Here is a 144,179-nt window from a genome sequence, read left to right on the forward strand (position 1 = left end):
CTTCTGTAACATTGGATGTTACTCTCTACTTCCTGAACATACCTCCCCCTTTGATCATACTGTTCTCTTTATCCTAAGAGATCTAGCTCAAACACTACCTCTGCTGAGAAGACTCTCCTGATTGTCCCAGAAAAAAGCACTCTCCATTCAAAATCTCTTTGAATGTTTTTGTTCCTCCGTTAAAGTACTCCTCATACTTTACTCTGAGCTGTAGTTTTTACAGACCCATATTATCTCTTAAAATATTTTAAGTTCCATAGGGCTGAAAACTGTGTATTATTTATTTTTTCATCTCCCAGAGTATTTAGAACAATATTCTGTTTATGTTTTAAATAAATGATTAGAGAAAAAATAAATTAATGGAGGCTAATTGCAATTCCTATAAGGTCAAGAAACTTCAACTTCCAGGTGTTGATCACTTCTCCCAAGTCACTGTGCTTTACACTGCTTATACTGGTCCGACTTTGCATATTTTTGGACTTCCTGAAAGACCTTCTCTCTGCCTATACCAGAAGTAACCAAAATAAAAGCAGGCCCTCCTTGTATGATACTCACCTTCCAGGAGCCACTTTAACTCATAATCTCTCCCACATTCCCTTAAATGAGCATATCAAAAACCCACAGACATATTTGGAAATAAGGCCGAAAAGCAAATCACTGCCTTGCAGCACTTCTCATTCCCTGCTTTGTTTTTATTTGATCTACCTATGTTGTCCTTTCTTTCTCTTTCTCCATGGACTTCACACATCTGAGAGCCTCCAAGCAGCAGTGCTAGATTAAAAAAAAAAAAAAATAGCCATGATAATCCCCTTCTTCCTCCTCCTCTTCTTCTTCCTTTTCTCCTCTGCCTCTTCTTTGTCCTCTTTTTTTTTGAAAGTGCACCTTTATTTTATTTTTATTTTTTGAGGGCAAATGCATTTTCTTTGGAGAAGTACAGATTGAGCAGGTAGGTCATTTATCTCAACAGAGATGAAACAAAACCATATGTAGTGTCTCCTTTTTAAAAGCTTACAGAAATAAAAGGATTTGAATTTCAGAAAAAGAAAATATTTGGCTCATAGATTTTAGTTATCCATATTATACTGTCCTCTCATTACCATTAGTAATCAAGATTTAACTAGTAAACTAACTTTTTAAACTACTTTCCTGTTTTCTAAGCTCAGGAAACACCTACTATACCAAACCAAACTAGTTTCTGTCTAATCGATCCCAACTCATGGCGACCCCATGTGTGCAGAGCAGAACTGCACCCCGTAGGGTTTTCAAGGCCGTGACATTTAGGAGTTAAAGACACTATCTCAGTGTTATCCATTGAAAGATCCAAACATGTCTGCCAGATTTCTGAGGTGTAAGGATTGCTATCATAGCATTTCCCTCCATCCTGTCATTTCTCAGAAGACAAAAGTAAGAATTAGCCAAGAATCTCTTCAGATACTTGGGCTTTCTGCCACAGATTAATGTTACTGGGATACGGAGGTGTAAGCTGGAGGAGGGTCTTTGTGAATTGGGCACAGAGACAGCTGTGGAAGAAAGGATAGCCGTCAATAGAGGGGGCAATTGAAGCTAAAAGTTATTAAGTTAATATTAACAGCTTCTATCACCTCAGAGGGGCCCATCCATCAGAACTCTAGACCCTGCCACTGTTCACAAGTGCAATCAGAAAGTATATCCTACTCAATGTCTTCTATAGGAATGCTGCACAGTCAACATATTCTTTGCACCTGATCTTGGTATCCCAGAGACTTCAGTGCGGCCTATAGATTTCCCAGGTGCTAAAAAGTTACCAGAGTATCAGAGGCCCCTGGAGATATGGAGGAATAGAGAGGCTGCAAGAAGAAGTGTTCTGGACTAAGGAACACAGGGAGTTAGTATAAGGGAATATAAGTATAAGTTAGCATAAGGGAGACTTTTTATCAATGAGTATGGGCAGAGAAAATGAACTAAAATTATGTTTCTTAAATACTTTTCAATACTACAATATCCAGTAGCATAAAATTCTGTGGAAACTTATCTCATTGACAAAAGTGATGGTGACAGTGTAGATAAAGGACCAGCACAGAGACTGAAGGTGCCAACTCCATGAGAGTGCTGAAGACTCCCAGGATAAAGTTATATGCATAACTCTTTATGTTAGTAGAGAAAATCAAAGACAAAATGTAGGTGTTCAGAAGTAAAAAAAAAAAAAGTCCCTCAGATGACCCCAATCTGTCTTTAACCTTGAAATAGGTGTTACGTATTTGGGTATACTAGGTGATATTATGTAATATGCAGGATCACTGAAAAATTCCTATATAACCAGTTCAGTATTTTGCATGGACTATAATGATCAACTTATGTAACATCATGGCTCAGTAAAATTACTAGTGTAAGCACCTCCATAACTAAGCTATACGATCTCTGTTCTGATAGAGTAGAGCTGCTCTACATTCTGTGCCTCTCAAGGCCTTCTCAGGAAACCCTGACATTACACTAGACACTATTATCCATAGGAATTTTCCTGATACCCTTGAGGGACCATCTGTATTAGTTGGGTTCTGTGGGCTACATGACTTTATTCTCAAATTAGTAGAATATCCTAAGGAAAAGTTTCCTTTACCAATCCTTGGTAACCTGGCTTCCAAAACCAGAGGAGTTGCCTGATAGTTTTGACATTCTGCTACCAGTAAAATGAACATACCAAAAGAAATAGTGGCAATAACTACAGTTGTCCAGGCCACAGAAGTCTAGGCACAAGGTTCCGTGATGCTCACCCTCCTCAGAGAAACACTTCCAAATCTCAAAATTATGCTTGTCATTGAGTAAATGAGATATTTTATCTTTGTGGGAATACTTTCCTGGAAAATTAGGTACAAGCATAGAGATCCCTGGGAAAAGACAGACTTTCCTAATATCAGAGAATCAATTTTAATGATGTAAGATTAGAGAAGAAGAGTAGAAGCATATTCTATTATTACCTGAAAGAAGTACACAGTTATCTCTGGGGGCCCAGACAAGCTTCCTTCTCATGTGAAAATTTTTAAAGTAGCCAAGACAGAAAGTGTGAAATGAATGATGGAGGAACTTCCGATGCCTTTGATCAACCTTCAAGGTCCCCACTTCTAAACTGATGTTAATTATCTGGTTGGAATCATGTGTTGGATGGAGAGAGTATTCAGGGTTCTTATCAGTACTTTTCCTGAAAGCATCCTGAAAGTGGTAACATAATCTAGTCCCCATCATATACGACACTAGGGCAGTCCAGCACAAGCCCTTACCTGTACCTCCGACAGGAGGTTCAAACCTCCTGTTTTACCAGGAGTCTGGGTGAGGAGCTTGGAAATATATTGGAGCAATGGGGACTCACTTCTAGGACAGGAGTAAGCTCACAGCTGGTCACAGCTCTGTTTCCTCTCTCACACTGTCTCTGAGGCAATGAATACTGTCCTTGGTTCAAAAGCATAAATATTACTCCTGAATTTTCATGAAAACCACTCTAAAAACAGCCTAGCCTTCACATTGTTTTTCACTGGGCCATTTTAAATCTTTGAAACCATACATTTTGGGCCACCTTCTGATCATATTCATCCTATTTGACTCAAATCCTGTATTTTATTCTCATTCAGATGCCTCTGAAAAATCAGATAAACATGTTAGATCCCAGGACAAATAACACAGAAATCAGAGACTGGATTTCAGGGTGAGCTGGATAGATATTTCTTGTTCCATGACTACAGATTGTTCCTTAATTCTAGACAAATACTGCAGTATTAAATGTTATTTTTCAACAGTTTTGGAAAATAAAAAGGATAAATTAGTGGAAATACATTAGTATTAAAAAAAAAACTCAAGTACATGCTCTTTTGACAGTAAATGAGAATTGTTGTCTTTGCATTCAAAGCACATTATTGACATAATTTCATGGTTCCAAGTGACCTGAAGCCCTGTTTCAGTAACTCTACAGTCACCTATTTCATAGTCTGGTGAAAGAACAAACCACTCATATAAAACCTGATCTTTAATGACTTTTTGTACCAACTGTATGGTTGAATATATTTCAAGTAATATTTTTAAATATTTGTAAAATATTACGTTACCAAATCACATTTTTGCTGGTTTAGCATTGAGGTAAAAAATATGAAGGCAGACAGAATGAATATGAATCCCACCTCCAAAACATAGCAGCTAAGTGACTATGGGCATGTTATTTAAATTCTACAAGCTTCCATTTCCTTAATTAAAAATCAGGGACAAATGTACTTACTTTATATAGTGGCAAGGATAATAAATGGTAAATATTATGATCAATATAAATATAAACTTGTCAGTCCTAAAGTCCTGGTAAAAACAGGAAGATTGTTTAAACCTAGTGAGAAAGTATTTAAAGTTTCTGCTAAAAATTCATAACTACTTATTCATTGCTATTTCTCTGCTGGAACACTGTTCCTCCAGATATCTACCTGGCTCACTCTCTCACAGTAGTACAGGCAGAAGGAAAAGGGAACAAGTAAACAGGGGAAAAAGAGAACAGGAGTAGGAAGAAGAAGACCAGCTAGCAGCCACTTCAGTAATCTAAATGAAAGACAGTGATGACTTGAACCCAAGTTGTGGCAATGAGAAGCTGGAATATAGCCAAATTCTGGGTGTTTTCTGCAGACAGAGCTGAAGAGATTTGCTGCTGGGTTGGAGGTGGGGTGTGGCAGAAAGAGACAACTAATCCCCTACTGTTTTCCCTGCTTTTGCCCTTACTCCCTTCACGAGAGCAACAGCCATCATGCAAAAATGTAACTAGGTGAATGGGTATGCCATACAGCAAGCATGGTGTACAGTGAGTAATTAGGTGAATGAGAATGCTATACACCAAGAGAAAGATTATTGGGGAAGAAGCAACTATTGGGAGGAAATCAAGACTTTTGACTTGGACATGTTAAGTTTAAGACCCCAATTAGATCTCCAAATGGAGAAATACAGGAGATAGTTGGATATGTTTTCGTTGTTGTTAGGTGCTATGAAGTCGGTTCCAACATATAGCCACCCTATGTACAACAGAACAAAATGCTCCCCAGTCCTGTGCCATCCTCCTAGTTGTTATACTTCAGCTTATTGTTGCAGCCACTGTGTCAATCCATCTCATTGTGGGTCTTCCTCTTTTTCACAGACCCTCTACCTTACCAAGCATGATGCCCTTCTCCAGGGACTGATCCCTCCTGATAACACGTCCAAAGTACATGAGACAAAGTTTTCCCATCCTTGCTTCTAAGGACCATTCTGGCTGTATGTCTTCCAAGACAGATTTGTTCATACTTCTGGTACTTCTGGTATCCATGGTATATATTCAATATTCTTCACCAAAACCATAATTCAAAGTCGTCAATTCTTCGTCGGTCTTCTTTAGGCATTGTCCAGCTTTCACATGCATATGGGATTATTGAAAATACCATGGCTTGGGTCAGGTGCTCCTTATTCCTCAAAGTGACATATTTGCTTTTGAACACTTTAAAGAGGTTTTTGCAACAGATTTGCTCAATGCAACACATGTCCGACTTCCTGACTGCTGTTCCATGGGAGTTGATTGTGGATCCAAGTGAAATGAAATCCTTGACAGCTTCAAGCATTTCTCTATTTATCAGGATGTTGCTCATTGGCCCGGTTGTGAGCACTTTTGTTTTCCTTATGTTGAGGTGTAATCCATACTGAAGGCTGTAGTCTTTGATCTTCATCAGGAAGGGCTTCAAGCCCTCTTTGCTTTCAGCAAGCAAGGTTGTGTCATCTGCATATCACAGGTTGTTAATGAGTCTGCCTCCAATTCTAATGTCACGTACTTCTTCAGATAGTCCAACTTCTCGGATTATTTGCTCAGCATACAGATTGAAAAAGAATAGGGAAAGGATACAACCCTTATGCACATCTTTCCTGACTTTAAAACAAGCAGTATCCCCTTGTTGCACCTGAACAACAGCCTCCTGGTCTACATACAGGTTCCTCATGAGCACAATTAAGTATTCTGGAATTACCATTCTTCGCAATGTTATCCAAAATTTGTCATGATCCACATGGTTGAATGCCTTCGCACAGTCAATAAAACACAAATAAATATCTTTCTGGTATTCTCTGCTTTCAGCCAGGATTGATTAGACATCAGCAATGATATCCCTCATTCCACGTCCTCTTCTGAATCTGGCTTCAACTTCTGGCCATTTCCTGTTGATGTACTGCTGCAACTGTTTTTGCATTATCTTCAGTAAAATTTCACTTGGTATGATATTAATGATATTGTGCAATTATTTCCACATTCCTGCTGGGTCACCTTCCTTTGGAATGGGCACAAATACGGATCTCTTTCAGTCAGTTGGCAAGGTAGTTGTCTTCCAAATTTCTTGGCATAGACGAGTGAGCACCTGTAGCACTGCATCCGTTTGTTGAAACATCTCAATTATTATTCCTTCAATTCCTGGAGCCTTGTTTTTCGCCATTCCCTTCAGCGTAGCTTGGATTTCTTACTTTGGTACCATTGGTTCTTGTTCATATGCTACCTCCTGAAATGGTTGAACGTCAATCAATTCTTTTGGTACAGTGACTCCTTGTATTCTTTCCATGTATTTTTCCTGTAGAATCCTTCAGTGTTGTAACTCGAGGTTTGAGTTTTTTCTTCGGTTCTTTCATCTTGAGAAATGCTGAGTGTGTTCCTACCTTTTGGTTTTCTAACTCCAGGTTTTTGCACATTTCATTATAATACTTTACTTTATCTTCTTGTGCCACCCTTCGAAATCTTCTGTTTACTTCATCATTTCTTCCATTCACTTTAGCTACTCTACGTGCAAAAGCAACTTTCAGAGTCTCTTCTGGCATCTATTTTGGTCTTTCCTTTCTTTCTTGTCTTTTTAGTGACCTTTTGCTTTCTTGATGTATGATGTCCTTGATGTCATGTCATAATTCTTCTGGTCTTCAGTCACTAGTGTTCAATGAGTCAAATCTATTCTTGAGATGGTCTCTAAATTCAGATGGGATTTATGCAAGGTCATACTTTGGCTCTCATAAACTTGTTCTAATTTTCTTCAGGTTCAACTTGAACTCGTGTATGAGAAATTGATGGTCTGTTCTGCAGTGAGCCCCTGACCTTGTTCTGACTGATGGTATTGAGCTTTTTCATCATCTCTTTCCACAGATGTAGTCAATTTGATTCTTGTGTACTCCAACCGGCTAGGTGCACGTATAGAGTCTTCGTTTATGTTGTTGAAAAAAGGTATTTGCAATGAAGAAGTCATTGGTCTTGAAAAATTCTGTCATGTGATCTCCAGCGTCATTTCTATCACCAACACCACGTTTTCCAACTACCGATCCCTCTTTTTCGTTTCCAACTTTTGCATTTCAATCACCAGTAATTATCGATGTATCTTTATTGCAATCAATTTCAGACTGCAGAAATTGGCAAAAATCTTCAATTTTTTCATCTTTGGCCTTAGTGGCTGGTTTTTAAATTTGAATAATGGTAGTATTAGCTGGTCTTCCTTGTAGGTGTACAGATATTATCCTAACACTGACAGCATTGTGCTTAAGGATAGATCTTGAAATGGTCTTTTTGATGATGAATATAACACCATTCTTCAATTTGTCATTTCCAGCATAGTAGATCATATGATTATCTAATTCAAAATGCTCAATAGGTGCATATATAAGCCTGGAATTCAGGAGTAAGGCTGTACTTGAAAAATAAAATTGGGGATCATCTATTTATAGTTTAAAACTTATAAAAAAAAAAAAAAGCTTATAGGCTTGAATAAAACAGAGAATAGATTTAAACACTGAAATTTCGCATTTGGTATTTATAGGCCAAGAAAAGGAAAAGGATCCAATAACAGAATGAGAAGGAGTAAACAACGAGGTAGGAAGAAAATCAGGAGTTTGAGAAGTCCTAGAAGCCAAATGAAGGGGGAGGGGTGTTTATAAAAGGAAAGTATAATGAATGCTGTCAATTGCTACTAAGAAGTGGTTAGATGATGACTAAGAATTGACAATTATATTTTGCAGTATGGAAACCATTGTTATAAGGGTGACCATATTATAAGGAATACCTATATTTATTTAGCCATACGAGATGTATTTTCCTTCATTTGTACACATTTTTCATAATGTTCAGTAATGAACACTAAAACTCAGACTTATAAGATCTGAAAACCTCAAAAAATGTATTCTAACTACTGAACCAATATTGCTGTTCCCCCCATAGCTAGAATAACCAGGGTCAGAAATCAAGAGGTGAAAGTAGAATTAGCACTCTCACTATCATTCTGAGTGCACGACTCACTTGCAGAATGTGTGCTACCTGCCTTCAGCCATAGGGCTTATTGAATTAAAAGCCATGGTTCCTAGTGGAAGGAACACTCTCACCAGGGGACAAAATAAGAGTTTCACTGACTTGAAGCTACAACTACTATTTTATCACTTAACACTTTTCATGCCAATGGGCCAACAGGTTCTATATTGCAAGGGTAACAGACCTTCATAGAGCCAAGATTGCTGCTGCTGTATGATGGAGCAGGTTAGGGTATATCTGAAATTTAAGGGTTCATGAGACTTCTCTTGGTGCCTCCATGCTCAGTGATAAGAGTGAATGAGAAATTATAACAATCATGGCTTTACAAGGGCAAGGCAACCAAGGACTCAGTCCACTTAGGCATGAAGGCCTGGGTCTCCTCACCGGCAGTAACCTAGACCAGCTGAAGTACTGGTTGAAGGTGAGGAAAATTTGAAATGAGTAGTGAAAGAAAACAATCTTGAAACCAGTTGCAGCAACAGAGAGTATAACTTTTCCACTGACACTGGTCTGGAAGACTCTCTGATAAGGACTCTCTGATAGTAGGGGTCACACAGATCTGAATGATGTCCAGATTCACATCCTATCAACCTCACTTCTAATTTTAGCTGTGAGTCTGAGGTGGACAGTTCCATGAAACTTTTATTTATATTTCATTGGCAGTATTTCCTTCTGGTTTCCACTTTCTGCCTAAGGTACCAGTGGGAAACCTGCTTAGAAATGTGGAGAAGTTAGCACTCCAGGGAAAACTCTTGACCAATGGACGATTGGCTAATGGAAGCCAATGGATAAATATTCTCACTTTCAGTCCTCCAGGCAGACAATTCTGGGAGACATTTTATATGCTTCTCTGGAGATCCAAGAATTGAGTCTATATTGTCCATAGCAGCAGTCTCATAAATACTTCCTTACATTGGCTTTTCTTCTTCCCTGTGTCAGTCTCTCCAGACCCTCACTCTTCTACCTGGGATCACCTCGCAAATAAACTCACTGCATAAAGTTTCATTCCTAGGATCTGCTTAAGGGGGAAACCCAAGCTAAGACAATCATGAAACTCAAGCATCTTAGGTTCCACTGTTCTAGAGATCAAAATTTGAAAAACGTTAAAGGTATTTAATATCTCTCTCTCTTTCTTCCTTTGTCTCTCCGTCTCTCTCTCTCACACACTCACACATACACAGACACACATACACACACACACAAATTTGCAAAATCTCATACCAAGGGTACATGTTGGTTTATTTGGATTTTTAATTATTCACGTCAGCTAGGTTTTTTTTTTTTTTTTGCATTAAAATATTAAGCAGATTTAATACTAAATTGTAATTTTTGAACTTTTTTTAGGTCTAAAATTGAAGATTGCAATGTTTAGAACTACAAGATTGTAGTTTCAGAACTTCAGTTAAAAGGCTGGCCTGCAGTTATTAGTAAATCATAAATTTAATACTATCAAAGAGTGGTCCTACAGGGAATAAAAAAAAGAGAATATTCCTGGAGTCAATAGGCTTTGCCTATTATATGAAATATCCTGGGCAAGGCATTGAAGATAAAATGTTAAACAAGATCAACATGTTCCTTCCCCAATGACACTTCCAGTTTAATGAAACAGAGAGATAATAAGTAAATAAGCAAATAAATAACCACAATTTTTTATAATTTCTGTAGAGCAAACAGAAGCTGTGATGAGAATAACGGGGGTAAGGAACCTCTGAGGGGGAGATATTTATGCTAAACTAAATGATGACTGTACTCTCATTTTTATGTATAATCTTCAGGTTTTATTTTTAGGAGGCCTAGTAAGAGTACAAGGAACCTTGGTGTGCAGTGGTTAAGTGCTCAGCTACTAACCAAATGTTGGCAGTCTGAACTTATCCAGCAGGTTTGCAGAAGAAAAACCTGGTGATCCACTCCCATAAGGATTATAGCATAGAAAACCCTATGGGGTGGTACTGCTCTGTCATGTGGAGTCACTGTAAGATAAAACCAACTCAGCGCTACCTAACGACAACAACAACAACAGGGGTACAGTAGTCCTTGGGCTGTGCAAATGGGTAAGTGCTTGACAACTAGCCAAAAGACTTTGAATGCACCCAGAGGTACCTCAGAAGATAGGCTTAGCGATCTGCTTAAAAACCCTATGGAGCAGTTCTACTCTGCACCATGAGCTCGTCATGAGTTGGAATCAACTTGATGGCAACTAACAGCGACAACAAGTAAGGCGACTGCTCCTTTGGACTTAATCCGGAGCAGCCTCTGTTCAACGAATATGGGGAGGGACACAGGTAACACGCTTATCAGAGATGTAGGCAACATGAAGTTCATAGAGTCAGTAAACAGGTTGTTAATTAATTCAAAATATTCCATCATTTAGGGAGTCCATAATTTATATAACCATTTCCTTCACATAAATAACATTTTATTTCTCAAGGACAAAAGACACTACATTGTACATTTTTATGTAGAATCTTTGTTCACATTTTATATTATTGCTTTTAACTAACTTTAACTCACGGCGTGACCTTAAGCAAGTTAGTGTCCCTCAGGAACAGCTGTTGAATTTTATCAAATAATTTTTCGGTATTTCTCAAGGTGGTAATATAGTTTTTCTTATTTGACCTTTCCATATAATTGCAACATGTTTCATAAATTTAAATCATCTTTATGTTCCTCTAATATCTTATTTTATTTTACCCCTTATTTATTTTATTCCTTAAATCTTGTTTTATCATGATGGATTACCGAACACAGTGCCATCGAGTCGATTAATCTTTTGAAAATTGTTGAATTTCATCTTTTAACATTTCATTTTGGATTTTTACATTTATTTATCTTTCTTTCTGTTTTATTAACTTTACTCTTTTGTGTTGCTAATGATGTTAAAAAGAATCTTCTAATACTTTCTCAGTATGAGCAAGAATCATGTTTAATAGTGTTTGTCAGGTTTTTTTGCTGCCTTTGATACAATTTTAATGTTATTCTTAAATAGGAGCACATGATCTTATTCCTATTCAGGGATTCTTTTAAAAAGATAAAGAAAGACACAAAAGGCATAAAACTAGTAAAAACAAGTCAACCTCATGTCACACTCTAATTGCAAAAGAACATACTTCATAGCAAAAAAAAAAAAAAAATGAATTCTCTAGACTTTTTCTCCACACGTCAAAAAGTGGAAAAAAAGAAAAGTAGGTGGTATTTTGAAAAATTCTCATTCGACTTCAAAAAAGCAGAACAATATAAGGTACTTTTAATAACTAGCAACACAAAGACAACAACAACAAAAATCATAACAAAATCAGTTATACAAGAAGTACCTCCAGAAAGCAAAACTAGCTTTTGAAGCATATAAGCAGACCAAAAAGATGATCCAGATTTGGGGGCTAAAAAAAATTTATTGAGAGAGGTAGGAAATGGTGTTCAAAGCTGATGGAACAGGCCTAGAGGAGACAGAGAAGATAGCATATTCAAGCAACTAAAGGAAGTTCAATGAATAGAGTGCAGAATGTGAGCAACAGAATGGGAAAAAAAGGAGAAAAAGTAGGCAAGGGCCAGATCTTAGAGTGATTTGTCAGCCATTTAAGAAAAATGTCAAGTGCAAGGGAAGCTATTGAAGAGTTTTTTAAAGGCCATTGACTAACTCAATTTTTGTTATAGCATTATCATTTTGGAAGATGTGAAGAATAAACTAGTCTGAAAAAAGACTGGAGGCAGAGAGGCCAATCAGAAGGGTGTAACAGTAATCCAGCTGAGAAATGGATTACTAACTAATAAGTGGTCTGGAGTCATGTGGTGGCTAAGTGGAGAAAAAGGACAAGGAAAAAATTTGATCCAATAAGTAGTTATGTTCATATAGCATTGAGAAAAGAGGTGGCGTCAAGGATGACACCAGGTTTCTGGTGTGAGAAACTGGGTGACTGGGAGGTGACCTTTGTGGAGATAGGAAATACTGGAGAAGCAGGTTTAGGAAGAAGATGGAGATACAGAGCCCAGATGAAAATATTAGCCTTTGAAAGGAGGAGGAAAACCTCTTCTGCTATAAGAGGAAGTAGGTGGGTAGATCTGTATAGATTTGTAGGTATGATAACAGGAAGGGAGTGTTCATCTGAAAGCTTCTATTTTTTTCTCCATAGCAGAAGGGTAAGTCATCTGTCAAAAGCAAAGGCTGGAATAAGGGATGAAAAATAAATGTTCGAAGAAGAATAGAAAAAATTTGAAATAGTTTTATTAACCCTAAACTAGAAGCTGACCAGAAAAACCTAGCTATATTGCTGGGCAGTATTGAAAGGCCAGCTAAAGCTGACAGTCATAAATTTATAACGGGATCAATCTTAAAATAGATATTACTTAATAACAGTCATCTGGGTTCATACTGTTCTTGTTATCAACCAAATAAAAAACTACTACTTAATTTTAATAACTTGATAATTTTAATAATTGAATTTATCAACCAAACCCTTCAGTAGGTGAGATGACTTATGGTGTTGTATACTAGCATGCATTATAGTTATTTTCCCTGAATGCTTCTCTGAACGTGGAGACAAATTGCAAGAATCAAATCTGTGCATGCCTGAAGAAAGGCAGAAATTACCCTCCATAGAAGAAAAAGACTGTAAGTAAACCAAGGACAATTCACATGGAGAACTTAAGATAGGGGTAAACACATTGCTTCCTTCAATAAAGGAGTACCTTATTAAAAAAAAAAAAAAAAAAATTTTTTTTTTTTATATATACAAGATGGCTCTTTGGCCTATTAGAAGCTGATAAATTAAAAAAATATCTTTTACATGTGTAAAGCATAAGAAAGTAATTGGTTGCCCAACATAAAAGCTATTCCAGTTTGTAATGAGCTTCAGATTTCCTGAATCATGTTTGCATGAATGCTTTAGGAATAAGATTGGTATGGAGAACTAAAATAACATATGAATCCCCGTAAGCAGCAGGTACAAACATTCAGGGCCATTTTCAAACTGCACACATTCTCCACTTCCCAGTGATTATGATCCCTACACACGCTTACACACACACCAGCTTGGGAATCAGTGCTGAAGGAGAACTAAGTTTCAAATGGCTGAGTACACCAGGTGCTTTACATTCATTGGTTGATTTGTTTTTCTTTGTCTGAGTTTAATCTTAAAAACTCTCTAAGAAAGGTATTTGAGCTCCATTTTTAAATGTAAGTTGTGAATATACAACTCAAAAAATAAAATTAAATGTAAGGAAACTGAGGCTTAGAGAGAAAAATTTTCTGAACTTCATTGAGTAATGAATAGAAGAGCCAAGAGTTGATTGTAGGTGTAGTCTAACTCCAAAAAGCGTGTTGTTTCCACTACATTATGCCATCTAAATAGACAAAAGTTTTGAAGCATGGTAGGATATATTTATCTCGTTACCTCCAACTATCTGTAAGTCATAAAACACAAAATTAAATTTGGCCACACTTGCAAAATACAACTGTTACCCAATTTTTTTAATTTACGTTTAAAATAAATGTAAATTAAAAAAAAAATAAATGTAAATACTTGTATTTAAATAATATTTTACAGATTTGAATGATGGGCATGTCCATTGTCTGTCTCTACCCCCCAATATTTATACTAACTCTGTGAGGGATGCCATGACGTATTCACTACCTACCATAGTCATCTGATTGTGCTGCCCTGGAACTTGATGACTAAATAAACCCCAATTCAAAGGAAACACTACTAGCCCACACCTTCTTAGATCATCTGCTTTTGGTTTTTTTTTTTCTGCTCATGTTGTTATGACGGGCTCCACTGAGTGATTCATACTTCTTTCAAAGCAAGGTCTATTAACAGATATTTGCATAGAAATATATCCAGAGTTTAAAGGTCAACAATTTGGGGATATTCTCTTTATTATGAAAACTCTCTTAAACTAGGCAGGTAAAAGAACTAATGGTTTATCCTTCAACAAAATAAAGGATTCTTGCTATCTCCCTGAAGTCTGTTCCTGTCATTCCTTCTAGGTCTGGCTGCCCTTTTTGTTGTGTGAATATATAACTGAAAAAATAAAATCAAGCGTGTAACAGGGAAGAAGAGGACTCAATTTTTTTTTGTACAGAGTGATTCTACAGTCCTTATTCTTGCACTGGTAGCTCTTAAAAACAGAATATGTTAAGGCCTCTCCTGCCACTCCTTGAGGATCTGAAGATTAAGAGTCAACACCTTTTCATGTGTTCCCTGTTAAGAACAATTCCTGTGCCTCACAAACCATAATTTCGTGCCCCACCTTCCTTTCTGTGTTGAGCTCATTACAGGCATGTGGGAAGTCTCCTTCAGATTGAATTCAGTTTCCCCTATGTGACTTCTCTGACTCATTCCCCCAAGTTCTGTTGGACATTAAAATAATATGACTAAGCACCTACTTGGCAAAAAGGCCTTCACTTAGTAATTTAGGAAATACAAAGATGTTATAAGAAAGAGCATGCATAGTGGGGGGAAAGAGCTATAAACCAAAACCAGAAGAGAATACTTTAAATCCTAGAAATAATATTAAAACAAAAGTAAAATTTAAAAACCCACTAAAATATTAAATTATTTGACCTAATAAAACACTTCTAATCAAAAACACTTAATAGAAAATAGGTAAGTGGTAACTTTGGTGAAGGGTAAGACAGTACACAATACTGGGGAAGCCAGCACAACCTATGCAAGCCAAGGTCATGATAGCTCCATAGACACATCCAAACTCCCTGGGGGACTGAATTGCTGGGCTGAGGGCTGTGGCGACCATGGTCTCAGAGAACATCTAGCTCAACTGGCATAACATAGTTTATAAAGAAAATATTCTACAGTCTACTTTGGCGTGTAGCGTCTAGGGTCTTAAAGAGCCTGTAAGCAGCCATCTAGGATACTCTACTGGTCTCACCCGTTTGGGAGCAAGGAAGAATGAAGAAAACTAAAGACATAAGGGAAAGATTAGTGCAAAGGACTAATGGACCACATCTACCATGGCCCCACCAGGCTGAGCCCAGTACAACGAGATGGTGCCCAGCTACCACCACTGACTGCTCTGACAAGGATCACAATAGAGGGTCCCAGACAGAGCTGGAGAAAAATGTAGAACAAAATTCTAACTCAAAAAGAAAGACCAGACTTGCTGGCCAGACAGAGACTGGAGAAACCCTGAGAGTATGGCCCCCAGACACCCTTTCAGCTCAGTAATGAGGTCACTCCTGAGGTTCACCCTTCAGCCAAAGATTGAACAGGCCCGTGGAACAAAACAAGACTAAAGGGGTGCACCAGCTGAAGATTATTCAAAAGCTATTTCAGCAGTACATCAACAGAGAATTGCCAGATAATTTCAAGCCAGATTCAGAAGAGAACATGGGATGACGTATATCTTTACTGATGTCAAATGGATCTTGGCTGAAAGCAAAGAATACCAGAAAGATGTTTACTCGTGTTTTACTGATTATGCAAAGGCATTCGACTGTGTGGACCATGACAAATCATGGATAACATTTCAAAGAATGGGAATTTGGGAACACTTAATTGTGCTCTTATGGAACCTGTACATAGACCAAGAGGCAGTCATTCAAACAGAACAAGGGGATAATGTGTGGTTTAAAATAAGGAAAGCTATGTGTCAGGTTGTATCCTTTCACCATACTTATTCGGTCTGTATGCTGAGCAAAGATTCTGAGAAGCTGGACTGTATGAAGAAGAACATGGCATCAGGATTGGAGGAAGACTCATTAACAACCTGCGTTATGCAAATGACACAACCTTGCTTGCTGAAAGCAAAGAGGATTTGAAACACTGAGGAAGATCGAAGACTACAGCCCTCAGTATGGATTACGCCTCAACATAAAGAAAACAAAAATCCTCACAACTCGACCAATAAGCCACAGCAGGATAAACGGAGAAAAGACTGGAGTTGTCAAGGATTTCATTTTACTTGGATCCACACTCAATGCCCGTGGAAGAAGCAGTCAAGAAATTAAACGGCTATTGCATTGGGCAAATCTGCTTCAAAAGTCCTCTTTAAAGTGTTAGAAAGGAAGACGTCACTTTTTGAACTAAGGTGTGCCTGATCCAAGCCACAATATTTTCAGTCACCTCATATGCATGCAAAAGCTGGACAATGAACAAAGAAGACCGAAGAGGAATTGATGCCTTTGAATCATGGTGTTGGTGAAGAATATTGGATATACCAGGGACTGCCATCAATTTTGGAAGAACAGCTAGAATGCTCCTTAGAAGCGATGATGACAAGACTTTGTCTCATACTTTGGGCATGATATCAGGAGGGACCAGTCCCTGAAGAAGGACATCATGCTTGGTAAGGTAGAGGGTCAGTGAAAAAGAGGAAGACCCACAACAAGATGGATGAACACAGTGGTTGCCATGATATGCTCAAACGAACTATTGTGAGGATGGCACAGGACTGGGCAGTGTTTCGTTCAGTTGTACATAGGGTCGCTATGGGCTGGAACTGACTCGACAGCACCTAACAACAAGCCCCTGCCTGCAAACACTTGCCCGTGCTCTCCATTCTTACCCTATTCTGCTTCATACTTTTACTACTGTCTACTGTCCATTCATCTAGAAGTAGTAAGTTAGAACAATTTGTTTCAAAAGACAATACTTGAGAAAAGAAGTGGATTTCAATTTCAACTCTTCTGCTTACTTCCTACACAACTTTGTGCAACTACTGTATCCCATTACTTCTCTGTATCTCTGTCTCATCTGTTACCACAAAAAAATAAATAAATAAACAATGTTTCATCAAAGGGAAGAGGTAATTCAGAGGTATTACTACCCATTAATATATGGAAAGTATTCTGTGATATCTCTTGGCTTGCTGTAACAAGGAATGAGGTGTATGACAATATATAACACAGGCAAGAGCCTCACATCCACTTGAATTAACAATAATGACTGTATGACATGTAGAATATTTGCTAGCTTTTTTTTTTTTTTTCTAAAAGTGCTGTCACCTGTCACTGTATTTAATTAATCACAAGTTACCAGAATAATGGTATTCTTACTGATTTGGAAAATTATCTGTTTCTGATTTTGTACTACAAGTCATTCTATTGGTTAAAGTTGATTCCTTCAGACTTGCTAAACAAGTTTGATTTTAATCCGTGGATTTCCTCCTTTGTCATCAGTTCCTGCATAGATTGCACATGATATATGAGAGTCATTCATTTGAGTGGGAATCTTAGAGCTGTGGATAGTCTGAAAAAGGACCTCTTCATTATTCACGATTAAAATGTATAGGTAAGTCTTGTTTTTGCCTCCGTAGCTTTAGAAGTTTTGTTATATCTGAGAGCACATGAAAAATATACAGAAGCTTCAGAAAGTCTGGCTATGCCTAGAAATCTTCAACTCAGTTACTTTCATGTACTTTCTCAGTTACATCAATGTGCTTGGCTGCTTGACTAACTTTTTTTACTAAATGAATAAGCCTAAAGAGACAGCATAACATTGTGACAACACATCTTTAAATAAGGAAGTATTTTTTATTTATTTTCTCATGGTTAACTTTTCAAAATCAATGTGTGAATTTTAAAACTGCAATCACTTAGTAAAAATTCTTCAGTCATTTTAGAATTTTTGGAGAATTCTGTATTTTCAATTCCATCACAGTATCATTACTATTGAATATGCAATGAATCCAGAAATTATCTTTAATAAGGACAGCATTTGTCTACTTTTTATGTCATTATGGTATCATTATTTTCAAGTAAACTCTCAGTAATACAGAGAAAAACAGTTTATTTGTCTAGTTTTCTCTTCCATTATTGAATAATTATTTTCATAATATTTCATTTAAAAAGGTAACAGGTTGTGACATAATCAATCATTTATATAATTTCATGTGTTTGTGTGTGCATCTATGAGTATCCATGTTATGTATATTGTTTCTCCATGAATACAGACAAACATTGTACTGATAAGTCATTTAAAAAGGGGGACAGATAAAAGCATGGACAAGTATTTGCTATGTTTAGTGCAACTGGGTTATTTCAAGCCTGCTTGAACATTAGGAAACTCAATCAAAATTAAAATCATTTTAATAAAATATACATTCAATTATGTATATATATGTGTGTGTATACACACATACACACACACACATATATATATGGTAGCAGTCTGTCTCTAAAAATAGGAGAAAGTAAATTGTTTCATATTTATACAACAGATCATGATGAATTCATTGCTGCTGTTATTGTCAGTTGCCATCGAGTTGATTCTGACTCATGGTGACCCCACACGTGTCAGAGTAGAATTGTGCTCCACAGAGTTTTCAAACGTGTAACCTTTTGGAAGAGGATTGCCCAGCCTGACTTCCGAGGCACCTCTGGGTGGATTCAAACCAAACTGCCAAACTCTCAGCTATAACCAAGTGCTTAACCATTTTTGTCACCCAGGGACTCTGATGAATTTATTAAAATAGCTTAAAATCTATGAAGAAATTTCTATATACCGTGTCTAGTACCATATGAATAAAGAAAATCACAAAATTGTACTTATCTAATGATTATCACTTGCAAAATTATACATGTGGAAAAGTCTAATACAAACATAAAACATCAGTCATGCTTGCTGGAGCTCAGGAGTGATATTTCCTCCGTTGTTTCTAGACTTTCTATAATATCCTTTTGATAATTACAATATATTTTAAAATATATCTTGCTAAAATATTTTTAATTTTGTATAGAAATTTCTCCGATTTTTAAAATATTGACTCTGAAAAGCAGCTAGATTTATATGAGTATAATTCAAAAGAAAATAATGAAAGACATGTAAATAATGGAAATAATAAGAGATCTATGATTTCAAAATGCCCTTGAATAAATATAATTCCTAAATTGATCCATCATGTATAAGAAATATAAAGCTCAGTCAAAGCAAACCTTTCTAATTACAAAGAACTCTTCTGTTGTTTACTTCCTACAGACCACACTTCTTGAAATTTTTTTTAACTCTTATATAGGCTGTATCTATGAATAATCAGTTTGTTTTCTCTTGTTTTATTAATATAAAACATATATAATTCTAATTAGTTTTGTTCCTTGTTTGGTTGGTTGGTTGGTTGGTTGGTTGGATGCTTGCTTGCTTGCTTGCTTGCTTGATTGGTTGGTGGGTTGGTGGGTTGGTGGGTTGGTTGGTTGGTTTTTATCAGCAAGAGATACCATGCTAAATTTATGGAATTTTCAAAATAATTTATATACCTTCATTCATCAATTTGAGGACCCCACGGTGTGAAACAAATGTATTATGTCAATCTGAATAAAGAACAGCATTTCCACTGGGAATAGGAAAAGTATATCCAAATGGCCTGGGGGATTTTTTCAAACTGTATACATTATCCAATTCTGCCATATGCTCCAAGGGATCAGGGTATACAAATCTGGTAAGGAAGGGAGATAGAAAAGTGTAATGTAAAAAAGCCCTACATGTAATTCTCTGACTTTTGATTGACAGCAGGATTTCTTTGGTAATTTTACTACTTTATGTAAGTTAAACTCCTGGATATTTTCCAGCTTGTCCTCTCCTGAAGATTGCAAAGATGGTGTGTTCCTTTCTTTTTCCACCTTGTTGTCCCCTTCTCTGAAGAAGGAAACCCTACTATAGGATCCAGGAACCTGAGCAGTTATTTTATCATGATAAAATCATTACTCATTTCCAATCCTTGAGCATTCCAGACTTCTTCAGGTCCTCTGAGAAAGTGCCTATATCTAGTGTATTATATAAAAAGTATGAGATGAGGTTTGGGAGACAGGAAGAAGATTTATAAATGGTAATTCAGAATGTGGTTTAAGGCAAAATTAAGGTAAACCAGCAAGTCTCAGCTCATGAACAGACAAATCTTAACAGGACTCCTCCCATCATAGCAATCTTCTTTCCACTAACTTCTCTTTTGTCTGTGCTCATGACATGATTACCTGCATACAGAGACCTGCCAAAGCCAACTGGATGACCTGGCTCCCAACAGTACAAAACAACATGAGACAAAAAATGAAAACACACAAACAAAAAAATACTTCACATCATAACTTTCAAAAATGCCTTCCAAACTCTGCCTGTTGTTTCAATGCTAGTTTTTTAATTATTATTATAACTCTCAAAAGCCATGCTGACCAATAATTTAAAAAAAAAATACTGAAAATTATAATTAGGCAAAGGGTATATTTCTTAATATAAATTAGGCAGTGGGCACCAATTTATCTTTAAAGTTACAAAGCCAAAAGCTGTGCATTTAAAGTTCAAGTTCTTACCTACAAAATCCTTAGGCCAAATGCTGAAAGAGTTGTTGAATGCTTTTCTAATGTATGGGAGTGAGGAGTAGGAGGTGGCATTATAATACATAGGAGTATTAACTGCAAGTAGCTACCTGGGATCACATACCTTCTAGAAAATTCTCTCATGTTCACTGCCAGTTTGTTCTCCCGAAGGCACTCCCAATCTATCCCCTCAGAAATGACATTTTTTATCACTCCAGTTCCCAAGGTGGCTATGGTTGACACCCCTAAAATAAGTCATGTGGAAGAGAATCAAAATCTACTGTTGTAAAAAAAAAAGTAAGGGACCCTAAAGCCATCCAGGAAACCCTGGTGGCGTAGCAGTTAAGAGCTAGGGCTGCTAACAAAAAGATCAGAAGTTCGAATTCATCAGGCACTCCTTGGAAACTCTTTGGGGCAGTTCTACTCTGTCGCTATAGGGTTGTTATGAGTCGGAATCAACTTGACGGCAATGGGTTTGGTTTGGTTTGATTTGGTTAAGTCACCCAACCCTATTCCCTAAGGCATTGCTCCAGCTTGTGGGACCCCATAGTCTTGAAAAAAGACTTGCCATGATTTCACAATTTCTTTAAATCTAACTTTAGTATGTGCTCATGATATGTAAAAGAAATGCACCAATCCAAGACTAAGGTCATTCATTAGGCAAATGTCCAAAATGATTGGAAAGAACTGACTTTGGAAAAGTTTACACTGAGAGTAACTCATTAGGAGAAAAGGGCAGATTTTATAGACTACTGAATATCATACTCATTTGCCAGAATTAGACTTCAACTCAGTGGATAAAAAGAGACATTGAAGGATCTTTTCGAATTTAAAAAAGTTTTTATTTTGATAGTCTTACTTCTTTGGTACCCTGGTGGCATAGTGATTAAGAGCTATAGCTGCTAGCCAGAAGGTCAGCCATTTGAACCCACCAGCTGCTCCTTAGATACCCTGTGGGGCAGTTCTACTGTTCTACAGGGTCACTATGAGTCAGAATCGACTCGACGGCAATGGGTATTTTCCTTCTCTGCTGGATTATTCTCATTAGCAAAAAGACATTCTGTAATATCTCCGCCTTTAAAAACAATCGCTTCATTAACCCCACAACCCCTATTGCCTCATTTCTCCTTAACAGCAAAATTCTTCTAAAGTTTTGTTTAGACCCATTGCCTCCATTACTTTTTTCTCGTTTTCTTTTTTTAACTTTTTATTATGAAATAGATCACACATAACGACTAATAAAAATTTTTTTTAGAACTAATTCTGTGTGTTCATCATCCATTAAGAAAAATAACATTACCAATACTTAAGCAAGTCCCGTGGGCTCCTCTGCAATTACAACATGTCCACTAACTGCTCTCTCTCCACATGGTACAAAATAACCCTCGTCTGGCATGGCATCTTCATTCCGTTGATTTTCTTTATGGCTTTACCATTCATGGATATATCCCCAAAAATATATGATTTAGCTCTACCTGCGTTTGAAATTCATGTAAATGGGATCAAAATTATGCTTTATGAAGTGCATAGTAATAGTTTATCATTGTTCACTGCTATATGATATTCCATGGTAAAAATACACTACAACTTATATATCCATTACAAATAACGCAGGTCTGAACATTGTTAAATAGGTCTGCTAGTACAAATGGTAAGCCCTTAGGGACGGATTTTCTGGGTCATAGCAAGTGTGCATGTTTATCTTGACCTACTCGCTCTCGTTTCATTAAATAGGCTTTCACCCTCACTGCTCTTTAAAATAACTCCTGTCCAGATCATCTGTGACCCCACACATTGCAAAATCCAATGGTCAGTTCTCAGCGCTCATTTTACTTAACCATTTCACAGCAGACCGCTCAGTCCTTCAAGTTTCTTTCCTTCACAAAGCATTTCTCTCACAAAGTTTGTCTCCTATCCCAGTGAACAAACTTTCTCAGTTTATGTTATTGCATCTTTCTCATATTTCCTCTCTTCCAAATTCTGAGTATTCTGAGGCACACTCCTTTAACCTCTTCTCTTCCATAGTTTCACTTACTTCCTGTGCAATTTCATCTAGTCCCAACAGTTTTCAATAAGCTAATGGTTCCCAACTGTGCACACATAACCACTTGCCTCTTGGGTGTTTCATAGGTCAAAACTTTACCCTTGATTTCCCCCCAAAACACGATTTTCACCCAACCTCCCTGATCTCAGTAAATGGGATCACCATTTGCCAAGACGTTCAGACAAAAATCCTTGGGCTCACCTGTGGCTCCTCTCTCCCCTTACTCCACATTCAAGCCTTGAGCATATCCATCTTCTTCTACCTCAAAAGCCAACTGCCCCCTTTGTTACCATTCAGGTCTAAGCCACCATTACCTCTAAACTGGATCACTGCAAGAACCGACTAAGTGATCTTTCAGAAAAATATTTCTGTTGAAAGTCTAAAACATATCATTTAAAGTATCCCTGGGTGAGTCAAGGTATTAAGCCACTGAGTCATTCATTCACACTTCAGTATGAAGCTCAGTCAGGCATTTATTTCTTTAATATTACCTGATCTCAGCTCTGTTTTATACATGTATGCAGATGGGATGTCTAAGAGAGGGGAGAAATAAAGTTAGGGTGATAAGTTTTGAAGCGTGGGGCAGTGTGTGAGGAAAATGGTCTGGGCAGGTGATGCAAAGGAGACCCTGAACAGATAAGAACTTACATGTGCACTGCAACATCTGGAGAGCAGGAAAGATAGGCTCTGAACAAATTTTGGAAGAAAATGCAGCTAGAAGCAAAAAGGGGCAGGTTGGTCACTTACGTCCAAAATAATTCACCAAGAAACTGGAAATGATCTTGCCTGAAACAACTTCTAAGATCATATGGCAAAAAAAGCCTTTTGATTCCTGGACCTGCAGCATTTTATCTATACTTCTTTAATGGCATTTTGGAAACCCTGGTGGCATAGTGGTAAGACCTGTGTCTGCTAAGCAAAAGGGCAGCAGTTTAAATCTGCCAGGTGCTCCTTGGAAACCCTATGTGGCAGTTCTACTCTGTCCTATGGGGTCGCTGTGAGTCGGAATCAATTTGACGGCAGTGGGTTTGGTTTTGGGTTAATGGCATTTATCCTATTACCCCTAATATTATACTTTACTCACCCATGGAGCAAATGCCAGTTTTTTGAATCCCTAATTTGTGTGAGCTGCTGTGCTAGGTGCTGCAGGTATAGAACTGGAATAGAAAGGCCTGGACCCTGCTGCTTTCGTGTCATTTTCTGGGAAGCAAACGCTAAAAAAATTAAGCAAGCAAATACCTATTTAATTGTAGTTGTGGTAGGTGCTATGAAGAAAAGATTAAGGCCTTTGGTTAATTAAGATGAATGGAAGCAACCGTCATTTAAAATATTTTTTTCTGGGGGGATCTCAGCAGAAGAAAAGTTAATTTTCATGAAAATCACAAATTTCTTCACCAGGAAACGACTGTATCAGTGATTAATGTGAGAATATGTGATCTCACTTTGATTTGTGTGATAAACTGACACTGAAATAAGTATAATAAAAAATAAAAAAATAAAAAAAAACTTGCCATTCAGCAGATTCCCACTCGTGACAACCTGACGTATGGAGAGCAGAAGTGCGCTCTATAGGGTTTTCAAGGCTGTGACCTTTCAGAAGCAGATCACCAGGCCTTTCTTTCAAGGTGCCTCTGGGTGGGTTCGAACTGCCAGCCTTTTGGTTCGTAGTCAAGTGCTTAACCACTTGTGCTGCCAAGGGATTCTTAGATATTACAATAGAGAAGAATAAACCAATCTGGGAGTTTATAGAAGGCTCCTCTGAGGAAATAAATTTAAGTGGAGACTGAAATGCAGGCAGGAACCAGATCATGCCAAACTTTGAAGGCCATGCTAAGGATTTTAGATTATATCCTAAGAGAAATGCAAAGCTGTTAAAGTTTTGAGGAGGGCAGAGACATTATTACATTAAAATTTTAAAAAAGATTATCTGACTCCCTGTAGAGATGATCCCAGTAGAGAGAGGAGACGCTGCCTGTTGATGAGGGGAGGCCAGTTAGAGGTCAGTTCAGTATTCCAAAAAAGGAATGAAAGTGGCTTGGGCCAAAGTGGTAAAAGTGGCAATGAATCTTGAGATAAATCTAAGAAGTAGAAAGGACACCCTGGTGGTGTAGTGGTTAAGTGTTACAGCTGCTAACCAAAAGGTTGCAGTTCTAATCCAACAGGTGCTCCTTGGAAATCTGAGTGGGCAGTTCTACGCTGTCCTGTAGGGTCGCTATGACTCAGAATTGACTCAACAGCAATGGATTTAGTTTGGTTTTTGTTTAGAAAGGACAGGATTTTGAATTGGGTGTGAGGGATGAGAGATAAAAAGATGTCAAGTATGACTGTGAGGCTTTCCATATGAGTAACTTAATGAATGCTGGTGTCATTTACTGAGAAAGACAATATGAGAAAAAGGTCCATTTGATGGGTCAGGGGAAGGTTGTGAGGATTGGAATGAAGCAGCCAGTCAATTTAGCATTAGAAATGTTGGGGTTGAAGCACTAAGTGTAGGGTACAGTTAGATACTCCAGTCTAGAAATCATGAAAAGATCAGTGTTTCTCCAAATGTAACCTTTGGATTACCTGTTTCTGAATCTCCTGGGTCAGGGGCGGGGGGGAATCTGTTGCTGTCGAGTCACTTCAGACTCATAGTGACTCTATAGGAGAGAGTAGAACTGCCCCACAGAGTTTCCAAGGAGGGACTGGTGGATTCAAACTGCCGACCCTTTGGTTAGCTGCCGTAGCTCTTAACCACTGTGCTGGCAGAATCCCCTGAAGTGCTTGTTAAAAATACAAATTTCTGGGCAGCAAGACTAGATCTACTGAAACAGTCTTTCTGGGTTTTGCATGGAGGAATTTGCACTTTTCCAAGCCCTGTAAGTAGCTCTCATGCATACAAAAATTTTAGAACTCTTGGCTTAGATGGTAATTGAAACTGAATGAATGAGATCAACTAAAAGAAGAAGAAAACGCCCAGAACAGAGCTTAGAATAACACCTGACATCTAAGGTTGAATAGAGGAAAAACACCTAGTGGAAATATGGAGAAGGAGTGGCCAAACGAATAGTAAGAGAAAGTGGCATCACAGAAATCAAAGGAAGAGAGTGTTTAATAAAAAGAGATGGTCAAGGTTGTGAAAAGCTGCTAAAGAGGCTGTCTTATTCTCCCTCAGTAAGACATGAGTGCCCTGAAGCAGAGTCAATACTTTGGTCATCTTTCAAATGTTCCCATTGTCTAGAAGAACGCTTTAAGTACGTAGTAACTATTAGTTCTTCCAACATTCATTCAATAAACATGATTTATCAAGCTGGGAAAAGAGCAGACAAAAGACTCAAGAGGCCTAAATGCTGGCACCTCTGTGACACCAGCTTAATTAATCGCTCTGCAAATCAGCTCATTCATCTGCATAATGGGAATTTGGAGTGAATATTCTGAAGATTCCTGCCATTTCTAGCATTCCGTGACTGCAGAATCCTATTACTCTTACAAAATGCTATCATAAAAGAAAATGCTAGCATTGTCAGCTAAAGTTGGGTTCTACCTAGAAGAGAAATGTTGTTATCATGAGGAGAAATGTAGCATCTGCCATTTACTGAAAACATGCCAGAGTTCAAAGTACTTTATGAACATCATCTCGTTTAATCCTCACGGTTCCTCATCCATCTGATGGATGAGGAAACTAAGAGTCAGAGAAGATTTGTTGCTTACCAGTGGTCACCTCCATCTGTCTGATTACAAAAATCATGGTTATCACTATTGTACTACATTACCTTTTTGTATTACCTATCCAGTAATTAAAATACAGGCCTCTGGACAGGACTAGGAACCCTGGTGGCACAGTGGTTAAAAGCTACGGCTGCTAACCAAAAGGTTGGCAGATGGAATCCACCAGCCACTCCTTGGAAACCCTATGGGGCAGTTCTACTCTGTCCTATAGGGCTGCTATGAGGTGGAATCAACTTGATAGTGAGGGGATTTTTTTTTGGCTTTTTGGGGGGGCGGGGGGCAGGACTAATGTTTCATAGGATTTTTATATAAAGATAGAGAAAATTGGATAGAAAAAACAGGTACATTTGTTCAAGAGATAGAAAAGAATCTTTGACATGTTTGTAGTTCTTCACACCCAGGTTAGAAGCCATGGCCATGTCCTCAGAGTAGACAGTCACCTCCATCACCTAATTCATTCACTTACTGAACGGATTCACTTAAGTAACAGATCATCAAAAACTTAGGGAGAACATTTATTGGGTTTCCTGAGCAAGACACAGGGCTAAGTCCCATATTATTCTAGCAGTGTTAACAAATTTTCAATTTATTTAATCCCCACAACAATCTGGAGGTAGATACTAATGTTATCTTCATTTCACAGATAAGGAAATTGAGAAGGTTAGATGACTTCACAGGGTAACACAGTGAATAAATGGGAGAAGTGGGATCTGAACCCAGTTAGTCCAGCTCCAGAGTCTGTGCGCTCTTAACGCCTACACTGTTGTTACCTCTCTCATGGAGTCAGATGGTAAATATGTAAACAGAGCCTCTAAAAAAACTAAAGTGTTTGCGAAGTTTGAGAGTACACAGTTGAGATAAGAGGCTCTACCGGAGAAAGTGGTCATGAAAGGCCCTACAGAGCAGGCATCATAAGCAAAAAGGAGTCTCCATGTAAAGGAGGGATGGACAGTGTTCTAGGCAAAGGGAAAGAACTACGTGAAGGTGATGAGAAAACTCACTGATTCTTTGTTCAACTACTGTGGAAACTGAAGTCCAGAGAAGTGGACTTCAAGCAGATTTTCTGATCCCCACATCAGTATTTTCCCACACTACACATGTTGCCTCACAGGATAAGTGATTCATGAACTCTGAGGAATACATTCTACTGTGTGGGCCTCAAAAATATTACCTTCACACAGGTACTCTGTTGGAACTCTGTTCATTTCATTATGTCACAAAATCATCCTGAGAAAAGGATACTGAGAATCTCAGTTCCCTCTTCATGTCTGTGGACAATGTGGGCGAGAAGACACTAGGATTAAATTCAGAAGTGGATAAATAACAGGCATTGTTTTAAAAAAATACATTGATGCAACTAAATTTTACTCAAGAGCCTCTAAAACAACTACTCTTGGGTTTGGTCCATGATTCACTAGAAACTTTTATACTTTTATAACATGTGCACTTAATAATATAAAATATTTCTTTTTTATTTCTTCTCCCCCTTCACTTATAGCACCTCACCACTCCCTCCCACAAAAACTTGATATATATCCTTCCATACAAACTAACCAGGCCCCTCTCCTTGGCGATTATTAGAATATTTTTATGTTTTTAGTATACATAACAGCGAGGAAACCCTGGTGGCATAGTGGTTAAGAGCTACAGCTGCTAACCAAAAGGTCAGCAATTCAAATCCACCAGGTGCTCCTTGGAAACTCTATGGGGCAGTTCTACTCTATCCTGTAGGGTCACTATGAGCCAGAATCTATCAACGGCAACGGGTTTTGTTTTTGATTTATGTAACAACGGGAGCCCTGTTGGCACATTGGTTAAGAGCTACGGCTGCTAATCAAAAATGGTTGGCAGTTCAAATCCACAAGCTAATCCTTGGAAACCCAATGGGGCAGTTCTACTCTGTCCTATAGGGTCGCTATTAGTACAACTTGACGGCAACGGGTTTTGTGGTTTTTTTATATAACAATGAAATCAGATATTGGAGGATGCACATATTTGGAGCAAAAATGTTGCCTTTTGCTTCTCTGGAGTGTGATGGACCAAATTTCTCATCTCTTTGGGACAATAATGTATGGGGACTATCCTGACACTTTCAATTTAGTATTACAATTGACAATTACAGATCACATTCAGCTGGGAATAGAGGCATATAAATCCTTCATCCATTTGTTTTCTGTAGAAAGAAAACATGTATTCCATTCAACATTAGGGCACGCATATTTTTACAAACAATAGATTAAGATCCTGAACACTTCATAACGATCCTATAGCAGTAAAGTATTGCTCTACACTTGGATTTTTCAAAACAGAGAAGGAACTAGTAGGCCTTCAATAAAATCATTTTGTATTGTCGTGGAGCTACTCTGATCTAATGGTATCCTAAACCCTGGTTAAGCAAAGTGTGCTCCTTGGACCATTAGCATCAGCACCATCTAGCAGTTTGTTGGAAATGCAGAATCTCAGACCCAACCTCAGACTCACTAAATTTAAATTTGCATTTTAACAGGTATTTTGTATATACATTAAAATTTAAGAGGCACTTAACTAAACAACTGCTATGTACAGTTACAAGATAGTCTCTCAAGTATCCAAAAAGGAGAAGGGGGTACAGTGAACAACTTCCCTGAGTCTTTAAATATGAATAAACATGCCTTCTTCTGTAGAAATATTTAACACCTACAGTAAGTTAGAATTTACAGAGCAGCATTTTCAAAACTGAGGTCCAGGAACACTGCTCCTCATAAGGTTATTTCAGAAATATTGCTTCGATGCTCAAATAAGTTTGGGAAACATTGCTATCTAATCAGGTCATGTTGTATTAGAATAAAAAAAGAAATAGGTGAATTGGGGAAAGCGTAAAGAATTTTTTTTATTCTTTGATGGTTACGAGAGTGGGGAGGGAGGGAGGGAGAGGGGTATTTACTAATTAGGTCATAGACAAGAACTATTTTAGGTGAAGGAGAAGACAACACACGATACAGGACAGGTCAGCGCAACTGGACTAAACCCAAAGCAAAGAAGTTTCCTGAATAAACTGAACACTTCTAAGGCCAGCATAGCAGGGGTGGGGGTTTGGGGACCATGGTTTCAGGGGACATCTAGGTCATTTGGCATAATCAAATCTATTAAGAAAACATTGTGCATCCCATTTTGGAGAGTGGCTTCTGGGGTCTTAAGCAAGTGGCCATCTAAGATGCATCAATTGGTCTCAACGTACCTGGAGCAAAGGAGAATGAAGGACACCAAAGACACAAGGTAATTCTGAGCCCAAGAGACAGAAAGGGCCACATAAACCAGAGACTTCATCAGTTTGAGACCAGAAGAAGTAGATGGTGCCTGGCTACAACTGATGACTGCCCTAACAGGGAACACAACAGAGAACCCCTGAGGGAGCAGGAGAGCAGTAGGACGCACACCTTAAATTCTCGTAAAAAGACCAGACTTAATGGTCTGATTGAGACTAGAAAGACCCTGGAGGTCATGGTCCCCAGACCTTCTGTTAGCCCAAGACAGGAACCATTTCGAAAGCCAACTCTTCAGACTGGGATTGGACTGGACTATGGGATAGAAAATGATACTGGAGCGGAGTGGGCCTCTTAGACCAAGTAGACACATGAGGCTATGTGGGCAGCTCCTTTCTGGAAGGGAGATGAGAGGGCAGAGGGGGTCAGAAGCTGGCCGAATGGACATGAAAATAGAGGAAGGAGAGAAGCAGTGTGCTGTCTCATTGGGGGAGAGCAACTAGGAGTATATAGCAAGGTGAATATAAATTTTTATATGAGAGACTGACTTGATTTGTAAACTTTCACTTAAAGCCCAATAAAAAGTAAAAAAAAAAAAAAAATTTTTTTTTTTTTTTGGTAGTTTGAGTTTAAATATGAGTTTTTCTCTAGGGTTTCTCAGCCTTTTTTCTACCGTGACACCTGACAGATGATGGTAATATCTGAGACACACCCCTGTGGGTCTAACCAGGCTTATAAGCAATTCATAATGGACTATTTATAAGTCCACCCAGAAAATAAGAAAATGCAAGTGAGTGGGAAGAACGTTATCCTAGAAATAACTGCTGTAAATTACATAAGAAGTAAATCATTTCAAAATACTGACGCTCTAACATTTTTCTTAAATAGCTTGCCATCAACTGTAACACACTACCTTATTTCAATACTTCATTAAGAACTAACTGCTGCCTAGGAAATATCATCGAAAGCTAAGCTGAATAGGTTGTTAAGCTCTTTTCTGTTTCTGTGAGGACAAGTCTACTGTCATTATCAATTACTTCATGAAGTCTTGGTAATTTTGTTATTGGGGTAATTAAAGATCATTAAGAACTCCTGGTGGCACGACAGGAGCCCTGGTGGCTCAGTGGTTAAGAGCTCATCTGCTAACCAACAGGTCAGCAGTTGAATCTACCAGCCTCCTTGGGAAACCCTATGGGGCAATTCTACTCTGTTATGTAGGGTTGGTATGAGTCAGAATCAACTCAACAGCAAGGGGTTTGGTTTTGGTTTTGGTTGATGGCACAAGAAGAAGCCCTGGTGGTCCAATGGTTAAGCACTCAGCTGCAAACTGAAAGGTTGGTGATTAGGACACACCCATTGAATCTGTGGAAGAAAGACCTGGAGATCTGCTCCCATAAAAGTTTACAGTGTTGGAAACCCTATGGGGCAGTTCTACTCTGTCACATAGGGTTGCTTTGAGTCAGCATCAACTTCAGGGTACCTCACAACTAAGATCATTAAAAGATAAATTTAAGTTTTAATAGCTTTATTAAGATGTTGTTGTTAGATGTCGTGGAGTTGGTTCTCGTTCATAGAGACCCTATATGTACAACAGAACAAAACACCGCCTGGTCCTGAGCCATCCATCCTCACAATCATTGTTATGCTTAAACACATTGGTGCAGCCACTGTGTCAATCCATCTCATTGAGGACCTTCCTTTTTTTCACTGACCCTCTACTTTACCAAGCATGATGCCCTTCTCCAGGGACTGATTCCTCCTGATAACATGTCTGAAGTATGTGAGATATAGTCTTGCTCCCCTTGCTTCTAAGGAGCATTCTGGCTATACTTCTTACAAAACAGATTTGTTCGTTCTTTTGGCAGTCCACGGTATACTCAATATTCTTCACAAATACCATAATTTAAAGGCATCGATTCTTCTTCAGTCTTACTTATTCATTGTCCAGCTTTCACATGCATTGAGGCAATTGAAAACACCATGGGTTGGGTCAGGTACACCTTAGTCTTCAAGGTGACATCTTTCCTTTTTTTTTTTTACAAGTATTTTTTTTTTCAAGTATTTATTTAAATAGTTGAAAAGGTTGATGATGGAAAAAATAGGTTTATCATGAGAGATTATATTTATTAGATTTATTTTGTCATTGAAAAAAGTGCTGCCTCTAGGTTATCCTATCCAGAGAACACTTCATGACACATGCAGCCACTACAATATGCTATAATAGACACAGCCATTATAGAATGATTTACACATTGGGAGGAAATTCAGCAGTAGTAATGGTAACTTGCTTTAAAAACATTGATAGTTTTTCTCATTTGATTTAAAGGCCTATAAAATTCAACATACTGACAAACAAGCAACATAATCATATAGATAGTGCCTCTGCTAATCGCCTTTGGCTTACCCCTTCCTTAAAGGAGAGCCTTGCACTCAGCTATACAATTTTTTAGACTGCACGATGGCCTCAAGGCTTGCTACCCTAGGCTATTTGAAATGAACATTGAAAAGTCTCCATAATCTCATTTGTGGAAGTAAGAACCTACCTGTTGGGCAGGCATCCAGTTCCAGCAAAGACGGCCCTCCTTATAAAAAAAAAAAGCAAGTATATATTAGGTATACCAGAGCTATAACCAAAACATGCCTTTAAATCTTCAATTTGAGATATCAAGTAGTCTTTAGGCATCTTCTATTAATAGTTAATACAAGGTTAACTCTGTTACTGCATCTGAAGGTATATGTTGAGTGAAGAGAAACCTGACAAGCTTTACTGACCTATCTCTTTCACCAGAATTCCTCAAATCACACTCAGCCATCCACACTATTCTCTTAGCCATACCATTCGCTTGAGGAATATGAGACATAGTACACCATTTCCTTCCTTAGGCTAAAATAAAGTAAATGTCAAGTGAAAATCAGAAACAAGTATCTGGAAATGCTTGTGTTATAAGTAAAGGATGCAGAGCTGTAGCAGGGCTCTTATTTGATAAAGGAGCACTTTGAGTTTCTTTACATGTCTTGCATAGTCAAGAAGTTCTTCTCCTAAAAAGGGCCTATGAAGTCAGCCTGACTCGTGACCAGAGATTCTTGTCTTTGGCATAAGTCACATTCATTTATAGTTTTTTCGATATCAGAATTAATTCTCAATTTTAGTCAATGTCTTTCTAGGAACATTTCTTAAATATGTTGAACATAGAAAAAAAAAAGATTTAGAACATAGAGGAAGCAGAATAATGGAGCAACTGTCTGATGAAATAAAGACATAATCTGTGAGTTGGTAGGAAGGAAGAAAAAAAAAATCCCAGCCTTCATGGAGTTTTTAAGCTGTGAGGGGAAGACAGAAAACAAACAAAATTAGTAAACCGTATGGTATATTACAAGGCTCTAAGCACCATGCAAAATAATAAAACAAGGAAAGGGCACAGGGAAGGCTAGGGAACGAGGTACAATTTTAAACAGGGCAGTTAGGAAGGCTTCATTGAGAAGGCAATTGACCAAAGCCTTAAAGAGGATGAGGGAGTGAGCCTTGATACCCGGTTTAAGAGTGTGGTTACGCATTCAGCTGCTGACCAACAGGTCAACAGTTGGAATCCACCAGCTGCTCCTTGGAAGCCCTATTGGGTATTTCTACTCTGTCCTATAGGGTCACTATGAGTCAGAATTGACTCGAGGGCAATGGGTTTGGTTTTTGGTTTCTAGCAAGAAGGAACAACAAGCATAAGTCCCAAGCCAGAGAGTGTCTTTCTATACTTGCAGTGTCCTTGAGGAGTAGCAAGGAATCTGGATAGCTGGAGCAAAATATGAAAGGTGAGAGAAGTAACAGATAAGGTTAGAGATATAAGTAAATATGGAACTACATTAGATATTCCTGAAAATTGAATTCCCCTGGATCACCAAAAACTTAAGAGACAAATTATTACAAAAGAAATGCCAAAGATTACCCCGGATATTTAACAACCATTTCAACATCAGCAGTATTATCCTTAAAGATCTTATAATGTGTTAAAATGTATAAAAACAATGTTGTCCCACACAGGAAAAGCATAAGGCATTCAGCATGAAGCCCTTAGTAGTGGGGTGGTCAATGTCATATCACAGGTGGTAGAACAATGTCATTAATATCACATGCAAGCAAAACTCTGTTGAAGATCATTCAAAAACAGCTGCAGCAGTATATAGACAGGGAACTGCCAGAAATTCAGGCCGGTTTCAGAAGAGAATGTGGAACCAGGGATATCATTGCTGATGTCAGATGGATCCTGGCTGAAGGCAGAGAATACCAGAAGGATGTTTACTTGTGTTTTATTGACTATGCAAAGGCATTCGGCTGTGTGGTTCATAACAAATTATGGATAACACTGCGAAGAATGGGAATTCCAGAACACTTAATTGTACTCATGAGGAACCTTTACATAGATCAAGAGGCAGTTCTTAGGACAGAACAAGGGGATACCAATTGGTATAAAGTCAGGAAAGGTGTCCGTCAGGGTTGTATTCTTTTCCCATACCTATTCAATCTGTATGCTGAGCAAATAATACGAGAAGCTGGACTATATGAAGAAGAACAGGGCATCAGGATTGGAGGAAGACTCATTATTAACAACCTGCGTTATGCAGGTGACACAACCTTGCTTGCTGAAAACAAAGAGGACTTGAAGCACTTACTATTGAAGATCAAAGACCATAGCCTTCAGTATGGATTGCACCTCAACATAAAGAAAAGAAAAATCCTCACAACTGATAGGATCATCATGATATCATCACAACTGATATCATCATCATGATAAACAGAGAAAAGATTGAAGTTATCAAGGATTTCATTTTACTTTGACCCACAATCAACAGCCATGGAACCAGCAGTCAAGAAATCAAAAGACACATTGCATTGGGTAAATCTGCTGCAAATGACCTCTTTAAAGTGTTGAAGAGAAAAGATGTCACCTTGAAAACTAAGGTGTGCCTGACCGAAGCCATGGTATTTTCGATCGCATCATACGCATGTGAAAGCTGGACAATGAGTAAGGAAGGCCAAAGAAGAAACTGACGCCTTTGAATCGTGGTGTTGGTGAACAATATTGACTGTACCATGGGCTGCCAAAAGAACGAACAAATCTGTCTTAGAAGTACAACCAGAATCCTCCTTAGAAGCAAGGATGGCGAGACTGCGTCTTACATACTTTGGACATGTTGTCAGGAGGGATCAGTCCCTGGAAAAGGACATCACGCTTCGCAGAGTACAGGGTCAGCAGAAAAGAGGAAGACCCTCAAGGAGGTGGATTGACACAGTGGCTGCAACAATGAGCTCAAGCATGACAACGATTGTAAGGATGGCTCAGTACCAGGCAGTGTTTCGTTCTGTTGAGCGTGGGGTCACTATGAGTCAGAACCGACTTGACGGCACCTAACAACAACAACATAGTTTGTACCAAGATATCTTGTTTGATTAGATGCTTGACTTCCTTCCTTTTTTTTTTTTTTTGGCTTCTTGCCACAAAGGAACACACATTTCAAGAAAGCAAATAAGAAGGGCTCAGCCTATAGCTATGAACTAATGGGAAAATTTTATCTAAAATTAAACCCTTGACCTTGGTCTCATTATACCATGTCCTAAGTACCTGAAATAAAAAGCTACTGATTGATTGATGGTTTAATGGAGTAGATGTGGCCCTTCTATCAACTGTTTTAATGACCACATACCCAAGCACCTGGCATGAGTAATTATTTATGTTGATTTCATTCACTGGACTACCAGTACTTCTTTAAAAATGAGCATAACCTAGTAAAAGAAGCATAGACAAAATTTCATATTTCTATTTTTCCTATTTGCAAGCTACAGTAATGCTTCATCTTTCCTGGGTCATGGCTTACTGTGCTTTTAGTATCATATGTCAAAGGATTTCACTTAGGACAGTGGTGTGACTACATGTTTAAAATATTAATTGACAGCTGCCTAAATTATTACAATATAAATAAAATCTCTTATTGTCAGAATTTCCAAAGTGCTTCTACTCATTATTGGGTACTTAAACCTATGATGAAAACAAACAAATTTATCTTGGAAGAAGTACAACCAGAATGGTCCTTAGAAGCAAGGATGGCAAGGCTACATCTCATATACTTTGGACATGTTATCAGGAGGGATCAGTCCCTGGAGAAGGACATCATGCTTGGTAAAGTAGAGGGTCAGCAAAAAGGAGGAAGTCCTTCAATGAGATGGATTGACAAAGTGGCTGCAACAATGGGCTCAAGCATAACAATAATTGTGAAGATGGTGCAGGACCAGGAAGTATTTTGTTCTGTTGTGCATAGGTTCACTATGAACCAGAACCGACTCGGCAGCACCTAATAACAACACAGCAAGGCTATGATAAAGAGTTCCTGGGTGGCTCAAACGGTTAAGCGCTTGACTGTTAAGTGAAAGTCTGGCAATTCAAACTCACCCAGCGGTGCCTCAGGAAACAGGCTAAGAGAACTGCTTCTAGGAGGACGCAACCTTGAAAACCCTACTACAGAGCACAATTCTACTCTGCACACATGGGGTCACTATCACAATTGGATAGCAGGCAACTAACAACAGCAACAAGGCTATAATAATGGGATATTTTTTAATGAAATCAAATTCATGTATATCTACCTAGAGATTTACATTGTAAGTCTATAATTTTAATTCTAATGCAGTGAAATGAGTTGGTTTCACGTACTTTCAGAATTTCAAATTCTACCTCAGGTAATGACTTCAAAAAAGATATCTCTAATCTCAGCCACTTTTGGTCAGCCCAGACTCACCTTTTCAGATAACTGCTGGGCATTATCACACAGAAACATTACTAGTCACTAGAATTAACGTTATTAAAACATATCCCTCAAAAAAAATAAATAAATAAAAACCTCAAATTATTTATTCATATAACTAACGTAACTAGTCCCGCAGTTACTCAGGCTCAATCCTCAAAATGTTATCTTAGACTGCAATTCTTGCCCCTGACACTAAATTCTCTATCAGAAAAGGTAATAATTTCCTATTTACTATCTTTCCCTCAACCTCATGCCTTTCCATTCCCAGTCCTCATTATGGCTCTAGGCCATCCTATTCCATGAATTGGCTAAAGAGTTAGCCTCTCAAGGAGACCTACTGGCTTCTAACTCCCTCTCATTATAGCCCAATTGAGCCACCAGATTAATCTTTCTAAAATATCACTGTATTCAGTCACTCTCCATTTTAGAAATTTCAATCCATTTTAGAAACTTTAATAATATTCTAAAGCCAGCAAGAACAATAACAACAAAATGTCTAAACATATAGCAGTTAAAGCCTTCCAAAACGTTGAGAAACCTTGTTTTCCAGATTATTTTCCATGTCTGCCTACAAGGGCCATACTGGGCCAATCATTGTTGCAGAGCCCACTTTGCACTTTTCACCTCTTTTGTTCCTGTTTCTGCATTTATTTAGAAAGCCTACCTTCTCCTCAAAACATAGCTCACATTCCACACATCCCAGGAAGTTTTGTAACAGTCCCTCCTCTCTTAAACCTTATTTGTTTGACCTCCCAGTTTCTATAGCATTTGGGGTGCTTTTATCCCTTGGAAATATTTAAGAACCTTAAATATTTACTTATTTTGGGATGTCTAGCAAAATAACAGGCATATAAAACTTAAAAAATATTTCTGAGTAAAGGAATTAATGACCACAGAAGAAAAGTAGAAAGCTAGTATTGAACCTTTGCTACTCCAAAAAGTGTTCCAGTGGAGGAGGATGCAGTTATGTTCCATTCCTTGGTATATGGTATCCACGTGATAATACCCAAGAGTTGGTTGGAAGAAATTTGAGTTTATGAAAATATTACAGCTATAGGGTGTAAATTTAGAGGCCATTCACACTGAAGTGCTAAATGAAGCTCTGAAAAAGAATGTATATAAAGTGAGATTAAAATGTTAGAGATACAGTGGAAAAGGTAAATATTGAATATTTTAAAATAAAGGCAGTTTTTCTCTTGATAATATAAATTAAAATACAAGCAGATAGGAATAAATAAGATTAAATGAATTAATGAAGAAATTTTTACTCAAATGTTTTGTGCTTATTTAGTACTTTATAGTTTTTATAGAATGCACATTATCTGATTAATTCTCACAAAAATTCTGTGTGGTGGGTGCTGTTATCATGATTATATAGCTGGGGGAACTGAGACTCCAAGGTATTAAAAGATTTATACAAGATCACTCAGCAGTTACTGGTATAACGGTCTTCAGAGCTAGAGCTTTTTCTATTATATTTCAGTTGCCCGCATAATACTGTTTAGAGTTCCAGTGAATTTTAGTTTATAAATCACTGTCATGTACCCTGCCTTTCACAACGCCAGAATTAAACACCATGCTCAGAAGCTTAAAGTCAATGAAAAGAATCTTTATATCTCAGGTCCTTTATTTGGAAATGTGGCTGATACTAGAATGAAGGAAATCTCAAAAAGAAGAAACTATCTTTTTTTGTGTGTGTGACAAAAAAAATAAAATGCCTAATTTGCTACAGAAATATTAAGTGAACATTATTAGCAAAGAATATACTACAAAAATGGAAATATTCTTTAACTATGATGAAGTATAATCTACAATCTTTTCCTTCACTAATAATTGTCTAAAGTATACCCTCAAACACTAGCACCCAGTGAAAATAAGTTTTTTTTAACGAAGTAGTATTTGCTATAAAGTATCTTAAAATATAAAAAATTAATAAACTGGAGAAAGAATGCCTATGGACTTCCTAAAACCCTAACCCATTGCCGTTGATTCTATATCAACTCATAGCAACCCTATAGGACAGAGTAGAACTGCCCTATAGGGTTTCCAAAGAGCAATTGGTGGATTTGAACTGCTGGCTTTTTTGGTTAGCAGCCATAACACTTAATCACTGCACTACCAGGGCTCCTATGACTTCCAGTATAAGAAAATGATTCCTTTAATCTTAAAACCAATTAGACAAAGTATGGAAGGAGCATCGGTAGGGAAGGCATTTATTTATCATTTCCCCAGCAGTAGAGATAGATTGGTACTAGTGTGGCTATACTCTCTGATGAAGTTCACTCTGTGAACTAGATCTTAAGTAGTGTGCTCCAGGGTGTACCCTGGTTCCTAGGAATGGAAAAAGTGAAATAGCCAATGAAGGAATTGAGCACAAATTCAAAGTCTCATTGGCAGCAAGTTCTCATGAACCATAATCAACTCCCCTTTCTCCAACTACTGCCTGTATACATATATACCATATATGCGTACATATTGGAAACCCTGGTGATACAGTGGTTAAGTGCTACGGCTGCTAACCAAAAGGTCAGCAGTTCAGATCCACCAGGCACTCCTTGGAAACTCTATGGGGCAGTTCTACTCTGACCTATAGAGTTGCTATGAGTTAGAATCAACTCAACAACAACAGGTTTTTTTTTTTTTTTCATACATACATGTTAATCTTTTGTCTCATCAATTTACAAACTTTATGAAAAGAATTTTAATCTTAGGTTGGCTTTCGCTATAAGTAGCAGATTTCAGAACTTTGACACATCATTTCAAGATTATTATATACAGCTGTGCAGTTCATGCAGCACACAAAGGTGAATGGCTCATGGGAGGACTGAGAGCTGACATCCTACATCCCACGGCCAAGTTATCTGACCAAGAGTAGAGCCGCATGCAGCCAGAAAATCACCCTTTTATAACTGTCTACCCAGAGGAAATGCCTTGTCCAAATTCTTACAAAAGCATTTTATAGGCTAGCTCTGGTCCCTCGCCACTTGTTCAGCCTGTGTGTCTTCAAAGCAAATAACTTCAAAGTTATTTATATCCTCCAAGAATATAAACTTATTTAAATATTACCCAAGATAAAAATACATTGGAAGGTTAATCATCGACTTAAAAGAAAGTCATATACTGCATTCCAAAGACACACACACAATATTGTGGAATTCAAGGATAGGATTCTTATCTTACACATTAATCCAGAATTTTCAGAATGTAGCATGGGTTTAATAAAATAAATTTTATAAAGTCAAGAAGTCTTAAGACTATGGCTCTGCCATTATCCAGTTATGCAATCCTGAATAACTCTGCATCTCTATTTCCTTTGACAGTTCATCTAAGATAATCAAGACCCCAAAATTAAAAGTGTGGGGCTACAGCAGCGATTTCCTAGAAATCGGGAAAGGGGGTTCTTTTCTCCCACCCCAATTTCAAACAGGGCAGCTACTCCATTTTTATCTGTTTTACTTATTGATCTTCCAAAGGAGATTTTGTTTGAAGAAAGTGTTTCTCAATTTGAAAAATATTAAACCACTGAACTGGATAGTCTCTACTACCTGCCTAGTGGTAGCCTTCTAGAGTTAATGAGATTCACTCTTGGTAAAATAGAGTAAGTCCCTTTACTATGGAACCGTTCTTATATTCTCCATAAATCTAACGTATAACTATAGCTATTCAAATACATGTGTTTGTATATCATGTATTTATGTATGGTCTATAAAAATGTTTTGAACATTTCATTTCTTCACATCAACAATTAAATTGTGAGTACAATAGAAATTAATAGTAGCAATGTGATAATAAACAAAAAATCTCCCTTCTGATGTGGGCATTTGCAGTGTGAGTTTGACAGACCTGGATTCACATGCAAGCTCTGTCACTTACTGAGTAACTTCATCTCTAAGCCTCTGTTTCCTCATCTGTAAACTAAGGTTGTTATCAGGATTAAATGAAATGATGATGTATGCAGAAAAACTCACCACAGTGCTGAATAAGGACTATAATAGAAGAATTCATCAAGAATTATGGGATCAAATGAGGAGAAACTAGGGAAGAAGAAGGGAACAATCTGGAGGAAAATGGCATATGAATTATCTTAAGGGTAAAATGGGAATTAGCCAGGAAGCCGAGGTATGAAGAAGTTTTCCAGGCAAAAAGAAATAACGTACAATAGTGATTGTAACATTTCCTTCCTCTAGAGTTGAACAGGAAGGTAAGGGTGTGGCAGATGAAGCTACAGGGGTGATCATGGTTGGCCTTAAATGTCATGTGGAAGGTTTGGATGCCATTCTGAGAATTTTTACAAGCTATACACAAATTTCAAATGAAATAGGGAAAGGGATGATATAAGACCCTAAGATCTATATTTTTTAAAAATTTGGAAGAATTTCAACAGGTTAATTGGAAAGAAGCAATAAGTCTTTAATTCAATCTAGACTCCTCTTTTTCTCATACCTCATAAATGAATCATCAGCAAATCCTCTAGGCTCTAAATTCATAATATATCCAGACTCTGACCACTTCTTACCACCTCCACAGCTACATCCTTGTCTAAGCCACCATCATGTCTTGCCTAGATTATTGCGGTGACCTTCTAAGTTGTCTCCCACTCCCATCCTAGACTCACTACTTCCCACACAGCACCCAGAGTGATTTCACTGAAGAAATAGATCTGACACGTCACTCCTTTGCTCAAAATCTTCTAAGACCTTGTATCTCATTCAGAATAAAGACCAAAGTCCTTACGTGCAAAGCTCCAAGTGATCTGTCTCCACCCCCAACTCTACACAACTCATCTTTTTGACTTTATCTTCCGCTATTGCTACCCCCATTTGTTCACTCCACTTGCTGGCCCCCTTGCTGGTCCTCAAATTTACCTGTCTTAGGGCCTCTGCACTGCTGTTCCCGCTGCCTAGATACATCTTCCCCTGCTATTTGTGTGACTTGCTCACTCACCTTCTGATCTTTACTCAAATGTCACTTTTTCAGCAAAGACTTTTCTGGCCACTCTATTTAAATTTTCAGCATCCCATACATACTCCCTTTCCCACCTCCCGGTTCTTCCTCTTATTTTACTTATTTTTCATATTCATTTTCTGTCTTCCTCAACAATTAGGGCTGTTATAATTGTCTGTTTCTGTTCACCACTGTATTTCCAGCCTGCAGAGACTGCAGGCACTCACCAAATGTCTCTTGAGTTAATTGATCAGTTAATGGAAGCAGGGAGACCACTTAAGAGGCATTGCAAGTAATACAAGTAAGAAGATGATAGCCAGAATTAAGGAAAAAATAGAGTGAATAGAGAAAAAGATTTAGGCAATAAGATAAGCACTGTTTGGTGACCTACTGAATATGGGAAGTGACCGAGAGACAGCAGCAACAGTTAACTCCTGGTCTCTAACTTGGGCTATCAGGTTGATGGTAGTCACAATCACCAATATTAGAAATAGTGAGTGTGAGTGCAGCCCAAGGAAAAAGACAGCAAGTTCAGTTTTGTATTGTTATATTTAAAGTTGTTGTAAAGCATCAAGAAGATGATCAACGGCTAATTGAAAATAATAGCGTGGAGCTCAAAGAAAGTGGTCTTGGCCGAAGATCTAGCTTAGGAAATATAATATCGAGTGTTTCCTGAAATGATGGCATAGGATGGGATCATCCAGGAAGAATGCACACCAAGACAAAAGGACTGCAGACCATGTTTTTGTTACTATCATACTTATAATCTTATTTAAGCAGACAAAAAATGGTCTAAAAGTACTGTATAAGCATACTGCTCATATCTGAAGTTTTAGTTACCTTGACACAGATTTTCATCATTCTTGCAGATAATTGAAATGCATTGCCACATAGCTCTACTAATCCACAGTCAGTCATATATTGGGTGTAACTATGTGTCCATGTTGTTGTTGCTGTCATTAAGTGCCGTCAAGTAGGTTGCGACTCACAGTAAACCTGTGTATAACAAAACGAAACATTGCTTGATCCTGTGTCATCCTCACAATTTTTGCTATGTTTCAGCCCATTATTGCAGACACTGTGTCAATCCATGTCATTGAGGATCTTTCCCTTTTCCCTGAAACCCTATACTTTACCAAGCATAGTGCCCTTCTCCAGAGACTGGTTCTTCCTGACAACATGTCCAAAGTACATAAGACGAAGCTCACCTTCTAGAAGCATTCTGGCTGTACTTCCTCCAAGACATATTTGTTCATTCTTCTGGAAGTCCATGGAATATTCAATACTCTTTGCCGACACCATAATTCAAAGGCATCAGTTTTTCTTCGGTCTTCCTTATTTATTGCCCAGCTTTTGCATGCATATGCGGCAACTGAAAATACTGTAGGTTGAGTCAGGTGCACCTTAGTCCTCAAAGTGACATTTTTGCTTTTTAACACTTAAAGAGGTCTTTGCATAGACAATAACACACAGGAAAACATCTTTCTGATATTCTCTGCTTTCAGCTAAGATCCATCTGACATCAGCAATGATATCCCTTGTTTCACATCCTCTTCTGAATCTGACTTGAATTTCTGGCAGTTCCCTGTCAATGTACTGCTGCAATTTTGAATTATCTTCAGGAAAATTATTAATTGTTATAATATTAATGATATTGTTCAATTATTTCCACATTCTGTTAGACAACCTTTCTTTGGAATGGACACAAATATGGATATCCTCCAATTGGTTGGCCAGGTATCCATCTTTCAAATTTCTTGGCATAGATGAGTGAGCACTTCCAGCATCACATCTGTTTGTTGAAATATCTCATCTGGTATTCCATCAATTCCTAGAGTCTTGTTTCTTGCCAAAGCTTTCAGGGCACCATGGACTTCTTTCTTCAATACCATCAGTTCTTGATCATATGCATCCCAGGGGTAGATTACCCAGTAAGTCAGGTAAGCACAAGTTAACTTGTGCTTATTTCCTAATATGTAATAAACAATTTCAAATGGGTTTCACCACATCTTTAATGAGAAATTGTTCACTATAGATTAGGAAGTAAATACAAGTAAGTCCGTGCTTACCTTTTTCAATGAGTAATCCCTCCCTGTCAGGAATTACAAATTTGAAAAGAGGCTTTTATTCCTTAGAAAGGTGCTGTGGGGTTATGTAAGTGACAGACTGCAGCCATACTTAGAAGCAGAATCTTTGATGTGGTGAAAAAATGTGAAATTGTTCACTACAGATGATCTGGTAAGCAAGGTAAGCACTATGCTTATCTTGCTTATTGGATAAACTGTCCCTAATGATACCTCCTGAAATGGTTGAACTTCAACCATTTCTTTTTGGTACAGTTACTTTGCGTATCCCTTCCATTTTCTTTTGATGCTACCTGTGTCATTCAATATTTTGCCCAAAGAATACTTCAACATTGCAATTCGAGGTTTGAATTTTTTCTTTAGTTCTTTCAGCTTGAGAAATGCTGAGAATGTTCTTCCCTTTTGGTTTTTTTTAACTCCAGGTCTTTGTCCATTTCATTACAGTACTTTACTTTGTCTTCCCAGCTGCTCTTTGAAATATTATGTTTAGTTCTTTTACTTCATCATTTCTTCCATTTGTTTTAGTTGCTTTATGTTCGACAGTAAGTTTCAGTGTCTCTTCTGACATTCATTTTGCTCTTTACTTTCTTTTCTGTCTTTTTAATGGTATTTTGCTTTTTTCATGTATGATGTCCTGGATGTCATCCCACAAATCCTCTGGTCTTCAGTCATTAGTGTTAAATGCATCAAGTCTATTTTTGAGATGGTCTCTAAATTCAGATGGGATATACTCAAGGTTGTACTTTGGCCTTGTGGACTTGTTTTAATTTTCTTAAGCTTCAACTTGAACTTGCATATGAGCAATTGATGGTCTGTTCCACAGTCAGCGCCTGGCCTTGCTCTGACTGATGATACTGAGTTTCTCCATTGTCTCTTTCTACAGATGTAGTATATTTGATTTCTGTGTATCTCATCTGGCAAGGTCCACATGTATTGTCCTCACTTACGTTGATGAAGAAAAGGTATTTCCAATGAATAGGTCATTGGTCTTCCAAAATTTTATCATGAGATCTCCCACGGTGTTTCTATCACCAAGGCCATATGTCCAACTAATGATCCTTCGTCTTTGTTTCCAACTTTCACATTTCAATCACCACTAATTATCAGTGCATCTTGGTTGCATGTTTGATCAATTTCAGACTGCAGAAGTTGGTAAAAGCCTTCAATTTCTTCATCTTTGGCCTTAGTGTTTGCTGCATAAATTTGAATAATAGCCGTATTAACTGGTCTTTGTTGTAGGTGTATGAATATTATCCTATCACTGACAGCATTGTACTTCTGGATAGGTCTTGAAATGTTCTTTTTGACAATGAGATTCTATTCCTCTTCAATTTGTCATTCCCAGCATAGTAAGACTTTATGATTGTCCAATTCAAAATGGCCAGTACCAGTCCATGTCAGCTCACTAATGCCTAGGATATCGATCTTGAAGCATTGCATTTCACTTTTGACACTTCCAATTTTCCTAGATTCATACTGGGTACATTCCACATTCCATTGCTACTGGATGTTTGCAGCTGTTTCTTCTCATATGGAGTCATGCCACATTAGCAAACAAAGGTATCAGAAGTTTGACTCTATTCACATCATTAAGGTTGACTCTATTTTGAGAAGGCAGATTTTCCCCAGTCATATATTGAGTGCCTCCCGACCTCAGGGGCTCATCTTTCAACCATGTTCTGCCACTATTCATAAAGTTTTCACTGGCCAATTTTTTCAGAAGCAGAATGTCAGGTCCTTCTTCCCAGTCTGTCTTGGTCTGGAAGCTCCACCAAAACCTGTCTACCATGGGTGTTCCCGCCAGTATTTGCAATACCAGTGGCATAGCTTACAGCATCACAGAAACATGCTAGCCACCACAAAATGACAAACTGACAGATGAGTGGTGGATGTCCAAAGTACATTAGATAAAGTCTCACCATCCTTGCTTCTAAGGAGCATTCTGGCTGTACTTCTACCAAGACAGATTTCTTCATTCTTTGGGTAGCCCATGGTATATTCAATATTCTTTGCCAACACCATAATTCAACTGCATCAATTCTTTGGTCTTCTTTTTTTTTTTTTTCCAACTTTTGCATACATATGAGCCTACTGAAAATACCATGGCTTGGGTTAGGCACGCCTTTGTCATCAAAGTGACAGCTTTGCTTTTTAAGATTTAAAAGAGGTTTTCAGCAGCAATATGTTTCAATGGCAGAGATTAATTAGTATTCCTACATAAATGTGACATATTAATGTAAGGTGTACTTTCAAATTAAAAATAAATCAACAATTATTTTATTGCACACTTACTCTATATAAAGACAAAGTTGTTGACATTTAATAAGCATACTGGTTCCTTTTGTTTCTCCAAGTGAGGTCAGGAGAGACAGGAGTCCCCAAGTTGTCCTGTTTCCTGTAGTGTTAGGCAAAGTATTCAGGGAAGAAGTATGTATGAGAGGAAGTGCATATGGTTTAAGACAAACCTGGTTTCAGTTTCCAGCTCCACTGCTTCTTGAGTAATCAGGAATTATTTACTCTTTAAACTTCAGTTTCCCTATATTCAAAATGGGAATCATAATGGTTACTATATGAGGATATTGTGAGGACTGGCAACAATATATGTACAACGCCTGACACATAGGTTCACACACTAAAAGTATAGAAAGATAAGTTTTCCAACATTTGTGTAATTTTTCCAAGTCAGAGAAAGAGAGGCGGAGGGGAGCTGGTTAAATGTGTGAGAATGGAATATTTGTTTTGCAAGCACTAAAAATATCACTGATTAGGATCCTGACTTATTTTCTTGTACATATTTCCACTTCATCGTTAGTCAAATTTCAGACACTATTTGCGAACATATTTTTTCTAATAGTTTGCAAGGTAAATATTGTGGATAATTTAGTTTGCGTTGCCATAAACTTTATAATCAGCAACACACAGAAGTTCAACTACAAGTTGCACTATGAACAAGACAGCAGATATTTCTGTGGCTGTTTCTACAGGGTGGAACAATCCATTTTTATGCAATTAATTGTGGCTTGTGAGATTAAGGTAATTTGGCCACCATGCCCTTTGTTTGCTGAGTCATATAGCTCATGATGCTTTTCAGGCGTTGAGTTCAAGATGTTTTCCATGAACTGAAAGCAAAGTTAGCTCTAAAGTTTTTCCCATGAGAAGCTCAACCAAGCTTACTCTAGACTTTGGGCTTTGGTTTAGGAAATTTTGGCCCCCAATTTAATCCATGTTTTTCAGTACTTCTCACTCTGTATCATAAATCTTAACACATCAGTTCATTTCTGGAAATACAATTAACCCTTGGTTGCTGAGGGGAGGATTAATCAGTTTGAGACTTATGTAGGCTTTGGGGTTTACCTTTGTCTCCATCTGTACCATTTTTTGAGGGGGCTCTTCCACTGTTCAGCAGCAACCACTAACATTTACAGAACTCACAAATTCCAAACACTGTACATTTGTGAGTGCATGTAATTGGTACAACAACCCCATGAGATAGGCACCATTATCTCCATTTAACAAATGAGGAAACTGAGGCCAAAAAGTTAGCAAATGTCAAAGCGCCAATTTTCTACCAACTCAAAAATTATGATAGCAGTGGTTCTCTAGAATATTGTCAGTGAGTCCATTTTCACTAATAAAACAAAGCAAACAAATAAGGGCAACACAGTAAAGACATCATAAAAAGAAATAAGCTAAGCTTTATTATTCATCTTTGTTTTTTATTCTGAAATAATGTCTTTCCTACTTTTATGAATGTCAATATTCTTTCTTTTATTAAATTACAGTGCTTGTGCAGGGTTAATTTTTATAATGTATAAGGTGTTTGTCCAACAAAACCAAAAGTTGGCACATCTATAGCAGCCTCAATTAATCTTCTGAAATTGTACTGGTCCCAGAGCCATAGCATACAACTGTGCTGGCGGTACACTACACAGGCAGGTGCCCTTTTGTAGGTATGTAAGTTGGGTAAACCCAACAACACTGGACAAACCTGCTGTGAAACCAAAACATCTGAGAACCACTGACCCCCAGAACAGCCCCTTCACAATAATACTAAAATGCCGGCAAAATAGAAAAATGAAAATCAGGCTATTGTCTGGCTAAATATAACTGCTTTTCAGCTCTGTTAAGGCTTTTAAGTGTGAAACATTTAAAGTTCAGGAGTTCATTCATACAACAAATATTTATAAATATTATAAAGACTTTTGAAACACCTACATGTGCCAGGCATCTATGAAGTTTCAGAAACATAGGCATAATCACCTGCTTTACCCTCAAGGGGCTCACAGCCTAGCGAATAACCTATTTAACTAGAACTGTATACTTTATATCCATTTAACCTGCAAAAGAGCCTTGTGAGGCAGGTATTATTATTCCCATTTTTCAGATGAAGAAAGTTTTGAGATAAATTGCAATATGATCTCTAAGCACACAATGGGTAGAACAGAAATTCACCCCCGGTTCTTCTGGGGACCACCCAATGCAAGTGTGTGTGGTTGGAAGAGGGGGGCAGTGAATGAGGGAGTTTCTGGGCAGTATGCCTGATGTATATCAGATACTGTGTGAGTATAAATCCATTGCCTTACGTGGCAGTGGATTGATTCAGGGGAAAAAAATGATAAACCACATAAATCCTCTGTCCTTGGTACAGTTCTAATTCATGTTAGGTGTTTGCTACTCCCCTGGATTCCAGCTCTCTCTGTCTCTGCCCATATCCCTAATTTTTTATTGTAAAAATATAGATAACACAACATTTGCTATTTTGATATTTTTCACATGTAAAATTCAGTGAGATCAATTACATCAGTCATGCCCTGTAACCATCATCAATACCCATTGCTAAATTTTCCATGCCATAAAGAAAACCTCAAACTCAGTGCTATCTAAAATATGACTCCTCCCTTGTCCCCTCCCCTTGCAACCAGTATTAAACTCTAAAAAAAAAATCTCTATACATCTGCCTTTTCTAGTTATTTCACATTCATGAGATCATACAATATTTTTTGTTTTTGTGATTGACTTACTTCACTCAGCATAATGTTTTCAAGTTTTAAAATCATTGTTTTTTGGCCTAGACAACTAAATGTACTTTCATGTTGTAGCATGTATCAGGGCTTTAATTCTCTGTATAGCAGAGTAGTATTCCATTTTATTATATACCACATTTTATTTATCCATTCATCTATTGATAGACATTTGGGTTGTTTCTACTTTTTGGGTGTTATGAATAGTGCTGCAATGAACATTGGTGTACCTGTTTCTGTTTGTGTCACTGTTTCAAGCCTCATGAGGATATACCTAAGAATGGAATTGCTGGGTCCCATAGTAGTTCTATGGAAACCCTGGTGGCATAGTGGTTAAGTGCTACAGCTGCTAACCAAGAGATCGGCAGTTCAAATCTGCCGGGTGCTCCTTGGAAGCTCTATGGGGCAGTTCTACTCTGTCCTATAGGGTCGCTATGAGTCGGAATCAACTTGACGGCGGTGGGTTTGGTTGGTTTCTAATAGTAGTTCTAAGGAGCCCTGGTTGAGCAGTGGTTAAAGCAATTGACTGCTAACTGAAAGGTCAGCAGTCTGAAACCACAAGCCTCTCCATGGGAGAAAGATGTGGCAGTCTGCTTCTATAGAGATTTACAGTCTTGGAAACTGTATGGAGTCACTATGAGTCAAAATCTACTCAAGGCAGTGGTTTTGGTTTGGGTTTGGGATGGTAGCTCTATTTTTAACTTTTTGAAGAACTGCCAAACTGTCTTCCACAGCGGCTGTACCATTTTTGCATTCTTACCAGCTATGGCACATCTCTATTTTTAATAATATGGAGAATATTACAGTGAGGAATGCTACTGTTCTGACCCTCCCATCCCCACTCTAGCTTCTTTTCTTTGTCAGCCCCAAAATTGTCTCTCTTCTGTACATCCCCAGGGATGGTGCCCAGGTGAAGGAGGTTACTATAGTAGTGTAGTCTATAGAGTCCTAGAAGAAGATGCAGTAAAATAGATATCAATTAGTTATTCTTGAGACTTTCATCAATTAGCCAAAGAAGAGTGTCATGGATTGAATTGTGTCCCCGAAAACTGTGTGTCAGCTTGCTTAGGCCATGATTTCCATATTGTGTGGTTGTCCTCTATTTGGGATTTTCCTATCTGTTATAAATCATAATCTCTGCCTGTGGTTAAAGAGGATTAGGGTGGAATATAACACTCTTGCTCAGGTCACATCCTTGATCCAATGTAAAGGGAGTTTCTCTGGGGTGTGGCCTGAACCACATTCTATTTTACAAGAGATAAAAGGAAAGGGAAGCGAGCAGAGACCTCATACCACCAAGAAAGCAGTGCTGGGAGCAGAGCGTGTCTTTTGAACTTGGGGTTCCTGCACAGAGAAGCTCCTAGTCTGGGGGAAGATTGATAACAAGGACCTTCCTCCAGAGCTGACAGAGAAAGCCTTCCGCTGGAGCTGACACCCTGAATTTGGACTTCTAGCCTACTAGTCTGTGAGAAAATAAATTTATCTTCGTTAAAGCCATCCACATGTGGTATTTCTGTTAGAGCAGCACTAGATGACTAATACAAAGGGAAAATAACTATAAATCATAAGTCACATTGCCTTATTCATCTATTAAACTACCCAAATGTCAACATTTTTGAGGTGAAAATTTTTTAAAGAAAATCCATTAAAGAGAATCTTGTTCAGTTCAGACTCACTTCCAGGACTATATTCCAATGAAGAATCACTTGACTTCCTGTAAATTGAGTCAGATGCAATCTAAGAGGTTTAGGAAGGCAGAAGATGATCATGAGCACTACATGATGGCTTCTATGGGTAAAATGGGTGAACTTTTGATCTTTAAGGCCAGGACGGGTGCCATCAACTTCAAGATTCCTGAATCCGTGTGTGGTCGCTCTCGTTGTCGTTGCAGTGGTGATGATCCTGGCAGTGACTATAGCTCTACTTATCTACTTTTTAGGTTTTGGTAAGTACCAGAAAATTATTGGTCTTTGGACTAGACAACTAAATATACTTTCAGATGAAAAGCTTGGCATTCTCTCTTTTTGCCACTTTTGGTTTTTAATATAACATGATTACATGTCTTATAATTCTTCACTAAATATACGTTTACATTTGTATTTTCCTATAATCAGTATTTTTTTCTCTTCTCTTCTTTAGCCTTTATAGTTTAACAAACATTATTACTCAGGCAATGATTATGCTAGCCAAAGGAAACAAAACCTCTTGATACTTTTCTGTTGTTTGAATTTGCCCATTATGTTTTTCATTAATACCATGATTTCCTTCTCCATTTAATAACCTGATAAAATCATAACAGTGAAATATTAAAAAGAACCTTAAGTTTCAACACCTAAAACTTAGACATATCTAAGGATCTTTTAATTCATGTCTTGTCTCCTGAAAACACAGTCTTATAAGTAGAATAGGTATAATAGTGAGGAGATGACTTTGCAGTTAAGTAAAGGGAGTAAAAATAAACTTCTTTTAAAATTCTGTTCTTATATTATTTGTTTAACTTTTTATTATTATATCACTAAAATATTAGAGAGTGTAGACAAGAAAAAATGATATAAAGAATATGCATACTCTGCTCATTCATAGTCTTCCTAAATATCTTGGTGAATATTCTTTCAAATGCTTTAATGTGGATATACAAAATGTGTCACATTTTACTACATAATATCATGCCTTTTAAAATCTGCTTCTTTCCTTTAAAACATACTGTGAGATTATTTTTATTTCAGATATATTTTAGTTAAGTCATTTAAATTTGTGTGTGTGTGTGTGTGTGAAGGAAGAGAGGGAAAGAGGGAGAGGAAGAGGGAGAGGGAGAGAGAGAGATTGAGAGACAAAGAAAACAATTTATTTTCTCTCCTAACGTTCTATTATTGTATGTAACTTTAGGCTCTTTCCAAATTTTCTTTATTATAAACATTGAATAAAAATTTTTTATAAACATTGAACAAAAAAATATTTTTATAAACATTGAATAAAAAAATTTTTATAAACATTGAATAAAAAATATTTTTATAAACATTGAATAAAAATTTTTTATGAACATTGAATAAAAAATATTTTTATAAACATTGAATAAAAAAATATTTTTTTATTCAATGTTTATAATAAAGAAAAGTTGGAAAGAGCCTAAAGTTACATACAATAATAGAACATTAGGAGAGAAAATAAATTGTTTTCTTTGTCTCTCAATCTCTCTCTCTCCCTCTTCCTCGAAGTGTGAGTAAAATTGACCATAAAGGAATTTGAATTTTAGAAAATATTGTAAAAAATACTTTTAGACAGGCAAAAATACTTAACCATGCAAAGGTTGAAACATTCCAAATGGTGCAATAATATTACCAATATTAGAAAAGGCAGTAACTGTCAATAATCATTTCAACCAATTATTATTAAAAAGCTGTGACTAAGTTGTGTTTTGACTACAGTCTGTTTTTACAAAATTACCTGGAGTCAACTATCTGTAAGGTAAATTCCAGAAGGTAGGAAAAGAGACATCAAGTTTCAGATGAAATCAAATGAATTATCACTGTTAATGACACTGTATTCTTACACTTAAACCTAAGAGTAGGAACCTTGGTAAGTGTTCTGTAAACTGTATCCCAGTGACCACTGGTCCAAGAAAGACTTGCCCATCTTCTGCTATGAAGGGCCACCTTTCTCCCAGGATCCCCAGCTTTTTCTCTTGATCTAGGTATTTCTCTGCACAAGTACTGTTTACAAATGATGGAAAGCAAACACAGATTTTCCCTGAGACAGATTTCATGTAGTTATGTCTGTGTTCACAATGTTTCTGGGTTGTGGGCAGATATGTTTTAGGGATCTTATCTCCATCACACAGCTAGCTGACCATGCCCTTTGGAAGACCTGCTTTGATGGAAAAAATTCATATCCACAATCAGATTAGACATCCTGTCAGAAGACTTATTTTCTAGCTTAGTCCAGGAAACAGTAATGACAAATCACTAATGCCTCTGTAAAGACTATTATTTGAAGTATTTTTTAAAAACTATTTATAATTACTTTGGGTCTTTCGTTAATGATAAAGTAATAATAGAATATAATATATTCATTAATGTTTTTTGGATGAATAAATATGCCACCACAAATCTCCCTAAAATATAGTGAAATAAAAATTATACTATTCCTAAATAATTTCATTTTCTCAAATAATGATGCTATTCTGATTTTAATACATCTTTAACTCCAGCTTTTTTAAAAATTGAAAGAAAAATAGTGATTTTATAATTACATTTATATTAAATATAGCATTTTCTTTCTTTTAAGGAAAGCAAATTTATTAAATTATGTAATATTGCCTCCATGATCCCAAATAGCAACTCATAGTGACCCTATAAGACAGGGTAGAGCTGCCCCATAGGGTTTCCAAGGAGTAGCCAGTGGATTTGAACTATAGACCCTTCGATTAGCAGCCAAGGTCTGAACCACTGTGCCACCAGGGCTCCTTTTTTTTTTTTAAATCCCAAATAATATAAATATTAAACTAGTTTGTAATGTGAGGCTGATTCTACCTCTTTTTTTTTCTTTACAGATCAAAAATCTTACTTTTACCATAGCAGCTTTCAAATCTTAAGTGTTGAATATAATGATCAGTTAAATTCACCAGGTACACAGGAATACAGGACTTTGAGTGAAAGAATTGAATCTATGGTAAGTTAATTTTGTCATTGCTCTTTATTCCATTATAAAATGAATACATTGAACCTAGTATTTTCCATACATTTTCAATTGCTACATGCTTTGCATGTTTTTCTCCTTTAGTGATGAAAGGGAGCTCTGGTGGCAAAGTGGTTAAGAGCTCAGACTGTTAACCAAAAGGTGAGCAGTTCAAATTCACCAGCTGCTCTTTGGGAACCCTATGGGGCAGTTCTACTTTGTCCTATAGGGTTTCTATGAGTCGGAATCAACTTGACGGCACCTAACAACAACAAGTGATGAAAGATGTATTTCTCTGTGCTTTTCCAAAGTTAATTTATTAGCCTATCAGCTCTAATTCACATTTTCTTAAGTTATGAGTGAAAAGGTTTTAGAAGGGCCATGAATAAATACGCAGTTTATTTGATTATGATTTTAAACACTTGCAGGCTATTGCCTGAGCAAGGTAATCATTTTTTATTGCTACCACCCTTGAGATTGCCTTTTCAAAGCCTTTTCATTTGGCCTTCTTTCCTCTTTCCTTATCTAATCAAATACACAAAATAGTAGGTATTAAAAGATATGTTTGCCATGTTAATAATGACATAGTTTGGCCAACACCATACTTTGGCTCAATGATAGACACAGAAGTTCGAATGGAAATACAGTAAAACCTGTGAAAGATGGAAACCTGTCAAAGAAGGAAAACTCACATATTTTTCACTAATAGAGAGCAATACAGAAGTGGTAAGACCGCACCCTGTCAAAGGCAGAAAACTTGCGAGACCCTGAAAAACAAGGCAGTCCCGTCAAGTTCTGGATCTCGCAAGTTTCACTGTATGCAAAGCAAGCTTGGGCTCTCATTTGAAGAGGCCCACTGACTATCTGCCAGGAAACCTCACATGTGGACCCTTAGCATTCATATATCACCACAGAGCAGTGTCCAGCCTTCAACCCCGCAGGGCTAGAGTTGACCAGTCTCAGGATTGCTCACTCCCCCTAACCTATTTAAAGACAGTCCTAAGAATATCAATTATTTCAATAGTTCTCATACTTTAGCATGGAGCAGAATCACCTGGTAGGCTTGTTAAAACAAAGATTGCTGGAATCCACCACCAGCTCCCAGGTAGATAATGCTGATGCTATTGATTCAGGGGCCACGCTTTGAGAACTATCACTGTTGAGGGATTGAATCATCAGCTTGCCTAACCCTTCCCCTAGTGGCAAGCTTCACTGGAAGCCAAGTTATTAGAAGACTTACCAGCATGGAATTAGAGCAAGAGAAGTTAGGTATATGATTTAAATATTCAATGATATCAGAATAAATAGCTGAATTAGAATGATTTGGGAGGAAAAGCTAGGATAGGAGGCAGAGGTAGGGTTAACACTGGGAAGCAAAAGCTTATAGTGCTAGAAATGGCAGTTCTTGTTCCCTCAATAAATATTTATTAAGCACTAACTCCGCCAAACATTGTGGACAAACAAAAATAGAGTAGATATAGATCCTGCCCTCATAGACCTACTCTACCATGGAAGCTTAAACAAGTTTAAAAATACTTGTGATACACGATACATAGTGGGGAGATGGCATGAGAGTACCAAAGGTATGAGAGTGTGTGGTTAGACGATGCAGAGGGAGTATAGATTATATCCAATCTTGGAGATCATCAGTGAAGACTTATTTTAAAAGGTGATTTCAGGTTGGCTGTAAGGATGAGTAGGACACACAGTGTCCAAAGCCTGAGACAAGACACAGATGTAGGAATGTGCTTGGTTAACAAGTTTGGGCTTTATTTTGCGGTTAAGAAGTCCTGAACACGTACACAACATGATGTAACCAGGCTCTAACAGATTCATGTTCAGAAGTATTTAGACTAGAAAGAGAAGAGCCCACACACCATAAGGCTAGTTAGAAGCTCATTACCAAACTAAAAACAAACCCATCCCTCTCAAGTCAGTTTCTACTCAATGGCAACTCAATGTGTTACAGACTAGAACTGCTCCATAGTTTCCTTGGCTATTATTTTTATGAAAGCAGATTGCCACACCTTTCTTCCACAGTGCCACTGGATGGGTTCAAACCACCAACCTTTAGGTTAGTAGCTAAGTACAAACTGCTTGTGCCACCCAGGAACCATAGAAACTCACTGCAGTGGTACAGAAAAAAAAACAAGAAAGAGTCTTAATTAGGGAATATTCCAGAAAATGTGGAAATTCAGATAAAACTTCCATTAAAGACTTACCAAGAAATTTCTCCTTGCCCTACTTACTACATTCAGCGCCCAACCTGTTTTTAGAAGTGCACAGGAATATTTGTTATATGATTTTTACTGTGAGATCTCACTGGTTGGAATGCAAACCAATGGACATTCCTAAATTTCTTGAAGAAGCTGCTAGAGATACACATGATCAGGAGGCCAGTCTGAGCACACAGTTATTCATAATGTAGTCCTTGCACCCACACCAAGACATCTGGTAATGTTTCAGGTGTGCACCCAGCTTAATAAAAGAAAGCAAACCAAAAGGTTAGGTATTGAGAGGAACCCCACCTTCATTCTTAAGAATTAATACCCAGCTTCATATGTTGTTATTGGTTATATGCTGTTATTGCAAAATGCAGGAGGTGTGCTCAGCCCTAATGAATTCAGTTCCTGTCAGAATAGATCAGATATGTTAGGTCAGTTCATCTCTAATGAAGCATATGTAAAATTGCAAAATGCTAATTTGGAGAGGAATTGCAATAAAGCATAAAAATATTCAGCCATGTGAAAAGACGTGATCTAAATAAATTTATTTTGAACAGTACTACCAGCACTTTCGGAAGGTACGTAATAAATCTTTAGAAAATTATCCCAAATGACAAAAAAGTTATGTATTCTAGCTCATTATTCTTAAATTATTCTCAAAAATATTCTGTAAAGTCAGTTATAAAGTATGTATAGACCTTTTTAAAAAATCAAAGTAGCTTTAGTATTATCTATTATAAAAATAATGCACAAACATGTAGAAAATTCAGGAATTCAAGAAAACGTAGAGAAGAAAAAAGACATACAAAATCTCAACATTCAGATATACCCACTATTAACATTTTGAGGAACTTCCTTTAAATACTCCCTATGCAAACTACAAACATCATACATGCACAACACACACAAACACATACATACACACAGAATTTTCTATCAGTGGAATTAAACTATACGTTATTATTTGCTTTTTTCTCAAAAATATGTCATGCAAATATTAAAATATTAATAAATTTAGAAATACATCATTTTAAATAACTGAACAATGTTACAGTAAACAGGTGTACAACATTTTATTTAACCAGTCATCTATCAGCAGAAGTTGTTTCCAGATTTTTATTATTATATTCAAAATTCGGATGACTGGAGGAGAGTAATTGGGAGTGTGTAGCAAGGTGTATGTGGGTTTTTGAGTGAGAGACTGACTTGATTTGTAAACTTTCACTTAAAGCACAATAAAAATTATAAAAAAAAAATTCTGATGACTACCCTTGTTCATGCATCTTTGCACGCTTGGGTGATTATCTTCTTGGGATTCATTCCCAGAAGTACAATTACAAGGTCTACACATTTTTTCATTTCTCTCTAGGAAGTTTTTAGAGTCCCTGGATGGTACAAACCATTAACATGCTTGGCTGTTAACTGAAAGGTTAGAGGTTCAAATCCACCCAGAGGCACCTTGGAAGGAAAAGTCTAGTAGTCTACTTCTGAAAACTCAGCCACTAAAAACTCTATGGGTGGTGAACTAATTCAGAAAAGGATAGCGATAATGGTTGCACAACATGAAGAATGTAATCATCACTGAATTATACATGTCAAAATTGTTGAATTGGCAAACAATAGAAAAAAAAAAAAAGACCATGGAGCACAGTTCTACTCTGCCACACATGAGGTTGCCCTGAGTCAAAACTGACTCAATGACAACTGGTTTAGAGAGTTTTTGTTTTGTTTTTTTTATCTTTTCTTAATTGTTAGTTTTTTTTTTTTAATTTTAGAATGATTTTATCTTTACAGAAAAGTTGCAAAGATACCACAGAAAGTTTTTCCTACTATTAACATCTTACATTGCCATGATACATTTGGTATAATTAAAGAGCCAATACTGATAATTTTTGCATTCAGGATACCACATTAACTTAGTAGTCGTGTCTCCTTAGACTCCTCTAGGCTCCGACAGTTTACCAGATTTTCCTTGTTTTTTATAACCTTGACAGTTTTGAGGCATATAGGCCAATTATTTTGTAAAACCTTCACATATATTTATCTGATGTTTTCTCATGGTTAGACTGCGGTTATGGGTTTTGGGAAGGAAGACAACAGAGGACAAGTGCCATTTTCATCACATAATATCAAGGGTACATACTATCAACACGACTTAGTGCTGTTGATGTTGACCTTGATCACCTGGCTGAGGTCACGTTTATCAAGTATTAGGCTTTTGTTACCTCAAATCGTGGGTTCGAGCCGCCTGCCGCAAAGCCAATTCTGACACAGGAGGAGGTAAGCAGTAAGAGGGCTTTATTGAATACCAGTATTCAAGAGACAGAGGGGGTTAAATTTCTCCCAAATTCTGTCTACCTTAAAGGGTTGATGGAAGGGTTTTATATGGGGAAGATCAGGGTTACTTAATGTTTTGAGCGCGTAGTCCACAGATAGTCTTATACGTCACAAAACAGCTACAAAGAAACTCTTTATTAAATTAAAGATATGCATATCAGACATCCGGACTCTAAAAAACTCACATAAGAATCTCTCGGCTAGTGGGAATGTTTTGCCAAGTCCACTGTGGCTGAGATAGGAAGTAAGGAAGTTGCAGATTAAAAATGTCAGAGAGCCTTCCTGTCAGTTTGCAGGCTGAAGGTCGTTTCTCAAGAGAAAAAAAAAAAGAAGACCAAGGCCACAGGAACTGAGACAGCTCTGCACCCCTTTGGAAGAGACGGGTGCAGCTGGTACAATAAAAAAATTTTTAGAAATTACTTAGAGCATCATTATGGCGTTAGTCATGTCAAGCTCTCAATCACCTATTTTGAACAGGGGAAAACATGTTGTAAGACACTTGGGTGTTTGTTATAAGAGTGGAACAGGCTGCTCAGCTATATTTTGAACAGAGCCTGCACCATTTTCCAAGGACTAGAGATTTAATCACAGCTTATACAGCTATACTAAAACAAGTGAGAAAATATATTCTCTCTAAGATTAAAATACTAAAGAAAATGCATTTTTGCTACTTCACTTTGACACCGTAAAGTATTCCCCACTCCCCTTTTCATACTATACTATATGCAGTCCACACTTAAGGGCAGAGTATATACATAAATTATTTAAAATTCTTTTTGTCTATTTTCCCCATGTTTTATTCATTTATTCAATCATTTGTTTATGTCAGTACGGAGGTTTATGCACTTTAAATTTTATTTTAATCTCTAGAGTGCACCCCATTAGTGCCCCAATTTACATTCCCATCTGCCATATATAAAAGCACTATATTTGGAAACCCTGGTGGCGTAGGGTTAAGAGCTACAGCTGCTAACCTAAAGGCCAGCAGTTCAAATCCACCAGGCGCTCCTTGGAAACTCTATGGGGCAGTTCTACTCTGTCCTGTAGGGTTGCTATGAGTTGGAATCGACTCAATGGCGATGGATTTGGGGTTTTTTGTTTTTTTTAATATACTCATTTCCCCATTATTAACAACACTGTTGTGTGCTATTGAGTCGATTCCAACTCATAGCGACCCTATAGGATGGCGTAGAACCTAAGGGTTTCCTAGGCTGTAATTTTTATGGGAGCAGATTGCCAGGTCTTTTCTTCCACAGAGCGGCTGATGGGTTGGAACTGACAACATTCAGTTAGCAGACAAGTACTTGACCATTGCCCCATCAGGGCTCCTTATTAACAACATTAGGTATTTGTAAATCTTTTTAATTGTTTCAAATCCAAGAGGTGAGAAATGACATCCCATTATTATTTTGATTTGCTTTTCTTTGATCACTCCCTGAGATTTAATCTCTCTCAGTACACTTACAGGTCATTTTTTTTTTTTTTTTAATTTTTATTTTATTTATTTACTTATTTTTATTGTACTTTAGATGAAGGTTTACAGAACAAACTAGTTTCTCATTAAACAGTTAGTACACATATTGTTTTATGACATTGGTTCACAACCCCATGACATGTCAACACTCCCCCTGCTCAATCTTGGGTTCCCTATCACCAGCTTTCCTGACTCCTCCTGCTTTCTAGTCCTTGCCCCAGGGCTGTGTTAGTCTTGTTTTGTTTTGTTTTGTTTTGTTTTGTTTAATAACTTTTATTAAGCTTCAAGTGAACGTTTACAAATCCAATCAGTCTGTCTCATATAAGTTTACATACATCTCACTCCTTACTCCCACTTGCTCTCCCCCTCTTGAGTCAGCCCTTTCAGTCTCTCCTTTCTTGACAATTTTGCCGGCTTCCCTCTCTCTATCCTCCCATCCCCCCTCCAGACAAGAGTTGCCAACACAATCTCAAGTGTCCACCTGATATAATTAGCTCACTCTTCATCAGTGTCTCTCTCCCATCCGCTGACCAGTCCCTTTCATGTCTGATGAGTTGTCTTCGGGGATGGTTCCTGTCCTGTGCCAACAGAAGGTTTGGGGAGCATGGCAGCCGGGATTCCTCTAGTCTCAGTCAGACCATTAAGTTTGGTCTTTTTATGAGAATTTGGGGTCTGTATCCCACTGATCTCCTGCTCCCTCAGGGGTCCTCTGCTGTGCTCCCTGTCAGGGCAGTCATCGATTGTGGCCGGGCACCAACTAGTTCTTCTGGTCTCAGAATGATGTAGGTCTCTGGTTCATGTGGTCCTTTCTGTCTCTTGGGCTCTTAGTTGTCGTGTGGCCTTGGTGTTCTTCATTTTCCTTTGCTCCAGGTGGGTTGAGACCAATTGATGCATCTTAGATGGCCGCTTGTTAGCATTTAAGACCCCAGACGCCACATTTCAAAGCGGGATGCAGAATGATTTCATAATAGAATTATTTTGCCAATTGACTTAGAAGTCCCCTCAAACCATGTTCCCCAGACCCCCGCCCCTGCTCCGCTGACCTTTGAAGCATTCATTTTATCCCGGAAACTTCTTTGCTTTTGGTCCAGTCCAATTGAGCTGACCTTCCATGTATTGAGTGTTGTCTTTCCCTTCACCTAAAGCCGTTCTTATCTACTGATTAATCAATAAAAAACCCTCTCCCACCCTCCCTCCCTCCCCCCCTCGTAACCACAAAAGTATGTGTTCTTCTCAGGTTTACTATTTCTCAAGATCTTATAATAGTGGTCTTATACAATATTTGTCCTTTTGCCTCTGACTAATTTCGCTCAGCATAATGCCTTCCAGGTTCCTCCATGTTATGAAATGTTTCAGAGATTCATCACTGTTATTTATCGATGCGTAGTATTCCATTGTGTGAATATACCAGAATTTATTTACCCATTCATCCGTTGATGGACACCTTGGTTGCTTCCAACTTTTTGCTATTGTAAACAGAGCTGCAATAAACATGGGTGTGCATATATCTGTTTGTATGAAGGCTCTTGTATCTCTAGGGTATATTCCCAGGAGTGGGATTTCTGGGTTGAATGGTAGTTCTATTTCTAACTGTTTAAGATAACGCCAGATAGATTTCCAAAGTGGTTGTACCATTTTACATTCCCACCAGCAGTGTATGAGAGTTCCAATCTCTCTGCAGCCTCTCCAACATTTATTATTTTGTGTTTTTTGAATTAATGCCGGTCTAGTTGGTGTCAGATGGAATCTCATCGTAGTTTTAATTTGCATTTCTCTAATGGCTAATGATCGAGAGCATTTTCTCATGTATCTGTTGGCTGCCTGAACATCTTCTTTAGTGATATGTGTGTTCATATCCTTTGCCCACTTCTTGATTGGGTTGTTTGTCTTTTTGTGGTTGAGTTTTGACAGAATCATGTAGATTTTAGAGATCAGGCGCTGGTCGGAGATGTCATAGCTGAATATTCTTTCCCAATCTGCAGGTGGTCTTTTTACTCTTTTGGTGAAGTCTTTAGATGAGCATAGGTGTTTGATTTTTAGGAGCTCCCAGTTATCGGGTTTCTCTTCATCATTTTTGGTAATGTTTTGTATTCTGTTTATACCTTGTATTAGGGCTTCTAGGGTTGTCCCAATTTTTTCTTCCATGATCTTTATCGTTTTAGTCTTTATGTTTAGGTCTTTGATCCACTTGGAGTTAGTTTTTGTGCATGGTGTGAGGTATGGGTCCTGTTTCATTTTTTTGCAAATGGATATCCAGTTATGCCAGCACCATTTGTTAAAAAGGCTATCTTTTCCCCAATTAATTGGCACTGGTCCTTTGTCAAATATCAGCTGCTCATACGTGGATGGATCTATGTCTGGGTTCTCAATTCTGTTCCATTGGTCTATGTGCCTGTTGTTGTACCAGTACCAGGCTGTTTTGACTACTGTGGCTGTATAATAGGTTCTGAAGTCAGGTAAAGTGAGGCCTCCCACTTTCTTCTTCTTTTTCAGTAGTGCTTTGCTTATCCGGGGCTTCTTTCCCTTCCATATGAAATTGGTGATTTGTTTCTCTATCCCCTTAAAATATGACATTGGAATTTGGATCGGAAGTGCATTAAATGTATAGATGGCTTTTGGTAGAATAGACATTTTTACTATGTTAAGTCTTCCTATCCATGAGCAAGGTATGTTTTTCCACTTAAGTATGTCCTTTTGAATTTCTTGTAGTAGAGCTTTGTCGTTTTCTTTGTATAGGTCTTTTACATCCTTGGTAAGATTTATTCCTAAGTATCTTATCTTCTTGGGGGCTACTGTGAATGGTATTGATTTGGTTATTTCCTCTTCGGTGTTCTTTTTGTTGATGTAGAGGAATCCAAGTGATTTTTGTATGTTTATTTTATAATCTGAGACTCTGCCAAACTCTTCTATTAGTTTCAGTAGTTTTCTGGAGGATTCCTTAGGGTTTTCTGTGTATATAATCATGTCATCTGCAAATAGTGATAACTTTACTTCTTCCTTGCCAATCCGGATACCTTTTATTTCTTTGTCTAGTCTAATTGCCCTGGCTAGGACTTCTAGCACGATGTTGAATAAGAGCGGTGATAAAGGGCATCCTTGTCTGGTTCCCGTTCTCAAGGGAAATGCTTTCAGGTTCTCTCCATTTAGAGTGATATTGGCTGTTGGCTTTGCATAGATGCCCTTTATTATGTTGAGGAATTTTCCTTCAATTCCTATTTTGGTAAGAGTTTTTATCATAAATGGGTGTTGGACTTTGTCAAATGCCTTTTCTGCATCAATTGATAAGATCATGTGGTTTTTGTCTTTTGTTTTATTTATGTGATGGATTACATTAATGGTTTTTCTGATATTAAACCAGCCTTGCAAACCTGGTATAAATCCCACTTGATCAGGGTGAATTATTTTTTTGATATGTTGTTGAATTCTATTGGCTAGAATTTTGTTGAGGATTTTTGCATCAATGTTCATGAGGGACATAGGTCTATAATTTTCTTTTTTTGTAATGTCTTTACCTGGTTTTGGTATCAGGGAGATGGTGGCTTCATAGAATGAGTTGGGTAGTATTCCATCATTTTCTATGCTTTGGAATACCTTCAGAAGTAGTGGTGTTAACTCTTCTCTGAAAGTTTGGTAGAACTCTGCAGTGAAGCCGTCCGGGCCAGGGCTTTTTTTTGTTGGGAGTTTTTTGATTACCGTTTCAATCTCTTTTTTTGTTATGGGTCTATTTAGTTGTTCTACTTCTGAATGTGTTAGTTTAGGTAGGTAGTGTTTTTCCAGGAATTCATCCATTTCTTCTAGGTTTTCAAATTTGTCAGAGTACAATTTTTCATAATAATCTGAAATGATTCTTTTAATTTCATTTGGTTCTGTTGTGATGTGGTCCTTCTCATTTCTTATTCGGGTTATTTGTTTCCTTTCCTGTATTTCTTTAGTCAGTCTAGCCAATGGTTTATCAATTTTGTTAATTTTTTCAAAGAACCAGCTTTTGGCTTTGTTAATTCTTTCAATTGTTTTTCTGTTCTCTAATTCATTTAGTTCAGCTCTAATTTTGATTATTTGTTTTCTTCTGGTGCCTGATGGATTCTTTTGTTGCTCAGTTTCTATTTGTTCAAGTTGTAGGGACAGTTCTCTGATTTGGGCTCTTTCTTCTTTTTGTATGTGTGCATTTATCGATCTAAATTGGCCTCTGAGCACTGCTTTTGCTGTGTCCCAGAGGTTTTGATAGGAAGTATTTTCATTCTCGTTGCTTTCTATGAATTTCCTTATTCCCTCCTTGATGTCTTCTATAACCCAGTCTTTTTTCAGGAGGGTATTGTTCATTTTCCAAGTATTTGATTTCTTTTCCCTAGTTTTTCTGTTATTGATCTCTAGTTTTATTGCCTTGTGGTCTGAGAAGATGCTTTGTAATATTTCGATGTTTTGGACTCTGCAAAGGTTTGTTTTATGACCTAATATGTGGTCTATTCTAGAGAATGTTCTATGTGCGCTAGAAAAGAAAGTATATTTTGCAGCAGTTGGGTGGAGAGTTCTGTATAAGTCAATGAGGTCAAGTTGGTTGATTGTTGTAAGTAGGTCTTCCGTGTCTCTATTGAGCTTCTTACTGGATGTCCTGTCCTTCTCCGAAAGTGGTGTGTTGAAGTCTCCTACTATAATTGTGGAGGTATCTATCTCACTTTTCAATTCTGTTAAAATTTGATTTATGTATCTTGCAGCCCTGTCATTGGGTGCATAAATATTTAATATGGTTATGTCTTCCTGATCAATTGTCCCTTTTATCATTATATAGTGTCCTTCTTTATCCTTTGTGGTGGATTTAAGTCTAAAGTCTATTTTGTCAGAAATTAATATTGCTACTCCTCTTCTTTTTTGCTTATTGTTTGCTTGATAAATTTTTTTTCCATCCTTTGAGTTTTAGTTTGTTTGTGTCTCTATGTCTAAGGTGTGTCTCTTGTAGGCAGCATATAGATGGATCGTGTTTCTTTATCCAGTCTGTGACTCTCTGTCTCTTTATTGGTGCATTTAGTCCATTTACATTCAGCGTAATTATAGATAAATAAGTTTCTAGTGCTGTCATTTTGATGCCTTTTTGTGTGTTGTTGACAATTTCATTTTTCCACATAATTTTTGTGCTGAGGCGTTTTTCTTAGTAAATTGTGAGATCCTCATTTTCATAGTGTTTGACTTTATGTTAGTTGAGTCGTTACGTTTTTCTTGGCTTTTATCTTGAGTTATAGAGTTGTTATACCTTTTTGTGGTTACCTTATTATTTACCCCTATTTTTCTAAGTAAAAACCTAACTTGTATTGTTCTATATCGCCTTGTATCACTCTCCATATGGCAGTTCAATGCCTCCTGTATTTAGTCCCTCTTTTTGATTATTGTGATCTTTTACCTATTGACTTCCATGATTCCCTGTTATGTGTATTTTTTTTTTAATTAATCTTAATTTGTTTGTTTTTGTGATTTCCCTATTTGAGTTGATATCAGGACGTTCTGTTTTGTGACCTTGTGTTGTGCTGATATCTGATATTATTGGTTCTCTGACCAAACAGTATCCTTTAGTATTTCTTGTAGCTTTGGTTTAGTTTTTGCAAATTCACTAAACTTGTGTTTGTCTGTAAATATCTTAATTTCGCCTTCATATTTCAGAGAGAGTTTTGCTGGATATATGATCCTTGGCTGGCAGTTTTTCTCCTTCAGTGTTCTGTATACGTCGTCCCATTCCCTTCTTGCCTGTATGGTTTCTGCTGAGTAGTCTGAACTTATTCTTATTGATTCTCCCTTGAAGGAAACCTTTCTTTTCTCCCTGGCTGCTTTTAAAATTTTCTGTTTATCTTTGGTTTTGGTGAGTTTGATGATAATATGTCTTGGTGTTTTTCTTTTTGGATCAATCTTAAATGGGGTTCGATGAGCATCTTGGATAGATATCCTTTCGTCTTTCATGATGTCAGGGAAGTTTTCTGTCAGGAGTTCTTCAACTATTTTCTCTGTGTTTTCTGTCCTCCCTCCCTGTTCTGGGACTCCAATCACTCGCAAGTTATCCTTCTTGATAGAGTCCCACATGATTCTTAGGGTTTCTTCATGTTTTTTAATTCTTTTATCTGATTTTTTTTTTAGCTATGTTGGTGTTGATTCCCTGGTCCTCCAGAAGTCCCAGTCTACATTCTAATTGCTCGAGTCTGCTCCTCTGACTTTCTATAGCATTGTCTAATTCTGTAATTTTATTGTTAATCTTTTGGATTTCTACATGCTGTCTCTCTATGGATTCTTGCAACTTATTAATTTTTCCACTATGTTCTTGAATAATCTTTTTGAGTTCTTCAACAGTTTTATCGGTGTGTTCCTTGGCTTTTTCTGCAGTTATCCTAATTTCATTTGTGATATCTTTAAGCATTCTGTAAATTAGTTTTTTATATTCTGTATCTGATAATTCCAGGATTGTATCTTCATTTGGGAAAGATTTTGATTCTTTTGTTTGGGGGGTTGGAGAAGCTGTCGTGGTCTGCTTCTTTAAGTGGTTTGATATGGATTGTTGTCTCCGAGCCATCACTGGGAAACTAGTTTTTCCAGAAAATCCGCTAAAAAAAAAAAATGCAGTCAGATCCCTATCAGAGTTCTCCCTCTGGCTCAGGCTATTCGGATGTTAATGAAGCCGCCTGCGTCCAGTCCAAATCCCGGCGGGACGGTTCCCCGGCTGGGACGCTGCTCTTCCTGCTCCAAGACCAGTCACTGCCTCCCGGGGACTTCTCCTACCGGCTGCGTCCCACGCCGCCCGCAGAACTGGCTGGTCTCCCTCCCAGGGTTAGTTCAGGGGGGTGGAGCAGCTCTCTGTGCTTGTGCCGTACCTGACTGGTACGCTGGCTCCAGGCTCTGGAAACAATCACTGCTTCCCCGTATTAGTTCGTTCTCCGTCTCTAAATCTGTGTTTGTTGTTCAGGGTTCGTAGATTGTTATGTATTACAGGTCATTTTTATAACTTCATTTGTGAATCGCCTGGTCATAACCTTGACGATTTTCCTACTGAAATGTTTTCCTTTTTTATATGAAATAGAAAAAAAAAATTGATAGAAATATTAACATTTGTCTGTCATTTATGCTGCACATACTTTTCCAGTATGTGATTCTTGTTTAAATGTGTTTTCTTTTTTCATGCCAAGTAGAAGGCTTAATTTTTTTTATTACAAAAATTATCAGTCCTTTCTGGTGATATCTCACTTTTGTGCCAGGTTTAGAATAGCTTTTCCCACCCCAAATATTCTTTAATAATGTCCATTTACATTTTCTTTTTGTACTATTGTTATTTCTATTTTTATAAGTTTATCTTTGATTCATCCAGAATTTATTTTGTAGTGAGGTAAAGAGTCAGTTTCTTTTTCCCAAAAAGATAGCCAGGTGGTGGTCCCAATACAGTGTGTTAAATAGCGCAATTGACTTATTTGCCATGCCTCCTTTATCATATGCTGAATTCCTTCATGTCTTTTTTTCTGTACTTTACTCTCTCTCACTGATTAATCTTTGCCTGCACTATCACCAGACTATTTAATACTTCAGCTGTATATTTAAATATCTGGTAGAGAAAAATTTTCCTTTAAATTCTTCTGATTATGATTTTCCTAGTTAATCTCATATACTTATCTTTCTATGAAAACACTTTGAACATTTAAAACATAATACTCTAATGCAGCACTTTATAGTTTACAAAGCACTTTCACATATATTATCTAATCTTTGTCTCACAACAGTCATGTGAATTAATAGATCATTTTTATCGACCACTAAGTAAAGCTCGTGAGATTACGAAACATGTCAAAGGCCATTCAACTGGAAAGTAGTAGAACAAGAATTCAAACCATAGCCTCCAGACTTCAAGTCCAAGGGTTATACCCTTTTCCCATAGTAATAAGAGTATCATCATTATCCTTGTCACATAGACAAAATGATGATATCAAATGAGCAGAACAGGCCTATGAAGACATGGTCTTAGTACCAGTACCTTCTATTATATTAAGCAATTCATTTCTCTTTTCTGGTCTTCTGTTTATTCATCAGTAAAATCAAATCATTGGGATAGATGATCTTTATTGTACATGATAACTCAAAAAGTCTATAACTTTGTGATTATTATGTGAGATATCCATGGCACCCGTTCTCCTATTTTTCTTATCCTCCCTGCCTCTCTGTCCACTTCTTTTCTGTGCTCTTGACAGGCACCTTCTCCTCTGCCTGGCCATTAAAGGTTGCAATTCCACAAAACTTTGGCCTACACTCTCCTCTCTTCTCACACTGTATTCTCTCTAGATGAGCTCATCCACGCTCATTACGCCAGCCACCACCCATTACCAATGACTCACTGTGTCTCAGCCCAATTCTTCTGCACTTTAGACCTGTTTGTCTACTTCCAGCTTGATATTTCTACTTGGCTATTTCAAATACATTATGTCCCAAAATCAAATTCATGATTCCCCTCCCCACCATCCTAGCCTTCTTCCAGTAATTCCTATCCCTTCAATAATAACACCTTTTATTCTATCCAATTCAGAAACCTAGAATTCATCGTTGACATACTGCGCTCTATCATTCCAAATACCCAGTTCATCACCAATCCCTAAACTTTATCCCCTATATTTCCCTCAAATGCATTCCTCTGTATATATGCTGTCGCCATAGCCACCCAAGCAATCACCTCTACTTTGAACTACTAAAATAGCATCATAATTAAGTCATCCATTTGCACTGTTTTTCCCCTAAAATTGATTATTCTCATGTAGCAAGAGAGATTGTTCTCAAATTGCAAACCTGATTATATTACCCTTTGTTTAAAACACTTCCATGGAGTACCATTATTTACAATAAAGGCCAAATGCTTTACACACCAACAAGACATGCATGGTCTAACCTTTCCTACCACTCTAGCCTTCTTGATTTCAATACTGTAGTTGCACTGGCCTTCTTTCAGTCACTCAACGTGCTCTTTCCCACTGCAGGATTTTGCATTGCTGTTCCCTGCAACTATGAAGCTCTTTCTTTGCTCTTATCCAACTAATTCCAATTCTTCCTGAAGCTCCCAGCTGAATAAATACTTCCTCTGAAAAGCTTCCCTGATCTTATTGATTGGGTCAAATCCCTCTACTATATTGTTGTGCTTATCATAGTTATAATTTTATTTAAATGTGACTGATAATTAGATTAGTCCCTGTCTTTCCCCCTTGGATGTAACCTGCATGATGACAGGGGCAAAGTCTGCATTCACTCACCATTGCATCCTAGTATCTGGCAGAAAGTGTGTGTCAGACAAAAAGTGCTCAAAAGCTGTTGTTGAATGAGTGAATAAATGAAGGAAGTCATTTAGAAATAATAAAAACACCTTTTGCAAAGTACATGTATCAAAACTATGAGTATATTCTAACTGACTGGGTCTTTCTGAATAAAGTGAAAGACTTCCATTAGGATTCATACCTGTGATTAACTGAACCATTAAAACTCCCCATTAGTGTCAGAGGTAATATTGCAACAGGAGTCTGCAATACCGCATGGTATAGTAAAGTGATCTCCAAATGGTGTTGTGCATAACAGGGAGGACCACCAATTCGTTGGAGTGAAATGGAAGAAAATTCTCAAATGTCATTCTTCAGGTGTTTTCCTCTGGGGGAAAAAGAAACGAAAGAAGGAAGGGAGGGAGGGAGGAAGAGGAGAGAAACAGAAAGAGAGAGGATGGAAAGGAGGGAGGGAGGGAGGGAGGGAAGGAAGGAAGGAGGGAAGGAAGGAAGGAAGGAAGGAAGGAAGGAAGGAAGGAAGGAAGGAAGGAAGGAAGGAAGGAAGGAAAAGGAAAGGAAAAAGAGAAATTTAGCTTTATTACTATTTAACAAATGGATTTGCACTAGCATCCTTGTGTAGTTTTTAAGGTCAGATGGTCACATGACCCGTACATGGCAATACCCTGAGGGAAGAGAAGGAGGACGATAACACAGTAGGACTGACTAGAGCTTCAGCACACTTCCACGTATTCTCAATGTATTTCAATGATGTGCAGTTCACCAGTGGATTTAAAGGTCATGTCATTTAGCTGGAAACCCTCGTGGTGTAGTGGTTAAGAGCTATGACTGCTAACTAAAAGGTTAGCAGTTCAAATCCACCAAGCACTCCTTGGAAACTCTATGGGGCAGTTCTACTCTGTCCTATAGGGTCGCCATAAGCTGGAATCGACTCGACGGCAACAGGTAAGGGTGTTATTTAGTTCTAAAAGTAAAATAAACCTCCCCAAGTCATCAAATGGAATAAGAAGAGTCCTGAAAAAAAAAAACAAAAACAAAACACCAAGCCTGTAATTTGAAGGCAACACTGACATGAAAGCATAATAATGAACCAGTAAATAAAAAGTAAGATAATGTCAGAGCTGGCACCACTCCTACTCCTGAGTAGGGGAGCCATTTTACCATGTGAAGCAATGCCAGTCAGTGGTATATTTCTTAGAAAACATTTAATACCATTTAAATCTGATTTCATTCACCTAAAAGATCATCATTGAGGGGGATCACACAATTTGAGTCACATCAGCATATTCCCCTGCTGTTTGTCAGCTTAGCTCCTGTCCCAAGCCCCTTAGAATGGCCACCAAGTCACATAACATGGCTCTCATTGAGTAAAATATTCAAAGTGTTTAGGATGACATCTAATGAAGAAGCATCCTGACTGTTATCATCTTTGTGTGACAGATGAAGAAATAGGCACGGCATTGAAAGGTTACATACCCTGCCTAAAACAATCCAATATGTAACTATGAAGGAACTGAACGAAACTGAAAACCCAGGTCTCTCTATTCCTCATTAACCATCAGTCCCATGTTGCAAGATTGGGAGGAAGGAGAAAGGAGAGAAAGAACTGTAATTACAGAGAGATTTCTTTTTTTTTTTTTTTTTTTCCTTTCTTTCTACAGGTGACTAAAGCATTCAAAGAATCAAATTTAAGAAATCAGTTCATCAGAGCTCATGTTGTCAAACTCAGGTGAGTGAAACTATATCAAAAAATTTATCAGCATAGATGCTTTTTGCTCACAGCATGAATGATGAAGTTTGCACAATTTGTTGTAATATTATGAAAATAGTATTCTAGCATATGATCTAAGACAGACTTTAATTTAATTCTCACCAATCCAATAGGTGTGAAATGATATTATTCTGTAGTTTTACACTTACAGTGATAAAGAGTATTGGCTCCAGAGCCAAACTGCCTTAATCCAAATCCCAGTACCAATTCTCATTAGCTGTGTGACCAGTGGCAAGTTACTTAACCTCTCTGTGCCTTAGTTTCTTCCATTGCAAAATGTAATAATAGCAGTGCCTTTTTAATAGGGTCGTTATGAAGATTACATAAATGAATAAGTTTAAAACACTTAGCACTGTTTGAGCATCTGTTCATATATTCATAGTTCATCAAGGATCCCTCTTCTTTGAATTGCATATTCATATCTTTTCTTTTTCCATTGTTTGTTAGTCTTTTTCTTGTTCATTTGTAAGAGTTCTGTATTTACTTATGTACCAAACATTTGTCCAATATAAGCTGCAAATATATTCTTGCTATTGGTAGCTATCTTTACACTTTGTTTATGGTATCTTTTGTTGTGGTACATTAGTTGCAAAATATCTTATTTAAGAAATCCTTCCTCCACAAGTATACAAAGACATTCTCCCAAATGTTTTCTCATGAAAATTCATATGCAGGCTTTATGTTTGTGCATGGTATGATGTATTTAATTTTTTTCTATAGGAGTCATTTTCCTTCAGATTTGTGATGCCACTTCTGAAATACATTGTTTACGTATGTCTAAGAGTCTGTTTCTGAAGGATCAATGTTTTTCCTACCTATTAAGCTTAAAAATTATGTTGTTCAACTAAAATCTACCACTATGGATTTGTCTGTTACTCCTTGTTCAACATATTTTGTGGACGTATAACTAGGTACCTATATGCTTAGACTTGTTATATCTTCCTCAGAATTTTTTTTCTTTAAAAAAAATTTTTTCTTTTAGCAAGGTATTAATCCTCTTTATCCCAAATATATGTTTTTCATCTTAAAATCTCTCATATCTAACATTAGTATGGCAACACTGACTTTCTTGTACTTATTCAGTGTATTTTTATCCACCCTTTTAGTTTCAGCATTTATATGTCCTTAAACCCTGGTGGCGGAGTGGTTAAGTGCTATGGCTGCTAACCAAAGGGTCGGCAGTTCCAATCCGCCAGACGCTCCTTGGAAACTCTATGGGGCAGTTCTACCCTGTCCTGTAGGGTCGCTGTGAGTCGGAATGGACTTGATGGCACTGGGTTTGGTGTATTTTTTATGTGTTAGAAAACCCTGGTGGGGTAGAGCTATGCCTGCTAACCAAAACATCAGCAGTTTGAATCCACCAGGCACTCCTTGGAAACTCAATGGGGCAGTTCTACTCTGTCCTATAGGGTCGCTATGAGTCGAAACAGACTCAGTGGCAATGAGGGTTTTGTTTTTGATTTTTTATACATTAGATATTTTTCCAAAAGCCAGCAGACAGCATTCTAACCGTTTTGCCCTTTAGCTGTCATGTTTAGTCAATATACAGTTATTTTAATGACTATTGTATTTGGATTTATATCTTCCATATTATTTCATGCTCTTTATCCTGCTTTTTATAAGCTTCCTTCTCTTACTACCTTGTGTTCTTTTGGATGATTGAGTTTTCTTCATTTTCTCTTTTTCTCCCACTAGTTTAGAAGGTTTACATTCCATCTCTCTTAGTGATTATCCTTAAAATTTTAACAAGGAAGTTTGGCTTAACCCTCTACGCTTCTTCCAAATAATTTATAACTTTAATCTCTTATTCATGCTATTATCAGTGATGTTTTAGTTCCAAAACAAAAAAACAAACCCATTGCCATTGAGTTCATTCTGACTCAGTGACCCTATTTTTAATGCCTCCAAATTAGTCACTATAATTGTTTCCTGTACTGTCAATGCCTTTTTAGTTTACCGTTTCCTTTTTCTTCTCGTATCTGACTTCCTCAATCTGAGTTCTATTTCCTTCCTAATGAAGTACTTCCTTCATAAATCCTTTCATAAGAGTACCTAAGTGATAAACTGTCTTTTTAAAAATTTTGTTCTGAGAAATATTTTAGCTTCATCGTCATGTTATAGATTAATATGGATATAAAATCTGAAGTTCACAGCTCTTTTCTCTCAGTACTTTGAAGATATAATTATATACTGATTTCCAGTATTGCTATTAAGAAGTCTTCTGTCAGTCATAATTTTCCTTTGTAGCTAGTTTTTGCTTTGTTTTTTTCCTGTTTAATTTGTCCAACTTTATTCCTTGTATCAATAGATTAAGAAAGTAAAATTTTCCCAAGTACTGATTTATAGATAATGTTTATAAGGGTGCACAAAACATTCAATTTCACAAATAGTAATATTCAGAGATACCTTTAAATATCGATCCTTATTTTAAGTGCAATAACAATTTAATATAATATAGCTAAACACACTAAAAAACTTGCTTTTCCTGAACTACAAAAGCAGTTTGCATAGCCACATACAATTTTAGTCAAGTATATATTTCCACAACGTACAAGAACTAACAAATATGTTAACAAAACACTAACCCAAATGCTTATGTTGCCATCAGCTTTTTAAGCAATTTTTTTTTATTCCTGATACTGAAAGCATTTATTTTTAGATTTACTCTGATCTGAAAAATGAGTTCTCCTAACACCACAAATGGTATGCATAAGCCCCAAAGTTTTCAATCAAAAAAGCCTCCCAACACTGAAACATTCATATGAAACTTTTAGTTTCTCAAATAAAATACTCTTATTATCTCAAGAGGACTATTAAATGATCTTTTAAGACACACAAATATTCTTACAAAGTCTATATTTCCCTAAATCTTCTTCTACTTAAGAGAAACATAAACCAGTTCACTACCTTTAATAATCTCTCAGACTCCTGTTGTCTAGAAACTTGAGAATACATGAAACACATCTCAGCTATCATAGGATCAAAGGTGCTGTTTCGATTTCACATATTAAATAGCTACAGTACAGCCTACAACAGCACAAAACACCTAACACATAAATACTACTTTGTCATTTAGATAGTCAGAAAGTAACTTATGTGTGGTCATTTAAACCCACTAAGTAATTCAAGTATGTAATATAAAGGCAGGTAGTTGAAGGCTCAAATAACAATCTAAGATCAAAGACATGAAAATAAAGGCTGAAAATTTTGTATTTCTCCACCTTTCATTTACATGGTTAGATGTCAGAACCTTAGGGTAGAAAATATTGTTACTATATACAGTTTCCCCAGAAGCTAACGAAGCTTCAGAAATTGCATAATGTGTCAAGATCCTTAGTTTGCATCATCGAATGCTTTTCTAGCTCTTTTCAATTCTTTGTTCATAGTAAGGAAGTCTTTAACCCTAGCAAACTTTCTCGGTCCTTTCCAATCAAAAAGACACTCAACCTTGTCTTCCAATTGACATTGCCTTGTGAGCCATTTCAGTGATGAACTTAATGACAAGGTCTTCAAGAACATCTACTGATTTGGTGTGAGGATTTTGGTCATCTCTAAACCCATACATTACATATGGTAATTCTTTAGGAAAAAAAAGTCTCTTTCTTTTGCCCTGTCCACCTTCGGCACCTCCTCCAATTTCTCCACTTTCTTCCTCAAAGGTAGGATCTTCTTCCTCATCTGCCATCCCACCAGTTTGCCAACCTCTCACTCTAAATGGCTTTTTTCAACCAATAACTAGTCTTTTCTTATTATTTGAAAATCTCTTTGTCTTTGGTATTCAGAGTTTTATGATGACATGTTTATGTGAGCATTTTCTTTTATTTGTTGTGCTTCACACTCATTGTGATCTGTAGCTTCATGACTTCATCAATTCTGGATAACCCTCGGTATCTCTTTTAATATTGCTGCTCCTTTATTTTTTCTATGGTCTTCTTTAGTATTGCTTTAGGTGTACGTTGTGCCTTCTCAAGTCTCTTAACCTCTCTTTGATCTGTTTCATCTCTTTATCTGTGTTCCTTTCTGTGTAATTTCTTTATCTCTATCATCAGTTTACTAATTTCTGTTCAGCTTTATCTAATATTCTGTGTAACCCATCCACTGAGTTTTTTATTTCAATGACTATGTTTTCCTCTCTGCAAACTCTATTTGTTTCTTCTGAAAATCTGCTTGGTCTTTTTTTTTTTAAATAATGTTCTACACTTTCTCATAGTTAGTATTCCTTTTATGTCATTAGTCATTTAAAGTATACTTATCTAACTGTTAATATTATTATGAGAAATTTTTGAGGATGCCCTTCTTGCTCTGCTAATTCTGGCTCGTGATGTATTGTTTACCCTTGGATTGCATCTTTATCTTTAATTTCATTTTGTAAGTACAAATCTATGAATCCTGGATTTAAAACTCATACTTCTAAGAGCTTTTACTTCCATCAGACACTGTAAGGAGATCTGTAACACCTGAATCATTTGGTAGGGGAGGCGGAGGGGGGAAGAGGGAAGTGTAATTTCTTAGGGGACTTTAGGATCATGCAGATAGTATTAATGCAAATCCAAAACATTACTACAGCCAGCCCCATGATTATGAATTCTCAGGAGAAACCTTTTTTTTTTTTTCTATACAGAACTGGACCTCTGAGACAGATAAATTCTCTTTTTATTTTATGAGATGATGGGCATATTTTTTCTCTTTGTAATCTATGCTTTCACTGACGGTTCTTTGAGAATCCTTACCTTATTCTGAAGCCAAAAATCCAACTCTCTGTTTTGCAGTAGCCCCAAACCTCATCTCTAAATAAATAAATAAGCTCCATGTAAATGTCAAAACTCAGACCTGTTGGATATTCTAGAGCTTACCATCATAATATTCAGGTTCTTCTTTATAATTTGGACTTCAGGCATTTTTCCATACTTTCGTGTGACCTCAGCTTTGCATCTCAAGAGTTATTTATTACATTTTTCTAGCATTTCTGGTTGTTTTATATGGAAAGGACTTCAAGTTATTTAGACTTCCATGTTTCTCAAAATAGAAGCTGTAATTACTTGTTCAGGGTCTGCTTTTCCAACCAGACTTCAAGATCCATGAGAATAACAACTGTCTATCTTGGTCACAGCTAATTTCTGAAACTTAGAAGAGTGCCTAGCACAAGAAGGTACTTATTTAATATTTTCTAAATAAATATTAAATCTTACCTAGAGTAAATATTAAGTCAAAATTGGCAACTGAGATAGGAGAAGGAGGCCTGCAGTGAAAAAAAAAAAGAAGACTCCACAAACAGAAATATGAATGCGCCAAAAACAAACTTGCCTATTATGCATTATTGTCTAAATACAGTCCACAAAGGAGGACAGCCAATTTCAGGAGGAAGTAGTTTACGTGGTAATTTCCATAGAAGGAAGTAGAAATTATCTAGGTTCTAGGTAATTATAGCCCTTAATAGAAGAAACAAGACTTATTGTAAGGAATGTGTCTAATTCATTGAAATAAGAAATAAAATCTTGATATATGACTACAAAAGTTAAAATTTGCTTTTGTAGGCAAATAAATAGGTCTAGATACAAAAAAAATTTGAATGTCTCATATAAATATGTAATCTCCACTCTTTATAAATTTGTTTAATGAGAACAGTTTTTTTTTTTTTTTAATATTTCTGAAGTCTACTAATGGCTAGCACTTATAGTGTACTTACTGTAAACTACCTTTTTTTTTTTTACCCACTTTTCCCAAAAGTTCTGCATATGTTAATTTATATAATCTTCATAACAACCCCTTTTACATATGAGGAAACTTAGATACAGAAAATCTAAGAAACTTAAATCACTTACCCAAAGTCACATAGTAAATGGCAGAGCTGGTATTCAAACTCTGGAATACTGACTTCAAAGCCAAGCTATATTGTATGATGGGTATAGTGTACTGTGCATTGAAGTCAGATTTGTGGAGTAGCCTTATGATACGTTATTACACATGCAAACAGTGTTATTTGAATCTGCTCAAAGTGAAATTTGTCTATTTAAAAAAAAAAAAAAAAGCTTAATCAAGAGGGGCACATAATTATAACAGCAGAAAATTATCATAGTTATCTTTTTTTTAATACCTTTATGGTTCATAGGCGAGGTGGTAGTGGTGTGATAGCAGATGTTGTCATGAAGTTTCGATTTGCTAGAAATAACAATGGAGCATCAATGAAAAGCAGAATTGAGTCTGTTTTACACCAAATGCTGAATAATTCTGGAAACTTGGATATAAGTCCTTCAACTGAGATAACATGTAAGTATAATTTCATATGCCAATTTATTTTGATATATCCCACAATTTAACCAATTCTAATTCTCACTTTAATTTAATCAGAGGCTGACTTTTCTTTCCTTGGAATTAAACTTTATGAAAATAACATATTAATAATCTAGATACAGCTCATGATTCTAACAAAACATTCAAAGATTTAAATAATAATTTAACACTCATATAATAAATTTTACTTGCTAAAAATTCTTTATTAATTATCCCTCCCAACACTTCTTGTAAGGGATGTTATTGTCAGATGTTTAATTTGTGAATATGCTATTGGAAGGGTAAATAACTGTTCAAGGTCCAAGAGCAATTTAATTAATGATCCACCTCACCCAACATAGGACTTGGTGCGTAATTGAAGGGTACCCCATAAATGTAGAATAAAGAAGGAAACTTGAACACCTGTCAGCTCCTCTCTCACTCCTCTCTAGGTCCTCTTTGAAAATCCCCTTTACCTCTGTCTATCTTGAATGTATTCCCATTTTCCCTATAGCCACCATCCTGGTCGAAGCCAACATCGTCTCTCACTTGAAATCCTGTAACAGTCTCCTTACTACTCTCTTTACATCTTTTCTTGGCTGCTTCCTGTCTATCGACCACATATCAGCCAAAGAGATTTTTAAATACAAATGCGATCATGCTTAAAAGTGTCTCATGGCTTCTCATAATGTAAAATTTATAAAGCCATCACTTGTAAGTAGGATACCATGTTTCCTGGATTGCCAGGGCAGTCTCAGTTCATGACAATTGCCTAAGAACCATTATTAATATTTCTCCCTTTCACTGTAAAAAGTATCCTAGCTTGGACAATAAATGATATGTTCACTTTGCCTAAAACCCTGCAAGATCTTGTTTATACTTACCCCTCAGCCACTTATTGTACCACTCTCTTTCTCGTTCATAATAATCTGGCCACACTTTCTTTTTCTCCATCTTCCAAGCTGATTCCTGCCCCAGGGGGCCTTTGCATACATTGTTCCAGTTTCTTATAATACTTCCCAGATTACTGGTTTGCATCCTTCATTTCTCAGCTGAAACATTGCTTTCTCAGGGAAACTTTCTCTAACTCTCATTACTGAATTATTTGCCTGTGTCATAGACTCATTCATATCACTTATCACAGTTGAAATTGCAAATGTGTGTGCAATTTTTGTATTGTCTTCATCACTACTCTGTAAGCTTCATAAAGTCAAGAACCAGTCTATCTTGTTCATCCTACTCTCCTTCTGCCACCCATTACCTAGTATATAGGAGATGTTCAATAAATGTTTGTTGTATGACTAAAAGAGTTACTTAATATATGCATAGAATTTATGCACACCTGTCCAACTTTGTCAAATACTGGTAGTTTAATGACATGACCTCCTCATAATAAGCTTGAGATTACAAGGATATTGGTGGCTCCCACACTGGGCTGGGAATCAATCAGTATGTATCTGTTGCCTCACTACTAGTTGCTAAAAGATTGAAATATTTTCCTATTTGTTGATAAATCAGGCCCACAAAGCGTTTCCTCAGCCCCTCCAAATCCCTCCATCCTCTGTTCTGGACCCCTCCACCTGTAACGAACGAGTTAACATTTGGCAGAGCACCAACCTTCAGGACACTACTCTAGCTCAATGGCCTGCCCCCTCTTTCTAACTAGTTGATTCCAGTGCCATCCAGTTTTTTAAGTAAATGAATATTACCTCTACTCCCACACATTTAAGGAATTCTTCCAAAAACACTTCCCAAGCGTGCGTTATTTGTTTAGCACTGTATTAACCAAATGTGGGAATACAAGAGTAGCATAATAATGGTCCCCCCCTCCCAGGAGGTCATAATCTGGTTGAAGAGAAAGACATTCCAACACAAGAGTGTTGACAAAGAAGAGAGCATATGATCAAGAGCCAAAAAGGGAGCATAGACAATAAATAACTGCTACAGAAATTCAGGAAAGGAAGATACCAAAGTGCCTGCAATTTCTCAAAAAAAGCTTCATGAAGGAGAATGTACTTCGACTTTAAAAGATGGGTGGTATTTCCATATTTTTGAAAGAGAGAAAGAATATTGCTGGAGATGGAGAGCATGAGAAAAGACAGCCTGTAATAAACATAATGCTTTTATAGAACAAGTAAGAAAGAGGCCTGCTGGAATGATTGGTTTGTATTGTCATTATCCTCATCACTGTCAGCAAAACATCTGATATTTACCGAGCACTCACTTTGTTTTATACACGGTTTTAAGTGCCTTGTTTTTTTTTTTTCATTTCCTCCTCACACAACCATATCCTATAAATAGTTGTGTTGTCCCCAGTTAGAAAAGTTAGACAATTGTCTGTATGTGAACAAGGTCTCTCTTGCTCAAAGAATGAAAAGTGGTCAGCTCTTTTTATTTCCTCACAAAAGGATTATTTGGGCCCATTGAGGCATGCAAAGCAGATGTGATACGCAAGCCTTGTGAAGTTTCTGGCGGGAAATAGGTTCCATAAATTGATATTCAAAAGCATGAAAACCTGTTTCAGAGATTTGGATTTATTTTACAGAAAATGAGAAGCCACTAAATGATATCAAGCAAGGAAGGACATGATATAACATATCCTTTCAGAAAAATCAGCCAGGCAAAACAGAGGTGTACGAGCTGAAAAAGGGCAAGAGAGGAGGGAACGAACCCAGTTTGATGGTAACCAAACCATTGAACCGCCGACCTCTTGGTTAGCAGCCATAGCACTTGACCACTATGCTAACAGGATTTCCAGTTTGATGGTAGAGGTGACAAATGATGAAAGCGTGAATTAAAGTAGCAAAAGGAATGGGAGGCAGAAGTAGATGGCGCCTAGCTACCACTATGACTGTTCTGATCCGGGTTGTAATAGATGAACCCTGATAGAATGGGAGAAAAGCACAGAACAGAACTCAAACTCTTGAAAAGTCCAGACTTAACTGGACCAGCTGAGACTGGAGGACTCCCTGAGACTATTGCCCGGAGATATTCTTTAAACCTTTAATCAAAACTATTCCAAGGTCACCTTTTAGCTAAATAACAGATTGGCACACAAAATAGCAAAAAAGAGCAAGACTCTCAACAAGATGGACTGACACAATGGCTGCAACAATGAAGTCGAACATAGCAACAATTATGAAGATAGCAAAAGACTGGGCAATGTTTCATTCTGTTGTACATGGGGTTGTTATTAATCAGAACCAACGAGACAGCATCAAACAGCACAACAACAACACACAAAATAGAAGATATTATCCATGAGGACACTGCCCCATCAAAAAAACATCTGTATGAAACCAAAAGGTCAACAATTACTCTAAAGCAAAGATAAGACGATAAGAGGGCAGGGAAACTAGAATACTGGAAATGGAACAACCAAAATGCAATTAAAGAGAAGGTTGATGCATTGTGAAAAATGTAACTAATGTCATTGAACAATTTCTGTAGAAATTGTCAAATGGAAACCAGATTTCCTTGTAAGGTTTTCACTGAAAACACAGTAAAATATTATTTTTAAAAAAATGGATGGGAGGAATGGGGCAAATTCAAAGAGTATTTGGGGGCTAGAAGGCACAGAACCTAGAGACTGATTAAATGTGTGACTAATGAGAAAGGAGGAATTGGAGATAATTTCAGATTTCAAGTTACTGGTAGAAGTGGTGTCACTTACTAATGGAGGGAATATAATGTCGGCAGCAAATTTTGGATAAAATTTTATGACACTGAGTTTGAGATTGCTGTAGGACATGCAGAGAAAACTGCCCTATAATCAGACCTTGAATCGGAATAGAAAAACTTTTACTGTCTAATACTGACAGTTTCTTTTCCATTTTCTCCCATCAATTCCCTACGGTGAATGCAATCTATGCTCTTGTTTTACTAACTTTATTGTTCTACAAACACTCTTACACCTTTATGCATTTGCACCCATCTGCCACTTGGAATACCTTTTCACCTGTTCTGTCTGCCTGAAAAACTCCTTTTAGCTCTTCGAAATCCAGCTCATTATTATTATTATTTCCTCCATGAAAACTTCTGTGATTCTCTCAGATAACATTAATTAATCTGGTTTTGCCTCTCCACTTTGCATTTACATTTATTTGGATGATTTTTTTTTTGGATTAATTTCTGTCTATAAATTACATAAAGGTAAATCAAACCAAGCCCATTGACAGTGAGTCAATTCCAACTCCTAGCAACCTCACGCGTTACAGGGTAGAATAGCTCCATAAGGTTTGGTTGACTGTAATCTTTATGGAAGCAGATTACCAGGCATTTCTTCTGTGGCATCATTGAGTGGATTCAAACTGCTTTAAGGCAGTAGTCAAGTGCAAACCGTTTACACAACCCAAGGACCTTTGTAAGGGTAGGGCCCCTGTATTTTGTTAACAGCACTGAGAATAGTACCAGTAGATATAAAACATTCATCATATTGTGTCAAAATGACTTGCTTATATTTCTATCTTCCCAACTAAACTGATTGACATGATAGCAGGGATATCTTTTAAATATTTGATGAAGAATTAAGCAGGAGCATTTAAACCAAACCCTTCAAGTAGGTTCCAATTAGTGTGCATCAAATTAAATTAGAAGGAGATTTCAAGGGTCTATTCCCTAGAGATTCTTTCAGCAGGTCTGACACGGATCCTGGGAATGTGCATTCTAGCAAGCCTTCCTCTTGATTCTGATTCCGGTTATCTGAGTACTACACTTGGAGAAATCAATGTGAAATGACGTACAGTCCTTCTTGTACTGATTTCATTCTCCATGTCTTTTTAACACCAGCAATTACTGATCAAGATGCTGCAGATATTTTCACCAAGGGTAAGTTTCTCAATTATTTTGTAAGTATAGTTTACCAAAATATAAGGAGTCCATTGTACTCTTTGCCAAGGCAGCGCATTTCTTTTTAATTCATGGTAGATTATAATTTTTTAATTTACGTTGTTGTTGTTGAAAATATATACAACAAAACATACACCAATTCAACCATTTCTATGTGTACAATTCAGTGACATTGACTACATTCTTCAAGTTGTGCAACTATTTCCACCTTCCTTTTCTAAGTTGTTCCTCCCTCGTTAAGATAAATTCACCACCCGCTAAGGTTCCCATTTAATCTTTCATGTTGTTGTTGTCATTTATCTCATGTAGATAATTCTTAAAAGAGCATAATGCTCAAGGCAGAAACTTTTTACTAGTTAAGCTAAATTGATGCCTTAATTCTTAGTTTATTCAGGTGGATTGTTTTTAAGAGTGTGTTATTTCCCTTATTTGTGAATTCTCCAATTTTCCTCCTGTTACTGATTTCTAGTTCCATTCCACTGTGGTTAGAAAAGATATTTTGTATGATTTCAACCTTTTTAAATTTATTAAGACTTATTTTTTGGCTTCACTTATTGTCTATTCTGGAGACTATTCCATTTAGACTTGAGAAAAATGTGTATTCTGCAGTTGTTGAGTGGTGTTCTGTATATGTGTTAGGCATGACTGGTTTATAGTATTTTTCAAATCCTCTGATTCCTTATTTATCTTCTGACTGGTTTTTCTGTCCATTATTTAAGTTGGGGTATTGAAGTCTATTTCTCCTTTCAATTCTGCCAATGTTTGCTTCATATATTTCGGGGCTCTGTTGTTAAGTGCTTATATGTTTACAACTGTTATATCTTCTTGATGGGCTGAAACCTTTATCAATAAATAATGTCCTCTTTGTCTCTTTTTTTTTTTTTCTTTGTCTCTTGGAAACTTTTTAAAATTAAAACCTACTTTTTTGTCTTACAGTAATATAGCCACCCCAACTCTCTTTTGGTTACTCTCAGTATGGAATATCTTTTTCTATCTTTTTACTTTCAACCTCTTTGTGTATTTATACCTAAAATGAGTCTCCTATAGACAGTATGGAGATAGATCATGTTTTGTTTTTTGTTTGTTTTTTATTTTGTTTTTAATCCATTCTGCCAATCTCTGCCTTTAAATTGGAAAGTTTAATTCACTTATACTTAGAGTAATTACTAATAAGGAAGGACTTACTTCTGCCATTTAGCTATTGTTTTTTCCTGTATGTCTTATATACTTTTTGTTCTTCAATTCCTCCATTACTGCTTTTTATTTTGTATTTAGTTTATTTTTGGTAGCATACCATTTTAATTCCCTTATCTCTTTTCCTGTACATTCTTTATTTTCTTAGTGGTTACATTGCTGATTACAATTAACCTCTTAAGCTTATAACAACCTAGTCTGAATAATACCAACTTAGCTTCAATAGTATACAAACACTTTGCTCTTTTATATCTCCCTCCCTCCCTCTTTATAGTATTATTGTCACTGATTACACCTTTATATGTGTGCCCACTAACTTAAGCTTTATAAATATTTTTTTAAACATTTGCCTTTTAAATTATATATGTATATATAAATAAAAGAGGAGTTACAAACCAAAAGTTCAATAATGCTGACTTTTATATTTACCTTTACCAAGATGGATTGTTTTTGAGAGATATTGTTGATCCTTTTGGCCCACAGAGTGATGTTTAGATTTTTCCCTTCTTTTCAAAGAGGGAGGAAGTAACAATACCCTACCACCGACTCTGTACTCAAGCTTGGCCTCATCAAAATTTTCTTGGCAGCTTTATGAAACAAGTCCTGCCCTGGTTCTGTGGTGGCATTTCTGCAGATTGTAAATTATGTTTGGTGACACCATTTATGTGGCTTCTCCTAACAAACAGAATAGCTTTCTTAGCTGTGGATTCAGGTTAATCATAAGGTGTAATAAAAAAAAAATTGTATATAAAAACCCACATCAGTTTTGGTCTATAGCCTGAAGAAGAAGTTGCTACTTTTAAATGGCATCCTACATACCCTTTGGCTAGGACAGCAGAAATATAATCCCTAAAAACAACAGTGTACTTCTCTGGCCAATAGTATACCGTTAGAAATTAGTTCATTACACATGGATATCTGACCTATTTCGAATACAAGTGATTTTACACAGTGATGCTATCCCTATGGATGTTTTTCAACTTCTTTACATATTTGGAAACCCTGGTGGAGTAGTGATTAAGTGCTAAGGCTGCTGACCTCAGCAGTTCAAATCCACCAGGTGCTCCTTGGAAACTTTGTGGGGCAGTTCTACTCTGTCCTAGAGAGTCGCTATGAGTCAGAATCAACTCAACGGCAACGGTTTTTTTGTTTTGTTTTGTTTTGTTTTACATATTTAATTCATACTTCTTTTTAATAAAAATGTGCTTAAGTAATTTACTAGAGAAATTTGGGGAATGCTGAAGAGGAACTTATGTTCTATATATATTCTTGATGGAAGATTGACCCTCCTCTATATGGGAAGTCTGTTAGAAAAAAATTCCTTTGGGTAATTGTCCTATAGAAGCAGGGTCACTACTGTAGAGCCAGCCCAGCAATAGAAATTGTTGGTGGTGGTTTACCTCTAAGTTCTTAGTAATAGACTAAATAAGAGGAAAAACCATAGGAGTGGAGGGTGAGAAGACTTGAGTGATCAGCCCACCAGATCAGCTCAGGACATTGGAGTCCTTACGGGCTTTCTTAAGACTTTTAAATAAGCCTCATCTAGACACTTGAAACCTTCACTAACCCTGGATGATACTTTCTGGACAGAAAGCAACTCCTTCTCAAGGGGACGTTTGGTAATATAAGTCAATTCTGGAAGTGGTCTGGAACCTCCATGAGGAACTACAATCCACTAAAAAGTCCTTTAGACAAGAACAGTGTTCTTCAAACTTCATTGTGCATACAAATCACCAGAGCATCTCATTAAAATGCAGCTTATGATTTATCCCTGGTATGGATCCTGACAGTCAGCACTTCTAACAAGTTCCTTGGTGATGCCCATGCTGCAGGTCCATGGAATATACTTTGAGTGGCAAACTATAGAGAAGAAAGACATTTCCCAGGGAATATGTGGCATAAGCTGGCACATTCAGCACTGACCTATCTTAAATTCCACACACAAGGAATTCCAAAACACTCTGAAACTCTTCCAGATTTTGAAGCCAAATGCCAATTAACATTGAGAAATCTTCTCAAAAATGTAGTCTATAGGCAATAGTAGTCACATATGTACTCTAAAAATATAACATATTGATCATGTTCTTGGAAAGTCTAGCATATCCTGGGGAAGAACATATTTCTGTATATGTGTCAGTTGGGGCTGAAGGAGTACAGAGTGTGGCAGAATGATAAGGTAAGAGACATAATAGACATTAATAATGTGGAAACTCCTGTAGCATCTCCCAAATCCAAATGAATCATGATCTTTCCAGTACATTAACGTACTTCTTTCGTTAGAATGTGGGGCCCGTTCCGACCTAATCACGTTGTCGGATGAAAGAATCATAGGAGGCTCTAAGGCTGAGGAAGGAGACTGGCCGTGGCAAGTCAGTCTACAGCTCCATAATGTTCACCACTGCGGAGGCACCCTAATCAGTAACACGTGGATCCTGACAGCAGCTCACTGCTTCAGAAGGTGAGCTACCTGCCATCTGTGGACAACTAGGAGAAACATGTACATGAGAATTCTACCCACTAACCCCAGGACTGAAGCCCTGGTGGTGCAGTAGTTAAGAGCTCGGCTGCTAACCAAAAGGTCAGCAGTTCAAATCCACTAGCCACTCCTTGAAACCCCTGACGGGCAGTTCCACTTTGTCCTACAGGTTCACTATGAGTAGGAAACAACTCCGTGGTAATGGGTTTGGTTTTCTTGGTTTACCTCCAAGACTAAACTTGATTAGATTGAGCTGGAAATAATCCAATTCAAAAAATTAATGAGTCATTTCTTCCTATCCACGATAGCAAAATTACCATCTTTCCTTCAGTTTGGCAATAATCTACTGTTATTTCTCTGCACCAGGTAATACAGCAGCATCATGGTGAAGAGCAATGGTTTATGAAACAGAATGTTTAAATACTAGCTATGAAAACTTAGGAAATTTACTGAATTTCTCTAAGCCTCACTTTTTTTTTTTTCAAATTAGGGATGATATTATTATCTATGTCTCAGTGATATTGATGGGATTAAATAAGCTAAAATAAATATATGTTAAGTGTTAGAAAAATGAATTATTTCCAGAGATTTGTTCATTATATCATATAAGGTGATCATCAGGTTAATGGCTGACATACAGACTGCCCCGAGCTCAAGCCAGTTATTGAGTTGATTCCGACTCATAGCAATCCTATAGGGCAGAGGAGAACTGTGCCAAAGGGCTTCCAAGGAGCTGCTGGTGGATTTGCAATCCTGACCTTTTGGTTAGCAGCTGACCTCTTAATTTGTCGTTAATTTATTCTTTCAGAAAATTATTGAGCATCTGCCATGAACACACAGTGTTATTATGTATTAAAAAACCCGTTGCCGTCAAGTCAATTATGTATTATAGCTACTAATATAAAGTACTGCTTCTGCCTTCAGGGAGCTTACATTCTAACATTGGAGGTATACATGCACAAAAATAATGATCAATTACAGTGAGTGCCATACATAAAATGAATTTTAACAATTCTCAGATAATTCCTAATCAAGGGGACTAAAGGCTACTGCCAACACTAGGGTACTAAGCTGCCAGTGGTGGGTAGGTTGCATAATCTTATTCTATTGGTATAAAGAAAAAGTCATGTTGCTCAGGAAAGAACTTCTTCAGACTTTGGCATGATGAAAACCTGCTAAGTTCGGACCTATCTTATTCATGGGACAACCTAGATCCTAATAGTTGCTTTTTAATGGAACTAAACTCAAAAATTCACTCAGAATAGTGATGGCGAACTGAACTCAGGGTGTCCCTGATCATATCTATTCTCTTAGACTCTTTTAATAACTCACTGCTGTCTAAATCTCAAGCTCTTTACTAGTATCTAAAGCCCTTCACAGACATATCAGTCTAGACTTATTTCACAAAGCATGAATCTTGAGCTTCGGCCACATGGCATTATTCTTTCCCCTGGACTCTACCTACACTTTCCCACCTATAAGCATTTGCTTAATCTGCTTCCTCTCCCTGAAATGTTGTCCCTTCCAAACCTCCATTTCTTCCTATTGGACTTCTATTAAATCTTCATGGCTTTCAAAAAAAATTTTTTTTGCAAATTTGAAGGCACTATCTCGTAACACAGAGCCTTGGTGTCTCCGTGGTTAAGAGTTAGGCTGCTAACCAAAAGGTCGGCAGTTCAAATCTACCAGCCACTACTTGGAAACCCTATGGGGCAGTTCTACTCTGTTCTATTGGGTCACTATGAGTCAGAATTGACTCTATGGAAGTGGGTTTGGTTTGTACCTCATAATTCAGTGTTTGTTACAAAAGTGTTTGTTAAATTAAGAAGGTGTGAAGGTTAACAAGACTTGTGCATAGTTTTTGGAAATACAAAAGTTTTAGGAAATCCTAAATTATTTTTTCTTATAGCTTTCTTATAATTTGACATTTTTAAACACAGTGAATAAACTTGAAATTTATTCTAAAAGATGTTCCCACAATTAGCAAATTTCTGATTTATTGCTACATCTCAGGTAATACAAACCAAAAAAAAACCAAACCCCCTGCCGTCGAGTCGATTCCAACTCATAGCAACTCTATAGGACAGAGTAGAACTGCCCCATAGAGCTTCCAAGGAGCGCCTGGTGGATTCAAACTGCCCTTCTCTTGGTTAGCAGCCGTAGCACTTAACCACTACGCCACCAGGGTTTCCCAGGTAACACAAGGAATAAAATTTACAAGCCATTTCAATTTTCATCGCCACCTAAAAGGCCAATCAGCAAGAATGGCATTAATTTATTTCAATCATTCCAGAGTGTGGGAACCAGAAATGCCTGGACTTGGCTGGCACTTAACATAGCCAAGGATGCATAGAAACAGTACTCTTCTGATCCCCATTCAGGCCCAAACACAAAAATCTAAATAAAGAATATAACTATAATGAAAACCACAGCTATAAACATCACCAATAATTACAACAGAAATCCATGATTTTTAAGTCTTGGAACATTTTTGAATTCTGCTTCCTCAAATCCTTTGAGTAACTACCAAGATTAATCCACTAGAGCTAACAAATCACATAAACTATATGTCCGCATCCTCCCTATAGATTCCCAGCTTAACCTGATAGGCACTGAGAACCTATCAATACGAGTTTGTTTGGGGCATGACCAACCCTACGTCAAGATACACAGAAGTGATAAAGCCCTCTTAGGGAGCGCTCTTGAATTAGTACCTCTTTTGTGAAGCTTTTGCTAGTGCTCTGTTCCCTACCATCCTATTCCCACAGAAATGTGCTTATCTATCTTAAACAGTAGTCTCTGTGATTTATTATAACTTATTTGTCCCTGTCAGTCTCCTCCACAAGTGTGTGGAGCTCCTTAAGGGCAGAGATCATAAATTAGTAATAATTTTTTATTCCAAGAGACTCATACTATCCCTTATATAAATAGATACTTAGTAATGGCTTGTTAAACTGTACTTAATGAAAATAATAGCTATCTTTATTGGGTGCTTACTTTGTGCCAAGCATTGTACTTGACACACTTCACTTGCCTCAGTTTATACTTAAAGCTATGTGAGAGGGTATTACTAATCACATTTTTCATTATAAATAAATGAAGAATCAGTGAGATTAAATAACTTGCCCTAAATAACACTGCTAGTATGTGGCACGTTTCTGTCAGTTGCCACTGAGTCGATTCCAACTCACGGTCACCAACTATGGTACAGCCAAAATTTAAATCCAAATCTAGCTGGTTCTAAAACCGTGCTCTTATTCATTTGCTAGAAAGAAGGGAGGGATGGAAAAAGGAAGCAAGGGAGGGAGGGAAGAAAGAAAGAAAGAAGAGAAAGAATCTTCACAATATAACTTTAATACAGGAACAATATTCTGTAAAGATACTGAGCAAAAAAAAAAAATGGATGTAAAATCATGGATTTGCTTGTTTTAAATATTTTTTCTTTAAAATTTTTAATTAGGGTTCACTCTTACACAAACTACTGTACCTTATAAAAGTTTCTTGCACATATAATTTTTATTTTCTGTATCAATTCACTATTCAAACTCCAAAATACCCTTCAATTGTTATTTTTTACATTTTGTTTTTCTTCAGCCTTAGGACCAATGTTTAGCTAGTCAACTCTCCAGTTCACAGATCCTTATTTGCCTCAGTATGTGAGGCCTTTTTCTCTTTTTACTTTATTATTTTCTCCTGTCATTTCTGGGCCCCTCCTTCAACTGCCCTCCTCGCACAGATTTCGCACTAATAGATTTGAAATATGTCTTTAAAAATACATGAACCTGCAAAACCTATAGTGTTGTTTGGGGTGGATATGCTCTTAATTTATATAAGTAGCATTGTATAATAAGTCTCATTGTTTCTTACTGGTTTCACTCAACTCTGCAAATTTTCATCTGGTTCGCTGGTGCATAGCTTTCCATAGCATTCATCCACCATATTCGTTCATCCAGCTAGGTTGCTCCAACTTCCCAATGCCACAAAGAGTACTTACAAACACAAATCTTCATATGTGTATTTTTATAAACCTTCAGGAATTTCTTTGAGATACATACCGAGTAGTACATGGACAGCCTCTTAAATACTTTCCAAAAGGGCAGAATGCTTTCCAGAAGGGCTGTAACTGTTAACATCTTCACCCACAGTGCAAAAGAAATCCCGTTTCTTCTTCTCACTGACATTTAGTTTCATTCTCCTTTTTAATTTTTATCATTCTCATGAATATAAGTTAAAATCTCATTGCTATAATTTACATTTCTCAGATTATTAGTGAGTTTGAGTATCTTTGCATATATCTATTAGCTGTTTGGACTTCCCCTTCCATGAATTACCTATTCGTATTCTTTTACCATTTTATAATGGTTTTCCTGTCCTTTTATTTTGGGTTTATAGAAGTTTTTTGTATATTCTACAAGAGTTTTAGATATCAAACACTGCAATTATATTTTCATGGTTTCTCATTCATCCACTAAACTTGTCTATGGTATGTTTAATTTTGATTTAATTTAACCCATTTTTTAACTTATGGTTTATGTTTTGAGAGTTGATCTAAAAAGTCACAATTCCTAGGCCACAAAGATAATGCCCTACTTTTTTTTCCTACTTTTTTTATGTTAGTGTTTTGTCTCCTCTCTCTCTCTTGCTCTCTCTCTATCTATATACATATAAAAAAAAAAACATATACACAACATAATTATGTATGCATGTATGTATATTATATGTGTTTATATATAGATTGTATATAATATATATTATATGTGGTATGTATCAAAATTTTCAACATTCATTAAACTTACTGCAGAAAAATCATTCATACATTAACAAGACAAAGATGCCCCTTACTACTACTACTAAAATGGAACTTCTGGCTCAAGGCAAGGAAAAAAAACAGAAGAATTGGAAGAAATGAGTCAAAACTAAAATTGTCATTATTTCAGACTTGCTAATTGGTTAGAAGAGAGATTTTAGGAAAGGGAAAGATCAAAGGGGAGTTTTACCCTACAGTAATGGTCATCAAAGTTGCAGGAAATCCTCACTGGAATAGAAAAGCACCAAGAAATTCATCGCCCAAAACATATTTTCTAAAATCTTTCTGTTTCTTTAGATAAATGATCATTCATTCTGCCGTAAGAGTTAAATCCATTTACTAGCTTGTAATTCAGGAATATATAGCAAAGAGATATCAATCAAATAGTTCCAAATGGGGAGGGGGGAAAGTGGCAAACATGAAATCCAAATATTCGAAATGCTTACAATTCTCTATTCAAATAACATGTTCTCATATTTTTTAGCTACTCTGATCCTTATCAATGGACTGTCACCTTTGGTCTTTCTACAAGATTTCCTAAACAGAAAATAAGCGTAAGGACTATTTTAGTCCATAAAAATTATAACCCTGAAACTCGTGAAAATGATATCGCACTTGTACAACTTAACCAAGGAGTCACCTTTACCAAAAATATCCATAAAGTGTGTCTCCCAGCACCTACCCAGTATATTTTGCCTGGTTCTACTGCTTATGTAACAGGATGGGGATCTCAAATATATGGTGGTAAGTATCTCAGGAAAAACAAAACAACAACAGAAAACACTGTTATTTTCTATTAAACACATTTTAAATTAAGGAACATCTGGAGGACAGGTTCTGTGGACAGAATCATCCTATATTCTGGTTATTCCTGAGTTCCCTCAGCAAGTCAAAGCAGTGCCCCTAGAAACCATGGAGATTTCCCAAATACACTCAAAGGAAGTGTAAGATAAAATGAATACGATATTCTTTAATGACCATCCAGATTCAGAGACTCTCTAGCACTCAGATGACTCCCCTATTTAAAAAAAGGATTCAGATATATATACTTTAAAGGCATTTGCAGTACTAAAGTATTCTGAAAAGAAGTTAACTCCTGCCTCTAGGACAATGAGATGGATTGACACAGTAGCTAAAGCAATGGACTCAAATACATCAAAGATCATGAAGATGGTACAGGACCAAGCAAAGTTCTGTTTTGTTATCTATAAGGTCATTATGAGTCAGAGCTCACTCAAAGGCACCTGGAAACAACAACTAGGGCAAGGAACTCTGGTGTACATAAGCATTGCTTATGCTTCTTTACTGACTGTAAAAATAAAAGGGAGGGCAATTCGAAGAGAGCTAAGGAGAAAATAAGAATATCAGCCAGATAGTGGAAAGGTGGTGCCAACAATTTCCACAGCTTTTTACCCATGTTGTAGATTGTCTCTCTGAGGAATAATACAAAAGCTTTACTGCCCAAGAAAATATGTCTGTATTTTCACTACCCAAAGAAATCTGGTATAGCAAATAGAATTTGTGCCGATTATGTAAAACTATAGCATTGCCAATTTTGAAAAAACATCAGCTTAAAATAGATTAGTGCTTTAGCCTGAAAACAGATTGTTTTCTCTTTTGCTGTTAGATTAAAGGACATTCAATACGTAATTTTCCAATATAAAGTTGATCGGTGGATAATTGAAATGCTATTGGTCACTTTTAACACAGGAAATTTATTTTCCCTCAAGGTCTAAGGAGCTCTGTATCAGAAAGCTATAGCAAAAAGAGAAAAATTGATCTATGTAAAGCAGTTATCCTTCTCTACTATGGGAACCTTTATTGGGAAGAAACTCCTAAGAACGTATTCAATAGCCTTCCTTGCTGAACAGGGAATAATGCTTGGAATACATTTGTTCCTTCCCATATTCACCATGTTGTAGTTGTTAGGTACCATCAAGTCAGTTCCAAATCATAGCGACCCCATGTACGACAGAACGAAACACTGCCCAGCCATCCTTAAAGTATTTGTTACGCTTGAGTCCACTGTTGCAACCACTGTGTCAATCCATCTCGTTGAGGATCTTCCTCTTTTCCACTGACCTTCCACTTTACCAAGCCTGATGTCCTTCTCCAAGACTGATTCCTCCTGATAACATGTCCAAAGCATATGAGATGTAGCCTTGCCATCCTTGCTTCTAAGGAGCAATATTCACCATAGAGTCATTAATTTATATATCCTGAAGTCCATTTACTTTCTGTTTTACATTTGACAGGCAACACAGTTCCAGATCTAGAGCAAGCAAAAGTTTATATAATAAGCAATAACGTATGCAATGCACCAGCTAGTTATAACGGAGCTGTTTTGCCTGGAATGCTATGTGCTGGACTTCCTGATGGTGGAGCAGATGCCTGCCAGGTAAGTCAAGATAATGTATCATTGTCATCATCCAAGAACTTTGTAAGCATTTATTAGTATGTGATTTTATAATAGACATAAAGCTAATACAGTTAAAATATTTAGCCCTGATTCTCTGCAATTTATTATCTAGATTTTGGAAATAAAATTCTTATATGGAGTTAACCTATCATGAAAACTAAATTTCGACCAGTAGAATGCAAAGTGGCCATGCATACAAGCTCAATAATTATACATACCTAGACTTGAATTCCTTAACCTCTATAATCAATAATAAAATAAAAGATTTATTCATTAAAAGTCAGACAATAATTAAATTTTAAAATCTAAATATAACTGAATATTAGCACCTTGAAGGTAGAAAATTTATGCCAAAAGCCTAATTATTTGAGTCACAACAGCTCCCACAGCTGTGAAAAAGCACAAATGTAAAAAAATTAGAATAAATATTTAGCCCTAGCCTACAGTTTTTCAAGCAAATATACAAAAGCAAACAATAATTACGAAATTTTCATTAGTAATTAGAATAAAAATTTTAATGTTAAATTTTTTAATCAAATTAACTGAACTGAATTGATGTGTTTAAGCCTTTTGATAGGTTTTCCTCGTATATCCGAAACCCAACCCCAAACCCAAACCAAACCAAACACATTGCCATTGAGTCGATTCCAACTGATAGTGACCTTATAGGACAGAGTAGAACTGCCCCATAGGGTTTACAAGGCTGTAATCTTTACAGAAGCAGACTGCCACATCTTCCTGCCACAGAGCAGCTGATGAGTTTGAACTGCTGACCATTTGGTTAGCAGCCAAGTGCTTAACCACTGCACCTCCAGGGTTCCTTAACCTGACCCCATATAGTAACGGAAATAACTACTTAGTGTAAGAAATTAAAAATTCTTGTAGCCTGGAATTAAGTAAAAAATCAATCTGTTTTTATTGAGGAATCTGCTGTTACTTTCACGGGTAAATTATACGCAGAAATATAAGGTTTATTCTTTCTACCAAATGTTACTGAATTCCATATTTAGTCTTTACATTCTTGGAAAAGTGGATAAGAAATAATATTTTGTGCGAAGAACCCAATCCATAAGCACCTTCCCCCAAATGAAGCATTATTATTGACTGCAAGTTGTGTGTGTGAGTGGAGGGGAATTGTTTCTCAATTTACAAAGTACTGTTAATCACCCACTCTGCCCTTTATTTCTTTTAAGTGGAGACATCTCTGTGGCAGGGAGTGCTCTTGCTCCCCTTCCCACTCCTCTTTTATTGCTAACCTTCTAACAGCAAATTGTCAAGTTTCATAATAGTTTTCCAAAGAATTCACCCATCAAATAAACAATACACCTCCACACTCATAATTCTTGATCTCCTAAAAGCGTTAGTTAAACCTGACTTGGGAGATTTAAAAGGGTGTTACTCATGCTTTACTCATTTATGATGCCCCTTACCTGCTGTGTGTACAAATTCTGCTCTTCCATCGAGCCCAGTTCAGTAATAGTTCATCATGAAGCCTTGCCTATGTGTTCCATTCCAGGCCTCATCAATTTTCTGCCAAAATACTATAATGCATAGAGTTTGTGCCTTAAAAAAATTGTACTTTTTACAAGTTCTTATGAAATCCTATTTGTTTCAGTTCATTGTTTTTCTTCATTCGTTCTTTCAATTAAAATATATCACTTTTAATGTGACAGGCGCTGTGCTAGCTCAATGCACAGTACACATTCTTTCACTCAGCAAGGCTGTAGTCTAGAAGAAAAGACAAAGCTCGAATGCCTGCAGACAGGCAGCAAAGCTGGCCAGGTACAGGAAAAATTACTTGGCCCTCAAAGTTTAACATTTGCTTCCCACTCTGGCAAAGATATCATACAGAGAAATTTCTTGCTAGAGAAGAAAAAGCAGCAAAAGCGCAATGATAGGAAGGTAACTGGAGTACGTACGAATGATCTAAAGGAGGCAAGTGCCTCCATCTCGTGCTTGCCGTGCAAGTTGGTGATTCGCATACTTACCTTCTCCCCACCTAGACCAGTAATTAAATAGGTATGAGGAGAACTATCTACTAAGAGCAGCCAAATGTATGCCAAACTATTCCAGAGGCACACTTAGTAATAATAGCTGGCTTTTATTAAAAAAAAGATTATACGCCAGGCTTGGCTTAAAGTGCTTTATATGTTAATTTGCTTAAGCTCATAAAAACATTATTTACAGATAAGGAAACTGAGGCACAGAGAGCAATTAAATCACTTACCCAAGGTCACATAGCTAGTAAATGAAGGAATCAAGATTCAAACCCAGGCTATCTAACTCCAGAATCCAAAGATAACTCACAGCATGTAAGATTTGTCTCCATAACTAGCTTATTACGTGATAAATATTTTTGGCTGGTTTATTGTTATAATTGGCTGTTAAGTATTTCAAAAGGAGTGTTTGACTCAATGTCATATAAATTTCTTTTCAATTACTCACCAAAAGTACAGTTTTCAAGGATATACTATGAATCTGACACCATGTAGGGTGCTATGGATATGAAGATAAATGAGGCTTCTAGAAACTTACTCATTCAGCAAATATTTATTTAACATATCCTACAAACTAGAAGCTTAGGATACAGCAGTGTATAGAATGGCTATGTCCCTGCCCCAGAGAAGCTTATAGTCTATCAGGGGAAACCAAATTATACAAGAATCACAGATGCACTGAGTTTCACAGAAATGGCCAGCTGCTGTAACAAAGACAGCTAACCTATTGAGGGTAAGTTCAAAGCGGCACAGAAATATGATTTTATAAAATAATGAATAAGAAGTGATAGAGATATGGGAACACAGGCAATCAAAAACCAATCCAGCCCAAAGATGGAAAGAGGTGGGAGTGAGGAGAAAAGGAGCAGGTCAGAGAAGGCTTCCTGGAGAAGGTGAAGCCTGGAATTAGTAGGAGTCAAACAGGCAGTCAACTGAAGGAAGTCTGGGAAATGTACTTCTCATCTTTTTCTCAGACTTGCTGAAGGAACAACTTCTATACTTGGATAAGTCCAGTAATTTTTGCATGACCTGGTATAATATTTCAGTATGAAATGTCAGGCTGCCATTATATTGTTATAATGGACGTTACTTCTTCCTCTGCTACTACAGAGAGTAACTCTGAAATGTGCTGGCATTGTCTTCACACTGAATAAGTACTCATTCTGTTTTCTTCAGGGTGACTCTGGTGGCCCACTAGTACAAGAAGATTCACGGCGACTTTGGTTCCTTGTGGGCATAGTAAGCTGGGGGTATCAATGTGGTAAGGCAGATAAACCAGGAGTGTACACTAGAGTGACAGCCTACCGTGACTGGATTGCCCAACAAACTGGGATCTAGCCCAATAAATGCATCTCTGTTGCAGTCTGTCTACAGATGTGCCTGTCTGAAATCCTAAAGACTGAAGTGTCTATTTGAACAACATGTTGCATTAACGTGTTTTAACTAATACCATTTAATCTTTCTCTAATATTAAGGATCTTATATTTTCTAAAGGAAACTATATGAATGTTGCTTATTACCGTGGCTATGTATGGGTGAAGGTGCCCTAGTGGTGCAATGGTTAAGCGTTCTGCTGTTAACTAAAAGGTCGGTAGTTTGAACTCACCAGCCACTCCATGGAGACAGATGTGGCAACCTGCTCCCATAAAGATTATAGCCCTGGAAACCCTATGCGGCAATTTGACTCTGTCCTATAGGGTTGCTATGAGTGAGAATCTACTCCACGCCAATGAGGAATGAGTTATGAACAGGTGAAACATACTAAACTCGTTACAGAATTAACAATTTTATTGCAGGTGTGATAAGTGCCCATCGTGAGAAAAACAGTACACCTTAAATGCTCAAGTAGATAGTGATAGTTGCACAACATTGTGAATGTACTTAATGCCACTAAATTCTACATTTATAACGGTTAAAGTGGTAAATTTTATTACGTGTATTTTTACCACAGTTTTTAAAACAGAAATGTATACTAGAGGAACCTGGACAAGTATAAAGAGTCAAAGGAATCATCTGTGAAGAAGTCTCATTAAAGCTGAGATCTAAGGGAAGGGTAGAAACTCACCAAGGAAGAAGTGGTAGGATACCATTCCATACAGAAAAAGCAGTGTGAGACCAGAAAAACACTACTTATTTGAAATTTCTGTTTACTTAATACTTTAAAGTGGTATGAGTCCTAAAATTAAATATTAAATTAATTATGTGAAATCATTATACAGCCATATAGAATATCAATCATCCTGTAAGAGCTATGGTGGTACGTACAATGTGCTCCCATAGGACTAAGTGATGAGTTTCAGGCATTTAAGTTCAAAGCTAAAATAGCTCACTTCTCAAATGAGGCCCAAAGAGTTATAATTCTAAAAAGCTATAAATTTCCATGAAGAACTTTATTGAAAATATCCTGCATCTACATAAAGAAGAGTATATATCTCTTCCACAGAAAAGCTAAGGAAATATACCTATACAGTCTTCCCAGGTACTTTACAACTACACAGTACTTTTTAACAGCCAAATAATAGGTATTTTAAGAACTAACAAATCTATTATTTTGGAATGATTTTCCACCACCAAGTTCCCACCAATGGCAGTAATTTAAAGAGTTCAAGGATTCCCAATGGCTATATCCAAGTAATGAATTGAAAGTTAATGAGGAATAAAAGGGAAAGCAGTTTGCTAAGAAATAGGTTAAATAGCTTAATTTCAATAAAACTATATTGGAAAGAGAAGGAGCTTTCTTTTCTCATACAAAGAGCATAAATTAAATAAAATTCATTAAAATTTAATGCCACACTAAGATACAACAATTGGTCTCTTCCCATCTGGAGCAAAAGGGAGTGAAGGAAACCAAAGATTCAAGGAAGAAATTAGTCCACAGAACCAATGGTCTACACAAACCACAGCCTCTTCCTGTCTGAGACCTAAGAACTAGATGCTGCCTGGTTATCACCACCAACCGTTTTGACCAGAGATACAACAGAAGTTCCTGGTTAGAATGGGAGAAAAATGTAGAACAAAACTCGAATTCATAAAAAAAGACCAGATTTACTGGACTGATAGAGGCTAGAGGAACACCCAAGACTATCGCCCTAAGATAGATACTCTTTTAACCTGAAACTGAAGCCACTCGTGGAGGTCACCTTTCAGCCAAATAATAGATTGGCCTTTAAAATAAACACCACCACCAGTGAGGAATGTGCTCCTTTAAACAAACAACTATAAGAGACCACGTGGTCAACATTTACCCAAAAGAAAAGATGAGAAGGCAAGGAAGGGCAGGGAAACTGGATGGATGGAAACAGGGCAGGTGGGAAATGGTGAGAGTATTGACACATTGCAAGAATTGTAACCAATGTCACGGAACAATTTGTGTATGAATTGTTGATTGGGAATCTAATTTGCTGTGTAAACTTTCACCTAAAGCACATTAAAATATTTTTTAAAAAGGATATATAAAAAAATTAATGGCACAGTAATTTAAATAGTCTGAATCATGGACATTACTGAGTTTTAATGGAATCCTAACGCATGGGAAGCTTGGGTTTGCATGAGCATCTAAAAGTTAACTCACTACCCATGAGGATCAGAACAGCTGTATGTGTTGTAATGAAAACTTATTGCTTTCCTGATTTAAAATTGTGACAAGACCTACTTTGAAGTCATTCTCTTTTAAAGAAAAGAAGCTGCAATATAATCAATTCTTGGTGTAATGTACAAATAAATCTTTGGTACACTTTATTTCAAATAAAGCTCTTAAAATATTTCTCCTACCTAATTATTTATGGGTGTCATGATTTCTGAAGGCCAACCCAAAATAATTTATTTAATTGGTTCTTAAACAAGAGAACTGCCAGCTAGACTCTAAAGGCTTGGCACTTTCTGCTGCCTTATAATCAAGGCCTATAACTGAGGCAACTGTCCAGCTTGACACTCCCTGGCTGCATGCATGTGAGGACATTAAGCTGGTAATTTTAGAGTAAACATCAAGGAGGATGTGCATGGGTGTGTTTTTGTGTGTGTGTGTGTACTCTCATATAATCACAAACATATTTGTATCTATTCCTGTGTATTGAAAGTTACATAAAGGTGCCATAGAGCAAATGAATTTTTTTAAAACAATAAAATGTTATTATTTAGCAGAATATGCAGTATATGTATATTTTATGACAAGACATAAAAAACCAGAGAAATACATATTTTTTAAAGGCTGCTTTTTTACGTACCAATGGATTCCTTTTTCCTGACACCTAAGTGAATCCATGAAAGTAAGTTTGAATATTTATGGGTGTTGAGAGTGGTTCCATAAATCCTTTCAGCCTTTAAAAAATCACTCTGGAAACTCTAGCAAAAATTTTCCAGCATTCTAACTCAATGCAAGAAAGGATCACTTATACCAGGAAGCATCCTGTTCAGCATGTAGTTTAAAATACCGAGTAATAAAAAAGCATTGCAAAATGAGCATTTGTTATTCAAACTGAATCCTCCTGAGTTTAAAATAGTGAACAGATCTAATGAAAAGAGAATGTCTAAGAGCACTGAGAGCAAACAATTGACTATTTCTGCACTACTTGGAGTGTCTTAATTACAAACAGGGTAGATCATTTATTTAACAAACGTATTGAGCCCTACTATGTTCCAGGCTCTAAGGAAAGAAAGAAAAATAATATGTAGTTTTTTACTCTTAGACACTCAGAGAACAGAGGTGTTAACAAACACAAACACATAACACAGTGTAACATAATGGACACAGCAATAACAAGTAGAATATTTAACACAGGATAATCCAAGAAGATAGGGCTGAGTCCAAGAAGGCTTGGGGAAAGTAAATTTATTTTATAATAATATAAAAATTGAGTCTTCCAGAACATTAGTTTGCCATCAGCAATACTAATTACCTTGTAGTTAGAGAAAAGGAAGCTAAGAAGTTCTCAGATTACGAATCTAAATCTTTTACTGGCTCTAATTTATACAATTCACTTCCTATTTTCCAATTTCCTAAATATTAAATTGTTCGAAGAGACCCAAAGTAGCTTTCATCTTTACATTTTTACATGTCCACATAATCCAGAACTCAAAAGTCTGTCCTTTCCAATTCTAATCAGTTTGATTAATCTTCTGTGGGGACAACAAGTCATTTCCACCTATGTTTCTAGTGGTTCATTTCTGTAAGAATCAGTTACCTTTTGAAGGAAGAGGTCCCTTATCACATCATGGGAGATTTTTTGTTTTGTTTTTTGAACATTTTATTGTTGTTTAGGTGAAAGTTTGCAGAGCAAATTAGTTTCCTAATCAACAGTATATACAGAGCTTGTTTCAGTGACATTTGTTGCAAACCCCTGAATGTCTCAACACTCTCCCCACTTCCTCCCAGGGTTGCCCATGTCCATTCACCCAGCTTACCTGCCCCTATCATCCTTCTGAACTTTGTTTTTGGGAAAATGCTGCCCTTTAGGTCTAATATAGTTGATTGTTCAGAGATGTACATTCCTCACTGGTATTATTGTTCATTTTATAGGCCTGTCTATTGTATGGTTGTAATGTGATCTCCAGGAGAGATTTCCATTCCAAGTTTGAAAGGTGTATAAAGGCCATAATCATGGGAGTTCTACTAGTCTCTATCAGACTAGTAAGTCTGGTCTTATTTATGAGTTTGAATCTTTTTCCACATTTCTCTCCCATTCTGTCCATAACCTACAATTGTGGTCATGGTCAGAACAGTCAGTAGTAGTAGCTGGGCACCATCTAATTCTTCTGGTCTCAGGCTAGTGGAGTTCATGGTACTGGTAGTCCATTAGTCCTTTAGACTAATTATTTCCTTGAGTCTTTGGTTTTTTTCACTCTTCTTTGCTCCAGATGGAAAGAAACCAATTGTTGTATCTTAAAATGTCTCATGGGAGGTTTGTAAGCAGAAGCTGAAGGAGTACGTGCAGAAATGTTTTAGAATATTTCTGAATCGGGATGGACTTAAAATGAGATCACTTTCAAGGTCCTCTCCAGTCTAGCATTTTACCCATGATTAGCAAGCATTTTTTGAGGGGCAGAAAGTCTTTGGTAGAAAGAGGAATTCACAAGTGTAATTAGAGTTTGTTTGTTTGATCTGTGGCATCGCAACCATTAACCAAATTACCTAGTGTAAAAAAATCAAACCAATTAGAATTCAAATTAACTAGAAATTTATTTTGGAGAAAAAGGTAACTGAAATAAATTGAAGAATTAATAGAAAAAAAAGAAGAAGCAGCTTGCGAGACATTTTCCAGGGCTATCTCTACATCTGTGGAGCCTTGGTGACACAGAAGTTAAAAGCTCAGCTGCTAACCAAAAGGTCGGCAGTTCACATCCACCAGCTGCTCCTTGGAAACACTATGGGGCAGTACTACTGTGTCCTGTAGAATCACTATGAGTCAGAATTGACTCAATGGCAACAGGTTTTGGTATCTCCACATTTAGCCTACCTCCAATAAGAAAAATTAGAATGAAATTACTAAGGAAATAATGGGTTGATATGTTAAAGAACATATATTTAACATATGTTAAAGAACCCCGGAAACCCTGGTGGCATAGTGGTTAAGTGCTACAACTGCTAACCAAGAGGCTGGCAGTCCAAATCCACCAGGTGCTCCTTGGAAACTCTATGGGCAGTTCTACTCTGTCCTATAGGGTCGCTATGAGTCGGAATCGACTTGACGGCAGTGGGCTTTTTTATGTTAAAGAATAGTTTTTACCCTATACGATTCATGCATTTATCCACTCACTCATTTTTTATCCATCCATCCATTTAACCATTCCTTCATTGATATTTTTTGAGTGCATATTATGTGTCAGACATTATTCTAGACCAGTTAAACCATGTTCTAGGAGAGAACAAGTGAGGCAAAGGAAAAGGCAAGTATAAAGGTCCTGAGGTGATAACAAGTTTGGTGGGTGTGAGGAACAGTAAGAAGCCAATATGGGTGGAGTAGAGCTAATGAAGAGGACACTGGTATCAGATGGGGTTAAAGAGATAGGTATGCGGGCCATGGAAAGAAGTTTGGTTTTTATTCTCTATGTGAATAGAAAGATTTTGGAAGGAAATAATATGACCAATTTTTTATTTTCTAAAGATTAATCTGGCTACTCTAAAGAGAAAGAGCTACAAAAGCACAAACGGACATAGATAAGTCAGAAGACTATAGCACTAATCCAGAGAAAGAAAGGTGCTGCCTTGGATTAGGGAGCTAGCACTAAAGATGGTGAAAAATAATTGAATTCAGGAAATATGTGTAAGGAGAAATTACAGTAATTACTGATGGATTAGATTTAGGGACTGAGGAAAAGGGAGAAATCAAGGTCAACTCATAATTTGGGGGTGAACTAAAATAGGAAACATTTGAGAATATAAACAGGTTTGGGGGTGGGGAATCAGGAGTTTCTTTCTCAGATGTACAGGGAAAGAGGTCAGGTAAACTATTGTAAATACATGTATGGAGCTCAGAGGGGAAAAGGAGACAAATGCCAAGTTAGAATGACTAAAAGAGAGAATGGAAAATACAACATTTTAAAAATAATATAAGTCAAGGAAGGGTGAAGATGGTGGAAGTCAGATGCTTTGTGTTGCCCTTCTTACAACAAAGACCCCCAAAAATGAGTGAATTGTATGTACATGACAATCTAGGAGACCTCATCATCAAAGATAAAGCTGAAGAATCAGACTGAGTGTCAGGTGGTAGAAGAGACAATTCAAAAATGGCAGAAATGGGGAATTATGGATCAGTCAGCATCCTGCTAGCTGAATCTGCATGGTACACACAAGTTGAGGCAAGCAGCAACATCCCAAGCTAAAACTTAGCCCATCAGGTGCAGCCAAGCAGCAGAAAATCTGCATGCACCTCCAAATCAAACAGGAGTTGCACCAGACCTGCAAAAGTTAAGTGCAAATTCCCAACCCATCACACATATGCACCATAACTTTTATCTCACCAGAGCTCCACGGCTGAGAAGCACCCCCTTCTGTTCCCCCTCCCCCACTCCAATACTAGTCCAGTGCCATTCAAAGCCACCATGCCTCCTAAGCCAGGAACTCACAGCCCAGTCCAGAGGCACCCACTTCTGCTCCTTAGCCCAGCCTCTGGTGTAGGGGGTCCATGGACTTGCAGCACTTTTCACCCTCCAATAATCACCTACACCAGTGTCTTGCTGGCCGACACAGCATAGCATGCTCTCATTGAGTCAAAATGGGCAGGGCATTCACCTGAAGTCCATTTTCACCTGCAGCAGCTAAGTGGGAGCTGCAGATTTGTGATATTTGACAACATCCCACTCCCTAAGAAGGGGCTTCACCCACCCACACTGGAGACCTCAGGGCCAGTACAATCACACACTCCATCTAGCCACCCATGACAGAGGCCTGAGAATTAGTGGTGGCCTCCAAGCCCTCCAGCCAACAGCACCAAGCACCCAAGGACCAGCTGCACAAACACCCTACCCTCTACACGGTCTAGCAGACAGGGGCATACCCTCCATTCAGGCATGCAGCGGCAGCTGACAGTCCCCTGCCTTGCCTCCCACATTGTCTCCCACTGCAACCAGAGACCTGTGACTGCTCTGAACACCCTGATGGAGGCCTCCCAAGCCAGGACTGTAGGTGAGAATCTCCACACCACGCACTTGGTGACTGACAACCCAGACACCAGTACCCCAACTAACCAATACGTGATGGAGCACACACACACAACAATCAACCCAACAATCAGGGAGAACACCCCCTGCACCTATGGCCAGGTGATCAGCATGGCAGATTCATCACCTCACCAAAAACTCCACCTATATCTCCAGCATGCCCGCAAGAACAGTGAACAGACTCCTGGGCTCACGTACTTAGTAGATGTTCCAACCACCTGGAGACAGGAGGTGAGAGTTTCAATGGCACCAGATTAACCACCAGAGTAGCACACACACCATGCCTATTTGGACATATCAAAACAAAATAAAAATTGGGATGCAGTAGACAAAAATACTATAAATAAATGTAATAACTTATTAATGCCTCAGAGACAACAGTTAATATCAAATCATATAAAGAAGCTGGACAATATGGCTCCAGCAAGGAACCAAAATAAAGAACAAGAAAGCCTTCGAGAGGAAGATAAGCAATAGACCTTATCTTGATAAAGAATTCAAAAGACTAATATACAGAGCTCTCCAAGAGATCAAAAGGGAAATCAAGCAAAACAAGACCAAATCAAGGAACACACAGACAAAGCAATAAAACAATTCAGGAAAACGATAAAAGAACAAAATGACAGAATTAAGAGGCTTCTAGAAACCAGATAAAAACAAAAAACATACCAAAAGACTGGGTTACAGAAGAAATAAAGGATGGAATAAATAAATTCATAGAATCAAATGAGAATGAAGACACATCTACCAGAACCTTTGGAACATAGCAAAAGTAGTGCAAAGAGGTCAATTTATAGCAATAAATGCACACATCCAAAAAGATGGAAGGGCCCAAATCAAAATATTAACCCTACACTTCGAACAAATAGAAAGAGAACAGCAAAAGGAGCTCTTGGGCACCAGAAGAAAGTAAAGAATAAAAATTAGGGCAGAAATAAATGAAATAGAGAATAGAAAAACAATTAAGAGAGTTAACAAGACCAAAAGCTGGCTCTTTGAAAAGATCAACAAAATCAATAAACTATTGACCAAACTGACAAATGAAAAACAGATGAGGAAGTAAATAACCTGAATAAGAAATGAGATGGGCAATATCACAACAGATCCAAATGAACCTAAAAGAATCATAACAGAATACTATGAAAAGCTGTACTTCAACAAATTTGAAAACAGAGGAAATGGACAAATTTCTAGAAATATACGACCTACTTAAACTAACTCAAACTGAGGTAAAAAAACTAAATACACCTATAACAAAAGAAGGGACTGAACAGTAATTAAAAACCTCTCAACAACAACAACAACAAAAAACCCTGGCCCAGACGGCTTCACTGGAGAATTCTACCAAACTTCCAGAGAAAAGCTAACACTAGTACCGCTAAAAGTATTTCAGAGCATAGAAAAGGAAAGAATACTTCTGAACTCATTCTATGAGGCCAGCATAACCCTGATACCAAAACCCAAGTAAAGATACCACAAAAAAAAGAAAATTACAGACCAATATCCTTCATGAAAATAGATGCAGAGTTGGGGGCCAAGATGGCAGAATAGACAGATGCTTCCAGCTAGCCCTCTTACAACAAAGACCTGAAAAAATAAGTGAAACAAGTATATTTATGACAAGCTAGGAGTGCTGAACATCAAAGGCAAGGTTAGAAAACAAACCGAGGGGTAAGGGGAGGAAGAGACAGTTCAGAAGAGGAGAGGAGTTACCACACCTGAATCATCTGGAGCCATAAGGCACCATTCTCAGGAGCGGCTGTGGTGGGCTGGTACTAGCCTTCAGCCACAGTTTCCTCAGGAAGAAGCAGCCAGCCACACAGCCTACTCGCATCTCCAGAACCAGAGGAGAACAGCGTTCTCGGCAAAAGCTAAGTACTTGCATTTATTTTACGGTGCAGGCCCCACCTGCCCCCTACTCCCCCTCCAGCATCACCACCACCCCCACACCTGCTTCCAAGCCAGCTTCAGCGGCTGATTTCCCTGGGCCTGAGACTGGCCCTGTTGAGCACCTAGAGCCATCCTCTTGGCCTTGGAGAAGGAATAAATTCTCAATTGGAGGAAAAGATAATTTGCCAGCTCCACTAACTGGGGGAGCTCAGGACAAAACGGCTCCTGTCCAGGCATAAACCATCCATGGGCTTTGAGTACTTTCATTCTCTGCATGAACCTGTGTGGGCCTATTTCAGGAGAATAAGCCCTTGTTGGCACACTACAACTGTTTCAGCTGTGCGGTGGAGAGGTGGGTGTTTGATGTTTGACATTGCTTTTCCTATTAAACAGAGTCCTCACCTACCCACATCAGGGGCCTAAGGACTGGTGGCTCCACTCAGGTCACCCAGTCACCCACAAAAGGGTCCAAGGATAACTGGTACCTCCCAGTCCTTACAACCAAAAACACTGGGTGCCCATGGTCCATCTGCAGAACCCACCTACCTACCTGTAAGCTCTAGGGAACACGGACACAATTTCCTCAGAGACACTTGGGGGATAATTCTCAACCCTCTGCCTTGTTCAAAACATGATCCCCTGCTGCAATCACATACTGATATACACGCCAATCACCCCTGCCCCTCTAAGACTGTACGACAGAGCCTGTACCACACACTTGATGATCAGCTACCTGTACACCTGAGCTGAATTCATACAAGAAAACTGAGTGGACTCCTAGACTGATATACCTGATAACAGCTCAAGCCAGCTGGGGACAGGACATCAGAGCTCCAAAGGTGAAAATAATCAAGCTAGCTCACTTAAGCAACCCATTTGGGCATATCAAAACAAAACAAAGCAAGAAGCTACGACACAGTAAGCGAGCATGAACTAATGCATTAACTTATACATGGCTCGGAGACAACAGTCAATATCAAGTCACATAAAGAAACAGGCTCACAAAACAAAGAATCAAGGGATCTTCTAGATGAAAGTGCAGTCCTGGAATTACCAGACCCAGAATACAAAAGATTAATATACAGAACCCTTCAAGACATCACGAAGGAAATGAGGCAATATGCAGAACAAGCCAAGGAACACACAGATAAAGCAATTGAAGAAATTACAAAGATTATTCAGGAACATAATGAAATATTTAATAAGCTGGAAAAATCCATAGACAGACAGCAATCAGAAATTCAGAAGATTAACAATAAAATTACAGAATTAGACAACTCAATAGAAAGTCAGAGGAGCAGAACTGAGCAAATGGAAGGCAGAAAATAGATGCAAAAATCCTCAAAAAAATTCAAGCCAATAGAATTCAACAACATATCAAAAAAATAATTCACCATGACCAAGTGGGATTCATACCAGTATGCAGGAATGGTTCAACATTAGAAAAACCATCAATGTAATCCATCACATTAATAAAACAAAAAAAACACACAATCTTATCAAATGATGCAGAAAAGTCATTTGACAAAGTTCAACACCCATTCATGATAAAAATTCTCAGCAACACAGGAATAGAAGGGAAATTCCTCAACATAATAAAGGGCATTTATACAAAGCCAACAGCCAACATCATCCTAAATGGAGAGAGTCTGAAAGCATTCCCCTTGAGAACGGGAACCAGACAAGGATGCACTTTATCACCACTCTTATTCAACATTGTGTTGGAGGTCCTAGCCAGAGCAAAAAAGCAAGAAAAGGAAGCAAAGGGCATACAAATTGGTATTACAGAAGAAGTAAAAATATTTGTATTTTCAGATGAATGATCTCATACACAGAGAACCCCAAAGAATTCACAAGAAAACTACTGGAAGTAATAGAAGATTTCAGCAAAGTAATAGGGTACAAGATAAACATACAAAAATCAGTTGGATTCCTCTACACCAACCAAGAAAACATCGAAGAGAAAATAACCAAATCAATACCACTTACAATAGCCCCCAAGAAGATAAAATAGGACCAAATCTAACCAGAGACATAAAAGACCTCTACAAAGAAAACTACAAGACATTACTGAAAGAAACCAAAAGAGACCTACATAAGCAGAAAAACATACCTCGCTCATGGTTGGGAAGAATCAATATTGCGAAAATGTCAATTCTACCCAAAGGGATCTGCAGATACAATGAAATCCCTATCCAAATTCCAATGACGTTTTTTAACAAGATAGAGAAATAAATCACTAGCTTCATATGGAAAGGGAAGAGGCCATGGTTAAGTAAAGCATTCCTGAAGAAGAACAAAGTGGGAGTCCTCACACTACCTGATTTTAGAAATTTTTATACTGCCTCGGTAGTCAAAACAGCCTGGTACTGGTACAACAGCAGATACATAGACCAATGGAACAGAATTGAGAATCCAAGTGTAAATTCATCCACCTACGAGCAGCTGGTATTTGACAAAGGCCCAAAGTCCGTTAAATGGAAAAAGACACATCTTTTTAACAAATGATGCTGGCATACCTGGATATCCATCTGCAAAAAAATGAAACAAGATTCATACCTCACACCAAGTACTAAAACTAACTCAAAATGCATCAAAGACCTAAATATAAAATCCAAAACAATAAAGATCATGGAAGAAAAATAAGAACAACGCAAGGAGCTTTAATACATGGCATAAAAAAAAAAAAAAGCAGAATATAAAACATTACTAACAAAGCACAAACACAAGAAGAGAAACTAGATATCTGGGAGCTCCTAAAAATCAAACACTAATGCTCATCCAAAGACTTCATGAAAAGAGTAAAAAGACAATCTACAGACTGGGAAAAATTTTTTGGCTATGACATATCTGATCACGGTCTAACCTCTAAAATCTGCAAGACATTGCAAAACCTCAACAACAAAAAAGACAATTAACCCAATTGAAAAATGGGCAAAGGATATGAACAGATACTTCATCAAAGAAGACTTTCAGGCGGCTAACAGATACATGAGAAAATGCTCACAATCATTTGCCATTAGAGAAATGCAAATCAAAACTACAGTGAGATACCATTCACCCCAATAAGGCTAGCACTAACCCAAAAAACACAAAATAAAAAATGTTGGAGAGGTTGAGGAGAGACTGGAACACTTATACACTTCTGGTAGGAATGTAAAATGATACAACCACTTTGGAAATCGAGTTGGTGCTTCCTTAAAAATTTAGAAATAGAAGTACCATATGATCCAGCAATCCCACTCCTTAGAGTATATCCTAGAGAAATAAGAGCTTCACACAAATATATATATGCCACCTATGTTCACTGCAGCACTGTTCCCAATACCAAAAAGATGGAAACAACCTAGGTGCCCATCAACAGGTAAACAAATTATAGTATATATACACAATGGAATACTATGCAATAATAAAGAATAGTGATGAATCCACAAAACATCTCAGAGAATGGATGAATCTGGAAGGCATTATGCTGAGTGAAATTAGTCAGTCACAAAAGGACAAATATTGTATAAGATCACTATAAGAAAAGGTTTAAAGACAGAAGAAAACATTCTTTGATGGTCACAAGGCTGGGAAGTGAGGGAGAGGGGAATTCATTAACTAGATAGTAGACAAGAATTATCTTAAGTGAAGGGAAGGACAGCACACAATACAGGGGAAGTCAGCATAACTGGACTAAACCAAAAGCTACGAAGTTTCCTGAACACAACCAAAACCTTTCAGTGATAGAGTAGCAGGGGCAGGGATCTGGGGACCATGGTTTCAGGGGACAACTAGGTCAATTGGTACAACAAAATTGATTAAGGAAATGTTCTGCATCCCACTTTGGTGAGCGGCGTCTGGGGTCTTAAAAGTTTGTGAGTGGCCACCTAAGGTGCATCACTTGGTCCCATCCCATCTGGAGCAAAGGAGAATGAAGAACACCAAAGAACCAAGGAAAATATTAGCCCAAGAGACAAAAGGGCCACAAAAGCCAGAGACTCCATCAACCTGAGACCAGAAGAAATAGATGGTGCCCAACTATCAGCAATGACCACCCTGACAGGGAACACAACAGAAGCTCCTGAAAGAGCAGGAGAAAAGTGTGGTATAGAACTCAATTCAAGTAAAAACACCAGACTTAATGGTCTGCTGAGACTAGAGGAACCCTTGAAGACGTGGCCACTGGACTCTCTGTTAACTCAGAACTGAAACCATTCCTGAAGCCAACTCTTCAGACAAAGATTAGACTGGATTATAAAGCATAAAATAATACTCGTGAAGAGTGTGTTTCTTAGTTCAAGCAGATATATTTGACTAAATGGGCGACTCCTGTCTGGAGGCAGGATGAGAAGGCAGAAAGGGACAGGAGCTTGTTGGATGAACACAGGAAACCCAGGGTGAAAGGGAGAGTGCTCTCACATAGGGATTGCAACTAGTATCACATGACAATATGTGTATAAATTTTTGTATGAGAAATTAACTTGAGCTGTAAACTTTGACCTACAGCACAATAAAAAAAAAAATTCATTGCGACAAAAAAAAATGACAGAGAGGAGATATTTGCAATACATATAAGTTACTAAGAGTTTGTAGCTAGAATGTATAATGAATAACTACAAATCAATAAAGAAAAGACAGACAACTCAATAGAAAAATGGGCAAAAGATATAACAGGCACATCAGAACAAAAGCAAATACAAATGACCAATAAATGTAAGAAAAAATGGCTCTCCTTCACTAGAAATAATGAAAAGGCAAATTAAAGTGATCGTAATATACCATCCCACCACTCGTCTGTCAGTTTGTCTTACGGTAGTAGCTTGCATGTTGCTGTGATGCTGGAAGCTATACCACCAGTATTCAAATAACAGCAGGGTCACCCATGATGGACAGGTTTAAGAGGAGCTTCAGGAAGAAGGACCTGGTAATATAAATTAAAAAAAAAAAAAAATTGGCCAGTGAAAACCTCATTGATAACAGTGGAACAGTCTCTGATACAGTGCCAGAAGATGAGGCCCTCGGGTTGAAAGTCATTCAAAACACAACTGCGGAAGAGCTGCCGCCTCAAAGTAGAGTCAACCTTAATGACGTGGATGGAGTAAATCGTTCAGGACCTTCATTTGCTGATGTAGCACAAGTTACAATGAGAAGAAACAGCTGCAAACATCCATTAATAATTGGAACCTGGAATGTATGAAGTATGAATCTAGGAAAATTGGAAATCATCAAAAATGGAATGCATAAAGATTAATATCGTAAGCATTAGTGAGCAGAAATGGACTGGTATTGTCCATTTTGAATTGGACAGTCATATGGTCTACTATGCTGGGAATGACAAATTGAAAAGGAGCCCTGATGGCACAGTGGGTAAGAGCTCGGCTGCTAACCAAAAGGTCAGCAGTTTAAATCCATCAGCTACTCCTTGGACATCCCATGGGGCAGTTCTACTCTGTCTTATAGGGTCACTATGAGTCAGAATTGACTCAACAGCAATGGGTTTGGCATTGCATTCACAGTCAAAAAGAACATTTCAAGATCTAACCTGGAATACAACACTGTCAGAGATAGGGTAATATCCATAGGCATACAAGTAAGACCAGTTAAGATGACTATTATTCAAATTTACCCACCATCTACTAAGGTCAAATATAAAGAAACTAAAGATTTTTACCAACTTTTGCAATCTAAGGAGCCCTGGTGGTGCAGTGGTTAAGAGTTATGGCTGCTAATGAAATGGTTGGCTGTTTGAATCCACTAGTCATTCCTTGGAAACCCTATGCAGCAGTTCTACTCTGTCCCGTAGGGTCACTATGAGTTGGAATTGACTCAACGGCAACTAGTTTTTTTATTTTAGTTTTTGTTTTCTGCAACCTGAAATTGATCAAACACACAATAAAGATGGATTGATAATTACTGGTGATTGGAATGCAAAAATTGGAAACAAAGAAGCATTGATAGTTGGGAAGTTTGGCCTTGGCAATAGAAATGCCACCGGAGATCACGTGATAGAACTTTGCAAGATCAATAACTTATTCATTGCAAATACTTTTTTAGCAACATAAACTACGACTATACACATGAACCTCACCAGATGGATTACACAAGAATCAAATCTAGTACATCTGTGGAAAGAGATGATGGAAAAGTTCAATATCATCAGTCAGAACAAAGCCAGAGGCCAACTGTGGAACAGACCATCAATTGTTCATATGCAAGTTCACATTGAAGCTCAAGAAAATTAAAACAAGTCAGCAAGAGCCAAAGTACAACCATGAGTATATCCCACCTGAATTTAGAGACTATATCAAGAATAGATTTGATGCATTGAATACTAATGACTGAAGATCAGACAAGTTGTGTGATGACATCAAGGATATCATACATAAGGAAGGAAAAGGTCATTAAAAAGACAGAACAGACAAAAATGGATGTCAGAAGAGATGCTGAAATTTGCTCTTGAACATACAGTAGCTAAAGCCAATGGAAGAAATGATGAAGTAAAAGACCTGAACAGAAGATTTCACAGGGCAGCTTGAGAACACAAAGCGAAATATTATAATGAAATGTACAAAGACCTGGAGTTAGAAAACCAAAAGGGAAGAACATGCTCGGCATTTCTCAAGCTGAAAAAACTAAAGAAAAACTTCAAGTTATGAGTTGCAACATTGAAAGAGTCTGTGCAAAATTAAGAGCTCGGCTGCTAATCAAAAAGTTGGCAGTTCAAATCCACCAGCCCCTCCTTGGAAACCCTGTGGGCAATTCTTCTCTGTCTTATACGGTCACTATGAGTCAGAATTGACTCAATGGCAACAGGTATGCTTTTTTTTTGTTTGTTTAATGGGCAAAATATTGAACGATGCAGGAAGCATCAAAAGTAGATGGAAGAAATACATAGAGTCACTGTACCAAAAAGAATTGGTCAACATTCAACCATTTCAGGAGGTATCATATGATCAAGAATAGATGATACTGAAGGAAGAAGTCCAAGTGGCACTGAAGGCATTGGCAAAACACAAGGTTCCAGGAATTGATGGAATATCAATAGAGAAGTTTCAACAAAAATAGGAATAGAAGGAAAATTTCTCAACATAATAAAGGGCATTTATACAAAGCCAACAGCCAACATCACCCTAAATGGAGAGAGCCTGAAAACATTCCCATTGACATCGGGAACCAGACAAGGATGCCCTTTATCACCACTCTTATTCAACATTGTTCTGGAAGTCCTAGCCAGAGCAATTAGGCTAGATAAAGAGATAAAGGGCATCCAGATTGGCAAGGAAGAAGTAAAAGTACCTCTATTTGCAGATAACATGATCTTATACACAGAAAATCCTAAGGAATTCTCCAGAAAACTACTCAAACTAATAGAAGAGTTCAGCAGAGTATCAGGGTACAAGATAAACACACAAAAATCAGTTGGATTCCTCTACACCAACAAAAAGAACATCAAAGAGGAAATCACCAAGTCAATGCCATTTACAGTAGCCCCCAAGAAGATAAAATACTTAGGAATAAATCTTTTCAGAGATGTAAAAGACTTATACAAAGAAAACTACAGTACACTTCCTAAAGGAACCAAAAGAGACTTACATAAATGGAAGAACATACCTTGCTCATGGACAGCAAGACTTAACAGTATAAAATCGTCTATTCTACCAAAAGCGATCTATACATTGAATGTAATTTTGATCCAAATCCCAAGGACATTCTTTAATGAGAAGGAGAAGCAAATCACCCATTTCATATGGAAGTGAAAGAGGCCCCAGATAAATAAGGCATTAATGAAAAAGAAGAACAAAGTGGGAGGCCTTACTTTACCTGATTTTAGAACCTATTATACCGCCACAGTAGTCAAAACAGCCTGGTACTGGTACAACAACAGATACGTGGACCAATGGAACAGAACTGAGAATCCAGACATAAATCCATCCACATATGAGCAGTTGATATTTGACAAAGGCCCCAAAACTGTTAAATGGGGAAAAGACAGTCTTTTTAATAAATGGTGCTGGCATAACTGGATACCTAGCTGCAAAAAAATGAAACAAGACCCATACCTCACTCCATGCACAAAAACTAACTCCAAATGGATCAAAGACATAAGTATAAAATCTAAAACGATAAAGATCATGGAAGAATAAATAGGGACAACATTAGGAGCCCTAATACATGGCATAAACAGTATACAAAACATTATAAAGAATGTAGAAGAAAAATTAGGCGACTGGGAGCTCCTAAAAATCAAACACTTATGCTCATCCAAAGAGTTCACCAAAAGAGTAAAAAGACTACCTACAGACTGGGAAAAAGTTTTTAGCTATGACATTTCTGATCAGTGCCTGATTTCTAAAATCTACATGATACTGCAAAAACTCAACTGCAAAAAGACAAATAACCCAATTAAGAAATGTGCAAAAGATATGAATAGACACTTCACTAAAGAAGATATTCAGGTAACTAAGAGATACATGAGGAAATGCTCACGATCATTAGCCATTAGAAAAATGCAGATCAAAACTACAATGAGATTTCATCTCACTCCAAGGCTGGCATTAATTCAAAAAATACAAAATAATAAATGTTGGAGAGGCTGTGGAGAGATTGGAACACTTATACACTGCTGTGGGAATGTAAAATGGTACAACCACTTTGGAAATTGATTTGACGCTTCCTTAAAAAGCTAGAAATAGAACTACCATACGATCCAGCAATCCCACTCCTTGGAATACATCCTAGAGAAATAAGAGCCTTTACATGAACAGATATATGCACACTCATGTTTACTGCAGCACTGTTTACAATAGCAAAAACATGGAAGCAACCAAGGTGCTCATCAACGGAGGAATGCATAAATAAATTATGGTATATTCACACAATGGAATACTATGCATCGATAAAGAACAGTGAGGAATCTGTGAAACACTTCATAACATGGAGGAAACTGGAAGGCATTATGCTGAGTGAAATCAGTCAGTTGCAAAAGGACAAATATTGTATAAGGCTACTATTATAACAACTTGAGAAATAGTTTAAACTAAGAAGAAAACATTCTTTTGTGGTTACGAGGAGGGGAGGGAGGGAGGGTGGGGAAGGGGCATTCACTAATTAGTAGATAAGAATTACTTTAGCTGAAGGGAAAGACAGCACACAATACAGGGGAGGTCAGCACAGTTGGACTAAACCAAAAGCAAAGAAGTTTCCTAAATAAACTGAATGCTTCGAAGGCCAGTGTAGCAGGGGCAGGGGTCTGGGGACCATGGTTTCAGGGGACATCTAAGTCAACTGGCATAATAAAATGTACTAACAAAATATTCTGCATCCCACTTTGAAGAGTGGCATCTGGGGTCTTAAACACTAGCAAGCAGCCATCTAAGATGCATCAATTGGTCTCAACCCACCTGGATCAAAGGAGAATGAAGAACACCAAGGACAAAAGGCAATTACGAGCCCAAGAAACAGAAAGGGCCACATGAACCAGAGACTACATCATCCTGAGAACAGAAGAAATAGATGGTGCCGGCTACAACCGATGACCGCCCTGACAGGGAACACAACAAAGAAGCCCTGAGGGAGCAGGAGAGCAGTGGGATGCAGACCCCAAATTCTCATAAGACCAGACTTAATGGTCTGACTGAAAGTAGAAGTACCCCAGTGGTCATGGCCCCCACACCTTCTGTCATCCCAGGACAGGAACCATTCCCGAAGCCAACTCTTCAGACATGGATTGGATTGGACAATGGGCTGGAGAGGGATGCTGGTGAGGAGTTAGCTTCTTGGATCAAGTGGACACTTGCGACTATGTTGGCATCTCCGGCCTGGAGGGGGGATGAGAGGGTGGAGGGGGTTAGAAGGTGGTGAAATGGATATGAAAAGAGAGAGTGGAGCAAGAGAGCGGGCTGTCTCATTGGGGGAGAGTAATTGGGAGTGTGTAGCAAGGTGTATATGGATTTTTGTGTGAGGGACTGACTTGATATGTAAACTTTCACTTAAAGCACAATAAAAATTATTTAAAAAAAAAAGAAAAAGATTTCATGATGCTTATAAATCAATTCGTGTGGGGTTAAAATGTTTACCAAAAAGTATTACAAGAAAGAGGCATTCTGTTTCGGGTCAAGAACAGTAACTTCACTCATGGTAAAACTAATATTAGCTCTTAAAAGAAATCAACTTGATCCACGTCTATCAACCTGAATAAATTCAAAACTTCAAGCTGCATGTAAAAAAAACATAAGAATCAGAATCATATACATGGTAAAAAGCATTTGTGATATTTTTAAAATCACACACATAATACAGTGCTATATATTATTTATAGATACATATATATGTAAATAAAAGTATGAAAGTTCTATTGGAAAGACACATGTTAAAAAAAAGAAACACAAGAGTAGGGCTCTATGGGGAGATGAGAGGCCAAAAAATGGTAAAATAAAAATGTTCTTACATTTCAAATAATGTAAAACAAAACAAAGTAAAGAATATGTGTGGACCAGTGATGATAAATTTTTATATACTAAAGATTATGATCAATCCAATTCGGTTAATCTCAGGTTTAAAAATTGTTTAATATAGAAGTGATTAGTTAGAAATGATCATATACCGAAATGATGATACAAAGACTAAGTTGAGTCAAACAACCAGTTCACAAAAATTCACATGTGCTAGACAATAAGATGACAGAGTAAGAACAGTAACATAACGAATGAATTTTCTTCATTAATTCATTTGTTGATTCTTCATCCAAGGAATAGTCATTGAGTCCCTGGTGGTGTAGTGGTTAAGTGCTATGGCTGGTAACCACAAAGTTGGCAGCTTGAATCTGCCAGGTGCTCCTTGGAAACTCTACAGGGCAGTTCTACTCTGTCCTATAGGGTCGCTATGAGTCAGAATCAACTCGAGGGCAGTGGGTTTTTAGGTTGACTACAATGTGCCTGATATTGAGGTAGGTACTGGGTACATGATGATGCATAACATGAACAATTCCTGCCTTCAGAGAGTAGAGATGGGGACATGAATATTAAAAAAAAAATTAAAGCATTCTTAATATATACATGTACATTGTGACAGGTTCTTTGACATTACGGGGCACGGTGAGAGAGAATAATTAGGGACCAGTGTGTAGGGGGTGGATCTGGATGGCATTAAAGGTGAGTTTTGAATGATCACCAGGTGTTAACTGGGCAACAATTTGAAGGTTGAGCATTCTAGGTAGAGGAAGCAGGAGAAAGTCATGAGCCAGAGAAGAGTTTTACCTCCTCAGCAAACAAGAGGAAAGGGCGCCCACATCTCTGGTACTGAACATTTGTGGGCATCCTCAAGCATGGTTAATGGTGTGTTAGCAAAGTTCTGTGAATATTTCCTAAGGGGAAGCAACCAACTGTTCTCAGGTCTTCCAGGAAAGAACCATTAAAGGAAATACATAAAACTCTTTTTTCTTTTTTAATCCATACAATGATGATATATAATACAAAAAAATATAAAATTTTGTTATTAAGAAAAAATATAAAAACAGACTAACTCTGAGCCAAAAAACTTATAAAGTGAATTTTTTTGCTCAGATTATATGCAATTAATTTATCTCACAAACAGCTGCTGTTGTTGTTAGCAGCCGTCGAGTCGGTTCCGACTCATAGCGACCCTATGCACAACAGAACGCAACACTGCCCAGTCCTGCGCCATCCTGAAAATTGTTGTTATGCTTGAGCTCATTGTTGCAGCCACTGTGTCAATCCACCTCACTGAGGGTCTTCCTCTTTTCCGCTGACCCTGTACTCTGCCAAGCATGATGTCCTTCTCCAGGGACTGATCCCTCCTGACAACATGTCCAAAGTATGTAAGATGCAGTCTCACCATCCTCGCCTCTAAGGAGCATTCTGGCCGCACTTCTTCCAAGACAGATTTGTTCATTCTTTTGGCAGTCCAGGGTATACTCAATATTCTTCACCAACACCACAATTCAAAGGTGTCAACTCTTCCTCAGTCTTCCTTATTCATTGTCTAGGTTTCACATGCATATGATGTGATTCGAAATGCCATGGCTTGGACCAGGCGCACCTTAGTCTTCAGAGTGACATCTTTGCTTTTCAACCCTTTAAAGAGGTCCTTTGCAGCAGATTTACCCAATGCAACGTGTCTTTTGATTTCTTGACTGCTGCTTCCATGGCTGTTGATTGTGGATCCAAATAAAATGAAATCCTTGACAACTTCAATCTTTTCTCCATTTATCATGGTGTTGCTCATTGGTCCAGTTGTGAGGATTTTTGTTTTTTTATGTTGAGGTGTAATCCATACTGAAGGCTGTGGTCTTTGATCTTCATTACTAAGTGCTTCAAGTCCTCTTCACTTTCAGCAAGCAAGGACGTGTCATCTGCATAACGCAGGTTGTCAATGAGTTTTCCTGCAATCCTGATGGCCCATTCTTCTTCATATAGTCCAGCTTCTCGGATTATTTGTTCAGCATAGAGATTAAACAGGTATGGTGAAAGAATACACCCCTGGCGCACACCTTTCCTGACTTTAAACCAATCAGTATCCCCTTGTTCTGTCCAAACAACTGCCTCTTGATCTATTTAAAGGTTCCTCATTAGCACAATTAAGTGTTCTGGAATTCCCATTCTTCACAATGTTACCCATAGTTTGTTATGATCCACACAGTCGAATGCCTTTGCATAGTCAATAAAACACAGGTAAACATCCTTCTGGTATTCTCTGCTTTCAGCCAGGATCCATAGGACATCAGCAATGATATCCCTGGTTCCATGTCCTCTTCTGAAACCAGCCTGAATTTCTGGCAGCTCCCTGTCCGTATACTGCTGCAGCTGTTTTTGAATGATCTTCAGCAAAATTTTAGTTGCATGTGATATAAATGATATTGTTCTATAATTTCCACATTTGGTTGGATCACCTTTCTTCAGAATAGGCATAAATATGGATCTCTTCCAGTCAGTTGGCCAGGAAGCTCTCTTCCATATTTCTTGGCATAGACGAGTGAGCACCTCCAGAGCTGCATCTGTTTGTTGAAACATCTCAATTGATATTCCATCAGTTCCCGGAGCCTTGTTTTTTGCCAATGCCTTCAGAGCAGCTTGGACTTTTCTTCAGTACCATCGGTTCCTGATCATATGCCACCTCTTGAAATGGTTGAATATCGACTAATTCTTTTTGGTATAATGACTCTGTGTATTCCTTCCATCTTCTTTTGATGCTTCCTGCATTGTTTAATATTTTCCCCATAGAATCCTTCACTGTTGCAACTCGAGGCTTGAAGTTTTTCTTCAGTTCTTTCAGCTTGAGAAACACCAAGCATGTTCTTCCCTTTTGGTTTTCCATCTCTAGCTCTTTGCACATGTCATTATAATACTTTATTTTGTCTTCTCGAGCCGCCCTTTGAAATCTTCTGTTTAGTTCTTTTACTTTATCAATTCTTCCTTTTGCTCTAGCTGCTCGACATTCGAGAGCAAGTTTCCGAGTCTTCTTGACATCCATCTTGGTCTTTTCTTTCTTTCTTTTCTTTTCAATCACCTCTTGCTTTCTTCATGGATGACGTCCTCGATGTCATTCCACAACTCCTCTGGTCTTTGGTCACTAGTGTTCAACGCATCAAATCTATTCTTCAGATGGTCTCTAAATTCAGGTGGGATATACTCAAGGTCATATTTTGGGTCTTGTGGACTTCTTCTGATTTTCTTCAGTTTCAGTTTAAACTTGCATATGAGCAATTGATGGTCTGTTCCATAGTCGGCCCCTGGCCTTGTTCTGACTGACAACATTGAGCTTTTCCATCGTCTCTTTCCACAGGTGTAGTCAATTTGATTTCTGTGTGTTCCATCTGGTGAGGTTCATGTGTATAGTCACTGTTTATGTTGGTGGAAGAAGGTATTTGCAATGAAGAAGTCGTTGGTCTTGCAAAATTCCATCATTCGGTCTTCAGCATTTTTTCTATCACCAAGGCCATATTTTCCAACTACTGATTCTTCGTCTTTGTTTCCAACATTTGCATTCCGACCACCAGTAATTATCAATGCATCTTGATTGCATGTTCGATCAATTTCAGACTGCAGCAGCTGATAAAAATCTTCTATTTCTTCATCTTTGGCCCTAGTGGTTGGTGTGTAAATTTGAATAATAGTCATATTAACTGGTCTTCCCTGTAGCCGTATGGATATTATGCTATCACTGACAGCATTGTACTTCAGGATAGATCTTGAAATTTTCTTTTTGATGATGAATGCAACACCATTACTCTTTGAGTTGTCATTCCCAGCATAGTAGACTATATGATTGTCCAATTCAAAATGGCCAATACCAGTCCATTTCAGCTCACTAATGCCTAGGATATCGATGCTTATGCGTTCCATTTCATTTTTGACGATTTCCAATTTTCCTAGATTCATACTTCATACATTCCAGGTTCTGATTATTAATGGACGTTTGCAGCTGTTTCTTCTCATTTTGAGTCATGCCACATCAGCAAATGAATGTCCCGAAAGCTTTACTCCATTCATGTCATTAAGGTCGACTCTACTTTGAGGAAGCAGCTCTTCCCCAGTCATCTTTTGAGTGCCTTCCAACCTGGGGGGCTCATCTTCCAGCACTATATCAGACAATGTTCTGCTGCTATTCATAAGGTTTTCACTGGCTAATGCTTTTCAGAAGTAGATGGCCGGGTCCTTCTTCCTAGTCTGTCTTAGTCTGGGAGCTCAGCTGAAACCTGTCCTCTGTGGGTGACCCTGCTGGGTATCTGAATACCAGTGGCATTCCTTCCAGCATCACAGCAACACACAAGCCCCCACAGTATGACAAACTGACAGACACGTGGGGGTCACAAACAGCTATACAAAAAAAAAATAGTATTTTAGAATGTATAGCTAGCTCACAAACAGCTATACGTTCTAAAAACCTATTTTTAACTCTTTCTTAATTTTAATAATATATATGTAAAATGCCTTTTTCTAAAGCTATAAATCACACTCAAAAAAGAATTGCCACTTTTTAGTAAAAAGTGCAAAATTCTCTCAATTCGGGGTTTCCAGTCTTATTAGGTGAACGATCTCAGTTCCCTCCAAGCTGACTGTGCAGTTACATAAAGACCTTTTTTTTCTTTTTTAAATGAATTGCAGTGAGCTCCTTTTCCTAGTTTGTGCCAAATAAAAGTTGATGGAGAAAAACTAACGTATAAAAGTTTCAATGTTCACACTCTCTTATTGACATTTCAATTTCTCACTAAGTGAAGTTGGCATTAAACCTTACTTTTCACACAGCTCAGGTAAAGTACTTTTCCTAATTAGCGGAAAAAATGTTTTTCATAAAAATGTCTTCTTGATTTCCATCTTTTACAAAAGCAGTACCTACACATTGTGAAGTGAGCTTTTGCTACAGGATTAGAGAACTGATTTGGGTAGAATTTATGAAGTAGATGCAATCTCTCTGAATACTATCATTAATATATTGAAAATGTGGTAGTCAACTTCTTCAAGTCTACTCTATTATTAAAGTGCATAGATTATCCAAAACATCCTCTTTTCTATCTGTTAAAACTTGCTCCAGATAAAGCAGTTTTATAAGGATATCTATGTTATTACTGGCAGAGGTTTGGTTAGGATACTCCCACATAAGCTGGTTTTTCTCGGTTACTCCACTATAAGCTGTTTTCAGTCTCTTCACTTGACCAATTCTGAAGTTATGCTTCAGTTAATAAAAAATCAATTTAATTTAGAACTTACTCATTTCCTTACTAGCTGTTCTTCTTCACTAGGATATTTGTCTTTAATAAATACAAACCACAGGAGTTAAAGTTTTTTTCTTTTCCAGATTTTTATGGAAAATAATGTATGATAATGAACTAAGCAAAGATGACAGATACCCTTCTGTTCTTTATAGTTACAGCTTATACAACACCCAGATATCTAATGAAGTCAGTCAAGTGTGTTCCCATCAGGCAGCCCAGATTTGGTTTGGGCTCAGAAAAAAAAAAACAGTCGACTCATTAGGTTTGAACCAATGGTTTGGCCAATGTGTACACACACTCTCTCAAACACCACATACCTGCTCGATATTGCTGATTGTTTAATTTCTGAAATTATTTTAGCAAGGCATAACTAGCTGTTTGTTAATTCTCCACTGACAGTCCATTAGTTCAGGTTCATATCATATATGTCATATGTTAAGGAATAAAGTACAAAACTATGTGAGAAAAATTCTCATTGGCAATGAAAAAAAGAATCGTGAATCATTCATACCCCCCAAAAGATATTATTTTCTCGTAGATCAAAAACTTGATCATTAAAAGCATAACCTGGAATAATAAAAGTAATTATAATAATTACAGTTGTAGTAATAAAGCAAAAGACCATACCAGCTGCCATCGAGTCTCCTCCAACTCATGGCAACCCCATGTGTTTCCAAGGAGTACTGTACTTCATAGGGTTTTCAATGACTGAGTCTTCAGAAGTAGATTGCCCTTTTTCCAAGGCACCTCTGGGTGGACTCAACCACCAATCTTTTGGTTAGTAGCTTAACTGTTGTACCACGCAGAGATTTCAGTTGTAATAATACTTTGTATTTACAAAGCATTTGCTTACTATCTGGCAGTCCATGTAATAAACCCATGAACAGTATTATTACTATTACTACCACTTTTAAGAGGGAGAACCTAAGGTTCAGAGAAGTAAGATGTATAATAAAATCATACCCGTTAAAACTCCAACTCATAGTGACCCTACAGGACAGAGGAGAACTGCCCATAGGATTTCCAAGGAGCAGGTAGTGGATTCGAACTGTTGGCCTTTTGGTTAGCAGCGGAGCTCTAGAGATGATGAATTGCAGTTAGGATTAGAAACCATGTTCTCCAATTCTAAAGCCCTTGCACTTAACTTTTAAAACCTACTCATTTTCATTATTTGGATTTTTCACATACAAATATTATTTTTATTTCTCAAACTCTGTAAATTTTCAACCTAAGAAGCGGGCTATTTAAATACAATTTATTCTATGTTATAATGATAGTCATGCTTTTATCAGTGCCCTCCACATTATGGGAGTACTGAGGTTCTGACAATATAGATTTCAAGAGTTACTGTGCATTCGCATCCTTATTACTGACAAATATCCACTGGTGCTTATTCAGATTGGAATCTTCAGAATCATGACAGTCAAAGAGTTTAGTAAGTTCCTCTATGCTCTTCTTCATGGCTGTCTAAACATATTTCTCACCCTGTTTAATGATATACCACATATGCCTCCTTTTTGTACCATGCAACTTCCAGCTACAAACACACAGGGAATCTATTTTCCTTTCTTTCCCAGGCTCATCCATGTCGAAAGCCTTGGCCTGTGGAGCCACTTATGTAAGCCTCACCACTGTGACCACCTGTCTTCCAACATCCAGGACAAGAATGCTATCTCTGAGGCTTCCTAAGCTTCCAACCCTGGGGAATGATGCAGATTTCTGTGCAGGAACAGAAAGACTGTATTCCTCCCAAAATCTGTGTCACGCTTTTTCACAATAAACAATTCTGATGAGGTCCATAGTTTCAAGAAAGATCTCTTGAGCATTTCACCCAGCTTGTACTAATTACTCCTTCCTTAAAATGTCACCAAGTCTCTCATTAAAATAAAATTATCTTCTGTTTTGGGCTTTTACTTCTCAAACACTAAGAGCTGATATTTAGTCTAAGGGGCCTGATGCATCCCCTGGGGTCCCTCTGGCCAGTGCCTCCACTCCATTCTCCTCTCCAGTAAAAAAAAAAAAAAAAAAAAAAAATCTAAAGGTTCCATACATATCAGTGGAATGAAGATGGATGCTGATGGGGAATATAGAGTGCAGGCATTGGAAGATATAAATAAAAGCTTCTGGGCTCTAAGTGAACCAGCCAAAAGTAGTGTTCTACTATAGTTTTTAAATTACTACAGTTGTTTTTGTTTTGTGCACATGTGGTTAAGGGAATCAGACACTATCTGCAACTCCTAAACGTCCATTCTAGTTCTAATGCTGTCCAAACTCAGTTCCATGCACACTAACCATGGGCCAGGTAAAAAAAAAAAAAGCCTTTTGTTCTTCTTGTGATGATTTATTCACACTCACGACACGATTTTGCTGACATTTTGATTGTCCTGGACAGGTTTAGGATGCAATCCTGTTTCTTTTCAACATTAAAGATATAACTAGCTCTCTAGTTTTGACAGAGCAATTTTTTTATGAGAAATTATAAACTTGAATGAACTGTGAAAATCATAAGCAATAAAAATAGGATCACAGAAAAAAAAAAATCAACACTAGCTCCAAAGATAAATTTATACCATCTACTTGGTCCAATAAAAAATTTAAAAACTTTTATTCTACAGATGTTATGCTCTATGCAATCATTTTTCCAGTTAAAAAAAAATCATTATTTGATTTGTAGCATTTAACAGAACAAGAAAACTTCTAAAACTCTGAAGATTTTTCCAATACCTTCTCTAAAACTTTTCTGTGTGCAAAACTTGTTAAACTTGTTTTATCTAAAATGCCTGTAACATCTTTTTTGTTGTTGTCGTTGCAAATCTGGTTCAGGAAACATTGATTGCAGCTCTTGAATTTATGGTAACACCCATGGCATGTGACCAAGATGAAGCCTTCCCTTTCTTCTTCGCCAATTCTAGATACCCAGGGCTAAGTGTTACTTTCAGTTCTTTGTGGTTTCATATCATCTGGAGGGCAAAATACAAGTGTGGTGACATTGTAATTGCAGGGCTTTCCTGAGCAGCAAACATTAAGAAAAATTTAAAAAATAATAATTCTCTCATGAGAATGACCTCTCTAAAATTCTTTTGTAAAAAAAAAACAAAATGTATATATTTTATGTTCCTCTAAAACATGCTCTTAAATTTTAAAAGCAAAAACAAAAAGATTTTAAATACAATTTAAAGGGAAACCAAATTAAAACAGCACTGTAAAATGGCAGAGAAAATGGAGGAATAAGAATTAGAGGGCCCATAATAGAATATGAGAGAGTATTTATTCATGATTTTTTTTTTGCTTCAAGTAGCTTTGAAATTATCAGTCAATTAAAAGAAAATATTTAGTCACATATGAGTATATATTTTAAATTACTTATTACATATGAAAAAGTTGAATAGGAGCCTACATTTTGACATCCTGGATTTTAATTATTCATATAGATTTTAATATTTAAGAAAGTAAGATTTTATGTGTAGATATTTGCAAAATAGGTTTCTTGAGTATGATCATTAGGACTGAGTACACGTAAAAAATACAACCATATAACCTTAAGATCAACCTATTTCAGAGTTTTCCCTGGAATTATAAACAATCACACACCACTTGTGCACAAACCTTCCACAAAACCCTTATGCAGGTTTAAAATTTCAATAAATTAAAATTGTTTACTTTTATCTCACCATTCTCATCATGATGCATGACCCATAACAGGCATTCAGTGAATATTTGTCTACTGAATGAATAAATGAAAGTTAAAAAATGTCAATGGCATTTAAGAGAAATTTTAATTTCTTCTCACAATGGATGGGGATTGCAGCCACAGAAAATTTTATGTTTTATGCAACCATTTTTTACTATAAACCCAGTGCTTTCGAGACCCTGAATTTTTTACTATAGGCTCTCAAAAATAAAACACATTTGTAAAATATCTAGAGCTTACTTGTTCTAAATATTAGTAAAGATTTTTTCAAAACCTTTCTCTGGCAAAAAGCTTTTGTTATCAAAGATTAATGTGTTGGTGGATTTTATATATGAATAGATAATAGATACTTTCAAACACATACAATTTTGGAACTTAAATGAAATATATATGTACACACATACACATAACCGTATTATACATTAACAGAAAATCAAAGAAAACATTCTAAGGTAAGAATAACTATAGAGAATTTGACTAATCCTTGTTTTATTTATTAGACAACTTTTATGAAAATATTAAAATATGAATTCTGAATAATGTGTTTACACATATCTATTCATCAACAAATTATGAATTGTGTGTATTCCAGGTTGTTGTTGTTAGGTGCCGTTGAGTCTGTTCAGACTCATAGTGACCCTACGTACAATAGAATGAAACACTGCCCGGTCCTGGGCCATCCTCACCATCATTGATGTTTGCAGCTGTTTCTTCACACTTTGAGTCATGCCACGTCAGCAAATGAAGGTCCTGAAACCCTGACTCTATTGGTTAAAGTCAACACCACTTTGAGGAGGCAGCTCATCCCCAGTTGTATTTTGACTGCCTTCCAACCTGAAGGGCTCATCTTCTGGCATTCTATCAGTGTTCCACTGTTATTCATAAGGCTTTCACTGGTCAATTTTTCAGAAGTAGACTGGCAGGTCTTTCTTCTTAGTCTGCCTTATTCTAGAAGCTCAGATGAAACCTGTCCATCACGTGTGACCCTATTGGTATTTGAAATTCCGGTGGCATAGCTTACAGCATGACAGCAACATGCAAGCCACCACAGTACGACAAACTGACAGACGTGTGGGGATGTATTCCAGGATTATCTCTTAAATTACTTTCACTGGTATACTTATTTAAAATTTTTGCATAGAACACTGTCTCTTCTATACTTATTATTTTAAATAATTATATACTTAATATGGTTAAAAACCACTAAAATGTTTTCCTTCCTAGGAAATACCTTTATATTTTTATTCTATGTGGTTTCCTTACTGCTAACAAACTTTCCCTTCATAAAATATTTTCTATTTGGAATCTCTATAGGAAAGTGCATAACATATAGATATACTTTAAAAGAGATTCATTTTTAAATTTCACCTGAAATGTTCAAAAATTGTTGTAAAGGAATATGTCAAAGTCGAAACAGTTTTTATTAAAAAACGTGTTTGCACAAAAACAAGACAATCCTGTCGAGTTCCAGCTCTCACAGGTTTCATTGAATCTACCTCCTAAGGTTGTCTTGAGGGTTAAATGAGTTAATATATGTAAAGTGCTTAGAATTGGGCCTGGCACATAAAAGTGTTTTATAAGGTTTAGCTATGGTAATAATCGCTGTCATCATCGTTACCATTATCATAGCACCTATAAGTAAAATCCAGGGGAACAACGTCATTGGACAGGCCTGAGCCAATGAACACCCCTATTCCCAGGGTGCTCGAGTTGGCAAGCCCACCAGAGGCAGCTCCCTCAAAGAATGAAGTCTGCTACCAGAAAAAAATGAGTCTGTGAGCTGAGCAGAGAGAAACATCAGCTGGCTGGTCTGTTAGCTTACCACTATTACAGAGAGTTTCAGAATTCCCACTCTCTTGTGGTATAAATACAACACACATATAGTTGAAGTTAGCACCTGTCAGTTCACTATATACCTAGCACTGTTTTAAGTACTTTACACATATTGTGTTGTTTAATCTTCCAACCATCTTATAAGATAAAAATATCATTACAAATAAGGGACACCACTACAGAAAGGTTAAGTAACTTGCCTACTATTGCACAGCCAGGGTATGATTTCAAGCAATCTGTCTCCAAAGCCTGATTCTCAGTCATTAGGCTCTATCGCTGTCTCTTTGTTCTTGTCGGTTGCTGTCCAGTCATCTCTGGCTCATGGCAACTTTATGCATAACAAAACAAAAAGTTGCCCAGTCCTGTGCCATCTTCATGACCATAGACATGTTTGAGCCCATTGTTGTGGCTATTTTGTCAATCCATTTCATTGAGGGTATCCCTTGTTTTCGATGACCCTCTACCAAACAGGATGTCCTTTTCTAGCTGTCTCTTTCAAAACAGTTAAAAACAAATTAACAAAAAGGTAAGAAAAAATTGGCAATTGAAAACCCTATAAAGTACAGGTGGCATTTGTGTTGACCAAAAAAAAGACAATGTTGTTTTAAGAGTAGACGTACAGAACAGGTTCTACCTTAAAGCCTACATATGAAAGACTAAGCAAACTCATGAAATAAAGTTCCGTTTGCAATTAAAAAAAAATGTATCATGTAAGCAACACTCTAATAATGGAAAGGAATTACAAGCTTTAAAAATTCAATGACACTGCCAACAATCAATCATATCTTGGCATTCAAGAGCAAGTTTCAGAGTCTCTTCTGACATCCATTTTGGTCTTTTCTTTCTTTCCTGTCTTTTTAATGACCTCTTTCTTTCTTCACTTATGATTTCCTTGATGACACCCCACAGCTCCTCTGATCTTCATTCATTAATGTTCAATGCACCAAATCTGTTTTTTACACGGTCTCTAAATTCAGGTGGAATATCCTCAAGGTCATACTTTGGCTCTAATTTTCTTCAGCTTCAACTTGAACTTGTATATAAGCAATTAATGGTCTATCCCATAGTAGGCCCTTGGCCTTGTTCTGATTGAGATATTGTGCTTTTCCGTTGTTTCTTTCCACAGCTGTAGTCAGTTTGATTCCTGTGTATTCCATCTGATGACGTCCACATGTATAGTCACCATTTATGTTGTTGAAAAAAGGTATCTGCAATGAAGAAGTTGTTAGTCTTGCAAAATTCTATCATGCAATCTCTAGAATCATTTATATCACCAAGGCCACATTTTCCAACTACTGATCCTTCTTTGTTTCCAACTTTCACATTCCAATCACCAGTAATCATCAATGCATCCTGATTGCATGTTCCATCAATTTCAGACTGCAGTAGTTGGTAAAAATCTACAATTTCTTCATCTTTGGGCTTAGTGGTTTGTATGTAAATTTGAATAATACTTATATTAACTAGTCTTCCATGTAGGCACATGGATATTATCCTATAACTGACAGCATTGTACTTCTGGATAGATCTTGAAATGTTCTTTTTGACGATGAATGCAATGCCATTCCTCTTCAAGTTGTCATTCCTGGCATAGTAGACCACATGATTGTCTGCCTGAAAATGGCCAGTGCCAGTCCATTTCAGCTCACTAATGCCTAGGATACCAATGCTATGCGTTCCATTTCATTTTTCACAATTTCCAATTTTCCTAGATTCATACTTTGTACATTCCACATTCCAAATATTAATGGATATTTGCAGTTGTTTCTTCTCATTTTGAGTTCTGCCACATCAGCAAATGAAGGTCGCATGTGTCTGTCAATTTGTTGTACTGTGGGGACTTTTGTGTTGCCATGATGCTGGAAGCCATGCCACTGGTATTCAAATACCAACAGGGTCACCCATGCCAGATAGGTTTCAGCTGAGCTTCCAGACTAAGACAGACTAGGAAGAAGGACCCCGCAGTCTACTTCTAAAAACAATTAGCCAGCGAAAACCTTATGAATAGCAGCAGAACACTGATAAAGTGCCGGAAGATGAGCCTTTCAGGTTGGAAAGCACTCAAAAGATGACTAGGGAAGAGCTGCCTCCTCACTAGTCATTAAACCAAAAAACAAAACCCATTGCTGCTGAGTTGATTCCAACTCATAACGACCCTATAGGACAGAGTAGAACTGCCCCACAGTGTTTCCAAGGAGCACCTGGTGGATTCAAACTGCCAATCTTCTGGTTAGTAGCCGTAGCACTTAACTACTATGCCACCAGGGTTTCCCACTAGTCATTAAAGAAATGCAGATCAACACTACAGTAAGATACTACTTCACACCCACTAGGAAAGCTAGTATCAGGGAAAAAATGGAAAAAAAAACAAACATTAGAGAGGATGTGGAGACTTTCAACCTTCATCCTTTGCAGGTAAAAATGTATAATGATGCAGCCACTGTGGAAAATAGTTTGACGGTTCTTCAGAAAATTAAACATACAATTACCATACAACCCAGTAATTCCACTTATAGTTATATGCACAAAAGAACAAAAAGCAAGGACTCTGATACTTGTATACCAACATACATTGCAGCATTATTTACATTAGTCAAAAGGTGGAAAACCCAAGTGTCCATCACAGGTGAACAGATAAATAAAATGTGGTGTATCCAAACAATGGAACAGTATTCAGCCATAAAGAGAACTGAAGTTCTGATACACGCTACGATATGAATACACCTTGAGAACATTATGCTAAGTAAAACCAGAGTGAAAAACACAAATGCTGTATGATTCCATTTATATGAAATATCTAGAACAGACAAATGCATAGATAGAAAAGTATATCAGTAGTTACCAGGGGATGGGGGGATGGAAAGAATGGGAAGTTATTTCCTAAGGGGTACTGGGTTTCTGTTTGGGGTGATGAAAAACTTTTGGAAATGGATAGTGATGGCAGTTGTACATGTGGTGAATGTGACAAGTGACACTGAATTGTACACTTACTACTGGTTTAAATGGCAAATTTTTGTGATATGTTTTACTATTAAAAAAAGAGATTCTTACTCTCTTTACTCTGTTAACACGTTTATCTGTATCTTAGAAATATTTGAATGAGAAAAATTCAGGCTCTTTTAATTAAAAAATACATAAATTTTTTAACATAATGATTCTGCTACATGTGTAAAGTCTTATATTTTTATTTAAAAGTCTTATATTTTTCTTGTTAACGATCATTACTCATGACAGTAAACTCAGAATGCTATGACTACAGCATGAAGCAACGGAAACAGTCACAAGATCAAGAGAAATTACCAGGAATGAGAAAACACAACAGATAATATTTCAAAATGTTATTCTACCACATTGTTTTACTTTTTGAAAAAGGAAAAACTCACAAAATGGGTCAGCATGACATCTTCTCAAGTATATTAACTCAGCTATATGTCTGTCTCCCCTTAGTCCCCATCTTTGTGAGAGAAACATTCCCAGTTTCTTCAACCACTCCTTTTATCATTTCCAGTCATGTCATGATTCCATCTTTTTTGTTCTGGTTTTGCTCTATCTTGCCATTAAGCCACGGAAAATGCAGCTTCCAGAACTTCATACAGTATTCCAGATGTGGCCAAATCACTGTAGAAAATAGTGGGAATACTATTTCCCATGGTTTGAAAAGTATACCTCTGTTATTGAAAGTCAACATTTTTGTGAGCTTTTTAAGTATCATCATCATGTTGTTGACTCACTAAGTATTTATGCTTCTAAAAGTTAGTTTCTCTCATTCAATACTTGTATTTTACCTGTTTTAACTTGAATGCAGAACCATACAATTAATACGCTAATATATGAATAATGGAGTTCCTGGGTGATGCAGTTAGCATGTTTAGCTGCTAATCAAAAATTGGAAAGTTCAAGTTCGCCCACAGGTGCCTGGGAAGAAAGGCCTGGCAATCTACTCCCTAAACATCAGCCACTGAAAATCCCATAAAGTACAGTTCTATTCTGACACACAGAGTCACCACGAGTCAGAATTGACTCTACAATAACTATTTTACTACATCATCTATTATTTTTCCCAACACTTTACAATTTTACTTGTTTGTATTATTTTGAATCTTGATTTGCACTCTAGCAGATTAGCTATTACTACAAAAATGTTCTTATTTTTCCTAAATTGTTTTCTAAAATAATGAATACAGTGAGGCCAAAGCAAAGTGAATATGAAAAAACTTTATGAGGATTCACATCCAACCATTGATCAACATTGTTTGGATAGAGTTTTTTAATAATCTAAGAAGTGACTATGGCTTTGTTACACAGATCACGGTTCACTCTATTATACACAAGGATACCGTGGGTGCCTTCATCGAAGTTGTTAATTCCTGTATCTCCCCCACTCCCCACATCCAATCAGTCAAATTAAATCCTATCAAGTCTCATAACTGAGTCTACATCTCTCTCCATCTCATTATCTTACTTATTTCAAACCACACTCACCTGGGATGACAAAAATAGCCTTAAACTACTCCCTTCTAACTCCAGTTTTTTCATCCACACAGAAGGCCAGAGTTATGTAATAAAACGTCAATCTGATCATTTTTAAGTCTTCAGTAGCACTACATTTCTCTGAAATCGGTGACTTCTCCCACCTCATTTACTGCTACCCCAAACTTCCTTCACCATGCACACACACACACACACACACACACACACACCAATTCCTATACACTGTTTTTTTTTGTATACCTTGGTCAAATTATCTTGAGATAATTTTCCTTTACCCCAAATTTCAATGCTCTCTCTTGCTTTTCACCTGGCTAAGTCATTACCTTTACCTGTCTAAATATTGTATTTCTATGCATAATTAAAGGAGTCCTGGTAGCACAACAGTTAAGTACTTGGCTGCTAATCAAAAGGTTGTGGGCTCAAACCCACCCAGTGGCTCTGTGGGAGAACGTCCTGGTGATCTGTTTCCATAAAGATTACAACCAAGAAAACCCTATTGGGCAGTTCTACTCTGTCACATGGGGTCATTACAAGTCAAAAATCAACTCGATGACAGCTAGCAACAACAACATACATCCTTAAAGTCTCAGGTTAGATATCACATACCTCGAGTAATCTTCCTTGACTCCCTCCCACCACAATGGGATTAGGTTTCACCTCTCTGTTCAGATAATGCCCGACGTGTGCCCCATCTAGTGTTTATGGTATGTTTTAATTACTAGTGTATTTGACTGTCTTCACCATGATAGTGTAAGCCCTTTAATATATTACTTCTACCTCTAAAATTAGGACACCCATAGTAGATATGCAAAACATATTTTTTGACAAAGGAAGAAAGAAGGTATCTTGTAGCATGATACATTGTTTCTTGATGTACAAAGACCATTCTAGAATAATAATTCATGAAGCCCCTCACCTAGGTCCCGGTCTTACCCTTATCCAGGCCCTGGTCTTACCTAACCAAATCCCACATACATTTTGGTGAAAAGTCTCATGAGTTTATTAGAGTTTATGGGCCTCAGATGATACAGGCATTCTGAATACATAGATAAAACATAGAGTAGGGAATTTTCAAATAACTTCAATTAAAGTGGGAATTTTCAGTGTAAAATGTAAACAGATTTGTCAGGGTTCTATTAATAACTGATACAACTGCCATTGTTCCATTCATTCTAACACAAATATGATTTGCCTAATTATCTTTCCCTTTACATTATGTTGGGAGATAGGGAGAGGGGAGCTACCATTGGCAGCACATTGATTCTACTTGATCGTGTAAAGAGGCTCAGTCTCTTTAATAAAGACTATTACCCCAGCAGGTTCTCTCTCCCAGCGTAATAACTGGATTCTCATTTACTGCTGGCCTCTGGCAAATCCTTTCTCCTCTAGGAGGCTAAATATAAGGTTGTGTCCTATCTAGTCTCTACACCAGTATCAAAATTGGTTGCCAAGAACCAGAATGTTGTCCAAAATCTTGGAAAATTACTAGTTGAAGCATGTACTTTTTATAATAAAGAAAGCAATACCCTTTGGATCTTTAGGTAATCAAAAGTACTTTAATGAGTAGTAATTCTAGGAAAGAAATTAAAATTTCAGGGAGGAATTCATGAAAGGATGATATATGCGTCAGAGGAGGGAGGAGAGTAGTTGGAAGGCATTTATATACTAATGGAGGGTCAGAGCTGGGAGATCCATTGGCCTTCCATAGAAGAGCAAAAAAGAAACGGCCACAATCTTCGGAAGTGGAACCTATGGAGGAGAGCAGTGGCATGTCTCCAAATCCACAAAAACATGAAACTGAGTAAAGGCTCACCGTCCTCAAGCCAGACAACCCTATTGCTTCCTCAACCACAGCAACTGAGAGCTTTAAAATTTGCCTCCACTTGTGATTATTTATTATTTATGGAGCAGTATATACACAGCTCACGTCTTACTAATGTAAAATTGATTAGTAAATGTTCGGAAAGTGCTTTGAAGACGAAAAGTTGTGTAAGTGCTAAGTGTTACCATTATACCATTATCATAAAACACATAAAAGTCACAGGGTATTGTAAGCTAAATAAGTGCAGAATGACTGTGCTGTCCAGCACTCTAGGAGGAAATGGCAAAGGGACAACCTCAGGAGAGACCAGGCATGGACACCTCTGCCCAACAGGTAGGTTTAAAGGGCACGTGCAGCAGGAGGGTTTGCCATTGTCCCTCACATAAATTTTCCAAAGGGGCCAAATGAGCTAAGGTAACTTATTTTGTATTTTAAATTTCTCAAAGAGGAGTTACTGCTTTAACTTTTTTATGGAAATAGGAGCAATATAAATGATAAATCGAGGAAAACTAAGATGATTAAGAACGATCAATTTTAACCATTATACTCTGTTTTCTTTGTGACAGATCACAGTGAGAACATTCATGAAAATTATGTGTATGATTACTCAAAATTGGAGATGTTTGCAGATTTTACTTTTATAAAGATAATTTTGCTTTGAAACTTTCTCTTTGAAATATATATATATATGTATATATATATATATATAGTGTCCTTTCATGTGTATATATGTATATATATACACACACACATACATACATACACACAACAGGTTGTTTTATTTTTTCAATTTCCACCCAAGAATCAATTCTGTTTAATTATAAAAAAAGTCAACTAGTATTCTGCCTATTAACATTTTTGGAAACTGGAATCCATATGTCTGATGTTTTTAGAGAATGTTTTCAAGAAAACTATTTGGATATTAACAAAGTTCAATTTTCCTACTGAATTAAGAAATAAATGTTTTTAAACTGGACAAGTATTTTTCAAATCAACAAAACCTTCTGCAGGTAGAAATAACATCTTCATCTTAGAAAACTAAGATGAGAATGACAGAAATAGACATTTTGTTCATCTGCCTTTAAAATTAATTTTTATTAATTAACCATAAATTCTCATTTGTGATTCAAGATATGTAGATCACTGTAGTGAATTTAGATTTTGGCTGTAAGATAAATGAGATGTTCAAGTCAGAGTGGTTCGTATGATTTACTTTTCCTTCTGGATATCAGAAAAGAAGAATCTTAATCCTAACTCTAACCCTAAATACACTGATAATAACCAGAGGCGATTTCCCTACCTGAGATGATAATCATCCCTAGATTTGAAACGTTTTAAAAAGATAATACTGGCTTACAGTTTCACTTTCTTTAAAATGAGAAAATTGAAATGGGCACTTTGAAAAGTCCCTTCCTGCTCTAAAAGGCTATACAAGTCACTAACTCTAGGAGCTTTATGTTGGAAGGAAGATTGAAGTCAAACAATACTCTCTAGTAGACAAACTCTTATATGCAAGAATCACTTAAATATCACCTTGCAGATAAATTGGAAGGGGATACAATAAATGAAGTGTATCTCTATCAGTCAAACTATATTAAATTGCCAATATTCAACTTTTTTTTAACCTCAAAAGCAGCACTTTTTTATATGGTTCAACCTATTATGAGGACATGATTGAGAAAAACAAGAACATATACCTCAAATATTTGCCACATAAAATTTTATACTCCATTTATCACTTTGGCAAACTGTATTGAGTAAAATATGAAGACATATTCCTTGATAATATTCCACATGTACTAATGGAGGAAGATATTTTAGAATGACATGCTCAACTATAGGAAATTAATTTACTAGGGTTTTAGTATATTATTTAGCCAATCCCTTTTCTAAACACTTTAAACAATATTTGAGAATCAACAAGCAAGCTGGTCAGATTGACAAGGTGTTTTCCCCTAACATTTTATATAGTGAGATTTCTTTAAGTCTTTTTTCATTTTATCATAGATCAAAAAAAAGTCATAGGCATCACAAATCTGTAGAAATGCTGAGACATTAATTTTTATGTGCAGTGTACAAATATAATTTATGAAGTTATTTCATGTGGTGAGTATTTTTAAAGTAAGATTACTAAAGAAATTAAGACTTGGCAATTTCATGTGCACTGACCATTTAGTTTTTAGTATTTTTTCTAGTTCATCCATTTAGAGAACACTGTTAACTAAGTGAAAAATTTTCTGATAGATATTTGAGTCTGTTTGCAAATAAAAATCAAGTTAATATAGCCATTTCAAGTTAATCAATATTTTGTATAGTCATTTCAATGAATGTTGTGTATGTTGACTAGCATTTCTTTATACCAGAAACATCTTACAAACACACAAACACATACATAGTCTATAAAACAAGATTTTTTTTTATTTTTTTATATTAACTTTTATTGAGCTTCAAGTGAATGTTTACAAATCAAGTCAGACTGACACATATAAGTTTATATACACCTTACCCCATTCTCCCACTTGCTCTCCCCCTAATGAGTCAGCCCTTCCAGTCTCTCCTTTCGTGACAATTTTGCCAGCTTCCAACTCTCTCTAGCCTCCCATACCCCCTCCAGACAGGAGATGCCAACACAGTCTCAAGTGTCCACCTGATACAAATAGCTCACTCTTCATCAACATCTCTCTCCTACTCACTGTCCAGTCCCTTTCATGTCTGATGAGTTGTCTTCGGGAATGGTTCCTGTCCTGGGCCAACAGAAGGTTTGGGGACCATGACCGCCGGGATTCCTCTAGTCTCAGTCAGACCACTAAGTATGGTCTTTTTATGAGAATTTGGGGTCTGCATCCCACTGATCTTCTGCTCCCTCAGGGGTTCTCTGTTGTGCTCTCTGTCAGGGCAGTCATCGATTGTGGCCGGGCACCAACTAGTTCTTCTGGCCTCAGGATGATGTAGGTCTCTGGTTCATGTGGCCCTTTCTGTCTCTTGGGCTCTTAGTTGTCGTGTGACCTTGGTGTTCTTCATTCTCCTTTGCTCCAGGTGGGTTGAGACCCATTGATGCATCTTAGATGGCTGCTTGTTACCATTTAAGACCCCAGACACCACATTTCAAAGTGGGATGCAGAATGTTTTCATAATAGAATTATTTTGCCAATTGACTTAGAAGTCCCCTTAAACCATAGTCCCCAAACCCCCACCCTTGCTCCGCTGACCTTTGAAGCATTCAGTTTATCCTGGAAACTTCTTTGCTTTTGGTCCAGTCCAGTTGAGCTGACCTTCCATGTATTGAGTATTGCCCTTGCCTTCACCTAAACCAGTTCTTATCTACTAATTAATCAGTAAAAAACCCTCTCCCACCCTCCCTCCCTCCCCCCCTCGTAACCACAAAAGTATGTGTTCTTCTCAGTTTTTACTATTTCTCAAGATCTTAATTTTTTTTTATTTATAATAGTGGTCTTATACAATATTTGTCCTTTTGCCTCTGACTAATTTCGCTCAGCATAATGCCTTCCAGGTTCCTCCATGTTATGAAATGTTTCACAGATTCATCACTGTTCTTTATCGATGCATAGTATTCCATTGTGTGAATATACCACAATTTATTTAACCATTCATCTGTTGATGGACACCTTGGTTGCTTCCAGCTTTTTGCTATTCTTAACAGAGCTGCAATAAACATGGGTGTGCATATACCTGTTTGTGTGAAGGCTCTTATTTCTCTAGGGTATATTCCAAGGAGTGGGATTTCTGGGTTGAATGGTGGTTCTATTTCTAACTGTTTAAGATAACGCCAGATAGATTTCCAAAGTGGTTGTACCATTTTACATTCCCACCAGCAGAGTATAAGAGTTCCAATCTCTCCGCAGCCTCTCCAACATTTATTATTTTGTAAAAAAAGATTATTTTTAACAATTCTTGCATTTTACATTTATCAGTAGTCTTGTTCATCATTGTACTTCTCTTGCCTAGCACAATATCTTTCAAATAAAAAATGCTAAATAAACATGACTACGATCAATTAATTATTTCTTTAACTTCTAAAGGAGACATTTCTTCAACATCTGTGTATGCCACAGAAAAACATTATTTAACAATATTGGAAAATATAAACGTAGATGAATAAAGTTTCCCACACTTGACAAATAATATTCTAAAAGTCACTGTTATTATTCTCTTTCTCTGTCCAACTATTATTTCCAAGCTGTACATAATATTTAATGCCTATAACAACCCCAACTCATGGCAACCCTGTAGAAAAGTAGAACTGCCGCATAGGGTTTCCATGAAGAAGCTGGTGGATTTGAAAGCTCTTAACTACCATGCCACCAGGGCTATAAGTTGGAATTGACACCACCACAACAGACTATAACAATTCCATCAGTTTGAGAAAAATGAGTAATAAATCTCTGTGTCGATTTAGGTTTAATTTAACGCAGTCGTTCAAACAAAACATGGGGATACTACATGGCTTAAAAACAGAAAATGTTTGTTTCAGGGTGTACCCTTTCACCAAACTTATTCAATCTGTATGCCAAACAAATAATCAGAGAAAATGGACTATTTGAAGAAGAACGTGGCACCAGGATTGGAGGAAAACTCGTTAACAACCTGCAATGATATTCAGATGACACAACCTTGCTTGCACAACCTTCGGTATGGATTACACACCAACATAAAGAAAATAAAAATCCTCACAACTGGACCAATAAGCAACATCGTGATAAATGGAGAAAAGATTGAACTTGTCAAGGATTTGGTTTTACTTGGATGTACAATCATCACCCAACGAGGAAGCACTCAAGAAATCAGAGGATGAGGCAGGGCCAAGAAGGCTGAATAGACAGATGCTTCCAGCAAGCCCTCTTATTACAAAGAACCGAAAAACCAAGTGAAATGAGTATATTTATAACAAGGTAGGAGCCCTGAACATCAAAGGAGAAGTTAGAAAACAAACTGAGCATCAGGGGAGGAAGACATGGCTCCAGACCTGAATTGCCGGGACCCCTCAGGCACCATTCCCGGGAGCAGCTGTGGCAGGCTGGCACTAGTATTCGGCCGCAGTTTCCTCAGGAGGAAGCAGCCAGCCACACAGCCTACTCACACCTCCAGAACCAGAGAAGAACACGCTTTCGGCAAAAGCTAAGTACTTGTGTTTATTTTACTGTGTCTCCCACCCCCAAGACAGCTTCAGTGGCTATTGATTTCCCTGGGCCTAAGAGGCCCTGTTGAGTGCCTAAAGCCATCAACCTAGACTTGGAGAAGGAATAAGTTTGGAATTGGGGGAAAAGATTATATACCAGCTCCACTAACCCGGGGAGCTCAGGACGGAAGTGGTTCCTGTCCAGGCATAAACACTCCATGGACTTTGAGTACATTTCCCCCGTGCATGAACCTATGTGGGTCTATTTCAGGAGAATAGGCCCTTGTTGGCAAACTACAACTGTTTCAGCTGTGTGGCAGACAGGGGGGGCATTTGATATTTGACACCACTTTGCCTATTAAACAGGGTCCTCACCTACCCACATCAGGGGCCTGAGGACTGGTGGCTCCACTCATGTTACCCAGCCACCCACAAAAGGGTCCAAGGATAACTGGTACCTCCCAGTCCTTACAACCAAAAGCACTGGGTGCCCATGGTCCGTCTGCAGAACTCACCTACCTGTATGCTGTAGGGAACAGAGACTTGCTTTCCTCAGAGACACTTGGGGAATGATTCTCAGTGCCCTGCCTTGTTCAGAACATGATTCCCTGTTGCAACCAGATATCAATACCTACACCAATCACCCATGCCCCTCTAAGACTGAAGGACAGAGCCTGTACCACACACTTGATGATCAGCTACCTGTACACCTGAGCTGAATTTATACTAGAAAACTGAATGGACTCCTAGACTGATATAGCTGATACAGCTCTAGCCATCTGCTGACAGGACGCCAGAGGTCCAAAGGCAAAAATAATCAAGCTAGCTCACTCAAGCAACCCATTTGGATATATCAAAACAAAACAAACCAAGAAGCTAGGATACAGAAAGCAAACATAAAACAAACCAATACAACCACTTATAGATGGCTTGGAGACAACAGTCAATATCAAGTCACATAATGAAACAGACCGTGATCACCACAACAAGCTCTCAAAACAAAGAATCAAGGCATCTTCTAGATGAAAGTGCCTTCCTGGAATTACCAGATGCAGAATACAAAAGATTAATATACAGAACCCTTCAAGACATCAGGAAGGAAATCAGGCAATATGCAGAACAAGCCAAGGAACACACAGATAAGGCAGTTGAAGAAATTAAAAAGGTTATTCAGGAACATGATGGAAAATTTAATAAGCTGGAAAAATCCATATACAGCAATCAGAAATTCAGAAGATTAACAATAAAATTACAGAAGTAGACAACTCAACAGAAAGTCACAGGAGCAGAACTGGGCAAGTTAAAGGTAGAATTTCTGAACTTGTAGATACAGCACTTGGAGCAAATAAATTTGAAGAAAAATCACATAAAAGAATTTTAAAAAATGAAGAAAACTTAAGAATCATGTGAGACTCTATCAAGAGAAATAACATACAAGTGATTGGAGTACCAGAACAAGGAGGGATAACAGAAAACACAGAGAGAATTGTTGAAGATTTATTGGCAGAAAACTTCCCTAATGTCATGAAAGATAAGAAGATATTTGTCCAACATGCTCATCGAACTCCACATAAGGTAGATTTTAAAAAAAGAAAGTCATCAAGACATTATAATCAAACTTGCCAAAACAAAAGATATAGAGAGAATTTTAAGAGCAGCTAAGGATAAACGAAAAGTCACCTAAAAATGAGAGTCAATAAGAATAAACTCAGACTACTTGGCAGAAACCATGCAGGCAAGGAGGCAGTGGGATGATTTATATAAAGCACTGAAGGAAAAAATTGGCAGCCAAAAATCATATATCCAGCAAAATCGTATCTCAATTAAGAGGGTGAAATTAGAACATTTCCAAATAAACAGAAGTTTAGGGAATTTATAAAAACCAAATCAAAACTACAAGAAATACTAAAGGGAGTTCTTTGGTCAGAAAATCAGTAATATCAGGTATCAACCCAAGACTAGAACGCTGTACAGAGCAATCAGATGTCAACTCAGACAGGTAAATCACGGAAATAAATCAAGATAAAAAAATGCTCAATCAGGGAAACAGCAATTTTATTATGTAAAAGAAGACAACATTAAAACAATAAAGAGGGACTAAGAAATGTAGTCATAGACCTTTCATATGCAGAGGAAGACAAGGCGATACAAAAAAAAAACAAAGTTAGGTTTAAATTAAGAGAAATAGGGGTAAATCTTAAGGTAACCACAAAGGAGACAAACTATCTTACACAACAAAATAAAATACAAGAAAAAAACAGAGACTCAGCAGAAACGAACTCAACAACAACGAATTTGAGGAAAAGACAATATATAAAGATAAACTACCCAGCACAAAAAATTAAAAAGGGAAAAAAAAACTGTCAACAACACCCAAAAAAGACATCAAAATGATATCACTAAATTCATATCTATCCATAATTACACTGAACGTAAATGGACTAAATGCACCAATAAAGAGACAGAGAGTGGCAGAATGGATTAAAAACATGATCTATCTCTATGTTGCCTAAAAGAGACACATCTTAGATTTACCGACACGAACAAACTAAAATCCAAAGGATGGAAAAAAATATATCAAGCAAACAAAAATCAAAAAGAGCAGGAGTGGCAACATTAATTTCTGACAAAATAGACTTTAAATTTAAATCCATTATAAAGGATAAGGAAGGACACTATATAATGATTAAAGGGACAATATACTAGGAGGATATAACCATATTAAATATTTATGGACCCAATAAAGGGCTGCAAGATACATGAAACTATCTCTATCAGCATTGAAAAATGAGATAGACAGCTCCACCATAATAGTAGAAGGCTTCAACACACCAGTTGTGGTGAAGGACAGGACATCCAGAAAGAAGCTCAATAAAGACACGGAAGATTTAAATGTCACAATCAACCAAGTTGACCTCATAGACATATACAGAACACTCCACCCAACAGCAGCCAAGTATACTTTCTTTTCTAGTGTACATGGAACATTCTCTAGAATAGACCACATATTAGGTCATAAAGTAAGCCTTAGCAGAATCCAAAACACTGAAATATTACAAAGCATCTTCTTTGACCATAAGGCCATAAAAGTGGAAATCAATAACAGAAAAAGCAGGGAAAAGAAATCAAACACTTGGAAACTGAACAATATCCTGCTCAAAAAAGACTGGATTATAGGAGACGTTAAGGATGGAATAAAGAATTTCATAGAATCCAATGAGAATGAGCACACTTCCTATCAGAACCTTTGGGGCACAGTGAAAGCAGAGATCAATTTATGTCGATAAATGCACACATACATAAAGAAGAAAGAGCCAAAATCAGAGAACTGTCCCTACAACTTGAAAAAATAGCAAGCGAGCAACAAAAGAATCTGTCAGACACCAGAAGAAAACAAATAATAAAAATTAGAGCAGAATTAAATGAATTAGAGAAGAGGAAAACAATTGAATTAACAAAGCCAAAAGCTGGTTCTTTGAAAAAATTAACAAAATTGATAAACCATTGGCCAGACTGAATAAAGAAATACAGGAAAGGAAACAAATAACCTGAATAAGAAATGAGATGGGCCATATCACAACAGACCCAACTAAAATTAAAAGAATCATATCAGATTACTATGAAAAATTGTACTCTAACAAATCTGAAAACCTAGAAGAAATGGATGAATTCCTAGAAACACACTACTTAGCTAAACTAACACAAACAGAGGTAGAACAACTAAATAGATCCATAACAAAAGAAAAGATTGAAAAGGTAATCAAAAAACTCCCAATAAAAAAAGCCCTGGCCCTGAGGGCTTCACTGCAGAGTTTTACCAAACTTTCAGAAAAGAGTTAACACCACTACTACTAAAGGTATTTCAGAGCATAGAAAAGAACGGAATACTCCCAAACTCATTCTATGAAGCCAGCATATTCCTGATACCAAAAACAGCTAAAGACACCACAAAAAAAAGAAAATTGCAGACCTATATCCCTCATGAACTTAGATGCAAAAATCCTCAACAATATTCTAGCCAATAAAATTCAACAACATATCAAAAAAATAATTCACCATGACCAAGTGGGATTTATATCAGGGACGCAGGGATGTTTCAACATTAGAAAAACAATTAATGTAATCCACCAGATAAATAAAACAAAAAAACTTGAATCACATGACTTTATCAATTGATGCAGAAAAGGCATTTGACAAAAGTTGAACACCTATTCATGACAAAAAACTCTCAGCAAAATAGGAATAGAAGGAAAATTCCTCAACATAATAAAGAGCATTTATACAAAGCCAATAGCCAACATTATCCTGAATGGAGAGAGCCTGAAAACATTCCCATTGAGATTGGGAACCAGACATGGATGCCCTTTATCACCACTCTTATTCAACATGGTGCTGGAGGTCCTAGCCAGAGCAATTAGGCTAGTTAAAGACATAAAGCCCATCCAGATTGACAAGGAAGAAATAAAAGTATCTCCATTTGCAGATGACATGATCTTATACACAGAAACCCTAAGGAATCCTCCAGAAAACTACTGAAACTAATAGAAGAGTTCAGCAGAGTATCAGGATACAAGATAAACATAAAAATCAGTTGGATTCCTCCATACCAACAAAAAGAACATCAAAGAGGAAATCACCAAATCAATACCATTTACAGTAGCCCCCAAGAAGATAAAATACTTAGGAATAAATCTCACCAGAGATGTAAAGGACTTATACAAAGAAAACTACAAAACACTTCTGCAAGAAACCAAAAGAGACCTACAAAAGTGGAAAAACATACCTTGCTCATGGATGGAAAGACTTAACATTGTAAAAATGTCTATTCTACCAAAAGCCATACATTTAATGCAATTCCGATCCAAATTCCAACAACATTTTTATGAGGTGGAGAAACAAATCACCAGAGGCCCCAGGTAAGTAAAGCATTACCGAAAAAGAAGAACAAAGTGGAAGGCCTCACTCTATTATACCACCACAGTAGTCAAAACAGACTGGTACTGGTATAACAACAGATACATAAACCAATGGAAGAGAATTGAGAAACCAGACATAAATCCATCCACATATAACCAGTTGATGTTTAACAAAGGTCCCAAAACAGTTAAGTGGGGGAAAGGCAGTCTTTTTAACAAATGTTCCTGGCATAACTGGATATCCATCTGCAAAAAAAAATGAAACAAGACCCATACCACACACCATGCACAAAAATGAACTCAAAATGGATCAAAGACCTAAATATAAAATCTAAAACAATAAAGATCTTGGAAGAAAAAATAGGGACAACGTTAGAAGCCCTAATACATGGCATAAACAGTATACAAAACATTACTAACAATGCAGAAGAAAAACTAGATAACTGGGAAAACCAAAACCAAACGCAGTGCTGTCGAGTCGATTCCAACTCATAGCGACCCTATAGGACAGAGTAGAACTGCTCCGTAGAGTTTTCAAGTAACACCTAGCAGATTCTAACTGCTGACCTTTTGGTTAGCAGCCGTAGCAATTAACCACTACGCCACCAGGGTCTCAGGGTAACTGGGAGCTCCTAAAAATCAAACACCTATGCTCATCCAAAGACTTCACCAAAAGAGTAAAAAGATTACCTACAGACTGGGAAAGAGTTTTTAGCTATGATATTTCCAGTCAGCACCTGATCTCTAAAATCTACATGATACTGCAAAAACTCAACTACAAAAAGACATATAACCCAATTAAAAATTGGGCAAAAGGTATGAACAGACACTGCACTAAAGAAGACATTCAGGTAGCTAACAGATACATGAGGAAATGCTCACGATCATTAGCCAATAGAGAAATGCAAATCAAAACTACAATGAGATTCCGTCTCACTCCAACAAGGCTGGCATTAAACCAAAAAACACAAAATAATAAATGTGGAGAGGCTGAAACACTTAGACAATGCTGGTGGGAATGTAAAATGCTACAACCACTTTGGAAATCAATTTGGCACTTCCTTAAAACGCTAGAAATACAACTACTGTATGATCCAGCAATCCCACTCCTTGGAATATATCCTAGAGAAAAAAGAGCCTTTACACAAACAGATATATGCACACCAATGTTCTTTGCAGCACTGTTTACAAAAGCAAAAAGATGGAAGCAACCAAGGTGCCCATCAATGGATGAATGGGTAAATAAATTATGGCATATTCACACAATGGAATACTATGCAACGATAATGAACAGTGATGAACCTGTGAAACATTTCATAACATGGAGGAATTTGGAAGGTATCATGCTGAGTGAAATTATTCAGTTGCAAAAGGACAAATATTGTATAAGAACACTATTATAAGAACTGGAAAAATAGTTTAAACACAGAAGAAAATATTATTTGACGGTTACGAGAGGGTGGAGGGAGGGAGGGAAAGGGTATTCACTAATTAGATAGTAGATAAGAACTACTTCAGGTGAAAGGAAAGACAACACACAATACAGGAGAGGTCAGCACAACTGGACTAAACCAAAAGCAAAGAAGAGTCCTGAAAAACTGAATGCTTCGAAGGCCAGCAAAGCTGAGGTGGGGATTTGGGGACCATGGTTTCAGTGGACATCTAAATCAATTGGCATAATAAAATCTATTAAGAAAACATTCTGCATCCCACTTTAGAGAGTGGCGTCTGGGGTCTTAAAAGCTAGCAAGTGGCCATCTAAGATGCATCAATTGGTCTCATCCCACCTGGAGCAAAGGAGAATGAAGAACACCAAGGACACAAAGCATTTCGTCTCTCTCAAGAGACAGAAAGGACCACATAAACCAGAGACTACATCAG

At 37.2% G+C, this 144,179-nt stretch overlaps 1 protein-coding gene and 1 pseudogene across 1 annotated transcript; one reads left to right on the forward strand and one right to left on the reverse strand.

Annotated features, from left to right (window-relative positions):
- The first annotated feature begins 8,606 nt into the window (after positions 1-8,606).
- On the forward strand, positions 8,607-95,514 carry TMPRSS11D (transmembrane serine protease 11D). The gene is made up of 11 exons (XM_003415938.3): positions 8,607-8,711; positions 46,218-46,225; positions 50,208-50,329; positions 52,934-53,052; positions 70,028-70,095; positions 76,247-76,404; positions 81,196-81,234; positions 84,730-84,907; positions 90,217-90,476; positions 91,988-92,130; positions 95,325-95,514. Exons 1-11 carry the CDS (start codon positions 8,607-8,609, stop codon positions 95,484-95,486), a joined length of 1,362 nt encoding a protein of 453 aa, XP_003415986.2. The 3' UTR covers positions 95,487-95,514.
- Positions 73,462-74,436, reverse strand: LOC111752212 (transcription initiation factor TFIID subunit 13-like; annotated as a pseudogene).
- Positions 95,515-144,179: the final 48,665 nt, after the last annotated feature.

The sequence above is a fragment of the Loxodonta africana genome, chromosome 5 (genome assembly GCF_030014295.1).
Source record: "Loxodonta africana isolate mLoxAfr1 chromosome 5, mLoxAfr1.hap2, whole genome shotgun sequence".
NCBI classification, from domain to species: Eukaryota; Metazoa; Chordata; class Mammalia; order Proboscidea; family Elephantidae; genus Loxodonta; species Loxodonta africana.

Coding starts and splice junctions, on each gene's coding strand:
- TMPRSS11D (XM_003415938.3), top strand. CDS start 8,607: ATGGCTTTACAAGGGCAAGGCAACCAAGGACTCAGTCCACTTAGGCAT. Junction 50,330..52,933: donor TATCTACTTTTTAGGTTTTG/GTAAGTACCAGA, acceptor TTTTCTTTACAG/ATCAAAAATCTTACTTTTAC. Junction 90,477..91,987: donor GGGATCTCAAATATATGGTG/GTAAGTATCTCA, acceptor TACATTTGACAG/GCAACACAGTTCCAGATCTA.